Genomic DNA, 144,179 nt, shown 5'->3' on the forward strand with positions numbered 1-144,179 from the left:
CTTACACCTTTGAAGTATAGTAACTTTGGTCAGCATTTGGTGCGTTCTTTGTGTCCCGGCCTATCCCAAGATTCAGTACACGCTGGAAACTAAAAGTGATATGGCAGAAAACAAAACAAAAAGACAATGCTACAGTAAGCCAGAGGATTACACTTTGCATTTAGATTTGTCAGCTCAGTTGAACAGCTATTGGTACAACTGTTTAAAAAAGTCTCCTCAAGATTTTATCAAAAAAAGTTGCTTGTACATGTCAAGGTTGCTGGGTGCAGGAGGGGCATAGAGAGACATAATGGGAAGGGCGGGGTAGCTGGAGATGAGAAGTGAAAATCCTCCTTAGGCCAGACTGTTTCATTTCAGTTAACCTTCATAGACCACATCCTTGAGAGGATGCAGCCCCTGAATTGAGACACTGATTTTATGTTGTTTTCTGGTGCCTGTCTGAAACTGCATGGCATTACTTAGTTTATAATCTTAAATGTCTGCAAGCTCCAATTTTGACTTTTGACACATGCACTTGAGAATAATATATGGAATAAATTTCAGTGCAGCCAGATCTTTTGAAGTTGGTCTCAGACAGCAGTACAATACAGTGAAGAACAATGTTTTGTGTCTGCAGCTGCCATTTTGACCTTGGAAAGTCTTGTGAAAAAGACAATTGACCGGCGGACATAGACACAGTTTAGTTTCCCATGTTGACCAGTGGATGAACTTTAAATTTCCACCCAAACTCTCCCACACAAGGCAATTTAAAAACAATATGTTCAAAACAGCAAGTTCCACAAAGCATTAAGTATACCCTCAGTGGGGTTTAGCAGCAGTTCAAAGAGAAAGGTAGGTTTCTTTACCAGCTTGAGTATTATGCACTCCAAGTTTCACAGAAATTTAGATATTCAGATACAGTATGCTATTCAGTTAAGAATAGAAGTCAGTATTAAACCTGCTGACTTTGTAAACACTCACAGATGTCACAGTCAGTGCCTCATCTGCAGACACTGAGAAAATAGCAGAAAGAAATCCAATAGGTTTCAGTCCCTGCAAAAAACAAAATGGCTACATTAGAACCCCAACAAGCAGGTGAAATCAGTTTGATGGCCACACTTTCTGAAGTGAAATTGCATGAGACTGTGTGCCTTTGCAGGTATGTGGATAGTTTTTAGGTTCATAGATATTCACTGCAAGCTTTGCATCATCGCAGTGAATACTACTGATGCTGTTTGATCATATTTGCCTTCCAGGTGAAAGTACACCCACAAAACTATCAACTTCTCTGAGGGGCAGAAAGTGATGTGAGTAAAAGGTTTCATCTTACAGGATCAACAGCCATTCTCTTCTCTCAAATCTATGTCAAAACCTGCCACTATTCACAGATTGCTTTTTAAATCACAAAGTGTTTGTGGCATTTTTTGTTGTTTCTTCTCCTTCTTCTTTTTCTTTCTTTGCAATTCAGGATATCATCTTGTTTTTGCAGGACTAGAAAAAGTCGAGAGCTCGACAGAATGTTAAATACAGTCTCAAAACAAGATACTAAAATAATCTAAAATAAATATGTGCCTCCTTACTTTAAAACTTGTTATGATTAAAACATGTTTTTATTCTTCTGGGATGTTATGTCGTTTTTAGAAACAGAGAGAGAGGGACAGACAGACAGACAGACAGACAGACAGACAGACAGACACACAGACACAGAGAGAGAGAGAGAGAGAGGGGGGGGGGGTGGCACGTGTTAAAGGGCTGCCAGTTGCATTCAAACATGTTTGAGTGTCAGGACTAGGGCTTAATGGTACACACACTAAAGGTGAGCCACAGGTAAACAACTATTATAAGCAATAACTCTATCAATTTGTGGTACTTTTTTCTGTGTAGTTCAAAAGGTGTCTAGCACTTGATATAATTACATTTCAAGTAAAGACATTGGCCTAATAATTAATATTTCATGTAAATGTGAAGTAGAAAGTATTTATTATACAGAGTTCATTCATCAGTGAACTCTACTGTATAATAAATAATTTCTAATTCATGCAGTTATATTCATGTTATTTGTTAACTTCTCTTTCAATCTTATACTGAACAAAGTCCATTCATTGATGGAGGCCATGGGATGTGGTTGAAGTGGCTCTATCTAATAAATTGAGTTTTCCCCTCTTTTGTTAAGTTAATGAAAGGTCAAGAATGAACCTTGGTTCTGCATAGGTTGAACACATTCATAAGTACATGACTGTATCAGTTTTGATTGAATGATTTGTTACACATAAAGCCCACAGAAATACATGCAATTAGACACAACCAGTTCTGCTAACCAAAATTGCCCCCCGCCATATGTGTGAGTAGTGTTAATAATGTTGTGTATGCACTGCAGTAACACTGATGAATAAACATGAACTCTTTTTAACAGTGTAGCTAATGCATTTATTATGCCTTGTGGGAACAGCATGCTAACACTAACTATCTGTTTACACTCCTGGTTCCACAGAGTAATTTCCCATTAAACACCTGCAGCTGCTGTAAAGTGTTGATTCAAGTTTAGGGTGACTGATTCTATGTCCAACTACCAAGATGTGATGTATCTTGTGTTTTAAATGATGAAATGGAATTTGCATGTTTTGCTGTCACTACATAAATGTTAAAATCAACAGCTGTACAAGTCTGAACATGAGCAACTTTACTCTTCAATGGCTATCTCCACTGGTGGAAAGCAACTCTGATATTAAGCACTGTCTCTCTCATGTCTTTCCGTCTACATTAGTTAGCAGGCTAACCAGCTAGCCCTGAGCTGTCTGGTCACTTTTGGATAGCAACTCATTGTAGCCTCCAGTCTGCCCTGAAGACGTAGTGCTGCTCCCAGGGCATACTATAACCTCTTGAAATTGCAACCACTATCACTGCTCTTGACTAGAAACCAAATTTAGCAAAAAAAAAAAAATACTAATAACTTTAATACTGTACATGTCTGCTCAATGAATACTTTCTTTGGAAACACCTGCCTCACATTTCTACATTGGACACAATTATTGATTCTCTCTGAACATGTTGATTGAATGAGAACAAGGAATTTGTTTAAAGGGGAAAAAATAAGTTGTTTTTGATGCTTTCTTTTCTTAGTGAGGTGTTAAACCACAGTTATTAATAACTATTAAGAAAAAAATGTTTTAGCAATTTCAGCAACTTGGGTGCAATCATATCAGTGAAACATTCTGCATCAACAGTAACCTAACAGTTTGATTGATTGATTGATTGATTGATTGATTGATATCTTTATTTCGATCATGTAAACGACAGTGTAAAAAAAATAAAATAAATAAGATAAAATAATAATATAATAAGTGAACAGAAAAAAAAATGTATACACAACATCTCATAAGCAACGCAGTTTACATGAGCGAAAAGGAGTAGGAAGAAGTATAAACTTATCTAATCCTACCCCTATCATTTTAACTATATGTTATGTAACAGTGACTCTGTCTTCAAGCTGCAGGGATTTTTAGAGTGTGTTTTGAACCATTTATGAATCAAGTGTTTATACTGTAGTCTTTATAAACAATAACTGTGTTCTGTAGTTACACTACATCTTTTCCACTGTCTAACCAGAGCAGCTCACTAGCCAGAGATGTTGTGACTGCATGTCCTTTGTATCTCTCCCCCACCTCAGCTACAGTGTTAATAATTCATCAGTCATCCAAGTTACATGTATAAGGCCGGTAGCATCTATGTGACCACTGCATAGATCAGGCACAGCCCTGGGCAAGAGAACCATGTGTCAGTGTATCTGGGCAGCTGGAGAATACTTCACATATACAGTAGTGCACCTCAACACCGCATCCTCCTCTTCCTCCTCCTCCTCTCTCGTATAGAAATCAACAAGGAGCTTCAGGAGCTCTCCCCTTGAATTCCCTGACCCTGTGCCTTGGCAGCTGTAAATTTATGAGGCAGCAGACAGATTGACAGCAATTGAATAATCCACAGTATTTATGACTGCAGTGGAGGACCTCCAAAGTAATCGCAGGTAATGAAAGATGATGCTGATGTTGTGTGAAAATACTGAGTGGAAGAAATGTGACTGATATCAAACTAATTTAATTTTGCAAAATCAAATGCATATAATCCTGTATAAAGGGAGGAGGTTTGGCTCGAAGTAGTAAGGAGCTGTCATTTCAATGATGTATCATTCCTTGTGCAGAATCTTATTCAATTCAACAGAGGTTAAAACCTCTAATATGACTAGACAGTTCTCATGCAGATACTTTACTGTTCCCGACAGTCAGCAAAGACCTCCTCTGTGACATAAAAAAACAATGAAAGAATAGATTTCTGCTGCTTTGTCAACACAGAAGATAAATGTAGAATGTGGCTATAGCCAGTGTCAACAAACACAGTAAAAGCTTCTCATTAAACTATCAAATTCTAGCTGAAAAGCTTATGTATCCTATGGAAAGAAAATATTAATGATGTGTTTTGTTTCATAAAAATTCCAGGCAGCTAGAAATTGTTCACACAAATTGACTGATTAGTCCAACAATATACATTTTGATGCTGGAACATCCCTTTCTGAGAGCTATAACCCAGCGTGCTCGGAATATAAAATCAATCGCAACCTTCATTAGAGTCAAGCAAAGATCTCTATCGACACATACAAATGTACTGAAAGTGTAATGGATACATTCAACAATAACACATTCTGTCTATGTGTGTGTGTTTGTGTAAGTGTGTCTGTGTGTGTGGGGGTGTGTTAACCTTGGACCACATGCCAACAGTGGAGACTGTGCTGTCTAAGTAAATGAGATTAGCTGACAGCATATATGCAACAGGATAGTCTCTATTACAATGCACTCTTCACACACCACACTTGCTGGTCAGATTTACTGTTGCAAAATGCCAATAGCTTCCCAGTATTGTAATATAGTATCCATTAGCTTTCATATTATCAATAGACACAATGGATTAATTTGACAAGAGATATGAGCAAACACCATCTGAGTGGGTCTGAATTGAACAAATACTTAGTCACAAAAAGAGAGCTTGATGCTTCATGTAAGTTTTGCTTCTTTATAGTATATTCTTACCAATAACCTCCTGGCATTATAAATCTGTCATATTATGGTATTTGGCACAAGAGTGTGTGTGCGTGTGTGTGTGGGCATGTGAACTTGGCAGAGGCATGAGATGAGAAAATACACACACCAAATTCTATTGTCTCCTGGAGATTGTACATCACGGTTCAGCCTGGGTGGTGTGTTTCTAAGCTCTGCGATGCATTTAACGTCCAAAGGGAGGATTAGTGGGGAACACGCAACAGGATTTGTCTTTTCTCTGGAATGGCTCAATTTTCATATCTCCTTCAGCAGAGACTCAAGTTTGGGTTCAACGAATGGTTGGAAAAGCAAGATTGCTATATCAATGGATTCTTAAATAGACTGAAACGGATGGTGATTATTGAATAAATTAGCCACAGTAGATAGCATTGATTTCTGATGTTAGCTGACAAAAGTCAATCCAGTGCTTTATCTAGGTGGAGATACTAATCACCAATGAATGGGGAAATAAATGTTTGTACTCTTGAACTGATAACTGCTAAAAAGGTGCAGACCAAGGTGAAATAAACGTTGTAAATAATAAATAATGCATTATTGCATTATTGAATTTAATTGTTTTTGCCATCTGAAGTCTTTTTCACTTACAAAGCCATGTCACTTTCATTTTATTCATTTTAATCACAGTGACATGATCGATTACCATCACCTTTCAGGTAATCACATACTTGTCAAACTGCTAACTATGTTGGCTGAGCAGCTTTTTGATTTTAAAACATTTTCATTTTAATGCTGACGAAGAAACCAAGCTCATAACCCTGTCTGCCTGGCGAATGTCGGTTGCATGTGAAGCCTTATGAAGCTCAATAAAGAGTTTGTTTAGTTGGTTAATACCAGAATTTGATTTATTTAAAACTGGTGGCAGCTTAAAAGAGCCAGGAGGCAAGTGATTTGCTGAAAGGTAAGGGTGGAGTCTTACAGTATAACTCGACATGAAGAGGACGTGAAATTGATGAGATGATATGTACTGTACCATTGCCATTAGGAGGCTTGTAAAATAAATAAAAATGTAATGATAATATAACCAATACGATGGGACTCCAGTAAAATGGTTGATGTGAAAATGAGAATGACATTTTTAAAAGAACGAGCCTAAGTTTAAATGATTTCCAGACAATTTTGCAATTTACTGGTTCATTTGGGTGTTTTATTTACTCACATAAGCATGTTGAAAAGTCAAATTATTCTCTATTTCATCATTTATTACTTCAGTGCCCATTAACAGTATTTTGGTCTTGAATAAAGGAGAATCCTTTGACCAATTATGTATTGATGCAAGAGAAATCTAAGATGCTGAAACAGTCATCGGAGCACTTGGGTCCATTGCCCCCATCATCTTTGAAGTGCATGCAAACCACAATGAGGTATGTCTGGGGTCTTTGCAGTGAACCTCTGAGGGAGGGATTAATAGGAGTGGGGGTCTGCTGATGCATGCTCTTGCTCCTTCGGGTCTCCATAATTCACATTGTCAGCTGAAGAGCCGGTGCCGAGCGCCAACCCGGAGCTGTCTCTCATCATCACACACAGTCAAGAGCCTGTCAGAACAGATGAAGCCACCGGCTCAGCACTGTCGAGGAACATTGAGCCGTAATTCACATTCTCCTGCCCCGACAGGCCTCACTAAATCCTGGTCCAGCCATGAAACGCTGCCGCCTGATCAAGAAAGCCCCTGTGTTGAAACCACAGGAGAGCCACTTTGCTATTCTAGATTAGCAATGATCAGCTCGCCCCGTCTCCCTATCACATGATATTGGCACCAATAGCTGGTATGTCACCTTCCACAGCAGCTCAGTATGTGCTTCTGAGTCTCACAGTAAAAGAGAAAATTAAGACATATCTCTTCTGTCCATGGCTTATTCAGAAAGTAACAGATCCGAGTGACACTTGTAATAACATCTTTTCTCCACAAATTGTATTTCAGCGGTATCAAAATTAAACTCTGAGGGGATGTTGGGGATAAAATTAGTGTAATGACATGCAACATCACACGGCTGTGGCCTTTTGGCACAGCCTAGAGAGGCATGTGAGTTCACCTGACCCTGTGTAGCCGGATCTCACAAAAATTATCAGCGGTAGCAGCCTGATGTTTGTGCTGCTGATATACACATTGGGATAGAAAACCCAAAGCCCCCATGTCCCTGTGAGTATATTTTACAGAGAATTCAGCACCATCAGCATACAGAATCCACATCTGTGTTTGAGTGGCTTAATTAAGGCATAATGAAGAAGTGGGATGCTACATCCGGCTCAGGGATTTCTGGTGCCTGGTGTCAGACCTCAGTACCTCAGTATTCAGGAAACCTCAAAGCAACATTAACACAAGGAACAGTTTGATGAAACTGTGAGTATAAGCTACTGTACAAGCAAGACTAAGGACCTCAGGATTAAAAACTCTTTGTAAAAACCTGCAAACTGATGAATTATGGAAAGAGATCTAGTAGTTAAAAAGAGCAATACTTTGCTGAGACATTGTAATTTCCCTGAGAGATATTTATCATTTGACACAGATGATTGTACAAGAATATGGAACTGCTCTTGTGTAGACATAGGTTGCTTTAACATAACAGCAGTTTAGGGAAGTTAATCACCACACCATCCATTGCTTTAGCGAGATGCTGATACGAATGTTTAATTCAAATAATTCAAATACATATTTAATTTGCTGCAGGCTTGTGTGCATGAGAACAAATTACAGTGCAGAAAAAGAACTGACACATTAACATATGTCATCTGTCAGGCTCTGGTTTTATGCTAGCTGCTCAATTAAACGCTTGTTCAAATTCTCCATGCACGTTTCTAAAAGCTGTCATTCAGACCAACTATACAGTACCAGGCTCTGTAAATGGTTCGCTCCAATGCTTGCAACTCACAGGGTTGTACTGTATCTGTTGCATATAAATGCATGCGTAAATGTGTGCTCTGTTGAATCTTAATGTTAGATTACAACGCATTGGTTTATTTAACAGAGATTTTTTTTCCCAAAGCAACATACAAGTGATGGAAAACCAAAAACCCTTGGTGCAGTAGAAGACCTCGGTGTCAGCACAATAGTTGAGCATCATGGGGAACAGGAACAAGACACAGGGGTGACAATCAAACACAGGTGAGACACATGAGGTAATCACAGCAGGGAGACCACAGGAAAACAAGACATGGAACTTCAAAATCAAACAGGAACTAAACAGGGGACAAGAGACAAACCATTGGCACTTTCCAATAGCAACGCACCATTCACTTTAGCCTCTGTTGAAGGTGTAGTGTCTCTCAGAGGGTGTATTATTAGCTCTTGTCCTGTAAATGCAACAGCAGCTGAACTCTCCATTAGTGGCAACCACAACAACGAGCTGCCCCTAACTACAACTTGGTTATTAGGAAAAGTTACAAAAAGCTCCTTTAACCCATTTAGTTGCAAACTTATGTACTGTAGATGTATATTAATTTGCACCTAACTAGAGAATTAGTACCACCAGCTGTCTATTTTGATAAACCAGCTGTTATTATTCACATAACAGCAGTTCACAACATTAAAATACATTAATTTGCATTTTCTTGAAATTTTGCTGGTTTCTGAGAAACCTGCGTTGCATTTGCATGGACACCTGCCTTTCGAGCAAGATGCACATGATCACATGATCACCAATAGTTTGTCATTCTAATGATTTACATTACAGATGATGATGAAAGAAAACTGTATGTATGAGTTGCACCGTTTGTCATCCAGAGTAGCAGATGATTAACCTTTTTATTGAGCTAGTGAGTTGGCAAAAGAAAAGAAAACTTAAACAACTTTTCTCCTCATAGTTTTATCATATGTAGTTAAAAAGATATATCTGGAGTCAAACAGTGACACAGAGCTACAAAAATGTGGTTTGTATGTACAATTAGATTTGAAATGTGTGGATCCAGTGCTTCCTTAAAGTATTGATAAGCCATTAAAACAGAATAAACTCAGCATGTTGTTTCAAAACTCTTCAACTCCCTTTTATGTGGGTATACTGAAAAAAGTACGAGGTCTATGGTGTATCAAGTCTATCTATAATTCAGTTTTACCTTGTTATTGCTAGGATCCAGGGAAGGATTCAGAATTAAGGTTTATTATTTGAGCTTTGGCATAATCCTTTATAAGTTGTAATAGCAGAAAATTTTTCACGGTATACGGAAAATTATAAAGCATGAAAATGATCATCTATCACTGTCTTGATCACCAAAGTGCAGTGCTACCATGGAAGGTTCTGCAATAAAAATGGCAGTGGAAATATTAATCAAAGACGATTCTCCAAAATGCAATTAGAAACAACACGGTACATATCTCACAAATACCTGCTTCATCTTTTTACCTTTGCTCTTTTTAAAATTGCATATCTTGTGATGCACCCCAATATAAGAAAAACAATGTAAGTGACATATCAGTGACATTTACAATAACATCTCCAGGAATCCAACTGAGGGCCTGTTATAGCTTCTGAGATGTTGCCTTAAACGATTTAAACACTTTTAAATGACAGGTGGTTCTATTCACCAGCTGTAGAGTGGTAATGAAAGCTGATTCAGTATTAACACTCAAGAGCAACTATGGCTCATGGAAGTGATTTACTCTTCTAATTATTTTTCTAAGGGAAAGTCTAGAAGAATATGCACCTCCAGACTGATCAAACAGGAGTCAAAGCCCAATTGTAATTTATAACAACCAGGGTTTTATTTAATTACTTACTTGCTATTAGGATCAGTTGTCACTGTTCCCACCAGTATACAGTCATGTTAATTTTATTTAAAAAAAATAAATAAATAAATTGCCCAAAAATCACAGATTTGACTTAATAGCTATAATTTGCAGAGGACCTTGATCAACATGAGAAATAACCCAAACTCAAAAATTCCCTGTAACATCAATAGAGGTATATGATGTCAGTAAAGTACATGCAATTGGCGGTGCATTGAGGATGAGCAGCACAGTAACAAAGAGACAAAAGATGAGGATGCCATTCAGTGGGGAAAGAAACAAGACATGACAGGAGAGGATTAAGTAGGTAATTCCAGACAGCACAATATAAGGTAAAAATATTTTTGATCAAAGATGGAGCAAGAAATGCTCACGCTTTCCTGAAAAGGATCTGTTGTAGCAACACGAGTGGCGTTCTGAGGCTACAGTGCAACAAAACCTTTTGAGGAGAAGGTCAGGTGCATGGCTGGAGTCAACAGGGACTGTGACGATGACATTTAAAAACATCTGTTTGCATCCATATTAAAAAGTCTATGGGTTTCTTTTACCACTAACAATTATATTTCAATATTTAACCCTGGTAGTTTTACTAAATCTTTAACAAACTTTGTCAGATTGTGTTACATGATAACAACTCTTACAAAAGCCAGTATTTTGTGAAAAGTTGTTATCATGTGAAACCTTAAGGGACCACTGATAATAATGTCAACTTCTGAGTGGAGACACTGGATTAGAAATTGAGAATAGAGCAATAATAATGATATTAGTAATTATTATATAATATTATATAGAGGGTTATTTAAACAGCATTACAAAGTGTTTAATTAAGGCCGCTAGTGGTGCTGATCAGGCCCTCACAACCCAATGCCAGCGCATGGGGCTGTGGCACGGAGCGAGAAGGGAGAAAAACCCTGGCAAGAGCAAGAAAACACAATGTTTCGCTCATCCACCAGGTTCAGGGGCAGACCCTCATCACACATGTGAAGTTTCGAACAAATTGGACAGTGCATGAAGGAGTTATGATGGTTCATCCACCAGGGGGTGCTCAGAGCGTGACCAGACGTGGGCAGGTGCATTCAGGGGCGGACCCTCATCACACATTTGAAGTTTCGAGCAAATTGGACAATGCATGAAGGAGTTATGACACGTTGATGGTTCATCCACCAGGAGGTGGTAACCAGATGTGGACAGGTGCATTCAGGGGCGGACCCTCATTACACATGTGAAATTTCAAGCAAATTGGACAAAGCATGAAGGAGTTGTGTTCCATGGCAAGGGATCAAAGGTTGCTGCTGCCGCCACAGGCAGCCTGCAACATGGCAGGACATGTGTGTCACTCTGGAGATTAATCAACTTGCTCATTACCTGCTATGAAATGTAGTTGATCAGATCAGGAGTCTGGAGTTGGTGTTTGTCAATGTAAAATATGGCACTTCCTGTTTCCACAAGCATAAGGGATATTGCCTACAAGCTATGGTGGAGGCAGTCAGGGTGGGACTCTTATCATGTACAGTAGAAACATGTATGGAAATCACACCAAAATGATGAGTCAAAATCAAAATGGCCAACTTTTTGTTTGGAGTAGACCATTGGTGTAAGAGACTTATTTGTTGGTCTGGACTGTTAAACATGTGTACCAATTTTCTTGTTCCTACTTCAAAAAACCCCTATGGTGAGGGTTTTTTGAAAATTTAAAGGGGGCATTTTGCCCTGCCTATACAGTAAGCATTGTCCCTATCAGATGCAAGACCTTGCCATCCTACATCAAATTTCATGATGATACAAGTTCATTAAAGATATCAAAAAGCCAAATGTATTTTCATGGCGAGGGATCGATAGTCGCCGTGTCGCCACGCAGATGCCATTACTCTTAGCTTCACAGTGTTCATAGCTTCACCAACTTGTTCTAGTTTTTAGCGGTGGAATGAAGTTGATGGGGTCAACCATACAGCATCAGTACAAAGTGGTCACTTACCACAGAGTAAAGTTGGATATTAATACATTTAATACAACAGTCTGCAGCCCATTTATACACTGGTAAAATGACTGTTGCAGTAATCTAGATGTGTGTTGTAAAAAGCATGGGTCTCAGAATCTTTAAAAGTTAAAATTGGTCCTATTTTTGTTATATTTCACAGGATGATAAAAAAATGATTGTACCAGCTTTGTGGTGTGCTGCTCAAAATTCAGGTTACTATCAAACCACACACCAAGGCACACCACAAAGATATATCATTGGACAATATACACAGAGTCAGGCCCAGGGAAGATAAATTGTGGGTCTACAGAGAAATGTCAGTCGAAACTTCTGTCATTTTACATCTACTGTTACGACATTCTTACTGTAATTCAGGTGGATTTATTTTCAGATATGCCTCTTAAAAGGGTCTTCCACTATTCAGGTGTAAGCCAGTCTACATTATCCATCAACTCCTGGTTCTGGCATGCTAGTATGACTAACTATCCCCAAGCTGCTAGCTTCAGGTAATGTTGGTCAGCAGTAAGTCACAGAGCTAGGTCTGGTGAGCTCACTTTACACTCCTCTTACAACCCTTTTAAAGTTTCATATATCTTCAGCCCCAACAGTCAAAGACTCGCGTGACATTACTTTGAGGCAATTTATCAGACATCCTGGCATCCCCCTGGACCCTCAAGAGTCTTACACCATTTTTTTCTCACACTTGCAGTAGTACTACCAGACACCTGTCTCTTTGATGTGTAAAATTGGCCCAGTTCCTGATTGATAAAGGTGGATGATGTGGTGAGATTCCAGGTTTCACTCATCATCCTCTAGAAAGTTGAGCTAAGGTGTTGGTTTTTATCTTTTATTCAAGCTGCTGCACTTTAGACAATTATAGAAGGAACTTTTTAATCCATTTAACATCCAAGTCCATGTTTGGTCACATTGTGAGCTTGAGAAACCAGATTTATCTGATCTAGGTCATGTACCCTTTGAAAATGAAATGTTGTTAGTATTCTGAGACATATGCTAACCTTGTTTTTCTAATTTGTCATCTCTTATCCATGTAGCGATAGATGTCATGCCTCCCACTCACTCTGTTACAGTCACAGCTGTGAGCTGCCCAGCACAGTCACAGTCCTCTGCTGTTGGCCACAGAGCAAGCACCACAGGGGCAAATGGGGGTTAAGTGCCTATATCAAGGGCAGTCCAATGGTAGTCACTGAAAAAAAAGGGGCTAGGGGGATCTCAAACCACTTTTCCAGATATTCATTGTTGGTCATTGGGAACAGGGAAAAGTGTAACCCTCTTGTCTACCTGGACCCTGCATGAGGGGATTGCTGTCAATATTTTGTGGTTTTAATCAGTCCTCTTTCTCTCACTCTTGACATCCTAAAGCTCTTGTTTTGAAGATGATAACGAATCTCCTCTTTCTCCACCAAGGTGGCCCAGTGTGTGCCCCTGCTGGATTCACCAGTCTTTCTGAAGTGAGCCACAGAAAACCAGCGGTGCGTAACCACTGCCTCGTGGCCCGTCACGCCTGACCAGCAGCCTCCTGGAAGGAGCCTTGAATTTATCCTCAAAAGCTCAGCAAGATCTGAGAACTGGCTGAGGTGGTTTGTCTGGAGCCCCCCTGTGAACTAAAGCTCCCATGTAAGGTTCCTTTGACCTCACTAGATAGGAAGGGAGGATCTTGTCCTAGTTTGTGCCTCTAGTGTTCTCATCTTTTTTTGAGATATGAGCCAATTCTCAAATATGAATCTGTCCAAAATTTGACAAACTTGTTTTTGACAACTAATATTCATTCAGACTCTTAAAAGACTTTTTTTCACAGGTGAAAAATTTATTCAGTTCATAATACAATGGGTTGTTTTACTATTTTCACATGATGTTGCAACTCTATTCTATCAACCAAAAAACTCAATTGTGCAATGTATCATTACAACTATGGGTGATTTCACACCTGCCTTTTTGAGAGAGCTTTGGACCATTCAGTTTCATCTGAACCAAAATAGCAGGTGTGGAAGGTGCATTATGGTTTACATACCACAGGACCAAAAGGGAGGGTCTGCCTCACCTGAACCCATGAAATGATAGTTATGTTTGCTTTGTGCTCAATTACGAGTTAGCTCTACCTCACTGCCAGGGCCTGGGCCTTTCTGTGTGGAGTTTGTTTGTTCACCGTGTGCCTGCATGGGTTTCCTCTAGGTTCTCCAGCTCCGCCCACAGTCACAGCCCTGCACAGTTAAACATTATTAATGAATGGATGGGAATACTGTACAAGTTGTTACTGTAGGCTTTGTAAACCAAATTTTTCAGCATTTTAAGTACATGTGCCCCTGCTCAAGCTCTGACTGTTTTTCACATATAGTATGCAGTGCAGGTCACAAATCTCCAGAGATAATCTTTTTGAAATGGATGGAGCAGGTCATTACGTGCTTTTTTATAGTCTCAGGGGTCATGTGGCCTACTTTTTTGATCTGAATCAAAACAATGCACTGCAATTATACTGAAGGTAGATCTGTATTATCAGCTACTCCCTGAACCTCATCATAAGGCAGTTGAGTAACACTCTACCATTGAAAAGCTTCAGAACACCACTAATTTATAGTCTTTATTGAATTAAATGTAAAACTAATGTTAAACTAGAAAAAGCAACATGCTCCAGTTCAGATGAATGCAGATTATTATTGTACAGTAGTTGCTTGTGTTCAGTTCCTTCTCATGAATTCTACATAATACATATCCATAATGATGATTTTGTAATGATGGTGTCAGATTTTACTCAATGTAGAAAAGTCAGCTGTGATGCTATAAAATGAAAGTATCCATTCAAACTATATGTTCACTCTATGCTAAGTGTGAACTATGACATCCCTCCATGCACTAGCAGTTCATTAACAGTAAATTGTAAGAACTGAATTCCAACTTTTTCTGTCAGTGGGTGAAAATAGCTCCACAAAGGTCATAGGATGACATTCAGGAGCTCTTCAAACAGAAATTCATCCAGGATGCTGAATTTTTGAGCAAATATTAGTATTAGGCCCATCTCAGGTCTAAATAATGATATGCTCTCTGATATGATGATTTCTAATCTTCACTTGTGTCCACATTAACGATCGGTTCTAAAAGCTTTTCTCTGCTTTCTCTACTCACAATTTCTAGAGTGATGGATGGAGCTCATGGTCCTTCTCATATTGTTCTCTGGCCACACAGGGCAGATACCCCCTCATTAATAAATCTCACTGATTAATTTCCAAGCCTCCCTCCTGTGTCTCATCCCCTGTCGTCAGTAAAAAAAAAAAAGGCACCCTCCTAATTAGTGAACACTGATGGAGTATCTGTAATGCCACGGGATAAGCAGCAGTAGGCTACTGCTTTTGCAAAGAAACCACTGGGGCAACACCCTTCATCTACTGCTCAAGTAAAGTGGCTGTTGCCTAAATATATATTAAGATTTTTGGATTGTAGAAGCCTTTTGATTTGCCATTTTGTGTCACATTTAAATAGCACCTAGGGGAGAGTGGGGTAAAGTGAGACACTTTTTACATTTGCTCCCCTCTAAGCGAGCTAAAATGATTTATCAGTAAAATTTACACATTTCCCATTAATTCAGGATGTTGCCTAGCAATGGAAATTATCAGAATGTATTTAGGATGAAGGACAGTGAAAATATGATTGTTCAAAAAAAAGTGGTCTCGTGTCTCACTTTACCCCAGGTCAGGGGTAAACTGAGACAAACTAGAAAAATCAATGGGGTAAACTGATCCACTTACTGATCCACTCTGAAACTACCATAACAACACATGTTGTAACAGTTAGAGTCCTGACAGCTAGCTTGACAACCAGACTTCCCAAAACTAATGTCGGACTAGTAACAGAATCATGGGGATTGGTCAATTAAGCACTTTTGTTTTCTCAACGCACAGTGACTCAAAACCAAAATCAAATACAACACAAAATGTTTTAATTAACATTCAAATGACAGATAGAACCAATTAGATAGTCTGGGGGTCAGATTGTAGGCCCCGACAATGGTGACCATTTTGATCAAAAGTCCTCTTGTGTGTGGGGGGGAGCCGACAAAGTGGAATATGACTAAAATTGAGTTAATTAACCAATAAATAAACAAGCTGACTGAGAGCACATAGCATAACAAAGCAGTGTGGCTACAGATCATTGATCACGCAAGATTTCTGGCTTGGGGGACGTGATTCTAGTGTAAATCTTTGTGTGGTGTGCTCACAGTGTCTCACTCTTGGATTTATTATAATACATCCATGGTCTCACTTTACCCCGCAGCATTTGTCTCACTTTACCCCAACACCCCCATTTTAGAAAAAACGACCTCTCTTAGAAATTCAGGCTAATTTTCAGCCAGCATCATCACATGGTTTTATGTGTTGGTAGTTTATCATCATGTATCATATAAGTTTTTCTACCTGAATCAATTTGCTTTGGCACAACAGTTGATTAAGTTGACAGCAAGAAAATTTACTTTTACATGCAAAAATCATATTTTTGTGAAAAAAACATGTTTTACACAGCATCATGAGTTCCTCTCCTTCATAGCCATGGGGAAATGGAAGGGGCTTGAAAACATAATGGTCAGATGACCATAAATGTGTTCCGTTTTCTAGATATATGGGGTGTCTCACATTACCCGGTGTCTCACATTGCCCCACTCTCCCCTATAAGGATATATTAATTCCCCTAAAATCTCTATGTTCTCACCAAACACTGTGACAAAGCAATCATTTCTGTCATTCACTGCTTAATTAGGCACCATTTGATGTCAGCCTTGTTATAAGAAATGACCTGATCCTGAGACAGCTGTCTAAATGCAAGCAGGATTGAAGAACATCATATTTCAGTGTATGATTTAGCTGTTTACTACATCTGCAAGAAAAGTGGACCCAGCTTTTCATCACAGTAGTGGTAACAAATCTTTCTTAAACGCTGGGTCATACATAGGATTTGGTGCAACAGGCCGTAGGCTACTCTCCTGTATCCTGCTGCACGTCACACATTTCAGGATTTGGCTGATTCTGATTGGCTCATGAGAAGAATTCCGATTCTGATTGGCTGCCAGTACTGTCAATCACATCAACGTGGGTATAGCCTCATTCTATTGGCTCTAACGGTTCGAATGAGCTGTCAATCACTCGAATCAACCAATCTGCTGCAGAGATATAGCCAGGCATAACTGCACCCAAATAAGATGCTCTGCATGCTCTGCATGCAGCTTTACGCAGAGGGCCTAGATTTAGAAAGTAGTTGTTATTTAGTCCCGGTTTATTCTTTTTCGGTTAGTTTATGCAAATTGTGTGAAAATAAAGATTAAACAATGGTTTATAGTGGCAGGTGGTTCTAAGTTGTGCCAAACATGGACATTTTGGAAAGCTTGCCTGGATATTTTGTAGTAAAATCTCAATAATTTTACACTGCTTCTGAAGGACACTCATCCAAAATATGATTTTTTTTATTTATTTATTTTTTTGGGGGGCGGGGGGCAAACATTAAATTTATTTAATTTTTGCTGTGTGTCATCTTCATTTACTCTTCACCACTAACAACAAATTTTCACATCTCAGCAATTTCTCTTTTCCCTTTACTATGACACCAAAAGTATTCAAATAGACCTTGTGGTTGCAGAGATATACTCTATTATGCAAAACATGATAAAGGTTCTGTACATAATCATCAGTGCCACTTGATTTCACACTGCAGACCATTGTGACCCCCCCACTTTACAATGAAACACGTTTAACAAAATGAAGTTATCCAGTGAAGACAAGAACTAAGACAATCCGGCCACAATCTTTAGCCCCATGCTAGCAGAGCTAGCCACTCACTGCAGAATTGAAACTATTGATTATTTGCCAAACAAATTTATAATATCAATAACAGCCAATGAAATCATGTCATCAGTGAAATAAGTAAGTGAAGTGAATTAAATATCAGGTCTGAGTTATGTTGGAGTCCTTCAGCAGCTTGTGGCATGCTCCACCTGCAAAAAGCCAGACCATGTTGACTTGGTTTATGGTCAGACTGGAAAAGAAATTTAACCACCCTCAAAAATGGCAGGCCCACAGAGAGAGGGAGCTGGTAAAGACACGGACAGAGCCTAAGACAATCCAAACAATACTAGTCCCCATGAACAGTCCACCCATCCTCTGTTTTTTTCTCTTTCTTCATCTCAGGCATTTGTGGCTAAAAAAGATGGTTTATTCATTGAGGGAATTTTGTGGTGATTACACCTGCACACTGCTATCTTGTGTGTGGACAGTCGGTCCCTGTGTGTTTGAATGGTGGGGAGTTCCAAACATTTAACAGAGGGCGACTCACATGCAACATGAGATGTTAGTTTTATCAATAAATCCCTGAAGAAAACTAGCCAACAATATAGCTGCATTGAATAACATCTCCAGAGTGAGCTTTACCACCTACAATGTTGCATAAACCAACAACTTGTGACAATTACTTAGTTTTTGTGTTTTGCTAAATGCTAAGCTAACCATACCATAATTCCCTAGCGTCTCTTACTGAATAGACAAATAGAGATATTTGTGTTTTACTTCTGACCAAACTCATGGCAAGGAAGTTTAACTTATTTCCCACATGAACAACCTTGATAGTATGATGCACTTTTGAAATTAAAATATAACTCAATATCTAACTTGAATGGATTTTTTTTTTTGCAAATAGAAAGGCTGATGGTCTTCACTGCATGTGTCACAGCATGATGGCTTTGATATTTTGTGACTAATCGGTAATTTGGGTCCTTTTATATAAAGTAGGGGGTGAGCACAAGGTCAGACTCTTGATTTTTTGTGAAAATTGAAGCATTTCTGTGAAGAATAAACTTTAGATAACATATGAATGAAAAATAGCTGTTTTTATCACTTGAAAGTACTTTTACATTGAATTTTGCTCGTAGCCTACATTAGTGGTTCTGAGTGAAAAGGCTAGAGGACCTTAATTATAAAACCTTGATACAAATACTAAAAGAGAATGAAAAGCTAAAGTGACCGTAGGTTATTCATAAACATCTCAACTGTAATAAATGTGCAAACATCCTTAGAAGATGTATTTGTGTTTACACTGCTGCAGTCTTTACTGATATATTTAATTTTGTACAAAAACACTTGTGCACTTACATCTTGTAATTCTTATCATGAACATTTTGGTAACCCAAAAATGAGTGAAATATGAGCACTTCCCTGCTGTGCTTGTTATCATTATATTTCCACAAACTGAAAGAAAAATTACTTTGAAAAAATAGGATAGACCACAACAGCACAAAGAGTGTGGCTTAAAAAAAGCATAATATTTCCTGTTGCAACAGGACACTCATTGAAAATTATTTGCATGAATAATACATCTCTTCACAGATACTGTAAAAATTTAACGTGGGGGTCAACAAGGGGTGAAAGTAAATGAGCAACCTTTGTGACACATAAGCATGAGGTCAAATCACACAGCTTGTGGATCACTTAAAGAGGACCTCTGGTCAGACATAAAGAGGCATCTATTCTAGATACTGTGACTGTGTGGGGCTAATGATGGGTAAAATGCAGTGCAGCAGAGGAGCCAGTGCAAAGCTGTGCTTTGATGAATTGGGTGATTATATTCTGAAACACTCATTTGCTCTACAAACTTCTGTGGAATAAAGTAATCCTGTTTAGATCCCACTGACTAAAGAGCCCTGCTTGCCATTGATGTGTGAATCCCACAAGCAGAGGCTTTCTGTAATTCTTGTCTTGGATTATGGAAGGAGGCACCTGCAGTTAGAACTAAGATTTCAATTATGTCATCATTAAAGTTAATATATTTAATCCATACTTCACTTGTGATATCCATGAAGTTCTGGCAATTATGGTATGTGTTATGAATTATTCAACTAGTATATTATTCTATAGGTCTAGCTTTTTGTAGGCTACTTAAACTGCTTAAAATAGGTCATAATTGATGTTAGGTGTTTTTTTTCTTTTCTAAACTACAAAGACCTTCTGCGATTTGACTTGTAAATAATATGTAGGCTACCGTATGTTGTGGTCCTCATGTTTGTTTACATGAACTGGTCAATTTTTATACGCAGCTGGATATCACTAATTAGACCGCCTGGTAATGCAATTATATCAATTTGTCTATCCTAAAGAAACCCCCTTAATCATTTTCTACACTTAAAATAATGTATTCTACATTAATTTACTCTCAGTCTTGATGTTAATTTTACCTGGTGTGAGAAACTGGTTCAGTGAATGTGACAAGGAGCGACACCACCCAAAGAGCAAACACTTTATTAAATCTAGCACATAAAGCAAATACACAATCAGGTGTGAAAGTCTGCAGGTGTAGCCATGAATGCAGTGCGTGGATGAGTGTGATGTGTGCTGTGGAAGTGTTGGATATGCAAAAGCAAAGCCAAATGGATGCCTGCAGGTGGAAAGGGGAGAGAGAAGAGATGAGCACAAGATGAGCACAAGCCAGTTTATAATGTGAGCCCAGGTGACGACACTCACGTGTGAATCAATTAGCTGCTGATGACACCCAGGACAACCTCCAAGACAGCAGGAGGTTGGTCACACCTGGTCATAGTTTCAGGGTGACTGGACTGAATATTACAGCAGGTTTGAACTTACTGTAACTTGGCGTTATAATTGAGGCTTGGTGATCATACAATATTACCACCAGAATGGTTTTAGTACTATGAAAAACTCCTTTATAATCTCTGTGTTCTGTTGTGTATAAGTGATACCAAACAAAGCTGTTTTCAGAAATCTGTGCAATAGAGTTTTATCTGATTGGATGCATAACAATGAATCCCAGGCTGTTGTTTGTACAACAGTTTGACAATTTCATGTATGATTTGACATGTATTGATATTGGAAATTCCATATGGCAGTAATTGTTTCAAACCTATTGCTCAGCGCTGACCTATTAACAAGCCCAGAGGCAAATATTTCCTGTTGTGTTCCTCTTGAGACCCCTCTTCAACCCCTTGCACCTCTTTGCAGTGTGTACAATATGGACCATGTTGCCAAGAAATTTCCAATTAGACGCAGCACAGAGAACTCTTGCACATTTTCATTGTAACTTTATTTCAACAAAACATATAAAACGTAGGGTTTTGGATTAGCTAATGAGGAAATCTACATTATCTGACATTATATTCAAAAAAATTACCAAATGAAGTGACAGACCAAAAGACCACTGGCTGGAATAAACATTTTTATTAAGTTATAGTTTTAGAAAAAAAATCCAACACAAATTCACAAACAATGATTAACATGCACAATTTTAGTATACAAGACAAAACAGTTACTTTTCAATATGAAAATGCCATTCTACATGTCAGTATCTCACAGAGATCATTGATTAATACACCAGTATTAAGGTTGGAGAACACACTATATAAAAGCAATAAGGTTGTCTTTGATGGCCATGTTTAAAAAATATATGCAAGCTATGTACACTGCACCAGATACACTCCTTTCTAGCAACAACAACCACAGAAACCAATACAACTGAACCGACCTTGTGGATATAAAAATGTTGTGATCAACACATTTCAACCACTTCAGCTGGTGGCTTCTTTAGATTGTACTTGTAATATTTATTAACCACAGAAACAATGGCCAGAAACAATAGTGGCCAGAAACAACAGTTTTGCTTTCTTATGTGAGCAAGAGCAGGAAGGAAACAATTAGGAACTACAACTATGTAAATAATAAAGAAAGCTTTTGAAAAACTGCCACACATGTAAGCACTGTAAATTAATAACCTATTAGCCTGACATTTGGCGATGAGGTTACGTTATTTGGATATCTACGGAAATATTAACACCACTTGGATCAAGTATTTGCACGCACAAGCTGCTTTGAGGCCCGGTCACACCAGAAAGTGGCACAGTGAAATTCATTCACAAATCTTTGTGGTGTAAAGCTAATTTTCTTAACTACTGTAGCTGGGGAAAGACTAGTAATGCAAACTAGACATCTGCAAGGGAACATGCTGGTGCTGCTAGTTGGTCGCAAAAGCTCTGAGCTTCTCTTTATTTTGATCATATATTTTTTAATTATTCTGTCTGTTCCGTGTCATTTGCTGTACTTGGTCTCAGGGTTCACTCCACAAAGAGTAATTGGAGGGTGAAAAATAAAAACTCCAACAAAGCTAGCTTTCAAAAATAATGAGCTTGTCATCAGATGGGCCAATAACAGGGCATTAATTTCACACAGTCTATGTAGATATAGATGTGTTTGTTCAATCAAAACTGGTCTCTACACACAACGACTTCTGTGGAGCATACTATATTTCAACAGAGAGAGTTAGAAAAGGGAAAAGCGGATAGAGCAACTCAGCTAATCAGCTATGTAGGCTAGCTTCAGTTTGGATTCACAGCTTAATGTCACCACAGTTGGCTACTGCGACTGCACAAAAACGTTCAGCACAGTCAAACTTGACACTAATTGCAATGTCATGATTTTTGCATTGAAATGTCACTGTTTTAAATCCTGGTGTGGCTGGGCTTTTAAGCAGTTGGAAAGAAAGATACTGTACTACTGCTAGAGCACAAAAGCCTAACAGTGGTCGTGTTTGACGTGTAACTCAAAAGAATCAACCAGCCGATCAGTTTCAGGTCACTGCTCCAATTCAAATTCACAATCTACCACTAGACACTAAAATACTTCTAAAATCTGAAAAATTTAGCAAATACATAAAATGTGACTTGATAAAAAACCAAACCAAAACACAAACAGAAAAGAGAATGCCTTTGAAGTCCTCTGATAAGGGGGTAAAGAAGTGGAGGGCATCTGAAACATCACTGAATGTAACACAACAGAACGAGTGCAATAAGAACGCCGCCATCAGTCAATCAAGCAGCTGAATTGTGACAGCTGTAATAATGGGGCAGGAAAATCAATATCCCATTGACTGGTCTGCAGCAGTCTAATCAACGAGCACAGAGCTTTATGAAACCAGTCAAGGAGCAGATAGGACAGCCTGATTATGTCGGCCGTTTGGACTTTTTACGAGGCCTCTGGGGTCTGCACACCTGTTCAGATGGCTAAGTGAGGACATCCAGTCACCTTGCATCAATTCCTTGTGCTTTCATTCGACTTTGGGGTGGGGTTTGGAGCAGGGGGAGGGGGGCAGAGAGTGCAAAATGCAGACGACGACAGCCTCCAAGCTAATGACCGTACACAGCCCCATGTTCGGCAAAGGCACAGTAATGCGTAGCAGTTCAGTTGACTGTATCCTTCCACATCCACATGAACATTGTCAGGACCCCAGTAATCACACCTCAGCTTTTACTTGGGTGGCTTTTGACAGACTCATACACATGATAAAAGGGCGTGAAAGTAGCTCCCTCAGCAGAGCTGCAATGTTCTGTTGTTACTGTTTAGTCTGGTGTTGTCCAATAGATGGGGATGGGGTAGTGGGAGTAAAATGACAGCCATGACTTTCACCCCATCTCTACTCAGGGCTTTTTTCACTGCATTATAGGCATCAATTATTCTGATGCCTTAATAGCCCATAAATTATGCCACGAATGGAGTCATACATTTATTATACCACAGACCATAAATACTGGGACCCAAATTTCCACCACAGATCTCAATCCACTGCAGCTTTCCATAAAGCTTCCACCCATTTCATCTTAGGTGATGTGGTGAACAATGAAAATGTATTCAACATACCCTTTACAATAATAGGCTCCCTCTACATTCTGAGTTCCCTGTTCCTCACAACTAATTTCCGTGGAAACAAAAGCAAACAATGCCTCCTCTGCAACATAAATCTTCCTCCTAAGAAATTTGAAAAGGAAAGACAAAGAAAAGAAAATCTAAGTGAGCAATAGTGAAGGCACTGTTATCCTGTAGTCCACTGTGCGCTGGGCCAGCTGGTCATCTGGGGTGTGCATGGTACATGTTCCGTGATATGATATACATATCCAGAACAGAGGTCGAGAAGTAACAGTACACATGGGATCCGCTTGACATAGTGATACCACACGTCTCTATTCTCTGCAATCCCGGCTTTTTCACTAGACTGAGAATGCAGAGTGTGATAGGCATTTATTATTTAGAGGAGCATGAGATAGAGAGCAAAATGCAAAGGTCTATCAGAGTATTGTAGAGTAGCCTAAAGCTCAGGAGCATGTGGCTCTCGTACGGACTTAATTTTATTTCAGAAAGCAGAGATAAGCCGTTTTGAGGCACAGTTGATCATGTTTACTATGCATCTCGTTTTTCTTTTTTCTTTAACAAAGCCTGGTAACTTCTGAAGTCTGCAAAGGATGACATTTTTGGCAAAAGCTGCAAAACAATGGGCCGTGTGGATATTATAATGGTAATGTTTAGTACAACCCACAAGATTCATTTTGAGATGTTAAAATAGGGACGTACCCATGAGGCTTCTTTCTGCTGAGAGGTTGAACTTGTGAAGAAAAATTCTAGAAAACATTTGTAAATAGGGTTAAAGAAACCATAAAGCAAGCAGCCTCTGATCCTACTTTGGTATGGACTGTGTGTTTTGAATGGGTTTAAGGCATTAGTATCTCCAGAGATACTAAGAAGATAAGTTATATAGACATCAGTAACTTCTAAAATGAAACCTAGAGCATGGCGGCACTTATGACATTGGCAGAAATACCGAAAGATATCATGCACGCAAATCATCACATCTTTATCTGACGGTCCTTTAAAAGAAGTGGCGTGGTCCCTTTAAGAATTCGGTGCAATTCAGTCCTTTCCAGTCTTTCCCAGTCCTGCCACTGAAGCCCGGGCCTTGTGCCAGTCCAGTGGAGGGTTAACGTAGGACAGGCCAACTGAGGGGATGGAGGGGGGGGAGGGAGAGCGCTCCGTAAGCTCTGATTAGACATCACCAGATGGAGCGGAGCAGTGCACTGATGAGGACTGCAGAGAGGTACCACGGGCTGAAGGAGCTCGCTCCTGAGCCCCGTGCTCCCATGCCTGCAACCAAAACCAGCAGAGCAGCTCGTGAAGAACCAGAAATACCCCTGCGATCAAAAGAAGAAAAACCTGCTCTCCGCTGTGCTAGCATCTAAATTTCTGACAAGTCATCATAAATCAAAAGCCAACTGCAAATTTTTTCCATATCTACATTATTACTTCCTTTCAACAGGAGAGGCTATTTAAGTATCTGAGAAGATAAAGTTCGTATCACATCAAAGAGGAGAGTGGCAAACTGAGCCGCCTCACAATTTTGCACAGCAGCAGGATGGAGACACAGTACTGCTTTATATGCTGCGGCGCTGTGCAGCCAGTCAACAAGGAATAATAACCCAATGGCAGAGATGGATGACACCATGCACGCATTTCTAAAAAGGTCGCTTTTCTCGCACTCAAAATAAGTCTATTACACATGCTTGGAAGGGATGCAATGAGGCCAAATTAAATGTTGTCTCTAAATTATCGGATCCTCACTTAAGCTTCATCAGTGGTCAAAAAGAAAATGATATGAAGAGGGAAAGAGAACAGTAGACTCACTTAGTTTGTGGATGTGGATGGGTTCACTGCCCACACCTTCGCCGCCCTCACTCATAGCCTTGATCTGAATGAGATAGTTGTCATTGGTGGAGAGGCTGAGCTCCGCAGTGGTTTTGTTGGTCAAAATAATGTTGATGTCATTGTAGCGATGTCTCTTCAGCAGCACCTGAGGCCGGAGAGCGTGACGCAGAGAAATAAGCAACTGCAAAAAACTGTCATCCCTGATTCTGAAGATAAATCAGAGCTTTGCAGCAAGCTAGGACCTACCAAATATCCAGTGACCTTTGACTCGGTCTCCATGGCTACTACAGGATCCCAGTGCAGCGTGAGTGTGGAGCCAATCATCGTCCATTGTATGTTGAGAGGAGCCCGATCTGGAGCTAGAAAAAGAACCAGACATAAAGATATATTGTGATGTGGGACATTCCCTATGCATGCTGGAACTCGTGTGTATAGTAATTTATTACAGGTTTATATAGTGGCCTTGCTTGGAAACATTTTGATGTAAAAAAAATAAAATAAATCATTGTAGTCTGAATAATAAATTGTGGCTGCAGCAGAACACCACACTCAATTCTCTCATTAAGATGAGTAAATTCTTCAGTGGCCCCACAAGCTCAGTGCACTGCAACTTAGAAAACACATGCAAATTGAAAATGAAGAAAATCCTTTCACCAATGTGACAGCACAGGTGCAGCATGTAGAAACAAACATGGCAAAAAAAAAGAAAGAAAGTCAAGCACTGCAAAAACCAAATGTAGTTACACTGGACTAAACAAAAATGAGTTACAAAACAACAGAAGTTTGGTCCAGGTGGCCGCCCCCGCGCCTTAAGATGCTGAACATGAATATCCCTGTTCCCTCTCCACCATTGGCTCCTAATACATTTTCAAAATGCTGCATGTAGAGAGGATTCGTTCTCCATTTCTATGTGTTTTGTCTATTTGCATGTGTTTTTTTAAGCTGCAGTGCACCGAGCTCTTTTGGCCATCCGAGAGTTCTCAATGTTCTCTCAAACAAAACTGTAGTGTGGTGTACTGTAGGGTCACTGACAGCAAATCTCTGGCCACAGGAAATGAAACAGAGATACAGCCAGAGAAAGCTGAACCTTTATCCTTTTGGTGTCATGAAACATGAGCATCCCATGGCTATTTTTCTTACTCACATTGCAGAATGTCTGTGGGCTGAAATCTCGAAATTTTGCAACACTTGTCTGGTTTAGCTTTACCATCAGTCGTCCATTATAAATACCTGAATTGTCACTGCAGCTACATTCAATTCAACCTATCTTTTTTGTCTTTATTTTCTTCCAAGGCAAATGGAAAGCTCTCTTGTCAGATTACATTTTATGAGCAGAGCCAACAAAGCTGAAGAAATGCTATGCCTATCACGTCGAGGCTAGTGCGACGTCACTCGTCTGGGGCTGACATGGTTCATGAACGAGGACCATTTAGAAATGATTTCAATGCCTATGGGGGACGGACTCACGTGGTTTCTTTGTGGTGGTGTTGATGGGCGCAGACTGCGGCCCAGGGCCAGCTGTATTGAAAGCAGCCACAGAGAGGTAGTACACTGTGTTCGCTTTCAGCCCTGTGATGTTAACCAGCGTGTAGTTTACAGATATGCGCACTTTGCCAATAGTGTCAGGCTTGGTGTCGTCTTCCCAGTACACAACCTGTTGGAGGAGAAAGAGGAGGAAAAAAAGTCACAAACGCTAGAAGAATCAGGCAGATTCTAGTGGTGCATTTCACTGCATTATTGAAATTCATATTCCATCATGAAATCTGAAATGCTGTTTGTATTACAGCAGGGGAGGGAGGAAGCGATGATGATGAATAAATTTTTCAAGAGTGGAGTCTCAATTACTGATGCACATCCTCTCAGCCACCCCGGTCATATAAACAGAACATTAGTGGGTCATATGATAGGTGACCCAGGAAGAAAAATTCATGACTGTTGCCTGTTTTGTTTATGAAAAAGAAGCTCAGCTCTTACTTTTGTCTGAGGAAACTGGATATGAAAAGTGAGGTCATGGATGTTACAGATATTTCAAAACACAATCTGTTCTAACAAATCGCCAATTTCTACAGCCAAAACAGAAATCTGCCCTTTTGTTAAAAGAAAAAAAACAAAAAAAACAAGCAGAGTAGTTATCTTTCCTTCAGGCAATTATCGTCCAATTAAGGGTGCAGGTGAAGTGATATTTGATGAAGTAAACAGGCTAATTTTACACTTTCTTAGGGTCATCTTCAATATTTATGTGTCTAGCATTAAGTCACTAAATAATTAAACTGGAATGTGAAGTCTGCCCCCAGGGACACTTCTGATATTCCACCTCCCATAAATTATTGTATTTCAAATTTGTTATCAATTAAAGCGGTGCATGATAAGCACCAGAATTCCGTTTACTGTAATGTAATCTTTGGAGCAGTAATAAGTGATTACATTTAGCATGGGACTGGATTGCCTTTGCAATCCTAACAACTTCTAATTAAAGGGCTAAGCGTCACACATGTGTGGCCCACAGCTCCGGACCTATACTGTTGGTGGCCTATTGAGATTCAGCGGCTTAAATCCACTTCAGAACCACGTTGGGAGAAATGAGCTCTGTTCTGAAAGGACAATGTGGCCAGCGCTATGGCAACTGGAGAGCTTTGTGCTGAGGGCCAGAGGTGACAGATATTGAAAGAGCACCGTTGGGGGAAAAAACAGCAAAGCCCTCTTTGCATTCTTGAATGGGTGAGGGATTTGATTTTCCTCTTGTGTGTTTGCTGTTGGTGCACCAAAAGTGTTGAAGTCATTCCATGATATTATGCTTTAAAACAAAATCTCTGCAGAGTTACATGAGGTAGAGTAAAAGTTGAAAAAAAATGAGAAAAAACTAATTTGAAGAGCAGCGAAAGGATGATTATGTGCTGATAAACAAGCCACAGGGAAAAGCTAAATTATTATGTTATATAGAAAAGAACAAAAAAAAAGAAGAAAAGGATTATGCTGTGAGACATAACGTACCTCATAACCAAGCACTCTTTCAGGGATGGCAGGGAGAGCTTCCCAGATCACTTCAATTTGTGCTGCAGACACACTTCTAGCTCTAACCCTCTTAGGAGCCACACTGGGGACTGCAGAAATAGAGCGCTGGTGAGAATCCCACAAACTCATCCAACACCATCACACACACTAATAGCAATAAGAGCAAAGGCACAGAATAGACCTGTAGTTTCACTGAAAAGCTATTTCCCCGCTCTCTTTTAATGGGATCTGTGACTGACATAAGGGAAGACTATCTGCCCAGCAAATTCAATTAACAGGATACCTCCCTGACAGCACGGTGTGGAAAGTGTCTGCTAGGATTTCCTGTAATCTACCAGCATGATAACTAATATCAAGTTGACATTCCCAGCTAGAGAGGGGAGGGAAATAACAGCACTGGAACTAAAGAACTCATTTCATCATTGCTATTCAAGGTCACAGTCGTAAGGAGAGAGATTATAGCTTATTTAAGTATCACTCTGTGTTGCTGAGGCTGTGAAGTCCGTACTGTACCTTCCTCTGCCGAATACACGGTGGCGATAGAGCTGAAGGGCCCCTCCCCCCGGTTGTTGTATGCGCCCACTTTCACGTCAAAAGGTGAGAAGGGTGGGATGGTGTCATTGCGGAAGACGTAACGCGCCACACCGGTCGTGGAGATGACGGCTCGCGTCCATGTGACCGTGCCCACGGGCCTGAGGGCGATGATGTAGCCGAAGCCCTCTCCGTTTTGCAGTTCCTCTGGCACAGGCTGGGAGCGAAACACAAAACTATAGTGATATTAAAATGCATACAGACAAAGGCACAGACAGGCCCGTCTCTGCACTGTAGCTCCACAAGGCTTCTGTGATTACAGCCTCTTTCTTCACCGTTACCACCCAAGAACACTCCACAATCACCTTTCTACCTTATCTTTTCCTCATGCATGGCTATGTAATTGTGGCTAAAGTGCAAAACTCTTCAAAAAGAAGTGCTCTCTGTCCCTGCTTTTGGAGGGAGAAATGGCTCTTGGAGACTGAGCCGGAGGAGAGGTGTCTTGCTCTAATGTGGGTCATAAAATTGCTCCGTTCAATTCTGCACAATTAAGCAAAACCATTACTCTGCGATGGAGAGAACAGTAAAATGTGACAGATGACTTACCTCCCATGTTATCACTAATTCAGACTTTGTGCCGCCTCCACCTCCGACATCAGTGGGAGCTGTATCAGGAACTGTGAAGTAAAGCCCAGAGGGGAGCAATTAGAACACAGTTTACAAAGCTCAACGACAAGCCTCAACTGTACTTGTAGCCTTATGACAAGGCTGCCTGCTGCAGATACTGTCTTCTATTTTACACCCCACAAATCCCTCACTGTGCGCAAACACAAACATTTCAGAGAATTGTGAATTACTGATATTGCCCAGATGTCACTGAACATAAACCTCAAGCCAAGATTTGTAATTTTTGCAAATGACATTCGACTCAACCCACTCCATCCCGGTTCCTACTCAGCTCTGCCATCACGCTGTGCACCGCGGTGTGATGGCAAAGCTAAAAGTGTAGGTGGAGGAGCAGTTGTGCACGTCTTTATAGTATCCTTTAGCAAGTGAAGCATCACATTTAATGTGTCATATCAGCAAATGGTTAAGGCAGCCTTTATGTGCGATGTCGTGTGTGGTTGCTGAATGCTGGGAACTGAGATCCTGGTTTCTCTCCAGGATTCTTGCCTACATCTGCCTCCACTTCCTGGAAAAAATACGAGTATGCAGCTGTGCATTTGTGTATTGCAGATTACATAATAGGGTTACAAAAACAGGAAACATAATTTGCCCTAGCATGTTAGAGTAGTAAATATTCTGATCAAAAAGTGGGAGTTTTATAGTAGAACTCCATTCTCTGGTCATTCTGTTGCTGCTAACTTTCCCATTGTCAGACTCTCTCACACTCTCATGCTACCTAAAGTAATGTGACACCAAGTAAGAGTAAGTGGCAAAGGCACTCTCGATAAAAAATATATCCATTCAAGTTACATTAGCCGCAAGCAGATTGAATATTAGGATTCACCGCACACTGCAAGTGTAAAAGCCACGGGTCACATTGCTTTTTTGTTTGAAGTTTTCACCCTCATACCTTTCCCACATTACAAAACCTTTCACATGTTAAATGTAACTTCAAGTGGCATTTTCCACAGTTTCAAATTCACATTAAAATGCAAACCTAATGGTCTGGGGACATCATTAGTAAATATCTAACATTGTTTACCTTTAACATAAATATGTCTACTTATACTACTACTTTCTCTTTCCATGTGCTTATTGAGCTCCTTTTAAGAACTTTAAACTTTATCTATTTTCTTTTATTCTACTTCTTCTTCTAATTCTTTGCTCCTGCTTTTAACTCTGTTGTTTTATTTTATTTTTTGTTTTTATGCTGTTTTATGCTGTTCTTTTCAAATGTTTTGTCTTTATGTAAAGCACATTGAGTTGCCTTGGTATGAAATGCACTATAAATAAAGATGCCTTGCCTTGCCTTACAGACAGGCTAACCCTTTTTACTCAATTCTTAATACTAATTAATAGTAATTAATGCAGGTCGTCAGGTGTTGCTTAAATCATCCACACGTCTGTGGTCAAAGGAGCTGTAGTATAAGAGTTGTTATTGCTATATAGCATTAGCATTCACAGCTGTCTTCTTACAGTAGTCTTGAAGAAATGTTGTGAGTTTAGCATCAAAGTACCACAAGCCACTTTCTGAGTCTCTGTGGTCCCTGGTGGCAGATTGGTTAATGCTAACATTCGCAAAAATCGCTTAAGTTTTATGTGAAAATTTGGGGAATCAATTTTAAACAAAGCCTAAACAAAGCTTCCAACTTTCTGTATATGTTTTTTTGGTGTGTGCAGCAGTGTTAAGTTTAACATACTGGCGTCCTCCGTCCTGGTCTTGGCCGAGGCCGGGCTGGGCTCTCCCAGTCCTACAGCATTGCGAGCCACCACCCTAAACTCGTACTCCACCCAGGCGTTCAGACCCACCACAGTGGCTGTCAACATATTCCCATTGACCACTTCTGGCACTGCAATGTAAAAACAAAAATCAGGCAACTGCACAACTGGACTCAAATTGAATGATAAATAAATAAATACCTACTTTAGGACCACATGAATATTACAAAGAGGACAGGAGGAGTATTTCATGCTACCTGTGTCAACAGCCTGCCAGCCCACAGTAAAAGGCGTTCGACCCTGGATGATGTAGCCGGTGATGGGGCTGCCGTTGTCTCTTCCAGGCGTCCAGGACAGCTGCGCCGTGCTGTCAGTGATCTCCTCCACTGATACTTTGTCTGGCGGACCTGGAGGACCTAAATCAATGGAGCAATGAGGTGGGTGAACATGAGGTGATCACCCGTTCCAAGAACCCTCTCACTGATCTCATCTCAAGGCCATCACACTCTCTTTAATTAAGGACTGCGTCCTTGTTGTGCGCATTCAGGGACTTCATTGTGTGTTTCGAGAGGTGTGCGGCTACAGAGTGATTACTGAACATGGGAGTGAAAAGATAACCTGCACAGGATCATTATGAGGAAAGGAAAAAGGGGTTTGGGGGGGAAGGGGAGAAGGGTGCACCAGCAAGTAATAAAAGACAGAGACAATACCCGGTGAGAGAGAGAAGTAATTGTTTATGACTGTTTTATTTGGTCTAGCTTTACCATGTTGTTTACTCTGCTGCTCCATTATTCAGATGCTTTCCATGATATTTTGCCTATGTGTAAATGAGCCAATTATAGTCATTTTCTGTGATAAACATTGCCTTCTCAAAGCACCTGGGACAGCTATTACAGTTTGTTAAGGGCATGAATACCAATGTAAATCACCAGAGATTAGCCCACACACCCAGCCAGATATGCCGAGCACATATCAACGGAGCTAGCTCAGCTGAGCCCAAAGTTACACATGCCAGTGAGAGTGTGCCATTTTCAAATTTCACCAACACACATAATGTAAACAGAAGATGACATAACTCTGAGTAGCTGAGTTTGCCTCCCCCCACTGTCTATTCACAAGAGGCCATGGGAATGTTTCACATCTCTCTCTTTACCCCTTGAATACTCCTGCAGATGCATCAATGCCACTGCTCTTTAGAGTACTAAATTCATACACTAGTGTACAAAAACAAACTCTTGAATTAAATTAACTCTCTTACCTTTGACAACCAAGATTGCAGAGGTGGACAGGCTCTCCACATCAGTCTCAATAACGCAGACATACTTCCCTCCATGGTTCAGCTGGATGTTTCGAATCATCAGATCCCCTGATATAGTCTAGAATGGAATATTATTGTTGAAAAATATATATACAACTGAGTAGGTGTAGTTTTGTTTCATCACTGGGCTTTTGGCTCTGGGATGTTTTAACATTTTTAATGCTTTGCACAATCGCATCGTCTCCAGGCCACTGATTTTTTGCATCTCTTCAAACACCAACAACAGACATGGCAGATGTACTTTGAACAAATAATGCTATTGGCTGTCCTTCAGGCACTAACCACCAACACCCCCCTCACCCCACCATCCCCCAACCCCCTACAAACAGCTACCAGCTATGCACAGGACACACAAAATAAACATAGTCTGGTTAATTGACAATACAATCCTAATTATTTGTTAATTACATAAGCTCAAGCAAAGTATGGACAGTGTAACAACCAGTGCAAACAGCAAATATTATTTTACATAAGTTACATGCAAGTGGTGGCCATGAAGGAAGAGAACAAAACATCACATCAAATACTGTTAATCTCCTCATCTGTGTGTGGACAGGTTAATTAACTGTAGCAAAATGAAGAATAATTTGTAGCAAACTCTTAACATGATTTTTACTAGAACAAATACTGTCATTCACAATTTCTGATTTACAAAGAAAGAAATGTGCATAAACAGCTTGGTTGTGTAGACAAATGTTACTCAAACAGAAATAAATAGTTTATCCATTGGGGACTATTTCCTGTCATGGATTAACTCATACTTGGAACACTAGTGAGTATTTACAGCACATAGCAGGGCCTGACTGAAAATAAACTACAGTACAATTTGATTGTGATGAGGGAACGTGCCATACAGTGTAACAGTGTGACTGAATCATGTTTTTCTCTGTAGAAATCTTTGGTCATCATTCCAAAGTGTTGGTCCAAAATTGTACGGGTAATTTTTAGTTTTGGTGATGAAAGACAGCGACTGCCCAAAATGTTCTAACAAAGTAAAAGTCTAGGCCAACTATTACAAACCAAGAGAAGTCGCACAATGTGCCCCCGTATACTCTGTTCTGTTGTATGTATTATTCATGCCATATTGCCCCTTATATGTTTTTTTTCCCTTTTTTTCCAAAGCACCCATTAAGATGTGTCTATGGCCAAAGCAGCTATCATCAAAACATGAGACTTCATTGCAGCAGAGTTACCCAGCATTCATCACAATCTAACATGTCTAAAAACTGGTATCATGCAGCCTGACACAGATTGCAGTCAAGGTATTATTAGACCCATCTTGCACAGTGTTACATGCACTGAACCTGCCACATTGCTTTAGGGGCATCAATTCATCAGTTTGGGGCTTTTGGTTGGATTCATTTGACAAAAAGAGAAAATTGTAGAATATCACCAACGTTATCCTTTAAAATGACATATGTACGATAAAAAAAATATATGTATAATGTTGTATTAACATATTTGCTCAAACACTGTTCACATTTTGACTTTGCATAGAGATCTACCTCCTGAGAGTCGCAGCTTTAAGTGCTCTGTCCCTAAGCATGTCAGCCTGTGAAAAGGAGTGTGTTGCTTTAGAAACGAGTCTCCTGGGCGTAAGACTCGCTCCAGTCATAGCAGATTTCATCACCCCCGGCGGCTAGTGATCATAGCTTCACTCTGCAGCGGCTGGACATGAACGCCCGTGGATCTCCACCTCTGTGAAGCACCTGACAAAGCAGAGCTGAGCTGAATGGCACTTCTCTCCGGCCATGGGCTTAAAAAACTGACTCCCTTTCTATCGTTCCTTTTTTGCTCCCTCCTTCCTTTCATCTCCCCTCTTTGCACGTGTTAGTTTTTTTTTTTTCCCCACTGTGCACCATGTCTTATTTTCTCACCATTGTCACCTGCCACCTGGCCTGAGAGCTTGCATTTGGAACCAAGGTGTCCTGTCTTGGCAGGAAGGAAGTGATGAGGCATATTTGCCTTAATTATGGTAATTAATTCATCAGAGGCTGTTGATCAGGGGGCTGGTAATCTCTCTGGACAGGGGGGGAACAGATTCTGTGAAAACTACATCTCATTTTATGCCGGCACACAGTTCAATGACATTAGTAATTTCCATTTGCATTCATGAAGATATGAATTTGGCATGTCCACACCAGCGTGAGGGCTTTCAAACACGATGCCAATCTTTAACATGTGAATCGCAGAGATTACACTGCTGACCTTGGATGATAAATTGCACTATAAAAAAGCAAAAAGATTGTGTCGAGCTATTTCATACCGACAAGCTCTGAACAATTAGCTTTGCCCTTCATCAAAAGGAACAAATATTCAACAAAGAGTCATCACTTATCATTATTTCGAGACATAAGGATTTCAAATGAACATTTACTCGTGCCAGGCCTGCCCTTGGTGAATGCCAGCCAGCTCATTACTTAATTATTTTGGGGCTCAAGATTCATAAATAGGTATGCAAATTCAATTATGGAAGAGCGAGATGATAAGAAAATGTTCTCCCTTGAGGAGCAGGAATTAGAAGCTGAAGGGATGAAAAGTATAAAGACTTCATTAATGAGGAGCCTCTGTATGACTGAAATGGCATTTCACTAATATATTTTTAGAAGTGTTACACATGGCAGGTCACACAGCCAATTCAAAAGGTAAGGATCCATATTACTGACCTGTTAGTGCCATCCATTCAGAGTTTTACTGCGTATGAGTGAAAGAATGTGAGTGATTCCTAATAGATATCTCTTGTATTTTTGATACGCTGACCACAGGGAAACTTTCAAATGGATGAGTCATAAATTTCCCTGCTTCGGTATTATTGGTGTCTAAAGAAGCCCTAGGCAGGGCAGTAGAGCATACCCTTGCACACCACACAGTATGTCCCAATTAATCCCAGAACAGCCAGAAAGTAGTTGAGTTTAATGCTTGAGATGACTCACCCCGCCCACTCTTTCAAAATGATTGCTGTCTCGCTGGAAGTCGATGAGCTGGCCGTTGAATGCCCACGAGAAAGAGACATCCAGAGCTGGATCGCAGGCAATCTGGCAGGGTAACACGATGCTCTCGCCAACAATAATCTCCATGTTAGTAGGCCTCATGGTGATTCTGGTGGGCTCTGGCCAGACAACAGACGACAGTGCACGCAAGTTAATGCCTCTGCCGCGGGAACCTTTAACACCACCGTGACCTCTGCAATGGCCACCTCACTCCAATTCATGGCTAAATCAAGATACCATCATTAAATTACCCATGCACGTGTGCTTTTTCAGATTTTTAATAAGCACTTAAATTCCAAGCCTGTCCATTAGCAACATATAATGACATTTCCAGTTCGCAATTTGTGTTCCAGGATCAATTTGGAAAAAAATGTTTGAAACTGGATTATAGAGATGGGAACACATTCCCACTGGTGACTGTGGTGGATTGGAGGCCTGTAAGTATGTATATGAAAGGTCACAGTAATTAAATTCCATGACATTAAATGGTTCAGCTGTCAGTGTGTGAGAAGAATAGAATCTAATGAGAAAAATAAGTCAGGTGGCTACATACACAACAGATTAAACCGGGGCGCTACATGAATATGTTATGTCACTGCATTCATAAATAATGACCTTTAACTAAATCAAGGATAATTTTCCGTTGCTTGCTTAGCTGCTATTTTGCATAATGTATAGCACCCGTATTAATTTTACTATAAACTTTGCTGTAAGTGCATGATCACTTGCATACGAAACATTGCAAAGCTATTTTCAAGCCACACATTAATATGGACTGGCTTAACTTCATTTGAGAGAACTGAGAGTTAATTTGATCATTTACAGCACTAGTTTATGCTAAGCTTTCCATGTCTGGAAACAGCTCTTGGTGTATAAAGGAATGGAGGTTGATGATGAACCTGCAATGTTTCTTCTAGACTAAGAAAAGAGCTGTTAATCCTAATGTTTGCAATGTAGTAATAGCAACATTTACAGTACCAACTCCAACAGTTCATATAACATATCTGGTAATGACAGCCATCAAACTCAACAGCTGCCAGTTAGAAATGACAACCTACAGTAGTTTCTTTATATTACTGTTCTTGTTAAAACAAAAGAAACTACAACAAATCTTGGGAAAGCTTGTCAAGTATAGCATATCAGACATAAAAATAACAAAAGGGAGGTAGTAGCCTACTTGGTGAAAGGTGATTTGCTCTTTAGGACATGGTTGATAGAGGAGAGCGGAACTCACCGGTGATAAGCAGCCTCCCAGTTGTGCTTGCTGTCCCAAATTGGTTCTTAGCGATGCATGTGTAGGTGGCTGCGTCCCGTTTGGTTACATTGGCGATCTTCAATGTTCCATTGGAGAGCAAAGTAATCCTGAGGGTAGGAGAACAGCTTTTTTACTGTACTGTCAAAGGTGCAGAGAGTATAGTTAGACTGAAGTGCTGAGCTTTGTGGTGCTGACAGTAGTCATTATTTTGTAAATGATATTCACCATCATTTTTCTAATATATAACTGTTGTCTCCATGGATGTGTATTGTACAGGGTTTCTACCAGTATTGCATTCTTGTTAAGATGGAAAAGCCCCTCAAAGAACACTCTGACCCTGGTACTTTAAAGCTCTCCCTTAAGCCCAGAAAAATTTAATTCTTTGAGGCGGGGCAGCAGCAGGTATGATGACCCATCACCCAGACACAGTTGTGAGCTAAAATCACAGACACATTCTTGAATAAAGAAATATTTTACATCCAGCGTTGCTGAATAATTCGATGAATAAATAAAATGTGCTTTACAGGCTTTAGGCTGCTAAGGTTAGGGAGGAACCTCTACTGTATCATGCTGAGGGGTCACTGACTGGCTGGGTAAGCCCAGGATATGCTATAATACACAATATAATACAGGATTGCAAAAGCAGAAGACTGTGCACTGTAAAGTTGATGTGAACCTATAAATGGTGCTCAAGACAATTCTTGAAAAAAACATAATAAGATAGTGATTACTGTACTGAACACTGATAATGTAATGTTTTACTAGAAATAGCACCTTCTGTAAGCAAACATCAGACTTTGACATATTGAAGGATGGGTCGACTGAAGCTACACAGATATTTTGGATTTGGTTTGTCCAGGTTTTCAACAAAGGTATCTGCCTCTAAGCTTTCTGCCTCCAACCCCCATGGGAAGGATGGTGAATACAATTTTATTTGTAGTACTCAAAAGAATTGGAAAAACTACATAGAAAAAAAATGTCAATAGCAATGGGTCTTTCCAAAAGCAATGTCTGGATAAATCATAGACCTCACTGCAAACATTCTTTTTACTGGAGCCACTTTCTACAAAGAAAAAAAAAACAGTCCAGATAAAAACTGCTGACAATGTGTTCTGTAGATTATCCAGGGTAACAAGGGATAGTGTGATGGAGTCAGATATTTCAGAGATTGATATCTCTAAATTAAGCTAAAGCTATCTGCATGGATAGACACCATCACGGTGTAATTGTGAAAATATGCCCTTCATAATTTGGGTGAAACTACCTGTAACTGATGTGGTATTTAGTGACAAAACGTGTACCCGACTCATTTTCTGCACACTGATTTACAGCGTGACTGTATATAGGAGAAAACATTTCCCATTCTGTGTCCTCATGTATCAACTGTGCACCTTGAAAGGGTATGTGGGCTTCATATACAGTGTGCTAAATGTCATTCAGCATGGGAATTTTACCTTCTTTTTTTTTCCTTTTGCAGCCTTAGCAGCAACTCCTCATTTGGAGCCAACTAAAGAGCTTCTGTGCTGTTTTGACAAGATGCTTTGCTCATGTTGTTCTCTTTCAGACCTCCTTTTGAATAAGCAGCAAAATGATTCAAAAAGCACAAAGAAAACCATTTCTTTGCTGTGCTGGAATGTGTGTGTTAAGGTTGTTTTTATTCAGTCAGTGTGTGAGCGACAAAGTCTCAATGTGTGTATGTGTGTCTATGCGCTAACTTGCGGCAAGGTTCAATCATCATCGAAGCTTTTCTTCTCCCTCCAATCAGGATCATGAAAAGTGTGCAAATTGCTCAGATGTGTCATTTCTTGCTTGTGATTTGCTTTTGGACTTCTCCACCTTTAATTAGTTGTTTAGTATTGTGTGAAATCTATTCAGCAGCTCAAATTCATCTCTTGGTGTATTCAATAAGAAATCAGACCGAGACGGACAACAAACAAAATTAGGCACCACTTTTATGTTGCGTTAAGTGGTGCTTTAGGTTTGCTCATTGTCGGCAGCATGTCTATGTGTTGAGCCTCTCATCTACTGTGACGGCTTTCAGTCTCAAATGTGGTGTATGTCTTTTCAGCTTCAGTGATTGCAAAGTTGTACTTATGATAGAGTAGAACATTTTACCCCAGGTAATTACAGGGCAACAGTTCCTGTTTTTTTTTTTTTAAGCAGGTACTGTAGACTTTTATCTTCAGCAGTTACTCCACTTGCTAATCTTTTATCTTCTTAAATATTTCATTCATGCACTGTTGATACCAACAGCTAGCATCTTCATCCCTCACACCGAACTTTTTGCACATGATGGTACGCACAACATTCGCCATGTGCAGTGTTCGTGGTGGGTGCCCTGCTCTTCCTCTCCTCATTAGCCTTTCCTTCTATGCATCTGCACAAATGCCAAATACACTATAAAAACAAGTCGGCCTGCAGTGACTGAGAATGAAAGCTGCTCATATGCACTTGGACTTTTATCCTACCTTTCAGTTCTCTGCAGGATCTCATTCCCTTTCTTCCACAGGCTAATTGCTGGGGGCGAGGCCTGAGGCTTGCATTCGAGAGTGACTTCGCTGCCTGAGCGAGCTTTTAGCAAGGCCCTTAACGGACTTTTCGAGAAACTGGGAGGCGAGGCTGTTTGTGGGGAAGCAGAGAAAGGGTGTGAGATTAAAAAAATAGAAAAGCCAAACCTATGCTGATCAACCATGCTGTGATGTGATTGAATCTCCTTCAGCATTCAGTGAGATAGAGCCATGAACTCAATATGAAACACCCTGTGGGCTCAAGCCTATGCAACCACTTGCAACCACAACCCACCCCACCCCACCCTACCCCACCACACAAAATCCACTTATAACACCTTCAACCTGCAGAGATTGCAGCCATTATCTATCATCCCATTTTGTCAGCCACCATTTGGACCCAAGTGTCATCACATGTTGAATTATTTTCAAGTCAGTCAGATGGAAGTCATCAAAGCTTTGCAAATAAATCAATAACCCATCTACATGAGAAAGTACCCACAATGCCACAAAGCAATGCGTTTGTAGTATCCAAATCAATATGATGAAACGACTGAAAGTAAAATGAGACACTCCATCAGATTCATATTTTTGCTAGCAGAGCCCATAGTGACATCAAATGAGTCTGCAGACTGATTGCTGAGGAGAGCTGTAGCAGGCTGCTGGTTTTTATCTTATGAGATGATCAAACGCACAGACAGATAAGCAGGATAAAAGCAGAGGGAGAGAGGCAGGCTTACCTAACACCATTAGTTGGGCACTGGAATAAATAATGCCATGTTTGTTTTCAGCTACACACTGATACATCCCGGAATCTGACAGGTTCAACGCAGCTATAGAGAGGGCCCCGTTTTCGATTTGTTCCCGGCCCTGAGGAAGAGAGAGAAAACCGTTATGCATATCCATCGCAGGGCCAGTCTAATATGTCCAAAGGCACAGCAGCAATTACTGGGGCACCATGAAGGGAGGAGGACAGCAGGAGAGGAGAAACTAAAAGAAGCCTATAGCGCCTTGTGGCATTTTGCGTATGTTCAGTTTGGGATTGGGGGGAGGAGATCAGGAGCGAGTGTGAGTGGCTAAAATCGCTAACCTGCATCTTATTAAAATGCCATTTGCTTTCTGCAGTTGTTGCCATCACTGTTGTTATCACTATGATACTATAACCCAGGTCCCAGATGATGAATTGAGAGCTTTTTAGTCCAATGAGCTAGTTAGGGAACCTCAGAGATGCAGGGGGGAGTGGCTTATTACAGTGCTTCCTCAGTTAAACATTCATATTGAGGACTTGGCCTTAATGAAATTGAATATATTGATGCGGCACAAAGCCACCACATAAACAGTGTGAGCCTTCAGAGTGAACCAAATCTAGTTTGAATTTGGCAGCGTTCGTTGCCTTTGACTTTTTTAAAGGAACATGCTGATGCATTATTGAGGAAGTGGCCACTATGAGTGACAGGTGAGAGAGCGTATGCTTGCCACAGTTATCAAACCACACACTCCACCTCTTAACTATATTTTCTGGATTCAGCAGGGTGGATTCAGAAACTGCCAAGATGGCAACAACTAATGGGTTACACCACATGTCCATCAGTCTATGTCCTATTCACACCTGACTTTATATAGTCTATATCTGGATTTTTTACCTCGAAGATAAAAAAAATATATAATTAATTTTGATGCCAATTCACACAAATGCAGTCAGATGCCTGGTGGTGGTTTGGCACAAACTTTGATTGGATCTCTACCAGGTGTAAATGCAATAGCTAGTCTGTGCCCTTGTAAAAGGGATTTAAAAATGAAAGCTAATTACAACAGTGGAAAACACTCCGAGAAACAATTATGGGAGGACCATTCTCACACTCATTAAACCACATTCGCCTGAATTCATCATGTTTCTCGCCACATTTATTCAGATTTTCACTTATCACTCGTTTGTATTACTGTGAGAAACTAAACAGGTCTCCATACCTCAGCCATCACTTGTTCCCCATTTTTCAGCCAGCTGTAGGACGGTTTAGGCTTTCCGTTGGCCTTACACTCCCAAAAGAGATTTTCCTCGATGGACAAAGCCGTGTCCGTTATTGTCTGGAGCCAGTGTGGTTTAGCTTGGGAAAAAAAGGGAGGATTACCTTTTCAAACATGTGTTTTAATTATAGAAGCAGTGGATTAGTAAGGAGTGGTGTCAGAAATCATAAAGCTGTTAAAGCAGCCTTGCATTAAATCATCAGTTTTGACTTAACAAGTGGATTATAAACATAATGAAAAACACAGGTTTGTAAACAGATTTGATTATTTGCTGGGCAAGCCTATTAAACACTATTCACTTTTACAGACAAGTTCCATTCATGGTGACATTATGCTCTCCATGCTATAGACAACTAGGTTTCCTTTCTAACAAATGAAATTCAAAATGCTGTTCCTGTGCATGTTCCCTGTTCAAATGTGTCTATCTGTAACAAGCACACGTTCATTTCTGCATCTTCATGCATTCAATTTGTAACAGTTCACTAACCATGGAATGAAATACGACCCCGTGCAGCATTTTTGCCTCGCCGATTCTCCGCCGTACATTCATACGTCCCTGCGTCTTCTTGCTGGAAATTAGGGATTTCAAGGACGCCGTTTGAATTCTTCATTTTGACTTTACTGGGAAAAGGGACACCACTGGTTCTCCTCCAGCTGATTTCTGGGACGGGGCTACAAAAGAGGAACAAAAAGTTTCCGTGATGGCAACTGTCAGTTGCTATGATCAAAGCAAGATTAAGCACAGAAGAAAAGAAGCTGAAGCAAAAGCCTTGGGAATTATTGTTCCTTATAAATCAAACTGTGATCACTCAGATTTCAGAAGCTCTTAAAAGAAACTCTGATTTCTGCTCCCTTGTCTTTTCATGCTGCGGCCCTCACTCTACTGTGGATTGATGAATCTGAGAATGAGTAATGTTACGCTTGTGCATCCTTAAATCATTTTGAGTAGCACTAATTCATGCATGAATGAGCCTACAGCTTATGTCACACGAACACAATAGGTCTGACTTACTTTCCTAGAGCAAAGCATTCCAGTTTCACCACCGATTCCTTCGCAGCCGGAACCGAATCAGGGAAATGAACTTCTATTTTGGGTTCATATTCACCCATTACTCCTGCAAAAAGGAAGACAATAGACGACAGGTTTTTACAGCAATGATTAACAGCAGACATTACACATGTACTGGATCAAAGAGAAAGCAATGACACAATGGGATGGCTGACACAAAGGTCTATGCGTACAGAGCAAAAGTGACCACTGAAGGGCGCGTAACGAGGAAAAAAAAATTCAGAGGTGTCTTATAAAAGATTTAGAGAACACATCAGGGAAAAGTCTAGCTGGCAGAGAGTTATCACCTGTGGCAATTTAACTTCATTTATGACTTTATTTATATTCACATCACTAGAGTGGGTCAAAGACTTCTTCAGAGAAATAGTAGTATGCCCTTAACCATTATCAATTACAACCTCATAGTCTGGCAGCAAGGGCTGGCATAGAGTCCTGTGGATATTTTCAGAATAAAAGCCACAGAGGACTGATAAAAGCTGTCTCAGCATAGAAGACCTGCAGAATACAGAGTTGTGTCTCCTTCAACACAACCTGCATCTCAATCATCTAAATGCTTAAGTTAGTGATGTGTGACATATTTACATTACCAAGGAGGAAGACAAACCTGATAGCATGTGACATAAACTTTGCTACACAATGACACTTTTTTTGGCCTGTAGTTCAACCAACAAACCCTTTTTTGAGTGTGCCTGAAGACAGTGCTGTACAAACCCATTACAGTGCTGACCAATAGTAAAAAGTATTATTTTGGGTGATTTTCTGGTTATATGTGAAAACAGCCTATACTGTATTGTTGAAACACATTGAAATGCTGATGAAATGTCAGTGATACATGAACATTTCATTCTACGGTATTGACACTGCCATTTAAGTGCAATTTTCAAATTGCAAGGGCAGGAACTTTCCTTACACTGTGAACCTCATAATTACTTCAATTAATGTTGTAAATCAAAGTTAGAACCAGCAGTTACTGATTTCTCTGTCTGTAATGACAAAGTACACTGATAAATATTACTTTGTTTTATTATTTCTGAATATGGCTGCCTGTACTATGTTTGACCGAAAAATAGTTTTATGGAAAAAGAAACACAACCAACCTTATCCAACCGAACCGGCAAAACTTAGCAGTTAGTTCAGTTGTTGTAAAATGTGAATGACAGTCAGCTGGTGAACAGAGTTGTCAGATTGCACGTATTTCACTATTTCACAGGCTGAGACCGCCAACATGAAGCAGTCTGTCCTGTGGAGCTATAATAGTGTTCTCAACTCAAACAGCTAAAGTACAGAGCTGTCAACAGTGGCATTAGGTGTCATCTAACACTGTCAGATGTGACTTTTTTATTGTTGCAATATATGGAAAACTATGTAACTGCAATCAATAAATGCAACACCAGTTTCATATTTAAAAATCATATTTGAATATTGATGGAATAGATTTTTTGTTTTGTCTCTTAATTAAATTAAATTAAATCAATTAAATAATAGACAATCTACATTTTGATCACAATGGCAATTTCAGTTAGCCTAGAAATCTAGACGCACCCTAGCGGCAGCAAAAATATTTGCTCCGTAGGTGGGTCTAGAAACGAGCCATAGGAACTTTTTGAGTCTCGAACACCGATTGTGTTCACCAATCACAGCGCTCTATCTGTTTAGAGAGTCGTTCGGCGGGCATAACGCGATGGCGACATACATTTTAATTGGCTTGTCAGGCTAACGACATCCTGCTCTTTGCTCTGATTGGTCGTAGCGCTACCCTATTGCGTGCAGAGGCAGTTTGAAAGACAGCCTTCATCCCACCCCATGGATTGAGTCGAGGTCTACCGGTCGGTTCCAGACTATACATTTTAGTGATATAGTCTGGCTTGTCAGGCTAAATTTCAGTCAGAATACAATGCAATTATGGTGTTATTACTGTATAGTACACTAACCCAACTTAAAAGATGAAACACCAGTGACACTTATTTTTTACTTGATTATTTCCAATACCATTATGACATTTAGGCTACTTTTATAATTATTCTATAATCAAACCTAAACCAAGCTAAAAATCAATGGGCAACACAGGCCCCTTGTAGTGCAATGTATTTACCGTCACTTCTGAGGACCAGGGGCGTTGGAGAGCTCAACACCTTCTCCCTGGTGACGGTGTTGTTCACCACACACGTGTAGTTTCCCACATCTGAGGGCTCCACCTTAGCGATGTACAGACTCCCTGTCTCTTGAGAGATGAATCGACGACTGTCTTGTTGAACGAAGTACGGGTATTCATTGAAGATCCATGCAAATGAGAGCTCTGGAGGGAAAGTCAAAACAATTATTACTGCAGAAATGATCTACTATCACTACTCATCCAAAGCCCGACTGGTCCAACATATGTTAGATCTATGTCATGATTGTGGCTGGGATAGTTGAACTGAAACATATGCCACTGGCTTAAAAATTTAGCATGTCATTTCCCTCTCTCTTATCTCAGTTTCCTAGGGAAGAGATATCGAGACATGGCAAATGCAATAGCTATCAGTGCAGAAGAAATGGGAGACCTAAGGAAAGGGAGCAAAACAAAATGGATTACAGTGCGTCTGTGGCCCTCCCCTGACACGTGGCCTCCTTTCGCTGGGTCCCTGAGTGACTTAGTTCATGGGAGGCACAAACGGAGGAAGGGATGGACAGAGTGACGTTAAGCAATAAGAATACATTGTCATGCCCTTTCAGTAGCAGCAGGTCTAGGAGAGAGACCTGCCATGATGAATTACAGTGTCATTCTGATAAGTGCACACAGCCCGGACTTGCGAGAATGCGGAGATACTCTGTGTAATCTACCACTTCGGAGGTGAGGGGCTCCAAGTAAAAAGGCGTATGCAATGACTGTCAAGCATATCCCCATACCCCTCGAGGGAGCGAGCCCCTGGGCTCTGAATGGGACTGAGCGTCCTAGCTTGGTGCAATGACGCAGATGAAAAGCTCCCTCTGACTAGGCAAGCAGGAGCCACATAGTTCAGAGTCAGCATAACCTCCACCTGAACTATGTGGCTGTAATGGGAAGCCACAGAATTTTGCCAAGAAATTGTAAGTCAAGGAGGGAGAGGGAATACAACACAAGAGCTACCATGCAGCAGACAGACAATGACCTACGCAGCCCATGAATGTCGATTGAGTAAACACGTGTATGTCACAGTACAAAAAGTAACACATTGACATTTTTTGTGGCAATGTATAAGATGTGGCAATGAATGTGGTAGAAAAGTGCTTTAGAAATTCAGGGTCAAGGAAGCTCAATGAAAACCAGAATGGATGCCATATTATATTAGATAAAATTTGAAATCCAAGGCTGTGTAGCACAATAACGCTTTCAAAATTAAAGAGTGGAAATGAAAATAAAAAGAGGGAGAGGAAAATAAAGCAAAAAGAGAAAAAGGAGGGAGATTCAGACAGGGGGCAACAGGACGAGAAAATGAAGAAAGGGACAGCAGGCCCACACTGCTTTACTTTCATTCACTTCAGAAAATGTGAGAAAACACAATAGTGCTACGGTTGCAGCAGCCAACTGCGTATAAGCCTATGTTAGAGTGGAAAGCTGTCAAACTGTATTTCACACAGAGTACTCTGACCCATTATCCCATAGACCAGCTGTACAATGCACTGTGCTAGAAACTGTTCTCTTGTGAGGGAAATCAGTTGTTCCAATGTGAATGCTACTGTATGAAGAGAGGGACAAGCTAGGCAGCAGCCATTGTCCATGTTCTCACTTTTCTGCAGGGTGGTGCGGCTGAGCAGTCAGCGTCTTTATCTGCTATTTGTAGCCTCTCGTTTATAAAATACTTTGCTCTGCCTCCACGCTACTGACAGCCAGGGAAGCAGGGATTATGTGTTCAGGTTGCCTTTCCGTACATCCTTACTGTACGTCTGTCCGTCACATTCTGGAGAACATGATATCTAAGTAATGCCTTGAGGGAATGTGGGACTTCACTGGGACTCGAATATAAACTCATTAGATTTTGGTGGTCAGAAAGGTCAAAGGTCCTGATCAGAGCTCAGAAAATGGCCTCTTGAATTTGACAAAAAAATAAATAAATCCTTGACGGAATTTCTACAGATTTTATCCAAAACATGTTTTTTGGCCGTAACAAATTCAAGTTCACACAATATGGAAGACAAATAATGAAATTTTTTACCCAAATGGTCAAAGGTCAACTTCACTGTGACATCATAATGTTCTGCAAAAACACATTTCCTGCAACTTGACTGGTTGGTGGTGGCCTTCAGTGGAACAAATTAAACCATTTCTGAAGCAGTTGGTTATCTTAGCTCAGCTAGTCTCTGTCCAAATGGAACAGACTCGGCCTATTGTACCGTTAATGACATATACAACATGCATTGGTGAGTTTTACTAGTATGCAAATATTGTGACCTTTGGAGACGGTAGCTGTTTCCTGCTGCTAAACTAAGATGACCTGCTGAAACGTATATATTTAATGGACATAGTTGTATTGATCTCCTCATCTAGCCCTGGTCAGGAAAGCAAATTATTTACCAAAATACATGTAACATTTATTAAAACAAGTCAGAATAAGTGAAAGTGAGTATTGGCTCAATTGCATTCTCTATAAACAACATAAGATGAGGATTATCAAGAGCATGCATACACATAAATGGGTGTAAAAACCGATTAAGTTTGGGAGTAATCCGTTATCAAAGGTTGCCATGTGGAGTGAGTAATTCCTGTGAGTCATGTCTAAACGACAGGCAAAGGCACAGAAGTGGCATCCAGAAAACTTACCTCCAGAATGTGCAGGGGGGCCACATAACAGAACCACTCCTTGGCCCTCACGGACGTTGACAGCACTCCTCACTGTTTGGATTTTGAAGTTTTCGAGATCTGATGAGTCAAATAAGATAAAAATTAAGACTGAAACTGCAGCTCAAAAGTGTAAAATAATCAATATTAGACTGGATATTATACTGCAAAAAAAGGGATTTCAGTCCATATTGTCAAGGGTTTCTTTGAAAAGCATAAATCTGAAAATAGGCAACATGCTTTTTCCCAAACTCCCATCACTGATTCACTGAGACATGTTTTTGATGTTACATGTTGTGCCCTGGGACTTTAATAGGGCATCATTGATTGCCCCGGGACACCTCCTGATAGCCTCCAACACTTTCAATGGCATCTGGGGTGTTGATAAAATAGATGTACCCAACTAGGTGATGTTTACTCAGCAACACTACGCTTAAGACAAGCAAGAGATTAGGCTGAAAATGGGATAAAATGAGCAAGGGGTGGGGGGGGGTGGGGGGGCTGTTCGTGGACTGAGCAAACACGGGGGAGTGTGCATGACAAATGACAGTTTGCAGTGCCAGCAGCAATAAGTAACATCATTATTAAATGTGGTGTAATCTTGCACTTAAAAGCATTAGCTTCCCCATCAATACTCTCAGCACAATCTATCCCCTGCAAATGAATGAACAGTTGCTGGCAGGAAAAAAAGAAAACCTAAACCTGGGATGATAAACCATCCTTGGCTTCATGACTGATGGAAGGAAGCTGCCGCAGTCCGCTCTGCACTCTGTCTGCACCCTCTGGCTAACAGCCTAGAGTAAGCCTTCCAAACACAAACAAAAGAAAGTCAGTGTGACCGATAAGGGAAATTAGGAGAAGGAAGATTATGGAGAGAAGTGGGACAGAGTGTTGGTAAGATTAATGAGCAGCTCTCTGATGACCGCAGTGGAATCAAACAGAGCCAAGTCACGGCAGGACACCGAGGAGGCCACAGGAGGAGATGGCTGACTTGAAATACAGACAGAGGCGATGTCCTTCTGATCTCACCAGGCTGCCTTAGTAAATACAGAGTCCATCTCCTAAAGACATTTACGATTCCGAGGAGCGAGATTCACAGTCCCGGCTGATTGAAAAAGCCCGGCATAACAGCGGTTGATAATTATAACAGCAATGCTTTTGGAAGCAGCGGGAGGTGAATCAGAGAGCTACTATTAATTACTTAGTGGACGAGGAAAGGATGACTCCTTCACCCTGATCGTGCAGAACAGCACAGAGAAGGTTAGAGACGAAGCAGGCTCAGTGCTGGAGGGGAGACACTCCTCTTTGCTCTGGCCTCTGTGCTGAAGAATAATGGGCTTCACTGGAGTGAACTGACCACACACTGTAACTCTGAGAGCTGGAGGCCAAACTCACTGTAGCTGCAGTGATTCCTTTGTAAGTAAAATCAGTCTCTGCCATATAAGAATGGCTGGCCTAGCGATTACACAGAGTGACCATTACTGGTCGAAAATGATTGGTCTAGGCAGTGGCGCCGCTGTGGAGACATTTCCTGTTATATATATTGTGTCCAGCAGATTTCAGCTACTTTTACTGGCTCTAGAGGGATCACTACAGTACAAAGATATCTCGCTGCATGTTTGCTATACAAGAAATCTAATTTCACAACTTAGGTTTTAACTTTTCTTTGTGGCCATTGCTTCTGTTACTTACTGCGACGCTGTGATCACCTATGCTCAGAGTGGAGAGTACAACAAAGAGTGGTAATATGGTAATTTTCAAATAGTTGCTTATCGACATATCCAGCAGACATGTAGCAAACATTTAGTCATGTCTGTTGCCACATTTCACTTAGTCATGTTTCAGATCGTCAATATCTCCTCTTTCAGCATCACACTCTTTACAAAATTGATTACAGATACCAGGACAGAGAGACAAAAAATGATTGATCGGACAGCTCAGACTGCAAAGATGGACAATTTTCAATTTCAAATATTTTCATTTTCAAATGAGTGAATCGTTACCATTTTCAGTTTGCAGACGGACAGAAACAGACATGGGTAACCATATTGACTAACTCATTTGTAAGCTGTCAAACCTTCTTTGAGTAGCGCAGTCGTGCTTACTGAACACTTTTAAAAGTAAATCATACTAATCCTGTTGCTCTCAAGACAGCCTCAGTTCTTCATAGAAGCCTCCCCCTTGAGATTCTGGTCCATGTTGGCATGACTGCATCGCATCATTTTTACAAACTGTTTTACCACATCCCAGAGGTGTTCGACTAAATTCAGCAGTGTGTCAGCGAAGTACGCTCATGACACCAGTTTGAGATGACTCTAGCTTTGTGACAAGCAGAATTATACTGCTGGAAGTTGGAAAGTGGTTAACTGTGGCCACAAAGTGATGCACATGGTCAGCAACAATATTCAGATAATCTGTAGCATTCAAATGGTGATTGGTTAAGTATTAAGGGTCCAAAATGTGTCATTATAGCCCTTCCGCCACCACTACCAGAGACTATCGTTCCCATTTCTGATGTCCGATCTGGACATGAACTGAAGCTCCTGTTTTGTATCTACATGATTTAACATTATTACATGATTCAGAGGGATCTGTCTGCAGTCGGCAGTGCATACTGTGCAGCTACACCCACTTCAAGTTATGTCATGCTACTGTGCCTCCCGGTCCAGTGCGAAAGGAGTTTAAACACAGCAGCCCATGCAAACTACCTTCTAGCTAATATGTACTGTAGGTGTCTCACACTGAGGCTCCAATACTGTCAGGAGAACCAGCCCACACGACGGACGCCATGGATCCATTTTACCAGTATTCACAGCAGCTAGCAGCTGACTTTCAGTCCAAACAAGAGAGGGACTCTCATCTACTGGCTAGAGCTTGAAGAATTGGCAGGAGAGAGGGACGTCAGGGCAGTCGTGCATACACTACTTATCCGTGTCTAGGTCACAGGAGCAGCAGTGGGATATGGATGGATGACACCCAAAAGTGTATCACAGTAAATTGAAACATCTTTATGTGGTACAGTGTGGTAGCAATTCTTAATCGAATCAAAAAGAAACTGCTTCATTTTTGTCCCCCTGTGTCCATGTACCATTATTTTTTACACAATCTCCTGTCATTCTGACTGCAGAGTTCAACTGTGGCTGCACACAGACCACATCTTCAGGGCAGCACCCCATCAGTAGCTGCCAATGGCCGCACAGCACAAGTGTTTTAAGAGCGGCAAAGAAGAACTGTGTAGCGTTAGTCAGAGCTCACAGATTTAACGGGTAAACAGATTCCTATTTATAATACACATGGTAACGGATCAGTGCCTGGACTCCCGTACTCGCCGATACCGATGCTGGCATTTTCGGCAACATCGGAGGCATTTCCAATACTGAACAATTCTTCTGACCTCATCTCATTTTGACATCCCTTTGGAGTCTGTGTGATTTGCACAACTTAAAATACCCCCCCACACACACACACACACACCCAAATGTATTCCCCACTCTTGCAGTCAGCGGAAAAAAACCCTCTTACATGATTGGCCGATTGGATAAGCAGGTGTACAGGAAATGTTAGCTTACCGTGGGTGCAGCAAATCAGCACAACATATCCATCTTAGGGCAGTGGTCTCATTACACAGACACACAGTATCAGCAATGCTGATCTGCCAGACCTCACTCACTGGGCTTTAGGCAAGACAATAAATGTCAAGCAGCTCTGCTCTTTACCCGGCCCCCAAAAGTGAGATTCATTACCGAGCTATAGGGATAATGCCAACCCATCTCCTGAAAGGAAGTGAGAGGCTCTCTATCCTTGGGACATGATCAATAGTCAGCAGGCTTGATGAAGAGGGGAGAGGTGCCTCTACATGGCCTGTTTGGAGGGAAGGCCCCCACCCAATACATAGTATCACTTTCCAACCCCACATTTTATCTTTTGCGCAGGAGGCTGGCAGAGCAGCAGACAGCCTGTCACCGTCTGATCCGCTCACAATCTGCTGTATATATTATACATAAAGAAGTGGCTGGTGATTACAAAGATACAAACACTTCTTAAGCATTATTTGTGTTCATCTGCTTCAAAGTCTGGATCACGAGGGCTGGCACATCACTCAGTAAAATTGAGGCAATTCGGACTGAGCATAGTTGCTGTCAGAGTTTGAGCCACTAATGAGAATCAATGAAGTTGTGAGGCAGTCAGAAGCTACCTCACCCACTGTGTTTGTTGCATCTGACATTTCATTCGATTACCATTTCCCCTCTCAAAAATCTATTCCCGGGCAATTTAAATGAGAAATTGGAATAATAAATGAAAAGAAGAGGCCTGAGCCATAAGCATATTACACACACGTCAGGCTCAGGCTCAGGCAGATACAAAGAGATGCCACGATGTCATAACTGTGTCAGAGTGGTGCCAGAAATGTGTTAGCAATTGTAGGATCACTTACATGCAAATTGGAGGCTGGCTCTGCGGCTGAGGATGGAGCCCCATGTGTTGAAGGCCGTGCATTGGTACGCCCCGGTGTCTTGGTCCTTGTCCAGGTTGCTAATGATCAGGCTGCCCCCAGACATGTGACGCCGGTAGTCATTCCCCAGATCAATGAGTGTTCCGTTTAGTGACCATCTGGAAAAAACGCAAACACAATCAGTAGCTGCGTCCCCTGGAGATGCATGCTCGCAGTGTTTTTCCCAGAGATCAATTTGATCGGTCCGCCAGCATCATGCTGAGAAGATAAAGGCTGAGTAATAAGAGTAAGTTTCACTGTTATTAATACAGAAATCTGACTGTTTGGAGAGTGCTTGGGAGAAAGTTAGGAGGAAATAACATTTTTCTTAACATTGTGAGACGCCATAGCTCCCAGTTTTCATCAGTTTGACTCCATTGAAGTATTTTGTTTGCCATTAATTTTGGCTAAACTCCAAAACCTGCAGATCTACTGTGGTGAATATTGATTTTTCCTTCTTGCGAGAGGATTTCATTTCATCTCAGTTTCATTACTTCAACCACCGAGGTTAGATTTTTGGTCAAGTTTGTAAGTCTGGTAGCAGGATGTCTGAAAAACAACAAAAACAAAAACAACGGAAAAAACAACAACATATGAACAGATGCAATCAACACTTAGTGGAAATAGCACGATACAGCATGTTGACAAATTTTAATGAAGCATGGTCTGTGTGTTGGTGCAGATTTAGATAAAGTTAATGATGCTAACAGAGCAGCAGAAAACATAATAAATGTACTTTTACTCAAGTAAATGTGGTGCTACCACAATGTGTGTATGCATGGATTATTGGACAAACACAAACAAAAAATAAAATATAAAATCAATTGGCATTCAAAATGCTGTCAGTGTCATAGCTATCGTATGTCACTTTCCACCATTGCTAACACACTAAACAAGGTTGTGAACAACATCAAATGTTATTCCGCTGTCTCAAACATTCATATGATAAACAATTTAAACAACTGAATATCTATTTATAGCATGTTTTTCCTTTTTCCGCTCATTTCTTAGACGTTGTCTCAAACTGTGTTGGTGAACCTCACTCACTGACCTGAGCTGCAATGATTTGCAATGATTGGCTAGAAAAGCTGAACCAGAAAACACACAAAAAAAACACAATTAAAATTGAATAATTCTCAATAATTAGCAGCTTGCATTAGTCCAGACAGGATGGTGTCTGGGTTAAGATGTGGGCCGCACTCCCCTTCATCTATCACAGCACACCCTTGAATGAAAAATAAACCCCATCACTGCATTTCTACTGTATGTGCAATCTGAAGTGAATTTGAGCATGAGTGTAGATTAAAAATGTCAGAACATTTTGTGTTATTAACATTACAAATCCAAAGAATCGCGCAAGCCTTGGCAGAGTGATGGTCTCTCTGAGTGATTTCTAATTAGTTTATGTTTGTGCGCTTGTGTTTCCAAATTATTGCTTTGACACCTTCATATTGCATTGTCTACAGACCATTTCCCTCAAGCAAAGGTCACAAGATACTCTGTCATGCAAGCTGAGTTCAGGAAGTGACAGCTATTAATCACAGCTACCAACAGAGACAAAACAATGAATAATGTTCACGCCGAACAATGAAAACACTTCATATCTCCTTCTCTGAAATCTGCAGTTTGTCATTCTGCCCAAGATATACAGTATAGAAAGGAGATGCAAAATGACGGATACCTATAAGAGGCAGGGCTTTATCTCAGAGCATTACCAGATGAAAATTTACTTTTCCTTATAGAATCTGAAAAACAAAAAGCTTATTGGCATGCCGTGTGTCTAAGACTGCCTCAGCGACAGCACCGTGAAATGACAATTCCAATGATAAGGAGAAAAAAAAAAGAATCAATATTATTTTTTTCTCGCTCCCAGGCAAACTAATAGGCAGTTAGAATGATGCTTCATGCAGTCCTAAAGCCAGTCAGGGCTCTCCCCGGCTTCCTGCCTGACAGACTACAAAAGACAAAGCTGTCTTTCATTTCGTAGTCTGCATTATTCATCTAAGAGTCTGTGCCTGTGTCACTTAATCTGACTGATTTTGTCATTGCTCTGACAATGGTATTTCAATCAAAAGCCCTATACTTGTCGTGATAAAGCTCACGTTTCTCAAAATACAAATATGAAAACACATACTGACATATCAATCGACCATTTCTAATACAACACACATATCACTAAGGTGTTTTTCCCTGCATTTGTCCATTCGTATTCTCCCCCGTCCTTCCGCTCCTCTATTTGTACCAAAGGAAGGATTATTGTGTATGTACAGGAGGGGGGGAGGTTAAATGGGAAACGATGAGAAGCTAGTTGGACTTGCAGCGGCCCAGCATGATTGAACTTAATGGGAGAGGAAGGTGGGCAGCCTGGACAGATCACACACCCTTGGAGCAGACGGCTGGCTGAGTGTAATGATGTCTCTGCACGGTCAACACAATCAGTAAAGCCACCTACCTACTGTTGCTGCAGAAACACCTGCAACAGGCTCTGATATTAGGAAGACGTGGGGGGAGGTATTATTACAGAGTCCTTTTTTTTCCAATGTGGATCCAGATAGGTGATTTAAAGGATTTTAAGGTTGAGAAAGGTCAATGGGAGCAAATGGGCTGCTGTCACTTTGAAAAGAGTTAACACTGATGCCATCTGGACTCTTTAAAATATCATTTTGAAAAGGGAAATGTATCCTGTGACTGACCAGTTGTGAACAAAACAACAAACCTGCACTTGCAACTTCTCACATTGTGACAGTGACAGTTACAAAAAAAGAAAAAAATGTGAACCTTCACACTTAGAAAATGTGAAAAAACATCAGCAGCAGCACTCTCCGCACGGCATCTTATACACCCAGCTGCGCTTTTCAGCATATTTCAAAATTTGACACTTTGAATGGACAATTTTGCCACCAGTGATAATAAAACAGTTCGGTGACTTAATTCAGGAAACAAGGATGGATATCAGCATAGACGTCGGAACTAGGGGTGCGGGGGGTGCGGCCGCACCCCCTCCCATCCGCCCCTCCCGCACTCCACCAGCCTCCCTATATCCACAGAATTAGCTTTAAAAAAATAATAATAATAAAATCTGAAAAAAACTGAATTTGTCTGACTTACACTTATCTCATATAAGGCAGATCTATGCTTTTGATGTGATATGCAGCCTGCCTGGCTCCATACAGCAGCCTGGCATCTGGCGTATGGAGTCAGGCTGCTGTAGCGCTCCACTCCCTCCATTTCAGTCGAAAACGCTGTAGTACACCAGGCCTGTGTGGAGCGTGTGTGGCGCTGTAGCGCTGCCACACAGAAACATCAACAACAGAGAAGAAGACAGAAAGCTTCCCGCAGTATTCAAACTCCAGACATTAGAAGTGGATTAAATGTTGACTGGGAGTCGTGTCAGTGCAAATATGACGGTCGATAATGATTTAACGGGCGAGATTCAGCTGCAGTGTCCGAGGGACCGAGTTAGTTAGACGCTGTTGTTAAGTTACGTCCATAGACTGTTGCTAGGCTACACAGCGGTGTGTCTCGGTACAGGTAGAGCGGTGGGGATATGACATCATCGTTTCAGAAAAGATCCGTTTTGGGTGTTTTCGGACCACAAATGTGCAATGCTTCATAAAAGAAAAGTCCAGGTGCTTCAGCTGGCCTTTGAGAGAGACTGGACCCGGAAATGTCCAACCCAGTGGAAAGACGCTGTTCTTTAATGGCCACACTCACCGCATAGCACTCTTCTAAAGGTAACGCTAAGCCTCATTTAATGCATTTTGCCCGCCGTGGCATTGTTTATATTGTTTAGGCTATATCTTAAAGCTGAGTGTGTTTTTTTCCTGTCTGAATGTATGCTGCATCTGGCTGTGTGGTCTAGTAGCTTCAGTTGTTTCAGTGATGCGCAATGGCTGCGTGCGTGCGTGCGTAAAAGAGAGATGGCACACTGTGTGTGTGTGTGTGTGTGTGTGTGTGTGAACGAGGGAGCGGGGCGGGGGGGGGGGTAATTTTCAGACAACGTCCGACTCTCCTAACAAAAATCCCGCACCCCCTCTCAGAAAATAGTTCCGACGTCCATGGATATCAGCCGCAGCCTCATCTGCTATAGCTCTTCCACCTCTTCCTCCCACCACCACTCATTACACAGGGATTCTGTCTAGAAATGTACCTTTTGGGGGGTTGACAAAACCACAGTGAAACAATTTATTTTATTCATGATGAAGATAACGTTACGCCTGCTGCAGATATGCTCCTACAAAGGGCAAGGGCAATTTACCTGTGTAAGGACTTGCTACAAAGTAATCTATCATTTTAAATTATTACACATTAATTAAGGTTAATAAAGCATCATGTCAGCAGTTACTGTATAAAGGTTATAGTCAGCTATTTGTTATGATGCCTTACAGCGATGTCAGTTGGTAAATGTTAAGAATACTGTTTCAACTGTTGTTTAAATGCAGAGAAACCTGATAATGAAAGGTGATTGATTCCTTTTACACTGCAAGATAAGTTTGTCTGACAGGACACGCACAACTGCAGGGAGCAATGTCACCACATGCGGTTGCAGAGCGCGCACACACAAAGACACAAGGGGAGAAAGAGTGAGCTGTTAGCTGCCGCAGACTGGTAAAATGGATCAGTCTCGCCTCATCCCCAGGTTGATGCTCCTGTAAGTGCCGGAGCCTCCATGTGAGACACTTCAATCAGCGATTGTGTGTTTTTGAAACTTATTTTGCTGGTGCAGCTCACTGTTTCAGGCCCGAGAGCAGTGTAGCCGTTGTGTTTTTGATCTAACGGCATCATGCTGCGTGGGTGACAGGTGTGATGGCAGTGTCTGTGATCTGAAAGACGTCATAGCTCAGACAAAGGAGCAAATACCCAGTGTGCTGCAGAGCCACTTCACACTGCCAGTTGTGGCCTTTTCCTTTGCAGACCGTTGTAGGTCATGTTTTTGACCACCAGTGTAAAAGAAGCATCAACTGACTATTCAGGTTATTTGACATGAGGTTGTGTGTGGTAGTTATTTATAATCAGTGCGTTACCTGCAGTAGATTCAGATCAGCAGTTTTCCAGTTTATAGAAGCAGTCCGGAGCACCAGCACATAAGCTGAGTGATGTGCTGCTGTGAGTGGGGCCATCCACAAAACCTCGTTTTAGCCACTTTAAAACGTGCCCACAGGAAAATATCTGCCCTTTCCTTTGAAACTACATTTCAACCATTGAACTGCTGGATTCCTACGCACAAGCACATTTAACCCCAACTATCATTCCATATGTTATAAATAGCTAACAAAAAGAAAGAAAGAAAAAAACTAAGCAAAATATACAGGATGATGTTCCAATTTCTAGAAACTTAAAAAATCTGTTTTTATTTGTGACCTCCAACTTACTGTATCTATGCAGCACTAACAAATGATCAATTCTGATGATGAATCGACTAATGTATAATAATTCTTGCCAGAAAGCATACAGCACAACAAAATGGCAATACACCAGTATTCCAGTGTAGTAAAATTTATGGTGATTTCAGAAACAAGATGTAAAAGCTGTCTATTCCACAGACTGGTGGTTTTAAACCTGCAGTTGAACATACCCCATACAGTATTTTTCACTTTTTTTCTTCTTCATTATTTTTCCCACCCTAACTCAAACAGCAAAACAGGTGAATCTGGCAGAGGAGGTCTTAACAGAACTAAAATGCACCATTCCAGGTTAAGAGCAGCTTACACTGAGTCCGACACAGTCCGGCAGAATAGTACTATTTGCTGCGGTGTGCTGCAGGCGCGGGCTGATCTGAGCATGCTCTGAATGAACTCCCCGTGACCTTGAGGTTCACATCAATTTTGCATGAGGTCTCCTCATCAAATAGACTGGGGATTGTACTGCAGCACCGGCTCACCTGGCTTTCCTCGAGGCCAGACACCTACTGAGATGGCAGTGACCACACAGACCACATACTGTTTGTGCACACACATGCACACACACATACAAACAAACAGGCACACACTTACACACATGTGGAGCTCAGAGCCGATAATGGAAATTCAACTGCTGACCAGGGTACTCGCTACTATTATGTTCAGTAGGTTACTGCTGCTGCTTTTTAATACATTTGTGTTCATTTGGTTTTAAAGCCAAATGTAACACAATAAATATTCTTAAAACCAACCCGTGTCAGTGTGAGTGTGTTTGAGTGTCTGTGTGTCAGTGTAAATGTTTCTGAGTGTTACTGAGTGTGTGTGTGTGTGTGTGTGTACAGTATGTGTGAGAGAGTTTCAGAAATACACCGTTGCCCATAACGTTGGAATGATTTTGTCTAAGCCTTCCCTGGATACACAGTCTGCAAAGGTTATTAATTGTGGTTTAATTTTCACAGCGATATGTTTGGAAGAGATTGATGAATAAAGTTTTGTTTTGAGAAGATACACTTTATCTATCAACAATAAATCACATTGTCACAATCATTTCATGAAAAGGTGAATTAAAGCAGAAGTAAGTGGTCCGGTCGTTTTCGCTAATGCTGCGTTCCAGGCAGGCTTTTGAAATCGTAAATTACAGCTTCAAGTCACAACTTACGACTTTGTTGCGTTTCAGGCAACCCACTCGTGTTTTTCCGACCTGTTTTACCGGTGAAAGTCACTATAACGGCCACTCGTAACTTCCGACCGGTGAACTCGTACCAGATCGAACTGGTACCACTTCACGGTCGGAAAAATACGAGTTTCCCTGAACGCACCATAACAGTCCTCGTCGCTACGTCACCACATTCACGGCGTTCCTTGGCTGCACACACAGCCCTGCATGCCGTTCTCTCTCCTCATTGGATAAAAACTGTAGGATACGATAAATGTTTTCTCTTCGGCTCAGAGCAGAGCAGAGGGACTGACAGACCCGTGTTTCAGTCCAAACACTCTATGTAAGTGATTGCTGTCGGAAGATATAACTATTTAAGACTTATATTAACACAAATATATCACTTACTTCTGCTTTAATTTTATTCCAACTTCATGGGCAACAATGCACTATTGGAATTAGTGAACACTAAGAGATAGAAGCTATGCATATGCACAAATTGTCAGCAGATATAAATACATTTACAGTTGCAATTTGACGCCTGGATATGATGTTTTTATTCAAAGGAAAAGTAAATAGAATAGGGAATTTATAAATGTTATGTACATACTAGAAAAAAGAAACAAAAAACAGTGTTCACATATTTTCCCTTTAGAGCTGTATTTCAGACCCGAGTCCAGTATTTTTCTCATTTATCCTACTGGTTCTGAAATGATCACATAAGCCCATGGGTCACAGAATTTTCTCACCCTATCAAAGGACAAGTAACCCTCCAAAAGATAAAAATCGATTCAACGTGAAACAGTCTCCACTTCCAGACTCATAACCGGTCTCTATGCTATAACTGAATTCATAACAAAGAAAAAAAACTAATATCTTATAATCACGGCCTCCCCAGTCTATTTATGTCCCTGTTACCCTGCACCAACCCATGAACAAAGGTAGAGTCATACATCTGCCTGAAGTCACATTACATGATAGCAGACACAAGCCAGAGCACTTTTTTATTCCCACTTTCCAATCACTGCTGTGCCCTTGATCCTGTGTTACAGCAGATTCATAGTAAACACACTGACAGGTGTATTCATAAAGCACAGCTCTGAGCCCTGGAGTGTGCTCTGGCGCTACGCTGGACTATTTGTCAACTGAAGAACTGTCAGCGTTCCTGTTCTTGTTGTTCGCCGTGTCACCAAGTGGGCGAGGTGAAGGTGGAAGCAGAGCATCAGAGTGGTGAAAATAAAATTAGACAAAGTGGACATCGCTAGCAACTGTAACTCGCAAGGTTAATAAAGCAGAAACACAAATGACCACCTGAATCCTAATTTCACCACACTGCTCTCTGCGCTGTCCTATTTAAATCAGCCAGAGTTTTAATACCTTCACGACACTTTTAATTATCACTAACGTTGCACTATATTACATTGCAGTTCTGTTGGACTGTTTAGTTACCATTCTCCATTATCTGCACGTTCTTCAGTCAGTCACTTTCCTGCATTTTCCACAGCGCCAGTCTTCATTGCATTCTGGTCCACTAGGTCTTTTTCTATGATGGATTTTTCCATGTGTGATTGCTGAGCGTCACTGAAAACTGATGAGTCCGTGAAGCCCTTAAAGCGCTTTTTCATTGACAGCCTTACACTGTGACAGCTACTCATGATTTATCCCAATTCAAGCAAGAAGCTGGTGATACTACACACCATATTTTTCTTAGTGTCAATCAATGCCATTAAAAACTAACACCAACAATGCCTAACAAGTCTGGTCTGTGTAGCCAAAGTATGACACAACAGTGTCTTATTTCTCTGAGTCATTTAGCTTCATTGTTGTCCAAGAATGCATCAGTGAGCCACACTGTTGCACTGCGTGACATCTTCTTTTATTTCCATGAGTGTGGGTGCTGTCATTTATTTAGAATCAATCCCACATTCACCATCCTGCTGCTCTAAATACCCACTTGTTCACCTAAAAGATACACATTTTTTACTAATGTGGAAGAGAAACTCTGTGATTTATTTAACTTTTTTCTGGCAAATGAAGCTTTGCCTTTGAGAGATTTATGTCTTCAGTAAAAACCAAGAGCCTGGGGGTGAGAGACACACATTTGACACAACTGTGACTGCCTGCGAACACTGTTGTTTTCACCCTTTGATTCTGTGTGTCATCGGGGCAAATGTATTTGCAGGTGATGCGGGCTTGGTCTGACTGTGTATTCCTGCAATAATGTAGTATGGTGTAGCAATGGGTGCTAATGGGTTTGAAGGTGATGCCAATGCAAGATGATCTCTAGCCATTTATACTAACGAAGTAAACTACGCTGTACTGTCCACTCACGTGGCCTCGGCAGTTGCAAGCTTATGAGAAAGAAAGAAACAAACATCATGCATATTTGCTATACCTAATACTTTTGATGCACTTTGCTGTGCCTCATGGCATCTGCACTGGAAATGTAAGACATTGTAAATATTTGGTCAAACTGAACTGAACTCAGAAAATAAAATGAATAACTTATACAAATTAACTAGTGACTAATTCAAAATGTCATTATTATTACATCATTTTCAAATATTATGATTTTTACAGTAGGATTTCAACAGCAGACGTGTCAGCTGCAGTTTGCATGTTCCCCCGATGGCTGTCCTCTGCGTGCCCTGGCTCCCACAGTCCAAAGACATGCAGGTTAGGTTAATTGGTGATTCTAAATTGCCTGAGGGGGTAAATGTGAGCGTGAATGGTTGTTTGTCTGTGTATGTCAGCCCTGTTATAGTCTGACAACATGACCAGGGTATACCTCGCCCTTACCCAATGTCAGCTGGGATTGGCTGCGACCCTGAAAGGATAAGCGGTATGGCTAATGAAAAAATGATTTCAACACTGTAGGATAAGGAGGAAAGCTGAAACACCCAAATCTAAGTGAAGTCAGACGCTCAGTGCTAAAAGCCCATTTGTGCCCCCTCCCTTACCCCTCTGACAAGGGTTAACATAATCTTTTCTGACAAATTCAATATTGGGTGGCCCAATTTTCTGTATGGATATTAAACCAAATGAATGAATTTTTCTTAATAGTTGCAGTAACTGAGGAAATTAAGTGTGCAGCTCTGAATGTAATACCCTCTTGCTTGGCACATCTAATTATACAAATACTGTTCATTTGCAGGGTGTAGGCACATGCACAGTTTGGAGGCTCTGGTGAAAGTCACAGCATGACCACTTCCTGAAGTGATTTTTTGTTTTTATTTTCTGTCTGCTCAGGGCTTTTTCAGGTTCTAATTTCAGTGTAAGTGAAATGAATTGCAGAGAATTCATGCCTTATATTTAATTGCTAGGACAAAGAAGCCCTCTCCTTGCCGTAAGGGAAAAGTCAAGGACAATCAGTGTCAGGAAAAAAACTGATGCAACCCAAATAAGGCTCAAAAAATAACTCCTTCCTCAAAGTAAAATTAAGGTCCCAAAGTGCAGTGCCTTTAAAAGCATTACCAGAGATGTCAATCCGCAGTGGTGACAGACTGCTCACTCAAACGTCAAGTCTTCCTGTTAAATCTGGTTTCAGATTTTTTATTCATAATTGAGGGCACTGACTCCAAACAGTGAAACCACTGACCTAGATGAATATCACCAGCATGAGATATGAGTTTTGTTTTGAGACTAAGTGCTGCAAAACCCCAGGTAGTACAGTTCAGCTCTAAGAAAGAAAATAAGAAAGAAGCCACACAAGGTTCACCAGAAAAGGATGAGGTGTCTGTATCTTTTTACGAAATCAACGCAATAAGGGCAGCAATTCTACTTTTACCACTAGTTCTCTTGTGTATAGTGAATATTTTGTAAAGTATTTTTAATGAAATCTTACAATTTTTTTTTTTTCCTTTTTTAAATATTAACAAATGTTTGCCTTGTAAAGTACGATATGACGAACTTGGTAGCAAACTACTGATCATTTACATAAAGAGAAAAAGCAAGATCAGCATTTATTTGATGTCGTGTTTCCAGCAACCTGACAGAAACAAAAAAAACAACCTTTGTTGTTTAAACTTTGTTTTGGTCTCCACCTAGTGCCGGAAAATCCATCTTAGCTGATGCCGGACACGCAGATGAAAGTAAAAGTGAAACTAAACCTAAATATTTAAGTTGCTAGTTGCTCTAAAACTGAAACAGTCAGCTGAAAGACGTGAAAACAAGCTATCAGGAGCTGTAGAGCTGATCACACATACCTACAGTATGGGCTTGTGGCTTATGGGCCATTTGCATTATCTGCAGTGATTTAATCCATTGTTTATAGAAAATATTGATTAGTGCAGCTCTAATATGAGGAAAACACTCCAGTAACAATCTCTGCATATACTAAAATTACATCTGAGGTCGGCTCACCCTACTGGAGAAAAAGTAGCAGATCCCATCCATTTCTCACAAATGCTTTGACACCACAAATAACCTGAAAAACAAAACCTCCTGAACAACACAAGTGTAAGAATGCTCCAAGTTGCGGGTGAAATAATACAAATGATGGTTTTGGCTTCATCCTGCGATGGCTCAGGTTGCACAACAAGTATAATGATACCCCCCGCTGCTGCGCCTGGACCATGTTTTCAGCACAGACACATTATAGGAAATGTAAGCATTTAGTGGAATGTCACTCACAAGGTTATTGCCTCTCTCTCCCTGCTTGCTGTGCATCTACATGGTGCTGACCAAGCTCCGAAACACAATCTACCATAAAAAAACACCACCAGCTGCCATTTTCAGGCAGGCTCCCTGCGCCGCCAGGGAATTGCCGCGGAGATATCAAAGGATCTGTGGTGCAAATGAGTTGCTGGAATCTCCTTTACTCTCCTAATGATTTCTTAAGCCGTGCACCATATTATAAATCATCATCTTCATTCGTACAGTGGCTTAAATCTTATCATTAATAAAGTTAACCTCGCTCATATCTGAGGTGTTGGCATATTCATCAACCACAGTGGCGGCTCCCTGACTCTAACTCTACATCATAGCTCGGGGTGAAAATAGATAGGCCTATTTCAATTAGAAATGGATGCTCAATTAAGCAGTTGTTCTTTGAAGCCTGTCTTCTTGTTGAATGGTGCGTAATCTCTCTCGAGCGCTGATGTCCAGAAAACGCTGTTCTTTAACAAATCAATAGCAATGAGCGTTATCGGTACCCTCTTTGATTTCTGTGGAAGCAGCAATGAAGATTCACAAGCAATAAGCAGCAATGGATTTTCACTACGGGAAGTGGATGTGGAGCCAAAGCAGGTAGAGACAGCTGAGCTTCTTATGCTTGCGGGGGGGAAGGTAACAATGGTGGAGTAACTTACCTATACTGCGGCGGAGGGCTCCCTTCTGCCTCGCATGTGATGGTAGCCTGCTGGTCTGGGGAATTGATTGGTAAAATGAGGTCACTTGGCTCTGTCCTCCATCTTGGCCCTTGAAATATGACATCCTCTGTACAGGCTGGGGAAAGAGGAGAAAGTCTATGGTAGTACAAGGCAGAAATATTGTCCCTTTGACCTCAAGAGAAAATAACAGAACTCAATAAAAGCATAGATACTGTAAAGACAAATAGTTAATCTTGATGAAAAACAGCAATTTTCTGACACTCATTGTATATTACTTTTTCAACAGTATATAACCTCTAAGTCCCTGAACAATGTTGAAAATCAAAGCAATACATTAAGACAATATTCATGAATTGTTGTGTATTGGACACTGAAAGTAAATTCCATTCACTCTTGTTAAGCATCTCATTCCTATTGGCATCAATTTCACTATATGCTACAGTATTTTTCTGATTGCCCTGGAACCTAAAATAATACAGGAAAACTAATATACTGTTCAAAGTCCATGGCAGTTGTGTGTATTTTGCACACTGAGCCTATTTTTTCATAGTACCAGGCCTCTCTTTGTCATCACATCATCATGATAAATCATTCACATCGTAGATATGATTAATCCACCTCCTTCAAAAGTCCCATGTAAAAATGCAAGAAAACAAAAATAATGTTTTTATTAAGTATTTAGCAAGGTAAGCTGTTTAAGAGACTTTAATGCACTTGCACAGACCTCACACATACTGTACTGAAAATGATGCAATGAAATTGAGGAGTTCAGTATTAATATTGCTAGCAACAATATTATAATGATAGATATTAATTGTTGAGGACCAAAGTTGAGCACTCAGGCTGACTACTGATGTAGAAAGCCAGTTTTCACATCTTTCCTCAGTAATTAATGATTCCTTTCAAGTGACATGTTTGATAAATAAAGCAGAGTGATCTATTTTCAGATCATCTGTGTCATACTATGCATGCACCGGTTAATTGAGGCCATAAGGAGCAGCAGCTTAAAAGGAAAAGATGTGGATCACAAGCTGGTACTAAATGAAAGCAGAGTCAACAGACGGTCAGAGTAGGCCTAATTAATATCCTACTGCTAACAGATTGCAGCATGTGAGTAGTAGTTCTACATGTGGTTTAAATTGGTGATAATATGTCAAGGAATCAGCGCGTATTCCTCTGTGTGACAGGCTGAGGAACGATATAGGACAATGAAGCATGACAACTCTGTGTTTGTTCAGGGATGTGGAGAAACTTGAATGAGCTTAAAACCTAAAAAAAAGGGGGATAAATCTGAAAAGCAGTCACATTTCAAAGGATTGTTGCAGAGTGATCTTTTAATAAATGATCAAACACCTGCACTCCCATCAAATTCATTCACCTTACACTTTGGTTTCACAGCCTCACCCTATTGTGAATTTGAATAAAATGCCATGACAGCCAACATCTGAGGTGTCAGGATATAGAGGCAGACAACACGACACTTCAGATGTCATGATGATTGTTATCAGCTATAGTGATTTTGGAGGGTTTCAAAGACTATGATCAAAACATTGTATAATAACCAGCACCTATAGACAGCAACCGAGGCCCTGTTAAAAACACTTGTCTGTGAGGAAGGTGAGATTGTGTGGACCTCATTCCCATGAGTACTGGGCGTGAATTACCCATGAGCCCATTTGAATAACATTCATTGGGATTTACAATGTCATTTGAACAAGGGGTGACATTCTGGTGGAGTGTCTGCGCTTCTCTTGCTTGAATCCCAGGTGGCCGCACAAGGGCAGAATGAGGCACAGTGGCAAGTAGATTGTGCTAAAATGCAGGGCTGGATTCATTGCATGGATCCTGATAATGATCTGGACAGGCCATAAACAGGAATAGGATTGGGCTCCCAGTCGTCCCTGACAGTGTACTGTAAATGCACTGCAGGACACTGCTCAAGGGAGCGGTGAAGGACATCATACTGGAACACTGTACATGTAATGATTGCAACCTAATCAGTGTAACCCTTTTTTTTTTTTTTTGGTCAGAAATATTTTCTGAGGTTATTAACAACTGCTCTGATTCTGTTTCTCCCACACTAATGGATGAAACTTTATACTGTACAGTATATAACCTCTGCTTGCTACGATATATTTCTAACCTCTAACCTTATATAGATCAATTTATCCTGGGGGTGTGGAACAGCACTTAATTATGATATTAATATGTATTAAATACACAAATTCACTAGATGTTGCATCAACATAAACCATGACGACAAGTGCAGGGAAACTCAAATGTAATATATGTTGAAATATCTTACCTGCAAGGCATCCGGTGATTGATAGCAGAACTATTTGTTTCCATGGTAACATCATCTTTAGTTGCCAAGGGCTAATAGGACTCTCATCCAATTGCTTGTGAATGGAATGCTCTCCCTTGAATGCGAGAATTTTAATCTGAAGGGAAAGTAATTATGGATGTGATTAAAATATGACATTTTGATCCAAATACGACAAGCATTCAACAGAAAAAAACATGATTATAGCACTGCTAAGTTACATAATTGGCTCTTATTATTTTTGGAGTTTCTGCAAGTGAAGAGAAAGTGAATCTTGAGGAAGCGAGAGGCGTCTTGGGGCGGAGCGGGACGGGAGTGCACAATGGCAAACAAAAACCTGAGGACACTACCCGGCAGTGTGATTTTCAGGTGGTGGCACAAACGAAGAAACAGCTGCTAAATGGGTATATTTTCTTTTACTGTGTGTGTTGCTCATCCTGCCTAACAAGCTCAATTCTGCAGCTTTAAAGAGGAGTGAGGAAGGAAATGATTGACCTCAAAAGATACTTCTCTCTCTCTCTATCTCCCTATTTGACTATTAATAGGAGCTGGCAGACTGTGTACCAGCACTCTACAAAACGCCACTTCATACTTTAACAAAGGGTTTGGTGGATGACTGAATGTAAGCAAACTGACTGTTTTCATTTTTATATACAGTACATGCATCACATTCCTTTAGATCAACAAGGAATACAAGAAGGGTACACACTAAAGCAATAAAGATGGCACATTTCACTGTCAGCCATTAGCAGTGACTGACAACAAGACTTTTTTACTGCAGTTTACTTGAAATAGGAAGACCGAAGCCTGTGAAAACAGCTGTGTATCCCATGTGGCTCAGGAGAGACTTTGTCAAACCTGCAGACTGTCCGTCATTAGTGTAACTGTCATCAGAAGAATAGTTGGGAAGCATTGCTGAGTGAGACGTTAGATAAGGTGCAAGAAGCTACTTTCTGAAATACAACCACCTGACATTTGGCAATACTGTGACATTTTTTGGGGGGAGCTTGATTGGCAAAGATTTGGAGAGAACAGCTTTGTTTTTTTAATTTTTGTGGCTTGACCATAGCACGTTTGCACGGGGAGGTTAGCTAGCATTTGTTTTGTTTTGACATTTTGCATTAAGCAAATTGGCAAGATTTTGCCAAGCACAATTGAGGAATGACTTGGTTTTGTCAGAGTTTGAACTGTTCATCAGCAATGGCTGTTAATATAGGGTTATCACTTTTGAAAATACCATCAAACATTATGAGCTGATTTAATTAAAAACTGTTCAGGTGCAGCACTGGTGAGTTAGGTGACTGTTTATCTACACAAACACAAACAAGAGAAAACCAGTGATGTGTTTTACAGCATAAAACTAATTCTGGAGCATTTGGAATTATCAACATTTTATGAATAGAATAATAAATGAGGCTAACCATGACAACATTAGATTAGTCTACTTTCTGAAATGCAACTGCATGATACAGGTGTGATCTTGTTGCTGGTGACTAAGGAGCTAAACAAATCTTAACACAGAAAAATGCATACTATAGGCTACGCTCGGTGCAATCAATTGAATTCAAATGGATGAGGGGCGGTGTTTAGCTCAGTTGGTGGAGCAGCCGCCCCACGTGTCCATTTGCTGTCTCTCTCTCAACTGTGCTTTCCATTAAAAGGCGAAAAAGCCCCAAAAATACACAAAAAAAAAAAATCTAATGGATGATGTGCTGACAAACTGACAGCCCAGGCGTTTTATTTCAATGTAGCATCTCATTCAACAGATGAAATACAGAAAGTATAGGGATGTTGACCGAGCTGGGCTCATTTAACCAGTCAAGTATATAAAATAATTATCGTGATCTTGAGAGCTTGACAGCTTGTGTCAATAATATGATGCCTACAGTACTGTTAGATGTCTGTTTTCATTACTGACCAGCTAGTAGGTGATAATGTTAGCTATCTTGCTATAATCATGATTTAGAATACAGAACAAAAATACATGAAAAGCACTGAAATGAATTCTCTGGTTGTCATATAACCTATTGTCATCTGAGAGGGAGTGCTTTATGGTATGGTTGACTTTTAATGGGGTATTTGAGCCACTGGATTAAAGCAGAAGTAAGTGATCCGGTCGTTTTGGCTAATGCTGCGTTCCAGGCAGGCTTTTGAAATCGTAAATTACAGCTTCAAGTCACAACTTACGATTTTGTAGCGTTCCAGGCAACCCACTCGTGTTTTTCCGACCTGTTCTACCTGTGAAAGTGCACTATAACTGCCACTCGTAACTTCCGACCCATGAACTCGTACCAGATCGAACTGGTACGACTTCACAGGTCGGAAAACTACGAGTTACGAGTTTCCTTGAACGCACCATAACAGTCCTCGTCCCTACGTCACCACATTCACGGCGTCCCTTGGCTGCACACACAGCCCTGCATGCCGTTCTCTCTCCTCATTGGATAAAAACTGTAGGATACGATAAATGTTTTCTCCTCGGCTCAGAGCAGAGCAGAGTGACTGACAGACCCGTGTTTCGGTCCAAACACTCTATGTAAGTGATTGCTGTCGGAAGATATAACTATTTAAGACTTATATTAACACAAATATATCACTTACTTCTGCTTTAAAGACAAGCAGACATTTTTTATAAAAAATATCTGGATATATCATCATATATCAAAAAATTATACTCGACTCTACTCCACTCACCCCCATTACCTTTTATTCTCATAAGGAATGATTTGCTCCATCAGATATCCCTTCTAACCGTGATCAATGGCCTAAATGGCCATTAAAACTTTTCTAATGTGGAAGTGGAACTGAGAGCTTTAAATCTGTAATTGTAGTATCAGTGGCACAGGAGGGGCTTTGCTCAAGCTCTGACCTACATCACAGTAAGTGGAAAGTGATACGCCTCTCAGGATTAAGAATTCAACCCAGCCCCTCATCTTTACAACACAACCCTGTTGTGCGGATTAACCCAGGGCTATCTTTGGAATACTTGAAACAGACCTAAATACTAACCACTCACTTGTTTCACCAACTTGTAATTGTAGGAATGCAGTGGTGGCTCATGTTTTCACGTGAAAAGCATGGCAACATAATCTCATGGAGTATGAAGCACAGCGGAATCAACAGGGGGGTAAATCATCCTATTTGCCTGATCATAACTTAATGGCCAGTGTCGGCTTAGCTCCACTGTCCCGGTGCCAGTAATTGTTCCTCTTCTGGTATAATTGCAGGCACGGGGAGATTCAGAGTGTATTTCCTTGTGTCTTTCAAAATTTAGGGGGCGTTTTGCCACTCTAAAAACCCATCACATTGGATTACACGGTGTGAGATTCTACTTGAGCAAAAAAAATGTCTGCTGCATTTTTCACTTTGAGTGCAGTATTAACCGCCATCCGCTTTCTGGAGGATCCAACTTCATAACCCCAACCCATCAGTCCAAAAAGCATCAAGATCGAGAGAGGAAAATCTCCTCAAAAGACTTTCTTTGCAAGTTGGGTGTTGTGCAGTTCATACCTCAGTTCAGTTGTTTGTCCCTGAAAACAGATTCAGTCTGCAGCCTGTAAAACCTGCAGTAATTTTGTTTTTCTTTGTGTATTTGTTTCTGAATGAATGGTTCATTAAAAGGCACAGTATATGCCAGTCTTTCCAGCTGTTCTGTGAGAATGGTATGTCACCCTGCCTTGAAGAATTTTTAGTGACTCACAGCACCATTTGAGTGCTTTTTCCACTGTTACACAATGCACCGAACAATGTCTTTTCTACAGCATTTTAGGTTTTTCCATAAATCAAACAAACTGCAGTTTAGATCCATTTCCAGAGCCATATAATATGTATGTAGTGAGGACAGTTGAGGGCATTTAAGGAGGTGTATTAAATTTATTTTCATTCTTGAGTTATGGCCAAAAAATATTGACCTCTGATGTTTGACCCACAAATTCACAACAGTCCAAGAAGCTGGTGCCAGATGTGAAGACATCCCTCAAGGTGCTACTGAGCTACTGCATTCACTTCACGAGAACGGGGCGGACAACCTGAAAACATAATGCCTCTGGCCAGGGCTGTCACTGGCACAAAGGCAGAAAAACAGAATGGCTAAAAAAAGAAACAATTGTATCACCCTCAAGCACTTAAAAGCCACCAGTGTCAAATCTTGCAGAGCTGAACATCAGCCGAAGATTGAGCAAATCGCCAAAAAAAAGTAAAAAGAAAAAGTTTTATTTCATTCCGACACCAAGAATAAAAGAGAGCAACTCATTCTGGGCTTTGTGACGATCAAGGTGAGATGGCATTTTCTTTCTTGGACTTTCTCAACTGAAATAATGAGCAAAAGATTGCTCTGCCAAATGTAATGAGGCATCGCACTCACCTCACCTCCACAGAATCTAAACCTAATGGAAGTCATTGGCTAAACACATTCCAGAGTAAATGAGATGACTTCTTGGTTAGTGGGGCTGTTGTTTGGCACATAATTGATAGGAGAGGTGGTTAAAGGCACCCATTTCCCCCCTGAGGGCAACATAATTGCAAAAGAATCTAATAAGGGAGGGACAAAACGAAAGGAGAGAGTTTCTATCATAAGGGTGTGCACGCCCAAGGTCTGTATTCCGATCACATGCAGCACATAAGCAACACAGAGCTGGGAGCTCCACATGTATCAGATCATGCAAGAAAAAAAAAAAAGAATACCAGTGGTGTCTGTGTGTGTATGAATTCACTACAGACTGTGATGCATTCATTTCCATTTAGTTAATGTCTTTATGACTATCTGATGCCATCTCCATTAAATCATTCAGCAGGAGAACCTGGGAGACCATCATCCGCCACCGGGGACGGACTCAATCTGAATGCACAGCTGCTCTGTGCTTTTGCCAATGAATGAAGAATTTACAATCAACTGTGCACTGATACCTCCTAATTTACTCTGACTGACTGAAGACCTGCGCAAGTCTATTTCACGTGAGCCGGGGGGGGGGGGGGGGGGGGGGGGTTGTAATAAATGAATAAGTAAATACCTGCGGTGATTAACAAATAAATGCAGAGCTTAATGTCTGTGTTTCACGGCTTAGGGTAGCAGCAAATAGTTGCAAAATGAAAAGGAGAGGGAGCAAAAGAGGAGTAATTGTTTGGCACTGATTGCACCACAACACTGCAAAAGACCCATCAAAGGTGAGTAAGTAATGCTTCCCATGGCAAATTATGCACTAAGATTTCAAGAAAGAAAAAGGGGGATCTAATGTAATTAATTGCCTAAGACAAACACAATCTCAGCAGCTGTTATATTAACATTAATGAAAGAATTTACTAAATTCATATTAATTCCTGGGATTTCAGTGGCAAGCAGAGTCTTTCCGCCTAAAAGAAAAGAAAAGTAGCCACTTCACATGTGCAAATGTGTTACAATGTGTGTTTGAATACGATGGCATTATTAGAAGTACCGCTAAAGTCATGTTTGAATGCTGGCAGCTACATTACAGCAAATGTAAGAGGCAGCAACATGTGAATAAAGAAGTGAAATGGCACTGGAATCAGCTGCACAGACACGACTGTGCTTTTTACACAAAATGAATAAAAACTAGTTCCACATTTACTTGACATTTGTTTTTGTTTTTTTGTTTTTTTTATCAGATATCTGTTTACCACAGCTTCACTGCACACCTGGGCAGTCATTATACAGCTGTGTATTTTCATGTGAAAAATCATTGAATCCCTGGAAGACAGCAGCAGGACGCCCCCAGTGACTCCCCTGCAATGTTAAACGCGGCTGCATCTCTCAGCTGCTGCCTAAAGCAGGGGCAGGAGAGTAAGTGCACTTAAAAGAGAGGGGAGCAGCGATCCATTTCTCAACCCCATCATCAGCCAGGCACATCCCCAGACCCTCATCCTAGATACAGCCACAAACACATGACTGGAGGTCAAGGATGAGGAGCAGGAGACACTCAGGCAGGCTCTTTACATTTTTTTTTTCCTCCCGATGACATTCAATCCATTTCAGAGCCTTTCTGAGAGAGAAACTGGCTGCACAATGTAAATGCCTCTCTGGTTCAAACAAAAAAGGGGGGGCTTTCAAAGCAAATGGTGCTACAGTACAAACTCATCCCTGCTCTGCCACGGTGGATATTGCTGCGTTATGGAATAATTGACTGCTTGGCTTCAAAGACGTGTTTCACCTCTCATTTGGCTACTGCCTGTTATTCTCAAAATATGTGCAAAGGATCTATAAATAAACATGAACAGGGGGGAGAATGATTACAATCCCTGATGAATACCAGGGTACCTTGTAGATGAAGCAGGATGAACATTTTCCTGTCTATTATGTAGTCTGCATGGACAAAAAAAGAGTAGAGAAAAAATAGCAGACCACTTGTCCAAATATTTAGTTTCCGAGATCAATTAGAGTAAGGCTCTATTGTTAGGGTCATTTCTTCAGAAGGCTGTAACTATCATTATCCTGTGATCATTTTTCATATATATATATATATTTAAAAAAAAAGAAATGCTCCACAAATATCAGAATATGATGGCATAAGAGGACATTCAGATACAATTAAATGACCATTTAGAAAATCCGCATGAGCTCAGGCTGCTTTCCCTCTGCAGAGACTCCAATAATTGCCTTAAACAAGTTAGACAGAGAGCTTTTCTCCAGGCGGACAGTCCTGATGCCGTGGCTCCGTGTTAGTGAGCAGAGCAGCGCCATATGGACTTTGTCCTAGATGAGGGAAATGAGCCCCAACAGCGGAAATCCCAGTAGGACCATCGAAACCATTTGAGGCTCATCTAGAAACACAATCATGAGCATCATGCATGTGCGACCACTATCAGCATGCCACGCGCTCTGCCTCAGAAAAGAGGATAAAGACATTCATGTCACACATGGAGGTGGCTTTTGGGAGTCATTTTCATGCAATAAGTTATATTTTCCTACAAAGAAAAGGCAAACTTAACACAACACCGTTCAAATAAGAAATAAAAATAAAATAAAAAGCAAGACAATTAGGAGTAAGGTGTGATGATTTCTCACCGGGTACTCACTTGTTCTAGGATGCAATTTTTTTCCTCTTCATTAAACTGCTTTGATTGTAATCCCACTGTCCGTCAGATGCGGTCGTTTGTGGATCTAGTGAGCGGGTAACATTTCTCACAGCAACTCTTGTCCTTTTCAGAAGCCAGAAGAAGAAGAAGAGGCTGCTGCTCCAGCACTATGAGGTTTTTTTTTTTTCTTTTCTTTTTTGCGCTCTGCACTTAATGCTGCTCCGTCTAAGTGCGTCTCTCTGTCTTTATAGAGGATGGGACTAAACCAGTGTCCCCCACCTCGGTAAATTCCACAGTGAGAGAATTCACTGGCTGAGGGGCTGGTTGCGCTGCTCGCTGCACGCTGGGATGTTCCTCGACCTCCTCAGATTACACTCCGCAAGATGCTGCCAAGAAGCAGAGAGGACAGCGGTGCCTCAGAGCGGACACACTCACATCGTGCGCATCCCCGGGCTCTGCTCTCTTTGTGCGCAGGCTGAAGCGCCCACTGGTGACGCGTGAAAACACCCATCGCAGCACAGTAATACGCCACCAGCCTATGGGCACCTGCCATTCCTTTGCGTTTAAGTGAGTGCACATTTGATCTCGGGATATTTGTCGTTATAGGACGAGCAGAGATCAAGCAGAAAGTATTTTAGAGGGAAACCTGCAATTTGTTAAAACAGAAGAGAAAGAGGGACTCCATAGAATATGAAGAAAATGAACTAAATATGATTATTGACCACCACAACTACACAGTCTTTATCTGATCTCAGTAAACAGCATGTTATTTGGTGAACTGGTGTGGTGATTGTGTAACGGGTTTAGTAAATTGCGGCTTCTGCTGATCAATACAATCAGAGGAGAGGGTGGATTTTGTTTTAAGAAAAGTGGTGTGTGTTGTGTAATAGTGAGACTGCCCCTTCGTTAAAACCTAGTCATCGAACTTAATAATCACGAATCGCCTTAATCTGCTGTGGTAGAATGAGCCCACATGCAGCAGACAGAGTAGACTCGTGCAGAGTGTGAGGATCTCATCCTGAACACAATTGCACAAGTACAGTAGCTACAAACTCGATGTGCGGGGACCACACAGACAGGTGCTTTAGTGGCTTTTGGTCTATTAATATGGTGTCACCTAATTTAAATTTCATTGTTTTCATGATGCAACCATCCGAAATCATTCAGTGTTTTGGGTGAGTGTTTTTTTTTTCATTTCCTCCCCTCGCAGCTCCATTCAAAGTCTTAGCTCCGCAAGGGCATTCGATCACATGCTTATTATAAACACAGAGGCGAATAAAATGGGATTCCTGTTAAGTATACACACCTAAGGAGCTAGATTCTTGTTTTGGCCAAACACATAGGTGGACACATGAACCAAAATTATGTCTTTGCATCTAAAGCTCTTATTAGGTCCTCTTTGTTTAAAGCTGCACCATATCAGTATTTCCATAGTAACATCAGTTCAGCTGCAGTCAATTAGTAACTCAATAGGCTTTATGCACAGCTCCACTACTTCCTGAACTTAAGCCAGCTCCTTTATTTCCTGTCTTACATTATTGGACAAACTGATTAATCCAGGTGTGTCTGAGCACACCTGGATTAATTAATAATATTAATTATTGACTCTGATATCTGTCATTGCTTTGTTTAAGGGTTAAGGGTTTCCTGTTTTGCTGACCAGTAGCATTGAGTCAAAAGTAAAGCTGACTCTTAATATTTGATCAAACCTGATGCGATTGATGAAAAGAGTTTTAGTGAAATAAGTTTGTATTGGTCTGTTGATAAAAGCCTTACTCCAAAGAAAGTGACAACACTCACTCACCCACTCATTCTTCATCTTTCATCTGGCTGCTCTCCACCGTATAGTAATGTAATCAAGTGTACTGGATTCATCTGTTAAAAAACAAAAAAAATATATGGGACACAGAGACAGTAGAAGGATCTACTATATTTTTACTAACACACTACAACAACTGTGAACTACCTCAAAAAAACAACCTGTAAACAGAGAATGGTACAGCGGGGGTTACATTAATTACATACCAGCATGTTTGACAAGAAATCCAAACTCTGGAATCATTTTGAGAGAGTAAAGGATGGCTGTAATTAAGGAATTGAGTAAACTTTGAAACATGTCAGATATAGCCCTGCTTGCTGTAACATATACTTGCTCACGCCAACACATTTAGAGTCATTACACTGTCTTTGACAGCCACCTTGCAGACGCTTGCAAAGTCTGTATCTTAAAGAAAATGTTGGCAGCCTTACTTATAACAGCCCTGGTCTCAAACTATATTTTGACTCTTGCCAAAAATATATATTTCAAATAAATCCAATCATATCATAAATGTTCTGCCAATAATGGCTACTGGTTCACTTAAAATATTAGAGCAGGAAATTAAAGTTTGTTTGTTAAAGCAGAAGTAAGCGGAATTTTTGTGTTAATATAAGTCTTAAATAGTTATATCTTCCGACGGCAATCACTTACATAGAGTGTTTGGTCTGAAACACGGGTCTGTCAGTCACTCTGCTCTGCTGTAAGCCGAGGAGAAAACTTTCCTTGTATCCTACAACCTTTATCCAATGAGGAGAGAGAACGGCATGAAGGGGCGGTCCTCTCTGTCTGTGCAGACAAGGGATGCGCTTGAATGTGGTGACGTAGGGACGAGGACCAATAGATCCATGATGAGGGTGGGGACTGCTAACTCCATCGGCTGACAAGAAGTTAGCCAAAACGACCGGATCGCTTACTTCTGCTTTAACTTCAATTTTAAATCATTATTAACTTTCTAAGTACATGATGTCAGGCTCACACACTTTGTCGAAGAATTTAAAACAGGTGATTGTTTTGTGTGAGTAGGATAATTAATTCTACCAATCAATATATTTAATTAAAATCTGCTAACCCTTATTGCAACTGACAGGTTAGTATTGGATTTGTATACTGAAATTCAATGATAGTGTAAGCTTTTCTTAGTTAATAGAGAGAGATGGATTGGAATCATTGTCATATGCCCCGAATCAACTTTGTTATTCGGCTGAGGAGTCATCATTTTTTGTCGGGAGATGGAGACCAAAACAGACCTAAAAAAGAGAAAGGGCAGAAATATTTCACCTACCGTCATTAGGTGCCCAGATATACAACTTCAAATAAAATCTAACAATGCTCCCTGAGTGCTATATGTAGGCAATAAATGTTTCCAAAGACATACATTGTATACATTTTGTGAGATGAATTTTCTGCTGCCCCAAGTGGACAGAAATGATTACAGCTCCTTTAACCATATATCTAGAAATAAAATATCATCAAATAGATTTTTTCTGTAATCCATGAAAGTAAGTTAAAGCAGATATCAGTGGAATGTTTTTGTTAATATAAGTCCTAAATAGTCCTATTTTCCGTCAGCAATCACTTACATGAAGTATTTCAGCCTAAACACGAGTCTCTCCGTCACTCTGCTCTGCTGTAACCCGAGGAGAAAATTTTCCTTGTGGGATACAAGTGTTATCCAATGAGGGGAGAGAACGGCATGAAGGGCTGTGTGTGCAGCCAAGGGATGCGCGTGAATGTGGTGACGTACCACGAGGACCAATTGATGCCTGACAAGGGCGGGGGCTGCTAACTCATGGTGCGTTCAAGGAAACTCGTACTTTGTGTTTTTCCTTCCTGTGAAGTCATACCAGTTCGATCTGGTACGAGTTCACGGGTCGGAAGTTACGAGTGGCCGTTATGGGGAACTTTCACAGACAACAGGACGGTAAAAACACGAGCTACGGGTTAGCTGGAACGCTACCAAGTCGTAGTTGTGACTTGAAGCTGTAACTTACGGTTTCAAAAGCCTGCCTTGAACACAGCATTAGCCGAAACGGCCGTGCCGATGATATCTGCTTTAAGATACATTTGATACCAATAACTAAATAACAAATAACTTCAATTATATTGAAGGGCATCACTCTCTGGAGATTGAAATTGATAACACAGGACTTCCTCCTCAGAGATATCTTATCCAATCTTGTCATCCTTTCACAGGAACAGAATTACATTGTACTGTAAGGCTTTGTTTCCATGAAGGAATTCAGTTTGCAGTATATTCCAGCCTCAATGTAGGCTGATGTGGTGCAGTCTGTATCCAAGTAGCCTGAACAACAGTGGGATCAAACACACAAGGCTCATTATCATCAAATCTAAAAAAAAAAATAAAAACACAGAGCTGCCAATTTAGCTCTTTTTAACCATTTTATCCACAGCGATCTGCTGGATGGCGCAGCGGTGTGTGATTTTCAAGTTCTCAGCCAGAGCGTAAGGGCCTGTGTTACTTTTTATTAAAAGTGGCTTTCTCATTTTCAAAACTCTTCATAAGCCGTGCCAGCGATTCACTTTCAAGTTTAAGGAAGCCTTGAAAGATGCATTGGAAAATAGGCAAAAGAAAAGAGAGGATGGCAGACTTTCACCCTCATGTTTCACCATTTGTCACTCATCACACTAAATAAATCTCCCTATCACTCCATAGATAATTGCTGTTAGTTTTATCTGGTGCAATCCATTTGATTGACTTAAATATTAAAATGATGGAGATATGAATATTTAATGTTTCTGGGCACAGGATATCTCCAGGGGGTTTTCAGAGAGACTGATGGAAAATACAGAGGAGGTGAAATGCCATTAATTAAAGTAATTTGGTATCTTATTGGTTGAGGTGTGTAGGAGTGGGGGTTTGTGTTTGAATAAATGACAGTTCAAGGTCAGCAGAGATCTGAGGCCACTTGCATACATTGCTACTGCAGATAATGTGCCTATATGTCCACTGGTGGTGAAATTGGTAACTTAACTATTTTCCATCTACAGTTAAATATCAGTTTCATGGAGCAGAATGCCTATTACAGTGTGATGGAGCAAAACACCCTTGGTCAACCGGTCTAGCGCTCTTTTTGAGACAAATTTAAACTCTGACCTTCCTATGGAGGAAGCCTCAAGAAAATTAATGCTCATTGTCACTTAAATGATGGTGTTGCATTTCACTTTTTATATTGCAACTCAGCTGTAAAGCTGCAAGAATTTCTATGTTTGCATCATTTCTCCTCCTCGTGGTGACATAATACTGTGACTTGATATTAAACAGTTGAACCATTAACTGTTTTATATTTGATTTTCACTTCTTCCTTTACATGCTCATGGCATTTTCACATGTCATGTAATATTATTTGCAGAGTTTTACAGGTTTGGTGAAAATGCCATCATGCACAACAGTGTACATGATCTGTAAGAGTGAATATTGAAGTGAACAGGCCATTCAATCCCCACTAAAACTGACCTCTGTTCAGCAGTCACTGTCCTCACAACCAGCAGCCCTGTCAGCAGTATAGCAGCTGAGGAGCTGGGGCAACAAACCTCAACAGACAGACTAATGTTACAAATGTATTTATTTTTTTAATTAGGCTCCATTACAGTAGGAGTAAGCTGGAAGTTAAGTGCTTTTTATTTACTATGCCCTTTGTAGCAGCAGGGAAAACCTAGAGAGTATTCAGAAAGCGCATATCCACAAATGTTGTCAATCATACCTAGATAAACTCACATCATAATACTGTAAACACCTTTGCACATGTTAAGACTTTGCTAAATGTACCAGAGAAACAAAGACTCAGAGCATAAAAGGCGATCTGCTTTGTGTGTCAGATGAGTGAATGATGTCAAAAGCTGCTTTTTGTGTGGACTGGTCTGTACTGTTCCAGAGAAACAAGAGCCATGTTGATAGTTGACATGACTATAGTTACAGAAATGTATTGAAACAAAAGTTTAAAATACATACATACACTATTCCCTTCTGTTTTTTTCTGGATATTTCTACATTTAAGTTTTTGCCATTGAGGTTCCCATCATGCTTTGGGGTATGTGAAAAGAGTGTGGGATGTCTAACTGAGGGTTTGTCCCAGTACTCGCACTTGCAGTCTTGAACACATGAGTGCGCATTTGTGTTCCCCTCAAGTAGTGGGCAAATGTGTCCCACATCTGGAAAATGGCAAAGCACAGCACACTTCAGCTCACACTCAATGCACATTTATCCTAATAATTTTTTTGGAGCAGTAGCCAGAGCTTTTTCACCAGCCCAGCTGGTGGCTGTATTGCACTTATAGGCTGGTTTTAGGTCTGAAAATAAGCAACGGACATTAAAAGGCTTACGATCATGACTTTAATGGATTTAAAGGGGCTATTTGTATATTTTCTTTGCTCCAAAATGTGTTTTCTTTCTGGGTGTGGGTGGTTAGTGAAGGTCTCTTGACAAGATGGCAAAAGATAGTTCTGCTCCAACAAATACCTGGATCCTAGACCCAAGTCTGATCCATGTACTTCGACATCTGGGTATAGAGACCACCTCTTATAGTATAATATGGAATACTACTATACAGTACTATACTATACTATACTGGTAAACAGTTGATAATGCTATGGTGAACAATGTATTAACAGGAAAACTTAACTTTCAAATAGGTCCTTTAACATGAATTATAATTTTCAGATCCTCCACAGATAGTTTTCACCTAATATTGAAACCTATCATCTGTTATCCCTGATAAAACTGAAGAAAAATGGGTATGTAAGGACAAGGACTTTGTTGATTCAAAATATCACATAATGTCCCATTATGTATGTGAAACCTCCAGTATATGTGCTTCAAGATAACTTCATGTAATTGTTTAATTCATGTATTACTCATCTCAGCTCCTGAATGGACTGTTTTTTCCATTGTCATTAACTGAAATATTGTGTGGTTCATTCACCTCATTTTTTCCCTGCGAGGGAACACATGAAGCCAACACAGCATCTCAGCTTGAGTGAGCCATATGTTTACATTTGTGTGAGTGACAGGGTGTCCTCATTAACCAGTGTGCTTCAATAAACCTCCTGGGTACTGTGAGCAATAACTGGGCACAATTCACACAACTCACACTTCGTTACTGGCAAATACAGTGCATGGTTTTTCTAGACAATTTTCTATATTAGAAAAAAAAGCATGGATAGAACAGTTACAAGGGTCCTCTAGTTAAATTATTCCTACAAGGACAACAGATGTTAGCCTAATCCTCGGTATGCTTTGGAAAGGCAGAGATAATTTGGAAATCAGTGATTTCACTTATACAGAATAATGTGTGTTCTAGTTAGACTGAGTTGTGACTGCGACACAAAGCAGGGGCAGTGCCAAGACTTTCTCCAACAGTTGTTGGGTTGATGGAGGCTGTTGCACCAAATTGGGGAATTCTTAAAGAGGCCATATGTTGGAATAAACATATGCAAATTTGTTTTTAAGAACTTTTTTTTTAAAGGAGGTGAGAAGACTGAAAAGTTTACAACCAGCTACCACAACTCTGAATGTTGTGCTGTTTTGTAGCCGACTGGCTCCTCTGACACCCAGAGCAGAGGGTGCACAGACAGAATACATTTCATGTCTAATTATTAAAGGCTCAAGCACTTCCTTCCTCTTTTCATTCTTTGATTTGAACTTATTTTTCTGAAAGGACACTGTGTGTGAAGAGAAGTTAGAGAAACAAAAAAAAAGTGGAAAGTGATCAGACAGATGAAAAGCACCTGAGGGTGTACAGTGCTTCCCAGTGAGGTACATGGCTTTGACTGGTGAGTTTTTTAAGCTCCACGCTTGGCAGCATACAGTACAGTACAGTACAGCTTTGATTGTTCTTACTGCCAGTCCTCTGTTTGGAGGTATCAACAACCACTGGCGAGAAGAATACTTTATGTTTTGTTGGTGCACTTTGGGGTCTGCGCTGCAAAGACAAACCAGGAGAGGTGGGTATCAACTCACTGTGAACTTGTCAAGTGAAGCAAGTAGAAGTGGGGAAAAAAATGGATAAACACAAAGACCGCAAAAACCAACATACTATACAGTTGTTCTTATATAATGCAAAAGATCCTAAAGAAGCAAATCAAATTGTATTTAAACATGAGGTCAGACCTGTATTAAGCTTAAATGTACTTTACTTAAACAAGTTAAGAAACAGGCAGGGTTTTACTAATATTAGGATTGTTATTATTGTTCAATACGTCATTTTAATACAGAATACTTAATCATGTCTGTCTGCAGTGAGACAGCTAAATAAAATCAAATAGTTAAGATACACTGGAATTCAAGAGAACGTGTTAAATAGAGAAAAAATGAACAACAATCAGTAGAGAATGCACAGATCAGCTGTGTTTTGAAGTGTTTAAAAATATATCTGATAACATGAAGTTCTTTTAAAACTTATTTTACATTAAAGTCAATATATTTACTGTAACACAGTAACCAACAACCCTGCACAAAAGAACAGGCAGAAGAAGAGGGAGAGGCAGTGAACACAGGAGGAGAGCATTGGTAATAAAGACAATTTTGTCATTTTTGACACTGGCTTTAGTTTAGTTTTTTTATGTGAAAGCTATTGTGTTACACACTGTGACATGTGAGTGTATTGTAGCTCACAATTCATATTGTGTCTCAGATGAAATAAGGTAATTGAGGTCTGTGTTTATTTATTTATTTATTTTCATTAATATTGGAGTGAACGGTGTGCTGCGTGGTGTGGTGCAAACTTAACTTAATGTTATTTGCATTTGATGTTGAAGAAAGTGCATGGCAGCAACTTTGATTTGACATCATGTGGAGACCAGAATGGGGGCTGGAGGCAGCGGGTTGCTCCTGGCACTATAACAACCCTATAAACGATCTACTTAGTTTAGTTTATTATTACGGGACAGTGTACAATACCATTAATCAAGAACAGAGAAGAGATGGTTGTACCAGATTTAGCCACTAGGGCTAATTTCCATCTGTAGTCCTGTACTCTGATATCAAACTCCAAAAGTAGAAAAGGACAGGCCCTGTAAACAATAAGATGTGGCAGCTACGCTTTGCTTTAACGAAGAAAAAAGAAAACAACTAACAATGAGTGACAATAAAGGTTTTGCAGAACACTGAATCTTTATAGTCTGCAGAGAGGCACAGATATAAGAATTACTGTAACTGTTTTTGAATTTCACTTTTGGCCTTTGGATTCCACTTAACTGGATTTGTTTCATCCTCTGTGCTTTCTTTTGTTTAATAAATCACTGAACTGTACCAGCCCAGTTTTTGTTATTGTCTACACTTGGGTACTGAAATAACTATTCTGACCACAACCAAAAAAACAAACATAAACTCTATTATAAGTGTAAAGAAGCTATGATAAATCCTTGCCAACAATTACACAGACAATCGTTACGATCTCGAGGGGCCCCTGGGCATGTGTCAGTTCCCCACTGCTCTGTGAAACCTACAAGGATTTGTTGCGATCCTCCATTGGCAGTAGACTCCTAGCTAATTCTCTGTTTCATTTTATACAACAACTTATCTCATGTTTTGTAGTCAAACAGCATCGTCTGTCTTCTATGTTGTGATGTCTGCTGCACAAGTGCTCTCTTTGTTGTAACGTAGCAGGAATTGTCAGGATGCACTTCAGGAAGAAGTAGTTGTTGCGTATGATGTGGAGTGTCTTGTTTCAGTCTGAGACAAGAGTTTGACAGTTGTTTCATCACATGCTGCAGTGCCTCTCATTGGGACACGTCTTCAATTGAAAATCCAACTCCTGTTTGGTGTTGCAACAGCCTAAGTACTGGCAGCATGTTTCCACTTACAGCACACGTTAATCAACTGTGTCGACAGGAAATGTAAGGGCTATTTGTTTTGTATCATTTCAGTTTGCATTGGAAGTGACACTCGGTGCCTGATGCATCGTGCCACCTGCTAAATATTGTTTAACACTGTTACATGTGGTTGTCACTGACGAGTAAGCTTATTCACTGGCTCTTCAAGGACAGCTGAACATTTTCATCTGCGCATGCTTGATCCTCTCAGTGACCTCCACTGCTTTGTTGGTTTTCATTTCCTTAAGTAAATAAATGGGAAGCTTTATTTTTACATTAATGTGCCAAAGGTCTACTGTGGTGGCAGCCAAGTGGGATTTATCATTTCAAAAGGAAGGAGACCATTTTATGTTTAAGGAGTTGTTTGAATGTGATCATTTGTATATGCTTAATATGATACAACCACCTTCAAATAATTTACTTACTGTAGGTAAGCGGAATATTTGTGTTAATATAAGTCTTAAATAGTTATATCTTCCGACAGCAATCACTTATATAGAGCGTTTGGTCCGAAACACCGGTCTGTCAGTCACTCTGCTCTGCTGTAAGCCGAGGAGAAAACTTTCCTTGTATCCTACAACCTTTATCCAATGAGGAGAGAGAACGGCATAAAGGGGCGGTCCTCTCTGTGTGTGCAGCCAAGGGATGCGCGTGAATGTGGTGACGTAGGGACGAGGGCGGGGACTGCTAACTCCATCGGCTGACAGAAAGTTAGCCAAAACGACCGGATCACTTACTTCTGCTTTAAAGGAGAACTATGCAAGTCCTGCCACTTTCCTGCTGTTTTGCTAACCCTCCTCCGGCCACGTGCATCCGTTTTCAACGAAGCCAGCGAGAAAGCAATCCATGGAGTGGCGATGGATAACGTTATTTATCATATACTGTATGTGTTACGATGTGTATATTTGTGTAGTCTTACCTGTCATAAACAAGAGATGAGGGGTTACTGGGCATGTTTGCGTCGCTGTACCACTGAGACGAGAGCTGGAACACTGGGTTGGATGTGTTGATCTTGCAAGGTGGAAGACAGAGAGCCTCCATTCTCCCTGTAACAAGTTACAGGTCATCACAATTCATCCTAAGCTGTTTGATTAAGGTAAAAATGTAGCATAGTTAAGATAAAAATCTTGCATTGTTCCTTTTTTTAAGAACTTGAAATAGGAAAACACCAAGGCCGAGAACACAGTGCTTCTGTGACATGTGTGAAATAGCTGCAGATGTCTATGTTTTCATTCTGCTGCTCATGTACAATTGCTCTGTAGGTTTGGTGTATCACATATTTTTCATACATGAAAAATGGAAATCATAGCCAGATATGTTGATAGTCTTTATTGACTTATATATTATTGACATCATACCAACATTTTACAGTACAAACTTCATACTTTCCACTGTGATTTAAATGCATAGGCAGAATTGAAATATGGCACAGACATCAATAAATCTAAATGTATTGGTTAACCATATCAGTGGCATTTGAACAACATTTTCAGTCTAAAATAAATTTGAAATGTATTTACAATGAAAAAAAACACCATTTATGTAGCGGGGTGATGGCCATAATTAATCCAAGGCAAACATTTAAAAAATTAAGCTGTTATGTAGTCACCATGCACACGCACAGAGCCAATGTGGCGTAAAGCTCAGAAACTGTCACTTAAAGGACAATTCCAGGCGAATTCAACTCAGGGGTGTATTTTCATATCATTTTAGGTCTAAAAGAATGAATCTGAAGATTTTCAGTTTAATCGCTCCTGTTTTGCGGTAGTTGCGTCTGTCCGCGCATCACCACGGCAGCAATGAATGGGAGTGGATGTAAGTTCCGCTGTTTAGGCTGTTTCCAGCCCTCAAAGCCGCATTTTTTTTCCACAGACAGCGTCAGATGGCGACTCAAACATGCATCGAGAAGTTTATTTACTTCAAGCAAGCCGACATGTTTGTAAAACTAGATCTAATTCAAAGTCTCCCGGAGTCTCGCGCAAGACCCAGTTGCCGTGCTCGGTGTGTTCAGGTGCAGTGGGAAAAGCTACCGTTTGTGTCATAAACACAGGAATATCAACTCTTTACTTGCTTGCGGCGCATCTTTGAGTAGCCATCTGACGCTGTCTGTGGAAAAAAATGTACACTTGAAGCAAGTCAAGAGTTGATATTCCTGTGTTTATGACACATACGGTAGCTCCTACTGCGCCTGAATACACCAGCACTGCAACTTCGGGCTCGCGCGAGACTCCGGGAGACTTTGAATTAGATCGACTTTTACAAACATGTCGGCTTGCTTGAAGTAAATAAACTTCTCGGTGCATGTTTGAGTAGCCATCTGACGCTGTCTGTGGAAAAAAAATGCGGCTTTGAGGGCTGGAAACAGCCTAAACAGCGGAACTTACATCCACTCCCATTCATTGCTGCCGTGGCAATGCGCGGACAGACGCAACTACCGCAAAACAGGAGTAATTAAACTGAAAATCTTCAGATTCATTCTTTTAGACCTAAAATGATATGAAAATACACCCCTGAGTTGAATTCGCCTGGAATTGTCCTTTAATGTCATATCTCGTGTGTTTGGTCAGTATAAATTCCAGAGTACCACATTTTCTCTGGATGTGACTTACTGGAGTTTTGTTGCATTGCATTTGACGGCAACTAGCAGATACTTAAGGAATTCACAGCTCCAGTCCAAAAAAATAGCTAAAAAAAATAAAAAATCGTCTGAATATACTATGTGTCACAAGGTCCAGACCTGGCATGTGAACTACCAGCCTTTAGAAACAGCTGGGTTATCTAGGACACCACAGTCCCCAGAGCTCATCATGTGATTATTGCCATTTCATTTTCACAGCTAATTATGACCTCGGATCAAAATGTGACTAAATCAAAACAACATTGAGGCGGGTGTGAGAAGCAACTTCACTTTCATCCTATTGGAAAACAGACTCAGCCATACACTGTAAAATTACACTACACTGTACAAACAGCTTAATTGTCATTAATTATTCATCAGTACTAAGCCAACAATTGCCCACAATAGATGCTGGAACATATCCTAGTCATGCAAATTTAATATACTAACATGTGCACAATACAGTAGTGAATTTCGGGAATGCTGAACATCTACATACAATAGATGGGGAAAATATCATAGTCTATTTAGCTACACGTTCTGTCAGTGGAACACCTATATCAATTGGCATGCTCTGATTAGCCTTTTTGAAGCTGCACAGAGCACATTCATATAGGCTCTTTCATGCTGCCAGAAAGCAGATAAATTAATTATTATAATTACATATTAAAATCACTCATTATTTTTTATTATAGCATCTTGCGAAGCCTGGAGAGAAATACAGTATCAAACAAAATCTGTTTTTGCACACTTACTAAAAGTGTCAAAAATAACAGATAGCCTACTCATTATTTATGCATAAATGTGTAGCCTGCATTACTTTAATGTTGTAGTAAAAGTGGGGCTTACAGTATATTCTAAACACTGTATACAGCTAAGTAGCAAGTGCCTTTCCTCCTGGCGATCAATAAAGACTTGTCTCACTGTACCTCTTAAATGAAAATCAAGTTTGACCTTGTTAACATGTCCATATTTTGTTAATTATATAATAAAAGACATGAGCAAAATAAACTGTCAGTGTCATGACTAAGTATGTCCACCTTGTACCAGCAGTGAACCAGGGGTGAGTAAAATAAATCTGGTACAGTACAGAGTAAGAGTTTAGCAACACTGTGTCAACCACTGCCTGTAGCATAAACAGTAGTGGTGAGCTTTCTGTGTTGATTATAAGTTTTGTTATTTGCTCAAACATTTTACATCAGCAGAACTTTTTATAATAAAACAAAAAAGGTAGGATTGCTGTCTTAACTCGGTTTGAATGTATTTTGGAAATTTAATTTGGGATATTTTATGTTTCCTTAAAAAGGTTTTGACAGTCACTGGCTACCGTACAATCAGCAGAGCAGACCTTTATACTAAAACAGTCCTGTTCAACTTTGTTTCAGTAACATTGCTGCTTTCGGTGACCTACGCCTGAACCTCAGTAACATTTTATAACTACTGAACTTATAAAGTGCTGTAGAGACATGCCGATCAAATGCTGCATCCCCATTAAATGCAAAAACAGCGAAAAAATTCGAAAGAAAGGGACTAGGAGGTTATATAGGGAGGTTAGGGAGGCATAAAGATGGAGATAAAAAGTGAACAAATTAGACTGGCTGGAAAACATTAGCCATTATACACCCCCAAGCAGCCTTCGACCAACTAATTCACTACAGGCAGACACTGGAATAAGAGCAGGGAGATTGTAAAGATGGAACGCAGGGAGAAAATACATTTCATTAAAGTTTGGGAAAGAGCTTTTAACCCAGAAAGTTGGAGATTTACAAGAACAGACTAAGAGCCAAGACACATTCTGGTGGGTAAATAAAAAGTGTTTCAAGTTACAGTACATGTCACATGTTACTTAAAATAATAAATAAGACATGTCAAATTAGATATGATCACTATGGGCAGCAAACTGAACTTCCATACAGACAGATTTCACTGTATCTGGGTCAGTGGTGTCCTCTGATAGCAGCTCGTTTCATCTACTGCCTCTCCCCAGGGTTATGCTCTTACCACATTCATGCATATTAATATTTAGATAGACATTTTATCACATTTATGGCTGTTTTCATTTCTGAACTCAGGCGTCGATGTATTAGTTTTATCTGAATTTGATCCTGTGTTATGTTTTGGCTGCTTTCTCTTAGAGACACAAATAAACAGATTGGGGAAACTTGGTGAAAGCAGCGCATATGTTTACTGGTGTGAGTAAGTCTTTAAGGTGCGTGGTGGTGTGGAAAGCTAATGCTATTCACTCCTGCACCGACAGCCCCTGGGTGCCAATTTAGGTGTTAATACAGGACTAAAAGAACCTTGTAGGATGCTTTATTTTAATATGCAGGGATGTGGTTTCCTGTGGTAAGTGGCGTTTCACATTAATGAGTGATGAACAAGTTTTTTTTCTTTTTAATGTTGTTGACTCACATTTAGTCTTTGCTTTTATTATTAATACTGTGGGTTTTTTTGACTCATCTGTGCTGCAACCTTTCTTCTGCAGGAAATTGGACTGAAAAAGGGGTCTTCTCATATGCGCACAACCTTATCATATGTTAATCAGTGCAGGCAATGATAGAACATGAAATTAGGACTACAGAATAAAAGAACATAAAAACTGAAATGGATGTTTATTTCTATGAATGGTAAGGAAGAGCTAAACCCTCTTAGGGGAGAAATATCAATAGTGTGCGAAGTTGAGAGCCTCTCAGTGATCACACATTGCCTTTTCCACAGATGTTGATACACTGATATTCAGAGATGTTCTATAGGAGTGAGAGAACCAATTGCGTCATTCATCTGAATTTGCCAGGAAGGAAGGATCATGAGGACATTAATTTGTATGATTCACTCCAGCGCTGAGCACAATAAGCAGCTGTGTTTTCAGCAGAGTGAGACTGCGGCTGTGCGCAGCTGTTTTTCCCCCTCACCTGCAGAAAGTTTGAAGGTTGAGGCGAGACTATGAAGATGTTCCCGTTGTTCCATCACATGGCCCTGCCAAGCTGGGGCCTTTCTTCTTTGGCAGAATGCCATCCCACAAACCACAGCCAGAGGAACTGTGTCATGCCCCGCACAGTTTGGTCTGTAGACGGGGAACGCGGGGAATAATCCATTCCATTTGATAGCTTTCTGGCATGAACTTCAGTGACTGTCACGGCAACTTAAGAACAGATTTGCTGTCAAAACTGAAATATTATGTATATCACCACCCATCTATTAAGGCACATGTTCACCTCCTGGGCCTCACTGTTCTCACTGTAAGCTGAGAATAGCTATTTATCTACAATCTTTGCTTGGCTTGTTACATGTAGCTTCAGCAAGAAAGTTTGAAAGAAATCAAAGAGTAACTTTCACAAATCCAATGTGTCACCCTCCTATACAGAGGAGCAGACAGCCTTCCTTACACAGTGGCAATTCAATTATCTAGTTTCTAATCAGTCACTGAAAAAAACAAAAAGCAAATTAAAAGTAGAATTTGGATGTCCAACTGTAGAAGAAGAGGAAACTGATCAGACAGACTAGGCTAAAGTCACGACCATGTGGCACAGATGGACACAAAGGACCGATCCCAATCTAACTAATTATTCCCTTTCCCAATATTCATCAGTGATGTAGAGACGCAGTATGTCAGGGTCAAACATCGAGGGTTAAGAAGAGAACCATCCCACTTTTACAACACCTCAACACAGGCTTTGAGTCCTATTCCTCTCCAAACTGACCCTCAGCCCCCCACTGCAGCCCATAACAATGGTACAGGTAATAACAATCACAACAACATTAATCTCAATAACAGTAGGCTAATAGAACAGCTGACCATGCAGGAAACAGCACATTTGTCAGTTAAGAAACAACATAGATCCAACAAGGACCAAAGGCAGAGCTCAACTGCTAAATAGTTTGGGCTCAGCAGTAATTACTGAAGCAGGAGTGTTCAATTATGCAATTCATCAAAAGGTAACCAGTGGGTGTTTGACAGAGGCCAGTGTAATGATGCTAAAAGACCAACAACAGTGACAAAAATCTTCTTCTAATTCCCAATCAATACAGTAAATTAACATTAACATATACAGTAGGCTACATACAGCACAAAGCATCACAACACTGGAGTAAATAAACCGTATGACCTCTACGGTTAAATGAGCACCTGTCTTCCCCGACGGCCTCTGGTGTAAATTAAAACTAGAACGAGCTTCCAAACAACTGTTACAGCCTCAGTCCTCCTCAATTAGCTGTTAAACAACTTGTCCTCCTGTTGGTTTCTGAGTTTACACAATCATAGACATATTTATTATTTATTTATTTCACACAATCAGAGATTGTATCAGAGAAACAGAGGGAGTCAGGAGACATCTGGGCCTCCAAAGGAGACAATGTCAACATGCTCTCACTGTTGAGTTTTCCCAGCATGTATCTTCACTCGTTTGTCCTTGTCACTGCCTCCCCTCGTGCCACTACTGCTGCCTATTCAGTGATAACACTGCTAATTATAGTTGGTTGATTAGCAGTTGGTTGATTATCAAAACATTTGTGGGCCCTTTTTTTTTTCCTTTTCTTTTTTGGGCGAGGTCAAATAACATGACGTCTTGGAGGAACAAAAGTGTCCTCAGTCAAGACTAACAGACAAACCTTATCACAAAATGATGGCTAATGAATTGTAGCTGGAAATGGTGGAAATGTACTACTATATACAGGATATGAAGTAAAGCAGAGATTCAATCAGGAGGACTACCTTTATGCCTCATTCATTCACAATTCTTTCTCACTCACCCGACACCTTGTAAAAGAGATGACAAGGTGTTTTTTTTCCATAGCCTCAACCAGCCAATCACATCATTGCTGTCAGCTGACATTTCGGTGCTTATTACCGTGACCCTCCTCCACACTCTCGTCTTCATATCTAGTGGCAGGTTGAGCTCAGAGTCCACATCACACCCAGATCCCCTGCTTCTCTTATTCCCATTACCAGCACCACCACCAGTGTCTGGACCCTGGGGGGGTTCCTATATTTTGCACAGCCTCACACAATGCAACCACAATGGGGTGTATTCACAAAAGACTCATATCTCTCACCCACTCTTCTCTCTCTCTCTCTCTTTTTTTTTTTTTTGCACATGACAATAAAAGTTTATTAGTTGACTCAGAATGAAGTCTGCTCATTGAAATACATTAGTAATGCACAGATTGGTTCTGATGTCATCCGAATCCAAATGTTTGCATAAATCATCCAGCCGGCATCCATCCGGACAAATTATTTTCCATGAATTAGACACTCAGTCATAGCTACATTACCATTTCTTCTCAGTGGGAGCATGATTGTTGAATAGGCAATTGTAATAAAGTAGGCTGGTTTAAGAGAAAAAGAGACATTTCTTTGACTTAAAGGTTCACCTTTTTGATTAAATAAAAATATAAAATGCCCACCAACTAACACACACTAATAGGAAAAAAAGGACTACATAGTGCTAGGCTACTCAAACCCAAATTATACCTGTTGCATGCCTGAACCATTGCTTGGAAGCACCGTGACCAAAAAACAAATGACAAAGTCACTGGTTACAACAAGTAAAAGATTTTTAAAAAGCAGTGCACTAACAGGACTTTCCTCACAAATCTGTCAGTTCTCATCAGCAGCATGAGAGAAGGATGGTGAATCTCTGAGTTTGATCTGCAGCTTGGTTGAAAGGTGAAGAGCAACCAATGGTTGTCAGGGGAACAGTCGCTAAGGACAACAGTCCGAACAAACAAGTGACCACTGAATGGGAAACTTCTACTGGTCCAGCGGGACCAAAGAGATTTTCCTGGCCCACTGTGAACATTAACAGTTCTCTTAGTCTCTTAAAGTCTTTCTCCCCAAGTCTGTAAAAGCTTAAACTAGCCGAAAGCATTAGCAAATACTAGCAAGACACTGTAACATTAGCTGCTACCACACTGACAATTAATGGTAATTCTCACGAGCGCACCACTGATCACACTTTGCATCCCCAGTTTAACGCACTGCATTAGGTCGAAGCAACACAAAACCAACATACCAAACATTTACCTTAGACATGCTTCTCACAGTCCATTACTTGTCAGTAAACCCTCAGTTAGGCCCAATTCCGATTCTATTTTTCATCCCTACCCCTACCCCTAGCCCTACCCCTAGCCCTTGAAACGGAGCTACAAGGAGTAGGGTTGAAAGTCAACCCCTACGAATTGGGACACCACTTCAACAATCACATACGTCATCAGTCGTCTCTGCTGGCTTTCACATAAGCAGACGTGACGAGCTTTTGCCACAAATCCTCTATTCAAAACCACGTTAACTTAATAAAATAAAATAAAATTTAATGAAGACTGATCGGTTCCTTGTAAAACATTTATTTATTGATGTAAATGTGGTGATTTCTGTATAGGCTAGATCCCCCATGCAGTGCTGCTCCTGTGTCCAAAACACATGAAGCTTCACTTTTAATTCAAACAAATTAATGCGACAATTGTTACATTTCATCAATGAGACCAGCATTTATCTCCTAAAAAGAATGTAACTACGCGGCGGTAAACCTTTAAAACCCTGCGGGTAAATTAATTAGCGGTCGTCTTTTCTACCGGGACGAGGTCGGGAGGTTGGCCGGCTGACAAGCTCTCCGGACGGGGTGGTGTCTCCGTGACGAGCCGTTGATCTGCTCCACAGGTGGAGGCTCCAACGTGGAGCTTCACTTCTCCGAAAAACATCGGAGCAAACGTCTAAACAGCCTCATGTGGATAAACCGACCGCACATTGGGATCTAAACAGCTACTTTCTCGCATGAAAAAATATGAAAACTTAACAAAATGACGTAATAACAGCGCTACAGTGAGAAATAAAACAGCTGCCGGTTGCCGCAAGATGCATTCTGGGAAACTTGCTATAGCCCTCGGTCCGTAGTGTGCCCCTGAAAAATCTCCGTTTCGAGGGCGAGATAGCCCTACCACTTCCCCCTAACCCTCGTCTGGACCAGAATTGGGACACCCCTACCACTTCACGTGAACGCGCAAAACAAAGGGTTAGGGCCAAGGGCTAGGGCTAAGGGGAGAATCGGAATTCGGCCTTAGTCTGTTACATCCTGCCCCTCCACCTTTCTTATAGGACTGACAAGATTGTTACAACCAATAAAATTAAGAAAAACAAAAGATAGAAACGAGGAACTTTCATGTTTTGCCGGAATGAAGACTGCATTTTCCATGAGCTCTAGCGCACGCGTATTGTCTTAAAGACGCTTATCTGGCTCGCACGTCAGGGCTCCAGACTAACTTTTTTGTGAGCAGTTTCAAGCAAATTACTTTGGAAATGTATTTAAAATCCTTAAGAACAGCCTCTAGCAGGACAGCGGAGTCCCGGAGCAGGCTGACTTCATAGCCCAGGATGGGTGCTCAAGTGTGGGTGAGAGGAGAGTCGGGGCAGAGGAGGAGAACTGAGTCTCGGTAAGCCCGCCGCGGAGTGCGAGACAGATGTGAAGCACCAGGACCGCTGAGGTTAGGCACAATAAAGGTTTTGCAGAACACTCAATCTTTCATAGTCTGCAGAGAAGCACGTCTGCCTCGGCTCCGGAGCGGAGAAGCTTCTAACTCTGTTAATTTTCTTTTTCTCTCCATCTCGTGGTGTGTCTCAAATCGCATACTTCTCTTAGTGCACTTCTTTGCAGTACACTATAAGGAAGCGCACTTACTTGCGCAGTGCATAAATTTCGACAGGGTAGTACTGTCTCAAATCAAACACTGCCGTTGCGCACTTACTGGAAATGTGGACGTGTGTCCCTTGCTCTTATAAAAGAGATCTATACTGCTGACCCTATGTATAATATCTACAATATCTGAATCTAGGGCTTGTATCAAAAATCTAGGAATAATTAAATACTAGGACCTTTCAGTTCAGGATTATCACAGGTTTACTCAGATTCACGCTCACCTATCTACTAGGTTTGGGAAGGAGATTGGCAGTAGCAGGCTCTGTAAGAGGGCAAATAAGACCTCCAACCCACACAACACACAGGACCACAGGTTTATTAAACAGAAAATTATCTTTATGTAAATATCCTGTTCAGTTCCATTTACCTTTTTGTTAAAGTAGGAATATATTTAAGTAAAATAAATAACTCAATATACCACAAAAATAATTTAAACAACCAAAATGGATGTAAAACCAAAAAATAAAATATTTCAATACCCCCAAAATTTTGAAAAACGAAAAAAAAAGAGAAATATGGTACCACTTCACTGTTTAGGCCTACTGGTTGTCAACCTTCACTTTCTTTATGATGTCAGTTTTATTCAGTTATCAGTTTATCTTGGTTGTCAACCTTCAGTTTCTTATGTCAGTTCAGTTATTTGTGTATCCTGGGCCCAAGAACAAAAAACAACCTGAGTCTCAGGTGGGGAAAAGTAGCAAAATAATTAATAAGGTGGCTCTCAGGTGGATTTCCTTTTGGTTTTTTTTGTTCCTACCGCCCTCCTCATGCGGCAAACATCCAAATGTCGACGTCCTGACACGCAGAAGGCATCCACAAACAGCAATGAAGTCCTGGACCACGATTTCCTCACATGGCACAGACAGAATCGTCCCTAAAAGAAACAGTCTGCACACAAGTATGCAGAAACGTTAGACTTTAACACTTCTTAAATGTCTTCTTCCCTAATGTCCTTGGTTTTAAAATAAAAAATAAATTTGCATTTTAACTAGTTAGCCCATACATGAAATAAATAATTCCCATTTACAACAGATGAAATGAAAATGAAAATATGTAATGAATTGAATTAACATGTAGCCTACATATCTTGCGTTAAACGTATGAATTATAAGCTTCAAACGTGAAAAATACACAGCATTTTGTAACACATTGAAGGTATACTATTCATACATTAAATGGCATTAATCTGCATCACTCTCAGTTGGAGTTACAGCAACAGCTAACATACTGTATGTGAGCTATGCATAGCCACTTAGCCGGCCGCGGCTGAATTAGCAGCCCGGGAGGAAAAAAAGTGCTAAACACTTATCATAACAATCAATGTAAAACCGTCACATCGTCACAATAAAAATAAAACACATCTCAAGCATCATTAAACAACATTTACCGACGCATTGAACCGCAATGATAGTGCTAATTGAGCTAAGCTAACTTTTTGGGAAAACACTCCGACGGAGCCTCTCTTACGACCAACTCCGACGTCTTCGAGGTAGGTAAGTTAGGCCAGCGTTTCTCAAACTTTTTTCAGTCAGGGCACCTTTCAAAAGTGAATAAAATCTCAGGGCACCCCTGTGTAAAATGTAATTCAAAATAACACTGCATAGCCTAAATGTAAATGTCCTGTTTATTTAGATGAGACAGTATTATTTAACAGAGCATAATACAAACTGTAAATGCAGGGTGCATAGGTGCCTCTGTAGCCTACATATGCACACACACGCACACGCACACAATAATCCGCAATGTGAGAGGAGGAAGAGAGAAAGGTCTACATGCGCGCAGCGCGCAGGCACGCGCTCAAATGAATCCACCGGCGTCTCCGCTCCGTTCTGACTCTCTCAATCAGAGAGTTTCTACCGTGTCACTGCAGAGTGTTTTTATACATCAAACGCACCGGAGTCGGAACAGAGCGGACACAGATCCACTGGAGAGAGGAGGGGGTGTGACTCGTGATGTGTGCCTGTCTGTACGACGCATTTTTTTCATAGCGTCCTGTGTCCGGTGGACACGGCCCCTGCTGCTCTGAGCGCCCGTGACCAACGACTGTGTCCACGGAGCGGTCTCTCTCTCTCTCTCCCTCCCTTTCCCTCTCTCTCTCTGAACGCTGCTGAAACGAGCCGCCTCACGTCCGAGCCGCTTGATAAGTGCGGCGCTGTTCCAAAAGTTGATTATTTCAACTCTGAGCGCTCTGAGCGCCGCGACAAAAAAAGAGAAGCCCCGACCCGAGAGCTTTTTTTCCGCCGAGGGCGGGTTAAAAGGGCGTCCGGTGGACACGGCCCCTTTGCATAGGCCTATATGTAAAAAGAATGTATTCTATGAAATGTCAGAAGTTTTTTTCACGGCACCCCTGACGCAGTCAGACGGCACCCCAGGGTGCCGCGGCACCCACTTTGAGAAAGGCTGAGTTAGGCTACTCGTTCGTGGTTCACCGCTAACAGCAGCACCCTCACCAATGTCCATGGAAAACTCTCTTTTCATGTGCTAACTGGAGAACTGCGTGCTTCACGGCAGCATGGAGTTTTCCTACCTTCTGTAGCCTACCTCCTGTTTTTTTCTCTGTCGCGCACCTTCACACACACCGAGAACTCCAGGTGATGCGTTCAGGGCAAGCTCCGGAAATGCAACTACCAGACGAGAAAACTACGATACGGGAAAACTAGCTTACGATGCATTCAAGGAAACCGGTAATTCTGAGCGCTATAAATTCAATCGGGGTTACAACTCGACAGCTTCCTCTTATATTTTTTAAAGACTGATTGCAACCGGCCGTTGGAGCCCTATCGCCAACACTTGACAGCGCTTTTTGCCGATCACAACGAGCTATTCTGTTGTGTTTTATTGTGGTGTTGTTGTTGTTGTTGTTGTTTTGAGGGTTTTCGAGGGTATCTTTAATAGTATACCCTATCAGGTTGGGGAATAATCTCCTATTTGTTCACACCACTGTTTGAATTTCAATTGACTTTAACAGAATGACACAGAATATTTAGTCTAGCCTACTTAAATCTCCATTTTTAAACCAATACTAGGCTATGCACTATTTTCAACAACACAAAAAACTGATTTGATTGTGACATTTTATCTCTTTTAAAGAACGTCTTTGTTTGAATTATTGTCAACAATTATTTATCTGAAAATGCGATTTAATGTTTTAAGTGCTCTGCAATGGTTTTAACATCTTATTTATTTACCTGAAATGACTGAGCTACCTAAAATATGTTCACATTTTAGAAAATGTGATTTTAAAACTTCTTTATACATTAAACATTTTCACTCTCCCATAACCCTTCTTTAAATTTCCAGAATGTCAACTTTTATGACCCTGTATTAACCCCCTGGCCTGTGCCACATGTGTGTGTGTGTGTGTGTGTGTGTGTGAGAGAGAGAGAGACAATAAAACTGCTTTGCTTAGTTTCCTTCTTACAAGTAACAGCTTTTGCATGTTTTTTGTCTGTCAACTTAGCGCATTTGGCTGCATCCTGCACTAACCTTTTTTTTCTCTCTTTTTTTCCCTTAGTTTTTCAGCTCCACCCATTTCTTTTTCAACGCACAAATTTATTAATTGCAAAAGAAAACATAAAGGACAGAGTCTGTGTTCAAATTTTATATAGGACCAATGTATACTGCTCAAACGCTTGCTGATGATGTGAGTTAAGACAGTTTCCTTTTGCTGGGGGTTTTGAGATGTTATAGGTCTGTATACCTTTGGAGGTTGGTTTCTGTTTCTAAATTTTGATGTTGATGATGAGCTGCTTGTTTTTTTATTGCTTATCATTACACAAAGACACCCACAGTTTTGATTGTTGAAAAAACATAGTGTTTGTGTATGCATAGTAGGCTTTGTGTGAGCATATTTCAGCACACTCTAATGACTGATCAATCTTTGTATGTTGTGTTTAATATCATTAGATTGTTTTTATACTGCAAATAAAGTATTCATGTTTAGATTATACAGTTCGGTTTGGCTGTGATCAGATAAAAGGCCTCTCCAAACGCTTCCAGGCTGAATTTCAACCCCAGCCTGCACCTGCCACCATCTATCCCATTCCCTACAAAGATCATGCAATGCATAACCTACAGCATTTACTTAAAATGAAAAATAATTCTCACAATTTACATTACTTTTTATATCATTGCATTTTACACATACATGCTCAAAATACATTTTTGTTTGACAAACCTGGCAGTTTCCTTTTGCAAACAATTATTTGGATTGTTACACAAACATACCATTTGAGGGATGTGGAAAACCAATTTCTCTTCCATTAATGACAGCAGTACATTATTGACGGCAGCAGTAGCCTTCAGTCATTGGCTGTACTCTTTAAGACACCCGTCTGGGGTTAGTTTGCAACATCTGAGCTTTTGGCAAAGCAAAGTGTGTGCGGATATGTGCACACACAGAGAAAACTATCTGTAACTGGTAATGTGTGTGGAATAAAGTGTGGAACGTGTAAAATATATCCAAGTGTGAGCTGCATGAAAGAATGTATGTGAACCATAAGTATTAATTACTCTCACAATATTCATGCAGCACCACCGCAGCAGTTCAACTAGGTTAATTTTAAAGATATTACGGTTAGACAGAAGATGTATATGGGATTCTTGCATCGGTGAATTACATTACCTCCTCGTCCTTAAAGCAGATATCATCGGCACGGCCGTTTCGGCTAATGCTGTGTTCAAGGCAGGCTTTTGAAACCGTAAGTTACAGCTTCAAGTCACAACTACGACTTGGTAGCGTTCCAGGTAACCCGTAGCTCGTGTTTTTACCGTCCTGTTGTCTGTGAAAGTTCCCTATAACGGCCACTCGTAACTTCCGACCCGTGAACTCGTACCAGATCGAACTGGTATGACTTCACAGGAAGGAAAAACACAAAGTACGAGTTTCCTTGAACGCACCATGAGTTAGCAGCCCCCGCCCTTGTCAGGCATCAATTGGTCCTCGTGCTACGTCACCACATTCACGCGCATCCCTTGGCTGCACACACAGCCCTTCATGCCGTTCTCTCCCCTCATTGGATAACACTTGTATCCCACAAGGAAAATTTTCTCCTCGGGTTACAGCAGAGCAGAGTGACGGAGAGACTCGTGTTTAGGCTGAAATACTTCATGTAAGTGATTGCTGACGGAAAATAGGACTATTTAGGACTTATATTAACAAAAACATTCCACTGATATCTGCTTTAATTTCATCCATGCAACAACATAGCATAGTCATTTTCCCCTTTAGCCCATTGTCAGTGTGGGGAGATTCTGGTCTGTTTAGCGGGTGTGTTTCTGCCTGGAGGTTGTGAAAGGCCATGAGTTTATAGATAATTTTGCCCCGTGGCCTCAGAAATAGATTTTCGAGATGTGTGTCAACAAGCTGACAGGAATCCATGCAGACTGGTGACTGAGCTGAGCCAGCCTTTAACAGATACAGTAGGGGTGGAATTGGACCCCCATATGCTCCATAGGTTGAATTTCCTCATCTATAGACCTCAGTGCCTATAGTAAAGCAGTTTCACTTACACAGTAAAATTGCTGAGGCAACTTCTGAAATTCTGGGGTGGACTATCAGTGTTAAGCAGTGAAATTGCAGGGCAACAGCAATCAAAAAGGGCCCACTGTTGATATTGTAAGACATAGTAATAGCCGCTGATGCAAGATGCTGGGCATGAGTAACACTAGTGGTTTAAGGTTTTATTTACCCATATTTTTTGCAATAAAACTAAAAACTAAAATAGCCTTTGTTGTGCTCTAGCACAACTAAAGAGAAAGTGTAATTATGTCTCGCACGGGGAAACCATTTAATGTTGTGCTCTAACACAATTTATAGGTAATTTATTAAGAATATTTAGATGCCTCACAAAGGGGGCACCATTTATGTTGGGGTTATACCAACTTATAAGAAAAGTGTTATTAAGAGGGTTATTGGCTATCAAATTAGTAAAATATCAATACCAAAATATTAATAATTACTACAAAAATTATTAATGGGATTTAATTTTATTAAATCCACCTCGGGGCACCAGACAGCCAATGTACCAAAGTCAGTCTCATAAGGGTGTGCTAACTATTAATATAGAACCTTGTTTAATGATTAAATTAATAATTATAAACAAATTAACATTATTAATAGCTGCAAAGTTGAAGGATTTAGAAGTTCTACTGCGTAGAGGTTGGCATACTCACTATTGTACAACATTAACAGACGAGTAAAGTTTCAAGGAAGTTTATTGGACACATCTAGAAAATGGAATAACAAAACATGAAACTAAGACAAGCTACATACACTATGTACACGTGTGTGTGTGTGTGTGTGTGTGTGTGTGTGTGTGTGTGTGTGTTGGTGAGAGCGTATGGCTATGTGTCGGTGACCATGTGTCTGTGAGGTGTGAAGTGTGATCTCAGACAATGGGAAAGATGGAGGATGGTTGCTTTGTCCTGAGACAAAGGGGTTTACAACCAAATGGCCTCCAAGATGGCCTCTAAGACCAACCCCATGTGATGTGGGGGAGGTGAACAAAGGTGTGTCCTTTGTTCAACGCTCAAGTTGCATGTTAAACATAGGTTAACTAAATATGAGACTATAGCTGACAACAACAAAGCAACAACAACAAAGCTCAAGTATTTAAACTGATTTCAATCAATACATACATTGGCATGGTTGAAGTACTCTATGCTTAGTCAAGGTGCAAGGTAAGCTAACTAGACCCAGTTACGTTACCAAGTCACGTGAGGGTGAGAAGTTCCCGGTGCTGGTGGGGATTCCTGCGGTTGCAGGTTTTGCTGGTCCTGTTGTGGTAGTCAAGTCCAGTGATTGTGTCTTTGTCCAGTGAACTGCAGCCGTCCTGGCTGTGTAGTTTGAGTTGCGTTGAGGAGAGTCCTTCTCCTTGCAGAGTTGGTTGGTTGTTCTGCTTGGCGTTGTGGCTCCGTTCCTTGTTGACTCAACTAGCAGACCTTATGTCGTGCTAGTTGGTTCTGTTCTTTAATCCGTTGGTAGGCACTCGCGACGCTACCAGTGGAGGCGTCTGCCTTGTGCAGGCCTCATGGAGATTGGAGAGCTGTAGCAGTAGCTCCAGGTGAGGAGCTGAGAGGAGCGTCAGCTCCTGCTGAAGAGCGGGGAAGAGAAGAGGGCGAAGAGAGAGAGAAGAGAAGGACACTTCTCCTTTTATATGGCCTGTGACCTCACCGGTCCTGGGGCCATACCTGACCAATGGTGGGTCAGTAGTGGAGGTTTCACACCTAGGTGTGAAGAGGTGAAGGACGCTGGGAGGCTGAGTTCAGAGGGTTTCCTTTGTTTGGGAGACAAAGGAGGCCATGTGGTCAGGTCCTCCAATTTGAATGGGCTGAGTCCCAACATCCCCCCTTTGGTCTCAGGATCCCACGTGATGTGTGATCCTGTGAGCACCATAGTCATTAGTCCATTCAAAATGATATCTGGGCAGTTCACAAACCAACTGGGCATTTGGTTTCTATCTATCTTGACTAAGCATAGACAGACTACAGAACAAAATCCACTTACATACAGAATGAAACATAACACACAACAAATAACATCTTCTAGTTATTCATCAGTGTAAATGATGGAATGTGGGTGTTAGTGATGCTATGGTGAGAAAGGTGAATGACATGTCATGATAGGTGTAAATACAATGTCATTAATAAGATACTGCAGAGGAGTCGATCCAAGATTACTTGCAGAAATCACAGTGATGGCTGAATCAAATCAGAATTTGCTGCTGTTGCTAACAAAACCATGCTGAGCTCTAACTGTAAGAAAATCAAGGAATCCTGCACTAGTACTTGTTTGACTGTCTGTGGTGTGAGGAGGAAGCTCTGGAGCTTTTGTGTCTTTGGTGTTTCCTCACACCTGGCTCAGGGCTGTAACGCTCCTGGTAGCTGGAGACAGAGAGGCATTCAGAAGCACTGTCACTATCTGAAAGGTGCTGACCATGTTTTACACTGTGGTCAGAGATGATGGGGCTATCATCTGATTGCTCATAGTTTTGGGCCACAATTTGAGCATAAGGCTTCCTACAGCTTCTACCGTGTGAATGCCTATCTCTATGCAGATGGTGGACACGGCGGTTGCACTCGGTGTCTGGACGTGGCCGACTGTCACCCCCCTTTGGCGTGTTGCGAGGGAGACGTCTTGAGCTTGCAGGTCTGTGTGACACCTGCATGTTTGAGCTGCTGGGCTCAGTTGTTTTCCCCTGTGTCTTGAAAGAGACTAGAGTTTCCCAGGTCACATATGTCATCTTCCGAACTTCATGCATTGAGAGCTCACCCTTCCTTGTCATGAGTGCAACCTGCATGTATATTGAGGGGTGAAGATTTTTCACAAACATAGACTTAAAAAGGGGGCTTTCCTCCAAGCCTGGTGCATTCTTTCCTTGAAAATATGCATGTCTGAAACGTTTGTAAAAGTTTCTGGGGTGCTCAAGACGGGAGTGTTTAATTTGAGAAGCTGCAACTATTCCTGAGACCTCATCAACAGGGGAAGAAAACTCATCTAACAGTGCTTGACAAAGATCATGGTAGTTGTCTCTGACTCTGGGAGGAAGTGACTGCATGAACTTGTGAACAGCTTTTGAGCTGGTTTTCCACACAAGTTTGACTTTCTCCCTGTGGGTAGCGCTTGGTAAGTCAACTAGGCTGTGGTCTAGTTCACTGAGGTAATCATCAATGTTATGATTACCATTGTCAGGATCAAAGAATTGTAAGTCCTTAGCTAGGAACTCAAGCACTTCAAGGCGGGGATACTGGGTGGTCCTGTCAGATGAAGGCGAGACTAAGCTATCCTGGACATCTACCGCCTGTGCTCTGGGTCTTACAGGTGGGAAGACAGGGACTGAACCCCTGTCATCCCTCTCCTGGTGTTGCAGGGAAGAGGATGAACAGTCCTGAAATGCTCTAGTCCCCCCTTTGGAGGGCTGAGCACGGGTGAAAGCATAGTTAACTGGCTGAGAATGAGGTGCAGTATATACACTAGATGATACGCTACATGTCTCCTCACTATCTACGTGAGGAAGATGGGAAGCCAGGTGGCTGTTACCTCTGCACCTTAGTGGAGGTTGGGGAGCTGACTTAGTTCCCAAGGACTTCAGGTCAGGTGGGAAATGTCCCCATCTGCATGGGGAAGGAGTTAACCTTCCTCCAAGGGAGGAGTGTGAATCAGAGTAACCTGAATCACTTTGTCTGAAAGACTGTGGAGAGTCAAACCGTTCTGACCTAAGTTTAAACAACTCCTCCTTCTGTGAGCAGAGATCTAACTCTGCTGAGTGCAAGCTTTCTAGGTAACGTAAGGCTTTGTGATTTGCTGTCTTCACTTCTTGAAGTAGACTAGCATTTTGCACTCTTAGGGACTCTACCTCTTGTTCCAGAGTTGCTTTGGTCTGAGCAGAAAGACTGGCCTGTCTGTGGCAGATCAGAAGCATGCATCGTAACAACGGGCCCTTGGATGCTCTCTGAGCATCCCATCTGTCATTAAGTAGCAAGTCCAATTCTTTCCTACACTCACTGAGATTCAACTTGTTGATGAGTTCAGAGTAGCCGGGGTTTAGGCTCTGAGCCAGGGCAGACATGAACTGCTCTACAGAGGGGTTCTCCATTGTTACTCTGAGAGGTGAGATTAAGCAAATCTGAGAAACCTATAAAGCAAAGCAAATTGTTTGCAGTGGTGTTGCTTGGCAGACACCTTGTAGTAGTGTAGCTTTGGCTATGCACTACTCCAGTGGTTTCTTACAGTAACTCAAGCTGGGAGTGGCAGCGAGGTACAAAACTTCACAGGGCTGGCAGCACACTGTGGCTCTATCTTCAAGCTCTATTCTTAATCAGGTTGAAATGCATGGCAGTGACAACCGGTACACGCTCTCTAGGTTACACAGGGCCGGCGGCACGCTGTGTCTTAAAGTTAAGGGTAAGGGGAGCACTTAGCTTAACAACCAATTTTGACAGAACAAAGTAGCATTGAATACATGGTATTCAAATGCGGGACAGGAATTCTTAAAGTTCCTACAGAGAAGACTCAACTGGAAAGACTAGCAACAGTCGCAAATTCTTGATGCAGCACAATGGGCTTAATTCTCATGGAGTTTTCGCAAAACTCAGGAATAAATCAAAATTCAGCACAATTCACTTTCTGCATGTAAAGTCAGACGTCTACTCGTGTAGCAGACTAGCTCTGTTTTATGTGAACTTTTTGTTAGTTCAGTTTTGGATTTCACTTTCAGTAATGTCCAAAATTTTGCTCAAAATTAATATTGTACAAATGTGAATAAATGCCAACAGTACACAGCCTCACACGGGGCACCATTTATGTTGTGCTCTAGCACAACTAAAGAGAAAGTGTAATTATGTCTCGCACGGGGAAACCATTTAATGTTGTGCTCTAACACAATTTATAGGTAATTTATTAAGAATATTTAGATGCCTCACAAAGGGGGCACCATTTATGTTGGGGTTATACCAACTTATAAGAAAAGTGTTATTAAGAGGGTTATTGGCTATCAAATTAGTAAAATATCAATACCAAAATATTAATAATTACTACAAAAATTATTAATGGGATTTAATTTTATTAAATCCACCTCGGGGCACCAGACAGCCAATGTACCAAAGTCAGTCTCATAAGGGTGTGCTAACTATTAATATAGAACCTTGTTTAATGATTAAATTAATAATTATAAACAAATTAACATTATTAATAGCTGCAAAGTTGAAGGATTTAGAAGTTCTACTGCGTAGAGGTTGGCATACTCACTATTGTACAACATTAACAGACGAGTAAAGTTTCAAGGAAGTTTATTGGACACATCTAGAAAATGGAATAACAAAACATGAAACTAAGACAAGCTACATACACTATGTACACGTGTGTGTGTGTGTGTGTGTGTGTGTGTGTGTGTGTGTGTGTGTGTTGGTGAGAGCGTATGGCTATGTGTCGGTGACCATGTGTCTGTGAGGTGTGAAGTGTGATCTCAGACAATGGGAAAGATGGAGGATGGTTGCTTTGTCCTGAGACAAAGGGGTTTACAACCAAATGGCCTCCAAGATGGCCTCTAAGACCAACCCCATGTGATGTGGGGGAGGTGAACAAAGGTGTGTCCTTTGTTCAACGCTCAAGTTGCATGTTAAACATAGGTTAACTAAATATGAGACTATAGCTGACAACAACAAAGCAACAACAACAAAGCTCAAGTATTTAAACTGATTTCAATCAATACATACATTGGCATGGTTGAAGTACTCTATGCTTAGTCAAGGTGCAAGGTAAGCTAACTAGACCCAGTTACGTTACCAAGTCACGTGAGGGTGAGAAGTTCCCGGTGCTGGTGGGGATTCCTGCGGTTGCAGGTTTTGCTGGTCCTGTTGTGGTAGTCAAGTCCAGTGATTGTGTCTTTGTCCAGTGAACTGCAGCCGTCCTGGCTGTGTAGTTTGAGTTGCGTTGAGGAGAGTCCTTCTCCTTGCAGAGTTGGTTGGTTGTTCTGCTTGGCGTTGTGGCTCCGTTCCTTGTTGACTCAACTAGCAGACCTTATGTCGTGCTAGTTGGTTCTGTTCTTTAATCCGTTGGTAGGCACTCGCGACGCTACCAGTGGAGGCGTCTGCCTTGTGCAGGCCTCATGGAGATTGGAGAGCTGTAGCAGTAGCTCCAGGTGAGGAGCTGAGAGGAGCGTCAGCTCCTGCTGAAGAGCGGGGAAGAGAAGAGGGCGAAGAGAGAGAGAAGAGAAGGACACTTCTCCTTTTATATGGCCTGTGACCTCACCGGTCCTGGGGCCATACCTGACCAATGGTGGGTCAGTAGTGGAGGTTTCACACCTAGGTGTGAAGAGGTGAAGGACGCTGGGAGGCTGAGTTCAGAGGGTTTCCTTTGTTTGGGAGACAAAGGAGGCCATGTGGTCAGGTCCTCCAATTTGAATGGGCTGAGTCCCAACACCTTTAATACACACAAAAGAAGTAAGATCAGCTATTTGTCAAATTGTGAGTTGGGGCATGGGCAGAAACCAGTCAGGCTTTTTAAGCAGTGTTCCTTCTGCAATTTATGTTGGATAATGATAATCATCTCATGGGTGTGGTGGCATCTATTAGAGAATGTTTGGTGGTTTATGTTTTTATCATTATTATTATTATTATTATTATTATTATTATTTATCTGCAATTTTTCAGCCCAAAAGTGTCAAAAATTAAGACAAACTGGTTTGCTTAACAATTGTGCATCTCCTTAACTTTACCACCTTTAATGACAATAATCAGTAGAGTGTCATCTGCAAACCTGAGGTGTCAGTCACTCTACACATTTTATTTAGAGGAAGACAACAATGCACAGATCGTAGATTTCCATGCAGAATGCACGGAATATGCGGTGCTTGGATGATTTTGCAATTACGCAACGTGAAATGTTATCGCCTCGTGCGAGAAGATAATCAAAACCGTGTGTCAGAGAGAGAATAAAAAATAGCCCGATGATTAAAAATAATTATGCTCGAGCTTTACAACAAATTTCAAAGTATGTAATTGTTTAGTCTGATCCTAGGGCTCCTCAGCACTAAATGCAAATGCAAACTCCATAAAAAAAAATCCTCACAAATATGTCTTGGGCTGTTTGGATGCCCCAGAGAGAGACACAGCTCAGAGCTGATTGATGGTCAGATCCATCACATAAACTAAAGCCTTGCATTGTGTTGTGGAGTCATAGCAGCGTTGCCAAATGCTTTCCACGCTTGTGTCATTTACTAAGAGATGTTACTACAATTCTGACAAACTCTACATGGATCATTATTCCCTCATGGTTGAATTCAGTATCGTATATGGTTTCCCATAAATGACAGCATCCCTTTATGATTTTTTTTTTTTTTTTTGTCATTTAGTCTTTGTGAGTTAGGAGCCCTCTCCACTACTTTTGACTTCTCACTGATGTTTAGTTAAAAGCACTGAATGAAATAAACACAGCTGAACAAGCTGTGCATTAGGTAAGAAATGAACTGAGACCTCTGGCACCTCAGGACATACACAAACTACGTTAAAAATCCAAAACACTGAATAAAATATTTAGCTGAAAGCAACTATAGCACATACCAAGTCATTATTTATGTGCAGTTTATGTGTAGTCAACCATGTAGAGTACAGCTAACACTCTGTTAACCACAGCCAGGTACAAGATAACAAACAACATGAGCAAATAATTACACTTTCTGTTCTGATTCTAACTGGCTCTGACTGAGGCTCAAACACGTGGCTGAGTCTCTCTGGTGTTTCGTTTACCAACACTCTTGATACTCCATCACCTGTCAGCTTGATACAAGCTGCAGCAGAAGGCCTCATCCAGAACTTCTCAATGAGGAAGTGTGGATGAATGTAATACTGTATGTCAGTGCAACCTTGATGACACAAGCATTCACCAGTTTAATCAGGGAGAAGCTAATTAGATTTTGTAGGCTGGAATTGAAAGGTCAAGTTTGCAGTAAACTCACATTTTTAGTCATAACTCAAAACTTTATAGAGCAATTCTGACAAAAAAACTTTACACAAATAGCTCATATATTATAAGACTCTGGATAAACAGGGATGTAATCTGAAATTTATATGACTGGAATATGCAACCGTAATTCTATAGTATAGTTATATAGACCTTCAAAAAGGAGAGGAACTTGAACAGAACATCTGTTGTTTAACTTGCACATTGCTGGAGTTAATATATACTGAAGATATTCCCACCTTGTCAAAACTTTAAAATTCTCCCTTTATGAAGCAGTTAGAATTAACAGACTGGTGGCAAATAATGTTAACTGCAGTGACTTCCCACCAAAGCTAATAAGCACTATTAACTCCTAGTCCCTCACTACTTCCCATCCTAAAACACATGAAAATAAATGGTGCAGTGGCTCGAACAACTTATAGATGACTTAACAGAGTTAAACATTACAGATCTGTCCATGGTTCAGTTTTTCTTTGTAATTATTGCCAATGCTGATGTTGAAATATGAAAGGTAGATCCTCCCACCGCATCCCGAGTGCCCTGTGGGATTGCTAACTTTTAAGTTCAATAAATCAGTAATCATCTTACTTTAGCATTTTCAAATATATTTCTCAGTTCAAAAATGTTGAACCCCCAGTGTTGCAGCACTGTATGACATGCAGTGCTAATGCCTAGAGCAACAATGACACACAGGGTTATAAACACATCATTGTGTCTCAGATTTATCCTTTCAATACAAAGAGATTTACTGACATACCTGGTGAGGTGAGAATACACACATTTTGAGTTGTAAATCCTGGCTCTGGAAACGTCACACATTTTCCAACCACAGACCTGTACTGCTGCACTGGCCACTATAGAAAAACTCTGTACCTCATCCAGAGACTCACACATCCATCCTATCTGTAAGATGTCAACATGCAGGCAGTGCACCATTAGTCCAGAAGAGAGGAGGTGGATAAAACTTATCATCAATGCACCATTAACCTTTAATGAACTGGTGCTACATTTTCAAGACAAAGCTGTTCTGCAACTCCCCTTCCCAGGAGGTCAATTTCCTCTCGCCAGGCTGTCCTTGTCAACAGGAATTTTGTCTGACACTGCATCAGTAATAGAGTTAAAGAGCTGCTTTTGAATATGGAAAGAAAATGTACCTGAGTTCACACCCGTTTGTTAAGTTGTGTTCACAACCATGCAGCGTTCTGGAGGCAGAATTAAACTTCAGAGGGGATCATACCGTGATTTACGGTGCGCTGCATGCTGCGCCGTGCTCATCAATAGAGGCATTCCGTCATGTTGTAATAGCTGTTGTTGATGGTGATGAGGTATTATTTTGCACATAAAACACCCCCACATGCTGACTATTTCAATGCTAATTATGTCTGGCTCATTTTTGATGTCTGTGTCGCAGTGGGTCGGCTCTGCTCAAAGTGCCACTGTCAAAGCAGAACCTGAGCCTTTTCCATTCAGCCCTCTTTACTCACAGCACGAACTGACCCAAACTTCAAGTTAACCTCAGGTAAGGTGAAAAGACCAAATTCATGTTTTATTATTGCTTTGAAGGTAACTTCAGAACCTGGCTTGACTGTGCATGTGTTGGAAATCTAAAAAAAAGATTCCTACACACATTGGAATGGATATGATCTGAACATGCTGTAATTAAAATGTCCCTGCTGCCGTTGGACTTTTTGAATGTGCTTTAAAAGTCTATTGTGGTTATGCCATTAACGAGCAAGTAGCATACTGACATTTGGCCTTTAGAAATGAGTACCAAGCTGGGGAGAAATAGTTTCACGTTAATCTTATTTCCTGCAGTACTGTTCAGTTCTCATTGGCTTTAACGAACAGGATTTTCGGGAACTAATATTTGTTCCACACTTTATTTTTTTAGCATCTGCCATCTACCTGCAATTATAGCATAATCGCACAATGAGTTTCTCTTAAAGGTGCTATATTGCGCAATTTCCATGCCTTCTTTGATTATAAAGAAGGTCTAGGTTTTATATTAAAACTTAAATTACTTAGTCCACAGAGAAATTCACACAGTGTTTAAACACTTAGCCTTGAAACAAGCCTTATTACTTCTGTGACTTTGTGATGTCACAAGAAAACACAGCTCCCAGCCATACTACTGCTATTTTGGTCTTGTAACAACCTTTAACACAACGAGGAGAACTGAAATGCACAGCTCCGAGGTGAGGTAAAACAAAAGGAATTTATTCAAAAAACAAAAGACACTGTCAAAGAGGATGATAAAAGTACAACAACAAAAAACACTCATGGAGGATCAATCCTAAACTCAAAAACTTAACTGAAACTCAGTGACAGAAGACAGACAAAACAAACTGGCAACAAAACAAGGGAGACAAGGACTATTTATACATTAGGTAGGGGAACACAGGTGAAACAATCTCAACCGAGGGAAAATCACACAAAGGGAGTGTGACAGTTGACGGTCCTGTCACTATGCCTCCAATTGATCATGTGCCCTGGCTACTTGGCCACAGGGATATCCCTTTGGTCGAATGGCAAGCGCACATGACTCTTCCCTGGGAGGCTATAGGGTTCAAACCCCGCCCGGGCCCTCCTTCGTCCCGCCACAGGAGGAAGCCAGGATCTGAAATGAGAGGGAAAAGGTCAATACAAATAAAACAGGCAGTGCATGACGGGACTGGACATGAGTGACTTTAACTTAACATAAAAAGACACAAAGGACCAAACATGAAACTACTCAAGACATGACAAAATGGGAAACATGAACATGATTCAAATTAACATATTTGAAGAGATGTTAACAGGTCTTTTGGACTTGGATGTAGTTGTCCCTTGAAAGTTCCTTCAAAAGGAAACAATATTTAGCTGTTGAGGTGCTGTCCTCTTGCTTTCCTGTATGTTTATCTGTGACATAGTGAGCACAGCATATCAGTAGCAGTAGTCAGTATAGGCACAGAACAACTAGTCTTCAACAATGCTGTTTTGAAGAACCTGCCGTCATAGAAAGGGGTAACTCACAATAATTGTTTTCAAGGTGGATAATGGGTACAGTACGGTTCTTCCTCAAAGGGATTCATGATGTGGCATTAGCATTTTTATGCACAGAAAATGGCAAGAACAGAGCTACATACACTTAACCTTTAACTGCACTAAAACCCTTTTTGCTGAATTGGTAGCAAAATGAAGAGATGTTACGTAAATGTACAAAACATTAGAGACATTGTCTTTTTCTCAAAATATACTAGAGTGAGAGAGGAAATGAGTGTAATGCTTTTGGGAAGCCATTTATTTTCATATAGAGCTGTGTGCGTGGTGGTGGCTTACTGCAGCATCAGGTCAGGCACAGTCCTCTTTTTTGTCTGTTGCAGCCCCCTCAGTTGCCACAGTGCACTGGTTAAGCTGAGGCTGATTCCAGTCTCTGTGAATGAGTAGATAGGGAGGTGAGTCGCATATCTCCATCCTGACAGGCTCAACACACCCCCACCTCCTGGGACTCCACACCAATCATCCCTGATAGCACACGACTCGCTTCTCCTCTCATGCACTCCGACACACACATACACACACACATACAGGCTAACCACTCGGCGAGACCCGGCACTCGCCTTTTTATTTAAATGCGATAAATATTTAATTTGTGAACGTGTTGTGAAAGATCACACGAGCACGCACAAAGGACCCTCAGCTGAATATGCAACGCTCTGATAAATATTTCAGTACTCCATTTCCCCAACCCCCGGTTGACTCACCAGGAACCTGGAGCTGATCCTGGCAAGAATTAAACATGTTTTCCTTGTAATATGTATTCTTAAAAACAGTCAGTGCCTTGCTTTTTTGCTGATTTCAAGAGGTTACTGGTCGGGCTTGATCCAAGGGCCATTTCAGGATTTTTACGTCAATGACATAATATATCATCCCTATACTCTCTCTCTCATGTAGGTTAGTAGCACAAGAATAATAACCCCAGTAATCCTCCCACTAATATCGTATCCCCCCACTGCTCTTCTGCACCTATTAATAGCATCACACACACTGTAAACTGCACCTCTATCATTTTCTCACTTACAACACCTGCATCACAGTAGCTCTACCCCCTGTAATTAATTTGATTTCTATGAAGCAATGAAAAAGTTAGTTGCTTTTGTAGTCAACAATCTTGAGCCTCTAAGGCTGTCTTTGTTTAATGATAAAGTGTCACATTTATTTCTCCATGGGGTATTATAATAAAACAAATTATATCTACCAAACAACATAAACCATGCATTACACTGCTCCATATCAACATGTATTATATTTTTAGTAAGCAAACAAAAAAAAAGAAGTAAAGAAAACAGTAAAGAAAAACAGTAATTTTCAAGGACATTCCTCCCCCAACAAAACCTCACTTAACAGATTTAAATTAAAACTACTGAGAGGGCGAGGGAGAGAGAAGCAGTATTAATTTTCATGTGGTGAAAAGTCCCATGCCAGCCTGGTGAGGTGGTCTTCCTTGTATGAGAGAAATTCATCAATAAAGCAATTGTTTAAGCTCCCAGTAGGTTCCAGCACGGGCTGTAAAATTTATGAGCAGCAGTACAAACAGACAGTGGATGGATCGAAAAGGGTCCCGGAGGCAGCCGGAAGAGAGTCCTTAGCAATAACAACACAATCAATCACATCCAGCACACGTCACATCCAACCCCAGGCTCCCGAGCAGTGCATTCAAAACATATTCCCACATTCACGTGATCGCAGCTCTGTCATCATATCTTATAGTGGAAATGTTTGTTTTTATTACATGTGCAAGGTATAGTGCCCTGCAATCTTCATATGCTAATATTTCTATCTGGGGGTTATTTGAGAACAGGCTGCTGCTGTTGTGTAATTACATCGTGTGTGACAGCCTGTCAGTGCTGTGTGTTTTACTATTTCTGTTGACTTGAACATTCAATAGAGGATTTCATTTTAATCACGTTTTATGATTATTTTTGATGTGTGGTAGGCCCCCCTATGTGTCTAAAAGCCTTTAAAAGCTTGATTTCAAGCCTATGACAAATCATATCTCTCCAAGTATTTCTTTTGTGGCATTAAAAATTAAATAATGAGGTTTTACTGTACTAGGTGAAACACAAACATAAAATACTTATTCAGAGTTTAAATAAGCTATTTGTCTTTTGAGACAAACTGTTTGTAAAAACGGGCTATACAAATAAAATTGCCTTGCTTTGCCATTTGTTAGTTTTGCTACATAACCAATGTTACAGAGGTGATTGCTTCAGCAAGGGAAGCTGTATCTGCTCCCTCTAAAATGACTAAATGGCTAAGAATGCGTTAGAACACATCCAACTTTGTTCAGAATCAGCTACTTATCACACGCCGACTAATGCGATTTTCTTTTCATAGATTCCCGTAGAATCTCAGTGAATTTAACCTGTTGAAGCTCAGCATCCATGGACTTCAATAGGGCAGCAGAGAATTGTGTTTTCACTGCACCAAAATTGGATGGTCATTGGATAAATGCTGCAATGTTGTCCTCCTTCCCACGGATGCTCAGCGTCTCTGGGAGTGAATGGAGCAGTGGGCGGCCTGGACGCTGGGCTTCTGCATGTTGATTGGAGGATCTGTCTAAAGGTTTTTGATTTATAGCTATCTTTAAACATAAAGGAAGATTGTCGAGTTCAGTGCATTGCAGATTCTGCAAATGAAGTGAAGAGATGAGCAGAAGCTTATTTCTTGGTATTTGCGTGGCAACATAGACCATTTCATACTGTAAATGAAACACAATTAGAGCATTTCTTTGTTTCGGTTTAACATAATTCTCACATGTCCTTGTTTGAGTTTTATAGTTTTGTTTGTTTGTTCATTCATTCATAGTGTACGCTAGGTTGTTCAGGATGTATAAATAATTAAGATCCAGGGAAAAACAACATAACAACTAAGGAATAAAGTGCATATCACATCATCAAAACATATAAACACTTGAGGGTTCCTTTAAATAGACCTGCGAAAACAAATCAATCAATGTGGCTCTTGCATGAGCTTTGATTCCCAATGATGGGCCACATTTTAACACAATAACAGGGTATTAAATGCATCTGTCGGGATTTTTACAGCGCAAGACCTTTAGAATATTTTGGTTTTTTATGATATTTCCATTTTTTAAAAATATTACTATAAAATGTCTGTCAGAGTAAAATAAAAATACATCAGAATTAGCTCCAGTTCTCAAAAACACATTCACTGGAAGTAAACTGTGTATTTTATAGTCATCCCAAGGGGCTCTCATAGAGTGCTGCAGCAATATACCAGCTCTAGCATCTTACTTAAGCACATCTCAAGCTCTACTCATATTCCCTTATGTCCACGATCCCTCAGTGCACTTTGTAAACTTCTGGGATCTCTCTGTTCACAGTGTTCATGCTTGGAGAGACACATGGAGGGTAGAATTGCCTCTGGCGTGCCCACAGTGTCAGCCAAGAATCTCCTCATTATTCTTCCCATACAACAAGCGTGGCCCGGATTAGATCGGTGGGTCTGGACAACAATTTTAGCCCACAGAACTGAGGCCAGATAGTCCTCTGATCTATGCACATGAATTTTAAGAAAGAGCTCTGCAGTTTTCCATTGAGGAAAACAAGAATGGGACAACAGACACCGCTTTAGTGCAAATGTTTTTACAGAAAAATCGAGGAGATGGAGGGAAAAGAGGCAATATAGAGAAAAGACTGCTGGATCTATACAGATATGTGTAAATTAAACGATATACCAAGCTTTCTTTCATCTCAGTGCTTCGTCATTATTCATATCTCTGTTGGGAGATTAGTGTTGGTTTCTGTGGTATCTATGCACAGAAATGGCACCGGAGTGTGTTGTATTAATCATTTATGATTCTTCGATCTTCAGATATTCATTTTTATCGTCATGTGCAGAACCAAGCAACATCCAGAGTCCAGACCTGAAAAATTAAACACCTGTGATTCTTTCTCCCGGAGCTAAATCTCTCTCTCTCTCTGACATCTTCATGACGGTTGCATGCTGTGTTATCTTATCAGGGAAGATTTATTTTAGCATTTGAATATGACTGCCTCAATAGGCATATTTGAATAAAAATGCCTGCTTGAAATGATTCACAAGCGCAACACAAAACTCTTTTTTTTTTCTTCTTCTTCTTTTTTTTTTGCTGTGGGATTTTCAAATATCACACCCACACGGAACTCCAAATAAACATTTCAGAGCCTCCACACTTCTGATGAAATGTTGGTATTTCAACAATGCAGGGCTGTCGCTGCTGCGGCCGCTTTCATCGCAAGATTTCTGTGATATAAATCACAGGCTGCTCCTGTATGTTGTTGTTGCCATACTGAAGTTATACAAATCAGCAGCCCACTCAAAATGGTATTCACAGTTTAAGTATAAATTAGAGACTGGAGTTTTGGCATCAAGCAACAAGTTACAGGAACAGCTTGTTAAACAGCAACTCGCAAAATGATGTTCTATATTTTAAATGCAAATTATGCTTCAAAAAAAATCTAAGTGCTATAATTTCAAGATTCAGTAAAAGAAAAAAGAAAAACAGGCAGGCTGAGGAATATACTTTAACATCCTACCAGCTCACAGAAGGGAATTGTTACTCAGTTGTTTGTCACTGGGAGGCAGGAGTTACAGTTCACAGTTTCCGTCAAGTTAAACTATGAGTTCCAGTCTGCCAGGACATCAAGTCTGCAGTTTTCTTAACCGGAAAAAGAGCGGTGCTAGTTCTATAGCGCTGGAACTTCACTGCTGCACCTGTTGTCATGTAAACCACTCTGGACTCTCTCACAGTTAGTTTCTCTCCCTTTGCCTTTCTTCTCCCTGTCTCCGTCACTCTCTCCCCTGCAGTCCAGCACTGTAATCAGTGTGCTGAGACTTTTGTCTGGCAGTTTGAGATGTGACTGACCGAGCAAGCGGATCGTCATTATCTACTAATCCTGTCTCTGAGAAGTTATGTTTATTAGCATTTGATTTGCTGTGGTAAACCTCAGAGAAATGGAAATTCTGCCCAGGTTGCATTTGTCAACATAATGAAAAAAAAAAGAAAAGTTAATTAACACAATCTAAGTGTTGATAATGAATGTATCAGTAGAATGCCTGGCAGTTTTCCACTAAAATGCCACTTTACAGTGAATGTTTTCTCACAGCAAATAAAGCATGATTCCAATTTGTCTTGTTATTTCTCTACTTAACACAAGTGATTAAAGCTCAGATAGGACACAGGAATGAAAACCCTGTCTTCAGTGTAAAAGCCCAATCAGAGAAACATTTATCCGTTCACTGTAATGACTGAACACAGAAGAACTGAGAGAAATCAGGGAACAAACAAAAATTGACTAACAAAAACACAGGGAATACATGGTGTGACTGAGATGCAAGTCGTATTTTGTTATATTTTACTGCTTTGTCATTTTGAATGATAGTTACCCTATTTGGTTTTTTTTATTATTATTAAACGGCTCTCATATGTTTCACCTCACGTTTCTCTAAACTGGCTCTTCTCTCTTTTAATTCTTGTCTGTTTGCAACCCCTTTGTTTTCTAAAACAGGACTCAGTCTACCAGAGTTTAGTCCTGATAATCAGAGGAGTAATCTGATCCTGCATCTTGGTCAGTACAGGCTTGATAATCAGGCAATGGGAATAAGGTTTCACAGATGCAGCTCTGCTTGCAGACTCATCAGCCCCAATTATATCAAATCTATTGTTATGTCATATAGGAGTTAAAACTGGAATGGTAACAATTATGAATCTGTCTCTGAGTGGCTGCTCGCTGATTGCTGAGTGTTGCCAAGCAACGGTAAAAGTTCTATCCTTGAAGCTAACATGCTAATAGCATGCTGTTGTTGTCAGAATATAAAACTGACAGCCACCCCCACCTCCACTTGTTGCTGAAGAATGGAAAACCAGCGTCGACTGCGTCTCAACAACAGTTTCTCATCTTATCTGTCCATCTTCTTTTTTCCCTTTTCAAACCGTGAAAAGTAACAACAACTTCACAGTCTCCATTTTATAGGCTAGGTGTAATGGTAAATTTGAATATTCCTTTGATTTAATCACTTGTGACGTCCCCACTCCCTGCTTTCCCTCCAAGGTATCAGATCTTCTTTTGTTTGTTACCCATTTGTATTTTAATGTCTTGTAATTGCATTTCAAGTTTCAGAGACACCCAACCTCTCATTTCCTTATGATATAGGCTACTCAAACCCTTTTGTAGGCTATTTTAAATTGATTAGACCTCTTAATCTATGGAAAGCCGTTTTAGTCATAATGAAATAAATTAATAAATGCATAAATAAATAAATATAGCCATGAAATGAGTCCCGAATTAAATAAATAGGATGATAAATAGATATAAATGAAATATAAATACATATATTTTTATTTTAAAAACAACATTTTTATTTTTCCAGGAGACTTTTATTTTCTAACGCCTCATTTATTTATTTCCAGATACTTTTATTTCCTAATGTCACATTTATTTATTTCCGGTTACTTTTATTTCATAACGTCACATTTATTTATTTCTGGGGACTTTTATTTCATAGCATCACATTTATTTATTTCCGGCGACTTTTATTTCATAACGTCACATTTATTTCTCTCCTCTTTTATTTCATGCTGCAATATTCAAATGAGGGGGCGGAGTTATCTGGACCCTATCAGAGTAAAACATCACATGCGGAAGTGCTGTTGTTGTTAATTGTTGACGGCTACTCAGCAACTTGATCAATAACTTGGGGAGGAGAATAGTGTTTTAAACATATTTCGTTTTTTCTAGTTTCTGTTGTTGTTACACATCTCTCTGCCTGTGTTAATATAATACATCCATGCTTAAGTGTGCTGCGTAGCTAACCAGCTAGCTATGTCTAGCATTATGTCCCTGCCACAGCAACTGGGTAAAGAGCAGACGGCAGTGTGTCTCGAACACAAAGTGGAGAGGCAGGGATATTGTGGAGCAGGCTAGCACAACCTGCACCCACCTCCCAAAGAAAACATATAATGAACTGCAATGAAAATATTTAAGTCGTTACCGGGTGTAGCTACGTAAACAGAAACAGTCTCTTTGGGTGTGTTCGAAACCGCATACTACATAGGCTACTGCATACTGTCCATACTCCATACTACACTCATCAATCAGACAGTATGCAGAGCGTTTACACTGCAGCATACTACATGATAACCCATAATGCATTGCGCTCCTACCCGAGCCAAAATCAACAGGCTAAAGCTGATTTCATTTTAGCTCTAAATTCTTTAAATATATCACTTTATTAACATTTCAAACGTTTTTAAGCGAGAAAGTAGCCGTTTAGATCAGCAGTGTGTCGTTAATTTGTCTAAATACCAGCTGTTTACAATTTTGTTCGGACGATTTCGGCGCTACTAAAGCTAGCCGTCGTGAGCAACGCACTTCCGGTTACTTTCACAAAATACAACACCCGTTGCCCTTTACTATATAGAAAACCCCAACGATAGAATTTGTGCTTTTATTTTGAAAACAGGAAGCGAACCTACCCTCGATGTAGCTAGCTTGGAACCGCAGTTTTGACCGCTCTCGTCCTGTTAACGGCATTTAACCGTTCAATATGCCTTAACGGAGAGTCTTGCCAGCTCTGAGATCGGCCTTGTAAAACATTTATTTATTGATGTAAATGTGGTGTTTTCTGTGCGTACAGACCCCAAGGCAGTGCTGCTCTTCTGTCTAACCACAAACAAACTTCTGCTAGATTTCATCAATGAGACCAACATTTAGAACCCCAATGTGCGGTTAGTTTATCCAAACGACGGCTGTTTTAAGTTTGCCCCGATGTTTTATCCCCTAAAAAGAGTTTAATCAGCCGGTGGTAAACCTCTAAGCCATCGGGTAAGTTAATTAGCGGTCGTTTTCTCCACCTGGGCACGCCAGGAGCCGGGCTGCTGCCTCTATGTCGCGGTCGCTGCTCGGACCTGGAGCTTCACTTCTCCGAAAAACATCGGGGCAAACTTAAAACAGCCGTCGTTTGGATACGCATCGCTATCGGCGGCAACGATGACAGCTACTGCGGTCCGACGGCAAATTCACATAAGCTACTGCTTCTCTGGGAAAGAGCAGAGCAGACACGTAAACGTACTACTTGTTCTTCTCAACCAGAGTGCCAGTAGGCTACTAACACATAGCTCAGTGGATAGGGAAGTGGATTGTTCACAACAACAGCACTTCCATACACTAGATCCAGCGCAAAATAAGGTGAATAGGCCGTCGTGTGATGTTTTACTCTGATAGGGTCCAGATAACTCCGCCCCCTCATTTGAATATTGCAGCATGAAATAAAAGAGGAGAGAAATAAATGTGACGTTATGAAATAAAAGTCGCCGGAAATAAATAAATGTGATGCTATGAAATAAAAGTCCCCAGAAATAAATAAATGTGACGTTATGAAATAAAAGTAACCGGAAATAAATAAATGTGACATTAGGAAATAAAAGTATCTGGAAATAAATAAATGAGGCGTTAGAAAATAAAAGTCTCCTGGAAAAATAAAAATGTTGTTTTTAAAATTAAAATATATGTATTTATATTTCATTTATATCTATTTATCATCCTATTTATTTAATTCGGGACTCATTTCATGGCTATATTTATTTATTTATGCATTTATTAATTTATTTCATTATGACTAAAACGGCTTTCCATATTAATCACACTCCAGGATGTCGGTGCCAATACCTGTGAAAAGATATCCTGAGTAGGGGGCTGACCCCTGCAGCAGACAAAGGGGTGTGGAATATACCTGAGGGGACGTTCCTCAGGTATATGTCTCCCCATTGTCTTTGTCTTTTCTTACCCATCACCGCGGATTAGAACTGACCTTTCCTTGCAAGGAAATATAAAGCTTGTCGGCCGGCCAAGTCTCTATTTCATTATTCACCAACAGCAAATTGCAAAAATTTCCACGACAACAGGCTCCTTATTTTTATACTTTGTACTTTTATATTTATATAGAAAGTTACATTTTGCAGTAGCTAACTGATGAAGGCCAACTTAGAATTTTATCTTTAAGTAACAGGCTTCAATAGTAAATATAGATTCATTAGAGAAAAAGTGTCTGTACTTTCACCAATCATTTTTAAAGTGGAGCCTACTTCCAGGATTATTACAGCTTCTAACTTGGTTAGTTTGGCTTCTATTCCTGTTGATTTTAATTTTACTCAGATTCAAATTGGCACAGAAGGATTTTTAGTGTATGGGAAGTGTAGAGGCCATTTTAACTTCCTTGGTAGAATTCGTTCTTTCAAGTTGGCTCCATCCTCAGAGCACATTTCTGTCAACCTTGCAGGCACAGAGCTCAAGGCTTCCAGGATGGGAACGGGACTCACCCAGACAGTGCTTCTTTATACCATGACTGACACCTTAGAGACATGCACACACCACTGCACGTCTCATCATTGCTGTTAGACAGACCAACACCTGCAGGCTGCAGGCAGTGGCCTTGGCTGATTTCTACAGAAAGTGGAGACTGAAATCAGTTAGTCATGAAGGCTATATTTTGTCTGTTGCAAAGAAAAAAAAATGAAAAGAAAATGAATTAGGCCTACTGGCATCAAAATTTCTAAGAGATGGGCACAACTGACAGAAGTGCTCTGCTGCGCTGGTAATGCATGGAGCTTTAGCTTTGCAGATTTAAATGAAATAAATACTGATTTGAAAAGGAGTACTTAAACATAATGACACTGCTAACACTTGTCCCTGTTTTAAATATACGTTCTGCAAGTCAGCAAGTTTTCCTCATTTAAATTACATGTTAAATTAGAAAAACAAAAGCAATCAGCACGAAAGCTTTTTTTTCTCCCCTGTATGCTTTTAAAAACATAAAGGGCTGCAACCAAAAGCTCTCATGAAAAATTGATTGCCCATGGGGAATAACAACACTTTAAAACTGCAAAAAAGCTGAAAAGTAGCCAGTATGTTTGCAGGGTTTATAAATGAACCATTCACCATATGGGAAATTGCAAACTGAGTGCAAACTGTTATTTTATCTTCTTGGTCATTCAAAGACATTCAGAGAGAAATAAACTGCTACGAAACATAACATACTGGGTCAGTTGTTTCTTAGAGAAGGAATAAAAAAAAAATCCTTGATACATTTCAATCAATTCTTTATTCTGAGTAATGATTTAGCTGAAATAAATAATGAGAGGTGGGAATTGGAGCTCTCCATTGCAATTAGTCATTTCATTTCTAAATATAATTTGGCTTAGTTGAAATGCCATGACTATGATTTCACAGTGTCTGTCTCCAAAGGTCAATCTAAAGGTTCTCTTCTCTTCTCTTCTCTTCTCTTCTCTTCTCTTCTCTTTTCCTAGTTTTTCACAATTTCAACTACATTCTCACATACACCGTGAGACATACCACAGTATCGCTGGGGGGATTCTGGCACTCTATCTGCAGCCCAGTTACAGTTGCATCTTTAAAGCAGCCCACACTGGAACCACATTGTCTGGACTGCATGCACAGAGAAATTCCCACATGAGTACAGAAAAGGACATGACAGAGTCAGGGAGCTGACAGGTAATACAGTCATGATAAATGCCAGCAGCACTCTTGGTGTAGGTTTGCAAATGTGCATGATGCAAAAACAGGATTTACTGTAACATTGTAGCAAAAGCAGATTTTCTTCCCTAATTGAGGACAAATGAGGAATTTTATCCATTTCAAGCAACAACAAAAGCTGACAGATACAACTTTCTTCTTTCCACAGAAACATCCTTTGGGATCAAAACAAAGTGCAACATTTAATAAAACACATCTCTGTGAAAGTTCACTGTGTATTAGCGGTTTCTATACTAATCTAAGCAATTTTGAAAAGCATTTCTTTTCAGTAACAAGCTAACAATGACACCCTTAGAGTTTCTAGCAGTCTTCTGCTATTGTAGCGCCATCAGAGCGGCGCTGGGGATTACATGGTTTTGCAGTCTCAGATGGTTGCTCTGAGAAACAATTATCTGATTGCAACTTGAGGCTAAGGGATAAAAGGGTGTTCAATCTCCACAGGGGCCTGTTGTATCAGGAGCAAACTCGCTGCCACAGAGGCAACGAACATAGCAGACCAGTCATATTGTTGCAGAATACAGCTGATAAACAGTGAAAGAATGACCAGTAATTTGCTGTAAACAGATAGCAGCTGGATGATGGCTACAGAAAAATTATTTGGCTAATGGGAGGTCAGTGGGAAAGGCTCCAAAATCCTTTTCTGCCTGAAGAATGATTTTTCTTCTTCACTTTTTAAAGGAGATACATTATGAAAAACTCACCTTTCAATGTTGCACATGGGGCTTTCTTTCAACGATCCAGAGCACATGGTCTGAAGCACATGGTGCAAGTGCAGTGATTCATGTCCATGTGCATTATGCATGTGTTGGTGCTTTAAGAGTAAGGCTTGCTTATTCCTTGTTACAGCTGCAAATAAAACATAGACAAACAGTCTCATTTGTTATCTTATTTCATGTTCATATTTTTTGAATTATACTGTGTGTGTTTTTTTTTAATTCAATCACCATTTTCTTCATGTTTTTCTTTTTTCAATTTCATATCATACATGGATTATTGACTTCTATAATTTCAACTGTTCCAGGCAACCAATCAAGCTGAATAATCCACTAGAAACAGGTGAGGTTGGCTGTTTTTTTCAAAGGCTGTCAGAGATTTTCTTTTAATTTTTCAGTAGTTTGAAGCTTATTTATGTACAATAGATCCCTCTTTTGGTTATACTTGGTTATTTCTTGTAACAGCATCTGTTTGGCCTCTTTACCCCTTTTAGTTAACCTCATATTGTTTGTACCTATCGCCTCTTCCTCTTTACTAATTAACAACTTCGCTAGTTATGTGTTCCCTTCCCTGTTCTCCCAAAACAAACCAGGTTGTAACACTGTCTAGGATGTAACAACAGCCATCCTGCAGTCACAACGGTGTTATTCTGACACACTGCGCCAGGGGAAAAATACCCTGTAATATAAAATGGGCACTATATAGCGTTGTAGTCAAGACCACCTAACCCAAGACCAGATCATACCCAGACCAAGACAAGACCAAGACTTTTAGGGGGCGAGACCGAGTCAAGACCAAGACTGAGGAGGGGTGAGACCAAACAGAATTGGTTACATTTTAATTCTGGAATTTCAAAAAATCCCAGCAGCTGTGGTCTCGACTGGTCTTGACAACAAATCTGAGTCTAGCTTGACCGAGACCGAGACAAGACCGAGTAAAAATGCAGTTGATTCCGAAACAAGACCAAGACCATGAAAATGTCTACAAAACACTACACTATGAAGTAATGTGCCTACAGATACCAGCTTAAGCCTTTGCACATGTCTTTAAAGGAAATGTGGGTATTGTTTCGTTCCAGATGATACAAATTTGATTTGGACGCCAAGGCAAGTTTCCCCTGCTGTGCAGCCTGTTAAAGGCTCCTAATGTCAGACCTCAAAGACTACAGTAGAAGTAGCTACTGCTAATAAAATGATGCAGTTATTGCTCCGCCATTTGTTTCTTCTGTGCTGTTTTTATTCTACCTCCAAAAGCCAAGAGAAAAAATCTGGATGAAAACAGATTTAATTTAAATATCAAAACAAACATATAATGACAGAATGTAGAGCACAAATTCTGTCATGTAATTTGTTCATTAGACTATAGTGTAAAAGCAACAGAGTCTGACTTGATGAAGCTGTTTTTTGGTCTAGACCCCATGAGTGTGCGCAGTTGTTGAGTTTTTGGTTTAGAGGTGGTTATGTTGGTGTTTTTTGTTTGTTTTTTTTTACCGTAGAAGCTCTGTTAAACTGGGTTACAAGGTTTTCCCTGCTACAGAGCAAACACAGAAAACCCACATACTGGAGCTGAGTAGAGGAAGACCTGTGGGAATTGACCAATCAGAGTAGACTAGGCTTTTCCAGGTGCAGAGCCGTAAACAAACAGAAGCTAAGACCGACTGTTTCAGACAAGTGTGTGTGTGTGTGTAGGGGGGGTCTTAAAAATAATGTGTTATATGAACATTAACACAACTAAACTCTTTTATATTTACTAGACTTCTGAAATAAAGTATAAACACTGAAATTAGAAAAATAAGCCCTCAATATCCTTCTTGATAAATATTAATCCCTTTAATAGCCATATTGTTATTGATTCTTAGATTATTGTTCTATCTAAGGACATTAAAGTGACACTGCACTGATTTTACATATGAAGATCAGAGACTGTATCTTCAAAGGATCTTTCCACTTACTACATCAGAGTCTTCTATCTAAGAATTTCATTTTAAAGTTTTAGTCTGGAACAGGACATTTGCATTTGAATGGCAAAACAAACAGCCTTCCCTTCCCACTTATTATGGCTAACATCACACCAACAACACATATTTGCAAATTCTGAAAAATAGCCTAATTGCCCATGAGCATGTAATTTACTGCAGACTCAATGAAAGCATTGTTAGTTGCGTTCTAACCAACTAACATGTTATGGGTACATTTCGAAAAAAAAAAACACCAAGACAAAACAATGCCCACATATTGGCTCTGTAAACCATAGCAAAACAAATGTTATCAACTTGTCAAGCAGAAACTGAGTATCCCCTGCATCCGTATTTATGCCTTTCAACTTTCTGAGGTCTCTCTGCCATGATGGGACAACAGTAGGCTACTGGGAGAACACTGCATGAGTGGTTGGTGAGGCGAGAAATCATCCATCTAAATGGGCCTCAAGGTTTAAATTGAAATCACATTTATCTCTGGTACTTCCACTTTGGGCTGCACCTCCCTATATGCAGAACACACGCTGTGCGTAGGGCCCCGTTTTGCACAAGTGTCTGCAAATGCACCGACAGGCTGTTGGAGATACAGGTAGAGAGATGGCCTCCAAATGTTGGGAGCAAGCAAAAGGAAAAACAAAAGAAATTGCTCATGAGACAGAAGAGATAATTATTTTGTCTGTGGACTGGAGATGAACTTTTTTTTTTAATTGATGAGTATTTGTGACTCGGATTTATTGATTGATTGGTTTTAGTTTGAAGCCATTTTTTAAATTTCATTTGTCCTTACTAATAAATGTTGTCAAATTAAATGGCATATCATTATACAGTCATTTTGTAACTATTTGGAATTGGGTGAGGTCGACCGGGGGAGGGCCTCCAATAAATTTCTGTGGACCCCAATTTGGCCAGGGGCGGCCCTGCTTCCACTTTCTCCTCGCCATACAGCTTTGTATTTTTGGTTTCAATAACTGACAGGGTAGCAAGCTTTGTCTGGCTCAAGACTTCACAAAATCCCCACTCTTGTTCATCGAATGTTGATTTCGACATTCACCTTTAATTTTGAGTTTTCAGTGTTGTTGCAGGTTGTATTAAGATTTAATCAATGTTCAGTTTTCTTGCTGGGAAGATTGGCTACAGGTTCCCATGTGATTAGAAGCGTATTGATGAGACATGGGTTTTTCAGTGTGCCAGTGAACTGGAGCTGGGTGCAAAAGGATATGAGCACAGACCCAGGCTTACAGGCTTCACAATGTTGTCCTTCACAGCCTTCTGTCCGAGAAATCAGATAAAGTCTTACTTACAGTAAGGCAGCCTCACTGATAAGGTACTTATTGGTTGTTTCGTTATCAGATCACTCTCACGTCTCGAGGTACCATAATGCTAACCTCAGTGATTATCTACACACATACTGCAAATAAAAACATAATGAAGCAGACTGTCCAACAAAATGTCAACCTTTCAACCCATGGGTATACTCATTCATTACATGAACATTGGTCGGACCACACCCATGTATTTAAAGCTGTCTTGGTAGTGGTCCCTGCTACAGTGAGAGCGAATGTTTTCAGAACATTATAATAACATGATGATACACACTGACTCTCAAGGTGAAACCAACGCCAGCGGTGCTATTGTGGCTGGTGATAACTGAGGAAACATACATATACACCACAGCGGGTGAATGTATGAGGGACACAGGGATTATGTGACATTTCACTGTATTCGTAATGGCCTACTGTGTATGTGCCATCTGGGACCACAGCATTGGCAAGTGCTGTGTAAAGTTAGTTCATCTTTAGGGCACAACTCGGCATTTTCCTTCCGCCTGCTATTCTTAAATCATTTAAACAATCATTTCCAATTAGGATCTCATTTGGAGCCATGTTTTCTTCTTCTTTTAAAGGTATAAACAACTTATTACAAAAAAAAAATCAATGGCAACAGTCCAGGGCCTCCAAAAGTGTATGGCTTGAAAACAGTTTGATACCAGGCACGAGAGAGTACAAATAGCAATTACCAGGCTCACTGATTTGTGACAGACTTTAACAAGATTTAGGATGGAGAAGGACAAATACAGCACTATTGTGATTTTCAAGTCTTCACAGGGGCCAAGCAGTATCAAAAATAAAGAGAAGACAAACTGCCTCTCCTGTTGATACAACATTAGATTAGCAGTTTTCAAAAAACTGCATAACCCTGAATTAACCCCTGTGGCTTAACCCACTGCAATCAATCAAAGTCATGTTGATATGTGTTGTAAAGAAGCAACTAAACACTAAAGCTATATCCTATAATTAATTAATTACTATCCTGTAATTAATTAACATCTAAATTTGAATTCATCGAACCCCCTCCCATTTTATAATCCCATTAATCATGGCAGACAGTGTACCAATCACTCTCCTGGCAGTGTTAATTGCTGAACAGTAATGAAGCTACAGTGGTCTTATGAGAATAACAGTGAGTTGTGATTGATTAACAGTTAAAGGATCATTGATTTACTGGTCTCTGGGTGCTGAATAAGCAGTATCAACAGACAGCACCAGGATGTCCTGGCTCCAGCTCTTAGCCCTTCAACACAGAGGTGCTGTCTCACTAAAATTTAGACCCTCACTAGGAGTTAGAGCTTGATTTAGGAGACAGATATTGCTGTCATGCCCTCCCACTGTGGAGCCAGAGAGTGTTTCTGCCCAAATCTAAGCCTGATAGTTCACAGAGCTGAACCCTGATGTCAGACAACACTGATACTGCATGATTTAAAACACTAATGTCTTTGACTAATACGTAAAATGTCAAGTGCCAATGTTTTAAAAATAGTATCTAATATCTGTCGTGTCAGCTACATACAGTAGCCTACTCAATATTTTCATATTAACAGTGGATAGAATAAATATGAGTTTGTCCCCTCAACATTTCAGCATCTTTAAACTCATCGTTTTGATTTTTATGGCCTGCAACTTTCATTCTCACCACTTTCATCGGTGTCATTTTCCAGACGAGGAAAGCATCTGTTTTAGTGAAAAAGCTCCAAAACCTACTGTACACCACCTGCTCAGCTCTACACAGATAAATACATTTTGAAATGTGCTGGTATAAAGACAGAGCAGTATTTAACTGCTGAAGAGCCAGGGATTATTGTCTCTCAACAAACACAGCTTCCTAACTTCAAATGAATCAAATTATTTCTCTGTGTCTCTTGGATGTGCACCGCAGACAGTCTACCCAACTGATTATTAAAATGTTAATCGATTCTATTTAATAGATAAGTCAGAGTTGTGGTTTTGCAGCCTGTTTCCAGTGCACCACAGTAGCCATACAATTAGGTTTAAGGGAAGGGAAAATTGCAGTTACAGTTAACCCATACATATTGGTAAAATTAACTTAAACATTTCTGGTTTGCAATGGCAAGCAGACTTATTTTTGACATATCTTTATTATTCCTAACATAAAAAACATGGTTTCCTGCACTGGCACTTAAGGCTGGAATTGATCATGAACCATGCCCTATGGAATAGTCCAATATGGACATAATGTTTGCACTGAGCTGCAGACATCCCCAGCAGAGCGGTAATTTGCAATAATTTAAACTAATCTAATCATAATATTACTTGTGATCTGCTTTGTTGGCTTGAGAACAAGGCATTTCTGCCTTGTGTGCAGTGCCGCTGTGTAATACCTCAGCCACTGAGCACATGCCAGGATGGTGGGCAGTGGTAGATTGGGAATTTGTTTTATGATGAAGAGGAGAAAGTACATTTTAAAATCCAAAGGTCTCAGCACCTGACAAAGTAATCATTTAGTTGCTGGCATTGATCATCAATACTGCAGAGTCAACTTTGAAACAAACACTGTTAGCACTAGTCATTTTATTCAGTGGACCAGCAGAGATGTTTTATTGGAGCTTCAGGGCAAAAGCATAAGGAATGCAATTGTTTTGAATGAACACTGACTAAATGACTGCCACCTCCACTGAGTTCAGTTTGATTTTAGGGATTTAGTAGAGAACCAAAATTATATATTTGTGACCTTATGTATTTCATGGCACTGTGCATCTTTATAATTATGGTAAGTAGGCCAGTTTGGCCAGACATGGATGAAGAGAAGATAATTAACAAAATCTAAAAATGTCCAGAGGTGCCAGAGTGTAGCTCAGTCGTGTGTACTGTTGCCTCCTGGTGTGAGGGGCCTCGGCTCAGCTCCCATCCCAGGGGTCGTTTTTGTGTGTGTTTCTCAAGTTTCCCTCTAATTCCACCCAGGGCATGCTGAGAGAGACTCCAGCCTCATATAACCCCAGAGAGAAATATGAGAGTAAAGAAAATGGTGGACAATGTCTATCCTTGTATCTCATCAATGATAAACACAACAATAGCAAGTGTGATGTATCGATAAAGCAGCAACACCATACACTACACATAACTGCCCTGCTACCCTATGTCCAAACCTGTGAATCAACCTGCTGAGAAGCCTGCTGACAAGAAAATATGATACAGTAACAAAATTCATTGTGATAGAGGAAGAGCCCACTGCTGCCAGCTGCAGTTTATCATATAGTGGAAGCATCGGATGACACGTCAATAACTACATTTGATGCATTTATATTTGTGGTCAGATACTCTCAGTTTTCATTTACAGGTTGTGATTTAATGGATCTGTTGTCTTCTGTACTGCAAAAATCCTGCACATTTTTTGAGTTTGTGTTTTCTGACTAAATGTCTCTCAGGGTTACTGTTCTTTTGACAGAAGAAGCCCTCCTCGATACAAGCCCTATGGCACACTTTCAGGTGAACACACCACAGTATCAATCAATATCGTATTTCACTTTGAGACATGACACGGTTTGTTGTACACTGTCATGCATTGCTCCTGTGGAGCCCTTTGTATAATACATCAACCATCCCTGGCAGCAGAAACTGAGAGCAAAACCAACAAAATAAATATTTTACCTGTTATGTGACAGTGTGCAATGCATCAAATTCTCCTATGTGCCCAAAGGATAAGTCAAGGGAGAATTATTAGTGAGTGGCCACAAGGTGGGAGAATGGGAGGGACATTGGTAGGGATGTCCCAATACAACATTTTCACATCCGATAGTTACGATACCAATTTTGCAGCCTTGAGTACTGGCCGATACCGATACTGATCTGATACAATATCAGCACAAATCATACATACTTTTATTACTTATTTTGTAGTGTGGGATGTTAGAAAAGGCTTGATCAAGTGATATTACTCAAACAGAGAACACTAGTCAGCAACAATAGGTATGAGAAAAACGGACCCATTTATTATTAACCAATGGGTTACATCAATTTTAACCTTCAACATAAGAATATTCTACAATAAAATAAAATAAATGAAAAATAAATTAGAAGACCCTGAAAAATAACCTCAATAAATCCAATGAAAACAAAAAGTTATATTTTTAAAGTGCAAATTAACCACTAAGTTAACTTAAACATACCGTAAGCATATTCTACAATCAAGTAGAATGAATAAAAAATAAATTAGAAGACCCTGAAAAAAAACCCTCAATAAATCCAATAAAAAGAACTTATACTTTTAAAGTTCAAACAATTTAATTTCACTTCAGTATTTCTTTACTGTCATAATATGGTGGGAACAACTGAGGGCAGGGACAAAAAACAACAACAACAACGCAATTGTTCACTGTCTGGACCAAAAACAATGTGGTCATTGCTCTTAGTCTTCACTAAAAAACAATAGAGTACAAACATAAATTTACTCTCCTCTCACATATTCTTACACACATATTATCCTTCCACATACATATATTCTCATTCTCACTCACATTCATTCTCCTTTCACATTCATATACAGTATATTCTCACTCGCATACATACATTCTCCTTCCACGTGCATATACTTCTCATACATAATATACTTCACTTTTCAACACATGCATTTCCACACATTTCCACTCTCACTAACATGCATTTACACTTACACACGTACATTCTTTAATTTCACTCACATACATTTGAACTCTTACATTGATATACTGTCACTTTTACATATCTTTCTTTGCTAAGCTCCTCCTTAAACAGGAAGTCACTCTTAAACCAGGAAATACATGTGCAAGACATCAGGCTATGTATATAACAGTAATGTTTGATAGAAATGCTGTGTTTTTTTATTTGTCACATACAGAGATGTAACTTGAATCCCAATGTAGAGTGTTACACTAAATATCAATGTTTACAGTAATATAGGCCTACTACATACAGTATACCGATTTAATCAAAAACGGTGCATATAACAATTAGAAAGTAGATAAAATCAGGATTTGTACTAATATTAGTTCATCAAAGTGTTAGAGGAGTATTTCAAAGTATTCCTTAACCAGTCAAGATGATGCCAAGATGAGTCACATAGAATCATCAAGCCTGATGTGACAAACATTTCTTTTAGACTAGCAATTATCATAACCTACTACAGAACACGGTGAACTTATAATTGATCTTAACAAAGATGGTACTCTTTTGAATAAATGTTCTTGGGTACAGCTGTGTTTTATTTTTGCCAAGTTACAGTAAAAGAGCTATTTGTACATTTTGCTATTGCTACAGAACCAGTGTCAGTATGGTTTACTTTACTTGTCTTGTAGAAATATTGTGTATCTATTTCTTTCTGATAGCGACTCACTCTGGCCTCCAGTCTGCCTTGAATTTTTTTTTTTTTTGGTCAAGCCACAATCACCACCAACTACTCCCAGCAAGAAACCACATTTGGTGGCAGAGAAAACTTACAAACAGACCTTTCAAAGCACAGCGACCCATTTTTTGATGCTGTGGTAGTACAAAACATAAATCAGTGAACTACTTGCAGGACCGTGAATGACAAGTCTTCAGGAACATGGTGTTGTTTTTTTTTGCTGTGCAATTCTGTCTACAACACTGTTGCATAACTAAGACCATTTGTGAAAAATGCACGAAAGGACACAATGGGGTACTATTATTGTAAAAGGGTTGTGGGTGTTCTGATGTTCTGGCCAAGTGAGTGGATGATGTGATTGTGCATGTATCCAGTGCAGGATAAGATGAAAGCACCACTACAAGTCTTAGCTGTGTTAGTCAGTTTGTGTTAGACTACTTGCAATAAGTTTGTCTGGGAAGTGTAAAGAGATTTGATCACATTTTGAACCCATGAACTTCAACAATGTAAACTTTGTGCCTGCTTGGAGACAGGAAATGTCACAGCAGTGCTATCAGAATCTGCCCTGCAGCAAAAGTCTGTGACCAAATTGAGCCGGTGAGCATACAGAATTTAGTCACTTCCTTATATGCACCAGCCCAGTTATGCTTTGAGAAATGCTCCCTGAAAGCCAACTTGACTATTTCTTGTGTCTGACAGTTGGTTTGTCAATAGTACTACTCGTCAGATTTCAATGGGAGAGAATTATATCTCTACAGTGCCAAGTATCTGCTTAAAGTCAATAATGTTGTGAATTTGTATGAAGAGCCTTTACTGCATATAACATCCACATGTTCATAGATAGATAGATACTTTTCACAGTCTCTCTAGTCATGTGCTTTACACAGTATTCAGCCCAAAGAGCTCCTGTTCCTGGGTCCACTGCTGTTAATAAATGTAGCATTGCATTCATTGAAACCCTCTGAACATAATCCGTGTAGGGATAGCATTTTGCATAAAAGATGTTTGGTATTGCAGTTTAGATGTTTGATTTAGAAACATAATTAGGGTTGTGTGGCCGTTTGTCCTGTTTGTTGCGCTTCCTACTACGAGTTTCCACGAGTTGCCGCACGAGTTTCCACGAGTTGCCGCACGAGTAAGGAAAACAAATTTGATTGGTCGTTATCGAGCGGGTGGGATATTCACTGTTTGGGGCGAGACCGAGCTCGGTGTGTGTGTGTGTGTGTCTGTCTCAGACGTTTGATTGACGGATGACGGATCCAATATCAGTGGCTGATGAATCGTGAGCAACATGACGCATAATTCGTGTGCCTGCATTATCCAATGTGAAAAAAAAACTACCCCAATTTCATCCCGGATTTACTCGAAAATAGAATTTTGCACAAAGTTTGGGGCTACATGAGTTATTATTACACTAATTTTATGACCCATAGTGGAATCAAATTAATTTTTCTTTTCTGTAGGCCTACACCTTGGACAGCCAAGACCTCAACTTCTTTTGAAACTATTTTCCTACTTTGAATAAGTAGTAATGAAGACTACTCTCAATTTACTTTGTTATTTGCAGTCACCATTTTACTTTTATAAAGTGCTCCAAGTGCATTAGTGTTTTCATTCAAACAGTGATTGACTACAAGTTCCCAGCATGTTTAATTACTATGTCTCTAACAAACTCGAAAAAGAACTGAAATAAAGTTTTCTCTGAATAAATTTTCAATTAAAAATTGATGGGCTCCTTTTCTTTATCTTCACAGGATAGGGAAAAGAGAATTTTCCATTATTGGATAAAAGTAAGGTAATCAGTAAACTTGAGAAATGTTATGTAAAACTTTATTTGCTAGCATACGTGAACGTTATACTGAGCCTGTTGTAGGCACATTTGTTGGTGGGATATGATAATGTTGTGTTAAAAGAAAAGGAAAGGGATGTTTGACAGTAGCCTAAAATAAAATAAAATAAAAAGTCAAAATAAGACATATATTAACCCACAGTTAATATTGGCTTTTCTCTGTGGCTGAAACACATTTTTGCTTATGGATCTGTCCACAGCACATAACTCAGCTTCTGTGCTCGTACAGTAGGTAATATACTGACTAAGTAATTCACACAACTCCACATAAAATAACTTAAAAGGAAAAGCAAATTCAGCTTAATTATTATACTTTTGCGTATGTGGTCCACTGACTATCTATAGTGAGGATCTTCCTTCACGGCCCTGGCAGGGAGATGGAGGACAGGGGACAGTGGGGGTGAGAGACAGTGTGAAATGCTAATTTAGTATTGATGTATTAATTAGCAGGGGAGGAAGAAAGTGCAGTCTCTCCCCCGGCCGCTGTAAGACTGTGGGGTTGAACTGGCTAGACTGGGAATATTGATGTGACCCCAGTTATGACATTAAGGGGAGACTGGGAGTGCCACACCTATCAGTGGCAGTATGGAATACTTGACTAAACACTGGAAAATGAGATAATGGAGGAACGGACAACAAAGAGGAAGTCGGAAGATCAGAAACTGTTGCACTATGGTCACCACCAGGCCTCCATGTGTTACTTTGTCCTCTATCGCTTCTATTGCACATAACTTACACAAAACTCTGTCCTGTGATTGGTTAGAGCACAACGAAAGAAATCCAACTACCCACGAGAAATCATGTAACTCTGGTTGAGTGGTTAGAAAGCACACCCCATAAGCTCTCCCTGCAGGTCTGTCTATCTCTGTTTATAGTTTTTACAGTTTAACTTCTGATCCCATTTTCCCATACATTTATATGTGTGATATGTGAAACAAAACCAGACACACATACTGACACACACATAAGTACACAGGTATTTAAGTTGCAAGCCTGGGTTTGAGAAGTACATTAACCAGGAAATCCAACCCACAACCAGGTTGAAAGAACAAGAGGAACTTTGTGAACAAGATACTTGGGAGGTATAAATATGCAGTTGCAGGTGTTTTAAATTAGCAAGGTGTAAAGTAAGAATTCAACTGATGTGTTGAAAGGTTATTTTTGTTCCTTGTGCAGTTACCTCCGCTATACTTTTGCTTTGGCCTTTATATTTAATATGTATTTGTTGTTTGTGTATCAGTTCTCCCAGATGCAATCTCTCAAGTGGAGAACTTTATTATTATTTTCCCATTGTACTGACTTGTTACCAAGACATCCAACCTTGACATGAAAGAAGGTGATAGATAATGCAGTGACAAAGCATTTAAAGAGTCTTCATACTCCACCACAGGTCTTAACAGCTTTTAGTTGTCCCACACAGTTGTGATGAGGATTATTAAAACTGACACACATCTCTATAACTGTGCATGACACAATGTGGCTCGGGTGAACGCCATTGTGTGGCGCGGCCCACAAGGGAGTAAAGAGAGACTTTGCTCAGGCATTTATACACACACACACACACTCATACACCCGCACACACTCACACATATTCTTCTAAGGACTGACTGGATGTTATTATGTATGTATGTTTATAATGTGTGTTGTGTCATGCACTCACCACACCCACAACTCACCTGTGACAATTTTCACTCCTTTGTATCATGCTGGCGTGTACCCACTACTCGTCCCGCTCTTCATCTGTTCGCTGGTAAACTCTCTGGTCCTGCATACTAGAGATGTTATGCTCGAAGTAGACGGTATCGATCTTTCAAAGCAGAAGTATTGTGACAAGATGTTTCGATGCCTCGCTTCACCATGCCAAATATCATGTGACTTCCCAAATGAAGCTTCATTATGTCACATGGGTATCGACCGTATCGACGGCGTGTTGCGGTGGATTTGAATTTAGGAGTTTTCAAAACTCGCTGGCTCCCTCCTCCATCACCTGAATCTAGTTTGCCCTGATCCTTTTTACTTGGGGAGGCCGCTCTGGTCCCTCACACATAACTGTTGTCCAGCAGACTTGTGGACTCATATGTTTTGGAGATCAGTTTCAAGTGACTAATTTGCAGACTGTAGACTTGACTTCAACGGCAGTCACTTGTAGCTTTACCTGGACTTCACCAAGCCCAAAGATTAAAAGCCAGTGTTTCTCATGCAATGATTTATTTGTGGCAGCCTGCTATAATATCAGAATTGACAGACCCATATAGATTTTTCTATTCTCAAGTTTATCATTTGTGGTCACACTGCTTCTCTGTCCTCTCTATTCTCCTCTCAATCTGCCTGGGGCAGAGCTGCATGCTCAGTGCATACTCCACACACACACACACACACACACACACACACACACACACACACACACACACACACACACAGTGAGCATGCACACATGCGCGCACAGACACAGCAGAAACAAGAGCGAAGAGCCTGCAATGTCTGGATACAGTAAACCAGGGGAAGTGAAGATAACTTGAAGATTACTTGGATTGGCAGCAATAGTGATGGTTTGTCTATTGTTTCTCAGCATGATTATCACACCCATTTCTGGTAAGAGCGTAGTACAAGGTTATCTTTAAACAAGTGGCAAAAATGCCAGAATCTGCAGCTCTGAAAGCCCTTGCATAACCCTACTGTAAATGCCATCCGAGGAAAATCAACTTTTCAACATTATTAACTTGTCCGTTTGATGTTTCTTATATAACACCAGAAATAATGTAAATAGGCGGTCAATGCCATGCCTGAGAATTTCCACCTTGGTAATGGAGTGAACCATTGACAGTCTCATTAAAACAGATTCAAACAGCCAGGGATTCAAACATCATGTAACCTAAGCAACGAATCCCGTTGACTTGTGGGGACAAGGGTTGGAAAAATAAACATGAAACCTTGACAGTACAGAGAGTGAAAATCTGTATTAGCACAACCACTAACACTGTGTAACCCAATGCCAGTCACGAGCTAACAAACAACAAATAAGATATGCTGACTGTTTGTTCAGCTACACATATGTGGTGGGCAGGGATTCAGAGTTTCTCAATGAAAAATTGTAAGTGATGACTTTGGAAAAGCCATGTTAGAATCAAAGCAGAGGTTGTTGTTTTTTTACATTATGTAATGTGGAAATGGTCTTCAATAATGTGCCTACTCTCTTCTGAATTAACACTATAAATACAGTGCTCAGCCAGTTAGCCCTACCGGCTACTGTAAGACCTTACATGTGTGCACATTTAAATAGGCTAGAATGTCAAGTTCTTTCCACATTCACACTTGTTATTTAGCTTTGGAAAGGCAAACAAAGAAATGCCTGCTAACGCTCACACAACACCGCTACAACATGCAGAGAAATCCAAAAGGCCTGCCGTGCCTGGCTATGGCTGCTAAGCTATAATTCGACAATCACTGCTTGAGGGAGGAGTTTAGGAAGCAGTTAACTGGCTCAGCTAAATGGAATGCAGTCGTTAATGATGTTATTAGTTCCACCTGTGGTTTTTCTGCCATGGCAGTCTGCGGTTAAGAAAGGTCCAATATTTGTCACTGAATAACAAATTATTCGATCAACTTATAGTTTTTTAAGTGGGAATATTTTCCTTATTCCTTCCCAGTCCAACCTATTTCCTAAAGTACCTCTCTGCATGATCTTCAGTCTTACTGGACTCTTCTGCTGTTGTGTCTCTGACAAAGTAATGACTTGCTTGGACTGCTACCACTTTAGACAGGACATTTTCAGTTGTCTGCTTCCCATGCACCTGATGGATACACATCTGTTTTAATCAATCTAACTGTCTGCACAAGGTTCGCTCAAGATGTACTCACCTGTTCGCAGTCTGAAGTTTTTTCCACGCTTCAAGTCACTTGTTTTCAATGATTTTACATAATGCAACTGCAGTGATGGTAGATAGGGCTCTGAGCTCTGTTCCAGTGACCTAGAACCCTACACTGAGCTTGAACGCATCCCTGAAGGACTGAAGCTGCTGCTGTTTTGCTGTGTTGCTTCTCACAATACAACCCCTATGTAGCTTTCTGCCCGTATTGGCATCTCACAAGGGTCACTCATGTCTCATCTATTACTGTTACTAAACACTTTCCTTCAGTTCCAAGAAGAACAGAAGAACATAATGCATGATGTTAAAGCAAAAAGTTCAGGTGAATAATACACTACATGTCATTTATAGATCTATCTACAGTAGTAAAATGCACTTTAGCCAGTGCCTGTATTTGGCTACTGTGTTTAATTGTCTCAGTGGTTTGTTAAATTCAAGAGCTATGCCAATTTCTTTTTAGGTTTTGGGTAGGTGTAGTAATGGGTTAAAAACAAACCCCATGGGACATTTTTTTTTTCATCCTGGTACCTGCCAGAATCTTAAAATAGACACTTCAAAGATTAAGAAAAACTGGTGGGGGAAAAAAAATCCACTATGTGCTTGTTGACCCTGGTTTCCTTCTACTATGTTTTGTTTGTGTTTTCTTTAGTAGTGTTGCATTTAGGTATGAGGAACTCTTTATTTCTTTTAGTAAGAAAAAACACCTAGACAACCTGGGAAGAGAGTTAGGAAGCTGCCATGCAGCACATATCCCCACCAGTGAAAGGAACCAGTGGTGTGGGACCTTTTACATCTTGCTGTCATCCTTTATTAGGACATGGATTATAGAAACATACTGTAATTCCCAAGAAGGTTTCACCAAACTTCAAACTAGGCAGAGGTCTAATTCTCAACAATAACAGGAAACACCTGTGTGGGTATCCAAAGGTCTTCATGGTAGAAAGAAAGAAAAAGACAAAAAGTCCAACACTTTCGCTGTATGACTACTTACGTGAGATCTTTTTGTTCAGGGTCATTTCTACAGGCAGCAACAATATATTCAAGTCTTGTGACACTGCGTGAATAAGGGACTTTATTTTTTACAGACTGTAGTTGTGGGTGGTCTTTAATTGATATGAACTTTGCGTGCCGCTGTAATCTGTGCACATGGTGACCTGCTGCATCATATTTTGAATCACACTGTCACTAAATCCAGATTTAGCCACTAAGCACAGGTGCGGCTGCAGATAACTATGCATACTGTATGACATAACTGCTACCACTGTGCATGGAGGGTATTTGTTCTTGATGAGTCATCCAGACTCAGCATACATGCAGCTCTGACAGCCAGGTATATGAACAAAGATGTTTTTGTGGTGAGATGCTTAATTACCTGGACAATAGAATGTGTGCCCATAAAAGAAAATGTGGGCATGTACTCAAGAAAATTATTCACACAGGTATTAATAATGTGGCTCTGAATAAAGGTAATTAAGGTTGCTGTCACACAGAGCATGATTCATAAATCTCAACAGTCACAACTTCCAAAATCTCCCTGTATAATTTTATAAAAGTTGTGATGTTCACACTCTCAGTTTCTTACAAGTGCTGCAATGACTGTTGGACTAAACATATTCACACCCAGATGCCCAGATGGTTTTCTGCAGATTCGAATTCCAGCATGGTCACGGGTGGTTTGACACAAAAACACCTTTTATTATCTTTTAATGGTGTTCTCAGATGAATTAGGTACGGAATCTGGCATAGTAAGAATATTACACTTCAACCTCTGTAAAACTGAACATTTGTTATGTATATATATATTTATATTTATATAAATTCCCAGGGAACAAGGACACTATTGCTATTCAGTCTAAAAAGGTTGATGTAATTACAGCCTAGACAGCTCTTCACAGAAAAAAAAACAACTGAATCTTTTCGTGCCTCGTCGCCGCTGACAGCCGTAGCCAGAGGCATTATGTTTTCAGGTTGTCTGTCCATCTTATTCTTTTGAATGTGATATCCCAGGAATGCCTTTAGGGCATTAATTCAGATTTAGCCAGAACAAGCAGTGCCCAGTTTTGGCCGTAACTCAAGACTTCATGTGCTATGAGACAAATTCACATAATACGATGAGAATGATGAAGTCACTAGAAATAATTCCTTATTTGTCTGAGACTGACTGATGCAGTTGACTGATTATATTTGGAGTATGTCACATTGGCCATTGCTCTTTCATAATCTATTCGTGTGAACAATTTCTATTAGGGACATTTACAACCCGCAATGTTGACAAGTTAGCCAATTTGGCACCAAGTGACTAATCAAGCAACTTTTTGGACAAACAAGCTGTGTGAGGGACAAAATAAGAGAGATATTCTGACCTCTGGCCTTCTTACTTTCTCTCTGAGTGACTATTATAAGGAAATATAGCTGAAGTCACAGCACAGTTATCATCTTCTAGTGTGTGGTGATTTTGTTAGACAGATAGATGTTGTGGTTATCAAATCAATAATTTATCAGTGGCAGTGCAGCAGCTTGGAAATTGCTTGGAAGTTGACATGTAGTCCACACTTCACTCACTATTAGCTACAATGCAAATAGGATGCAGTGCTGTCATTTGTTTCCAGCAATAGTTTCCAATCTATCCTCAATTTCAAATTGATGTGGTCCCGCCATGTGCAAGGTTTTAACCTAGTCTTAATGTGAATATTAAAAGGATAACTTGACATTTTGAGAAATACACTCACATTCTTGCCAAGAACTGGAAGATTAATATCCTTCAGCTCTGAATGGTAAATAAGGAGCTACACCAGGTGCTAAGCTTAGCTTAGCACAGAAACTGGAAACAGGGGAAAACAAACAGCTGTCCTGGCTGTATCCAATGGTAACAAGTCCCTCCCACAAAAGCTCACTAATTAACAAGTTACATCTTGTTTGTTTAATCCATACACAAATAAAAAAATAAAAAAAACGACACATGCACACACTGTGGCTTATGTGCCAGACTTTCAGCACAGAGTTACAAACACGATTAATGCACATCCTCACACAAGGGTCACATGATGCTTGCAGTCTGCAACTACACCTACACTGACACTCACCCAGCCACCCACCAGATGCCTCAGTGGGTGAAAAGCAAAAACTTTGCAAGAACTTGCAGGTTTCAGAGACATTTTCTTTCAGCTTCTTCTCTTTTTTTTTCTTAAAAGTATTTTGTTTGATCAAAACTTTAATACTGCACATAGTAAATCAGCTGTCTTTGTTTTATTTACTCCATGAACAATGACTTCGCTCATTTGGTTTTTAATAAATGTGAGATATCGTAAATAATGCAGCTGTAACTGGATCTCTACAGCTGTTCAACATCACCCTGGACACTGAGACCGCCACCAAATTAATATGAAATCTGCCTTCCATTATGAATGAGGGCCAGGTGTGCCTCATTAAATCTGGGCCCTCTATCACCAAAACACACACACACACACATAGATACACAGCAGTTCGGGTATGGTGTGAAGTGTGTGCTGCCCTTGACTAGCTGGTGACAGGTAGAGAGAGAGAGGAAGGCAGGGAGAGGACTCTGTGGAATTCATAACAGCAAGTCACTGCACTCTCGCTATTAAAACATAGAAGCAGTGGATTCATTATAGACATTAATTATTGCTGTTCTCTAACGGTGCACTTTAAGAGGCCAGTTTGATCCTAGTGGGGCTGTAGTGGGATATTTGAGGTAACACTGTCATATAAATCATGCTGTATGTGCTGATACATAACGGTAAAGTAATTACAGTGCGTTAGATGCCAAGAAAGCTATAGGACTACCACGCTCTGGACGGCTGAGGGTCTACAGTCTACTCCTGCTGCTTCATTTGTGGCAGGCATGCGTCTGTCACACAGAGTGCACCAGGACATATTGTGCATTGTCTGTCTTTCCATCTGGAAGAGCAAGTTCTGAATTCACTGGTGGGACCTGCAGCGACAGAAGCCAGATGATTTGGGATGATTCAAAGCCCAGCTGGTTGGATCCTTTGGAGCGGCTGACTGAGCTGTGGGAACACAGCTCCAGCTCACATAGTCCTCCATCTGCCATCCTGGAGGAACCACTTCAGAGAGCTGGCCGAGGCCCAGTGCAAGCCCAGCGCCCTGCCCAGCTCGTCCCTCCCGCCCCAGGGCCTCATCTTAAGTTGTCAGGCCGACCCCTCTGTGGCACAGCGCCAGCCACGCTGCTGGGATCGCAGCTGAAAATAGCTCACCAATTCATCATAGCAGCTTGCCAGCAGCGTTTGTGCTGCATAGGCACTTCTCTTAATTTTGGGATCTGTTTCAGAGTGACCCAGGGAGACCGCTGACAACTTCAGTAATACCATTATGCCATGCCATAGCTGTAGACCTTCCTCAGGGTACTTATACACCCATCAGCAACAACATTAAAACCAGTAAATGGTTGGTTTTAATCTTGATTAGTGCATATATACATACAGCACACACACACACACACACACACACACACACACACACACACACACATCTGCAGCCACCTGCTCCAGGGTAACATCTTTGGCTCAAGGTCAGGACCTCGGGACAGTGCAGCCAGAACCACAACAGCCTGACTTTTCAGACATGTCAAACTCTGTCAGCTTGACCCCGGTCTGCAGACTCCAGCTGTTGCTCCTCCTGCTCCACTTAGCCAGAGACACCGGCTGCCAGGCCTCCTCTGTATCATCAGCATCTCATCGGGGTTGTTTGGTATCCTGATTAAAGCCCTGCCCAGACTTCACATACCCCAGTTTCAAGACAAGCAGCTCAAAAAGGAAGGCAGCAGACAAAACAGAAGAAATATCAAAAGAAAGAAAAAGTTTCTATAAAGCATGTGATGCTTTCTGACGGTGCAGCTCATTACAGCACAAACTGTCACTACTTCTTATTACATAGAGTACATCAGAAGCACTGTCTGCACATCTTCTGTATACACCTGTGTATATTGTCTGATGGTATTCCTGTAGATACTTTTTTCAAGGTCTCAGACTGTATAAAATAAGATGTCCATGCCTTGGAGCATGACCAGTCCTATAGCAAATATTATCCACTGACTGGCTGAATGACTGAGTGATGTTATTTTCTACCACTTCTCTGTGAAATGGACAGTCTGATCATCTGAGCTTGGCCTAAATTACGGCAGATAAACCCGTTTCATCACCTAATACAGTTAAAAGTAAGTAAAAGACAAATTAGTGAGGATCCCACAAGGATAAAATAGGAAATTTAGTTAAACTCACCATGTGCATACCTGCAACTCACATGGGTAGAGGGCATACTCTGGGATTAGACTTTGCCGTAGGCCATTTGCCCTTCTGCTATATGTCATCTTTCTGCTTACTCGTTCCAATTTCCTCATCTCTCTCTCTCACCATGGCTATAATAAAAGGTAAAAGCCTGAAAAAAAAATTGTAGAAAATTTCAACTAACCCTAATTTTGTGCTTATATGACTAAAATCTCAGCCCAGTCTTTGTCTTTCATTTTTTCTGCTTTGTTATCTTGTTTGACAGCATCACATGCATAAACTAAGGATTAGGTGGACTAGCCACATACCAGGTTTAAGTTCTCTGTTACTACAGCAAACGTATCAAAGCCTCAGTCCACAGAGAAATTCACACAGCTTGTATTAAGAAACTGTCTTAGAGGGGAATTGCCGTTTTTTACAATCTGGACCTTATTTCTATCATAAAATACGATCATTTACTCACCCAGATAACTTTGGTGTCATTACAAGTCGTTCCGACGAAATTAGATCCAGCCGAGAACTGCATATATCTAGTCTACAGTGCAGCGGAATGCAGCCTCTAAATAACACATTATCTGCTGTGAAACTCGTTCATTTCACCAATATTTTGTTATCATACGCTAGTGCTATTCCCCTCTGAGTCCGGGGTTACCTGTTATCAACCTCCTGGTTCTGTAGGATGACCTACTAACCTCTGACCTGGATGATCTCGTCTCAAGGCACAAGGCACATCTCATTCTGAATGATTCCACTTCGGCATTCGGGTCCATTTTTAGTGCAACTAGCCAGAGCTTTAGTAGGTCCAGGTTGCAGAGAGGAATCCTGTGGAAGCTGAACTTCGTCCAGCTGGCAAGTCGGAAACACGCAGAAACAAACCATAGTTTGTAGACTCGCATTATATATGGATATATGCGGCTCTCGGCTGGATCTAATTTCGTCGGAACTATTTGTAATGACACCAAAGTTATCTGGGTGAGTAAATGATCATACTATACTAGAAATAAGGTTCAGATTGTAAAAAACAGCAATACCCCTTTAAATACAGTAAGCCATCATTTATAACATAACTCTGTGATGTCACAACAAAGCAGTAAATAGCCTCAGCCATGATGCACCCTGGACCCACCGCCCAGCCTTGGAGGATTTGGTTTCTCTGAGTCTATCAGAAATTTGCTATATTTTTATTGAGCCAATCAGGACAGAGATTCAGTTGAGGATTGCTCTGTCTAGTAGATTACTAGATGGTTTTTGGTTGAAACCACAAATATATCTTCTCATGAACCAACACTCAAACACAGGAGAAGTGAAAAATGCAGGACACATCCTTTCCACACAGACACACACACACACCACTCAAGATCTTGCTGCCCCAACACTTCACTCATCTTGATGTCTACACAAAGTCGGCTGCTGTCTGCTTTGAAACAGCAGCCGACCTACTGAGGTAACCTGCACCTGGTGAGGAACAGTGTGTCTCTGTCCTGATGCCATCCTACACTCTTGACATATTAAAGCCTTTTTGGCAAGGCCATCTTGAAACTCACAGCCCCCCACTGATGTAGTCCATTGTCTTATGTGCACTTTGATGTTAAAGAACATTCACTCCAAGGACGTCATTTTAAATGAGACACTCATATTATATGAGATCAAATTAGATAGTGATTAAGGTCCCTTATTTCTCACTCATGATAACACAAACATGATGTAAATTAGGCAGTGGGAGTGAAGATATTGCATTAGATTAATCACTGATGATGAAGATCCAGAGCCCAGTCACATTACCTCAGACACAATGGGCATCATTCATGTGAGACTGGTACACACAGATTTCATCTTTAGATGATGCATATGAGTGAAGGACGCCTTTATTGGCTTCATCAATTCCTTCAAAATCCTTGTGTGTAATATAAAACAGTTGTGCATTACTGAGGTAAATTCAGTCATGTCCTATTTATGAAAAGATAAAGCAGTTATAAACTAAGTTATGAACTAATTCAGTGATGCTTACCACATTCTTAATTTTGTTGTGTAGACTTCTCTGGAATAAAGGTGAAGTCACATTGCTTTTCCCACGACAAGCACACTTGAGGCTACACCCGCTCTTCATAGGCACAGGATTTAAGCTGAAAAATTGATGATACATTTTGCATGACCTTAGGAAAATCTTTGACAATCTCTCATGATTTGTTCAATTGCCCCTGAAATAATAATAATAATAATAATAATAATAATAATAATAACAACAACACATAACACATAACGCACTTTTCATAAAACAATCTCAAAGTGCTACAAGGTAAAAATGTGTAAAAAAAAATGTCTTTTAAAAAAGGTGGGTTTTAAAGTTTAAAGTGTCCACAGACTGTGGTGCCCGCAGATGGTCTGGGAGGGCAATCCAAAGGCAGGGGGCAGCAGAGCAGAAACCCTGCTCCCCCATTGTACGCAACTTAGTCCTTGGGGTTTAAGGAGATAGGAGGATGAACGGAGGGAATGTGTGGATGTATGAGGATTGAGGAGAGCCTTGAGGTAAGTGGGGCAGTTCCATGAAAACATTGGTGGGTGAGGAGGGAGACCTTATACTGTACTCTGAGGAGTGAGACAGGGAGCCGGTGGAGTGTTTTGAGAATGGGAGTGATATGGTTGAATTTTCACAACCCCATCAGGATCCTAGCAGCGCTGTTAGATCCCAATGAGGAGTGTGTTGCAATAGTCCAGCATGGAGGAAACAAAGACGTGGACCAGTTGCTATTTTATTCCTGAAGAAGTTAATGAAGTTATTGCACTTTTCCACAGTGGCATCCGAGTGCGAGGTCGTTTGTATCTGGAGGAGGTGGCTAATGGTGGAGAAAAGCTGCTTGGAGTTGCCAAGGTTGTTGTTGATGAAGTTGGAATAAAACTGGGATCATGCATCTTTGAGGGATTTGGCATGGGCCTTTTGATGCTCCCTAAAGGCCTGCTTATGTACAGTTAGCGCTGAAGCCTCGGAACGTCGTTCGAGGATACGTCCAGCTGATTTCATCCTCCGCAGCTCACTGGTGTACCAAAGGGCTGAGCATGAGAAGGTTACCGTACGGGTCCGGATGGGGGCATGGTGGTCTAGGAGGCTGTTCAGAGACTGATTGTAAAAATCCACTGTGAGAAAACTGTAGACATGTGTCAGAGGTCTAGAGCTAAGGCATCAGAGTCAATGTTTTTAATAGATCTTAAGTGGATTTGGTACTTCAGTTTACAGTGGGATGAGTAGGAGACAGTCCTAGATCACGTATCTGTAAATCCAGTCCAGGGATTGGCGGTTAACATGGAGCTTATCAAAGAAGGCAAGAGGTTGAAAGAAAAGTTCCCGCAGTTCCATAAACTTTGGCTTGAAATGCACAGCACTAAGGAGAGAGACAAACAGTGCAAAACACTCACACGAGTGACATGCATGCCACTGCTCCAGCCTACTGCTTCTCTGTGATAAATACAGCACTTGGTTCTGGAAAGAATGTGCCAGAGCTGCAGCAAAGACACAAAAGCCTGACTAAATGTGGCGCTGATTGTCTTAATGATGCAACCTAAAGCTGGGCAGACACTGTGTATGACTTTTATTAATCTTGTACATTGTTTTGACTTGGCTGCACACTTGAATTTGCCTCACAAGCATTGTCAGAACATGGTATAGAGAGGTTTTCTTTGCTCACACGGTCGACTACAATCAATTGACTGGCCACAACATGGCTCCTCACTTCAAGAGCATATGGTTAGTTTTATTTGTATTCCAATCAAGTGTATTTAAACAAGGTAACTGAATCTTCTGTAATGCTGTGTAGGCTATGTTTCTTTGTGCCATTTAACTGTGTGCAGAAAGTTGGCTCAAGGATGTACATAATATGGTCCATCTATTCTTCAGCATTCATTCACGATGAGTATT

General features: G+C 40.5%; 1 protein-coding gene across 1 annotated transcript; it reads right to left on the reverse strand.

The window, feature by feature from the left end:
* Nucleotides 1-20,985: 20,985 nt before the first annotated feature.
* On the reverse strand, nt 20,986-73,390 carry cntn3b (contactin 3b). The gene is made up of 23 exons (XM_085776449.1): nt 72,922-73,390; nt 65,875-66,010; nt 63,549-63,684; nt 51,628-51,803; nt 47,175-47,273; nt 44,487-44,690; nt 42,338-42,440; nt 41,813-41,997; nt 41,269-41,405; nt 40,041-40,170; nt 39,262-39,412; nt 36,773-36,900; nt 35,482-35,657; nt 32,489-32,606; nt 31,488-31,646; nt 31,212-31,361; nt 29,452-29,522; nt 28,828-29,062; nt 28,294-28,403; nt 26,770-26,956; nt 25,549-25,661; nt 25,282-25,447; nt 20,986-24,744 (listed from the first exon to the last, which is right to left on the reverse strand). The coding sequence occupies exons 2-23, from the start codon at nt 65,927-65,929 to the stop codon at nt 24,653-24,655; spliced, it is 3,081 nt and encodes a 1,026-aa protein (XP_085632575.1). The 5' UTR covers nt 65,930-66,010; nt 72,922-73,390; the 3' UTR covers nt 20,986-24,652.
* Between the last annotated feature and the right edge of the window lie 70,789 nt (nt 73,391-144,179).

This window comes from Trachurus japonicus, chromosome 5 (genome assembly GCF_045865225.1).
Source record: "Trachurus japonicus isolate A0001 chromosome 5, Traja_1.0".
NCBI lineage: Eukaryota > Metazoa > Chordata > Actinopteri > Carangiformes > Carangidae > Trachurus > Trachurus japonicus.

Excerpts from the sequence above, each read along its gene's own strand:
- cntn3b (XM_085776449.1), bottom strand. The coding sequence starts at position 65,929 with ATGATGTTACCATGGAAACAAATAGTTCTGCTATCAATCACCGGATGC. Across the intron at positions 26,957-28,293 it reads AAAGAGTGCTTGGTTATGAG|GTTGTGTACTGGGAAGACGA; the intron begins GTACGTTATGTC and ends CTCCTCCAACAG. Across the intron at positions 24,745-25,281 it reads CATCCACATCCACAAACTAA|GCATGGGAGCACGGGGCTCA; the intron begins GTGAGTCTACTG and ends TTTTGGTTGCAG.